This window comes from Oryzias latipes, chromosome 4 (genome assembly GCF_002234675.1).
Source record: "Oryzias latipes chromosome 4, ASM223467v1".
Lineage (NCBI taxonomy): Eukaryota > Metazoa > Chordata > Actinopteri > Beloniformes > Adrianichthyidae > Oryzias > Oryzias latipes.
This window is the reverse complement of record NC_019862.2, coordinates 29825328-29938218: the sequence shown is the minus strand read 5'-3', so window position 1 is coordinate 29938218 and position 112891 is coordinate 29825328. Positions and strand designations below refer to the sequence as shown.

At 41.2% G+C, this 112891-nt stretch overlaps 7 protein-coding genes and 1 long non-coding RNA gene across 12 annotated transcripts; 3 read left to right on the top strand and 5 right to left on the bottom strand.

Moving 5' to 3' along the window:
• Positions 1–919: 919 nt before the first annotated feature.
• Positions 920–2611, bottom strand: LOC105354015. The gene is made up of 3 exons (XR_908713.2): positions 2344–2611; positions 1589–1700; positions 920–1122 (listed from the first exon to the last, which is right to left on the bottom strand). It is a non-coding gene; the product is annotated as an uncharacterized LOC105354015 (long non-coding RNA).
• Positions 2612–3563: 952 nt separating this feature from the next.
• Positions 3564–23520, bottom strand: shc2 (SHC adaptor protein 2). 5 transcript variants are annotated; one of them, XM_020702716.2, is made up of 14 exons: positions 23215–23520; positions 20859–22545; positions 16227–16297; positions 11838–11898; positions 11573–11692; positions 11139–11192; positions 10764–10878; positions 10530–10656; positions 9225–9405; positions 7889–7982; positions 7156–7311; positions 6749–7068; positions 6530–6666; positions 3564–5552 (listed from the first exon to the last, which is right to left on the bottom strand). In XM_020702716.2, the coding sequence occupies exons 2-13, from the start codon at positions 21627–21629 to the stop codon at positions 6538–6540; spliced, it is 2199 nt and encodes a 732-aa protein (XP_020558375.1). In that variant the 5' UTR covers positions 21630–22545; positions 23215–23520; the 3' UTR covers positions 3564–5552; positions 6530–6537. The 5 variants fall into 5 exon arrangements, with proteins under 5 accessions (XP_020558375.1, XP_020558377.1, XP_020558376.1 ...); XM_020702718.2 differs by having other exon boundaries at positions 20859–21673; XM_020702717.2 differs by having other exon boundaries at positions 20859–21676; positions 23215–23519.
• Positions 23521–28649: 5129 nt separating this feature from the next.
• Positions 28650–32077, top strand: LOC110014991 (cyclin-dependent kinases regulatory subunit 1). Its single transcript, XM_023954557.1, has 3 exons — positions 28650–28880; positions 29173–29300; positions 31593–32077. Exons 1-3 carry the CDS (start codon positions 28822–28824, stop codon positions 31634–31636), a joined length of 231 nt encoding a protein of 76 aa, XP_023810325.1. The 5' UTR covers positions 28650–28821; the 3' UTR covers positions 31637–32077.
• LOC101156004 (outer dense fiber protein 3-like protein 2) lies at positions 31945–35220 on the bottom strand. Its single transcript, XM_011474512.3, has 5 exons — positions 34379–35220; positions 34205–34294; positions 33264–33374; positions 32729–32842; positions 31945–32619 (listed from the first exon to the last, which is right to left on the bottom strand). The coding sequence occupies exons 2-5, from the start codon at positions 34242–34244 to the stop codon at positions 32132–32134; spliced, it is 753 nt and encodes a 250-aa protein (XP_011472814.2). The 5' UTR covers positions 34245–34294; positions 34379–35220; the 3' UTR covers positions 31945–32131.
• A 2230-nt stretch (positions 35221–37450) lies between these two features.
• Positions 37451–86756, bottom strand: cpamd8 (C3 and PZP like, alpha-2-macroglobulin domain containing 8). The gene is made up of 44 exons (XM_023954556.1): positions 86199–86756; positions 81455–81606; positions 80641–80663; positions 79986–80151; positions 78836–78888; positions 77613–77630; positions 76295–76349; positions 76019–76132; positions 75311–75395; positions 75090–75198; positions 74566–74793; positions 73413–73583; positions 73208–73336; positions 72922–73120; positions 71971–72146; positions 70739–70888; positions 70493–70654; positions 70277–70419; positions 68738–68800; positions 67752–67983; positions 65462–65615; positions 63259–63389; positions 63086–63137; positions 62689–62987; positions 62182–62250; positions 61930–62086; positions 61585–61761; positions 61103–61184; positions 55787–55943; positions 55173–55247; positions 52174–52339; positions 51862–51948; positions 50258–50394; positions 49996–50151; positions 49265–49327; positions 47902–48158; positions 47726–47813; positions 44095–44169; positions 43723–43828; positions 43489–43599; positions 43193–43405; positions 41664–41735; positions 38481–38661; positions 37451–38387 (listed from the first exon to the last, which is right to left on the bottom strand). Coding segments are annotated over exons 1-44 (5619 nt in total). The 5' UTR covers positions 86324–86756; the 3' UTR covers positions 37451–38386.
• A 354-nt stretch (positions 86757–87110) lies between these two features.
• sac3d1 (SAC3 domain containing 1) lies at positions 87111–93682 on the bottom strand. Its single transcript, XM_004068346.4, has 4 exons — positions 93576–93682; positions 92368–92782; positions 91610–91892; positions 87111–88975 (listed from the first exon to the last, which is right to left on the bottom strand). The coding sequence occupies exons 1-4, from the start codon at positions 93602–93604 to the stop codon at positions 88497–88499; spliced, it is 1206 nt and encodes a 401-aa protein (XP_004068394.1). The 5' UTR covers positions 93605–93682; the 3' UTR covers positions 87111–88496.
• On the top strand, positions 93673–97650 carry haus8 (HAUS augmin like complex subunit 8). Its single transcript, XM_004068345.4, has 11 exons — positions 93673–93691; positions 93889–93985; positions 94206–94270; positions 94909–94970; positions 95393–95519; positions 95685–95792; positions 95881–95984; positions 96081–96239; positions 96795–96936; positions 97081–97222; positions 97361–97650. The coding sequence occupies exons 2-11, from the start codon at positions 93921–93923 to the stop codon at positions 97485–97487; spliced, it is 1101 nt and encodes a 366-aa protein (XP_004068393.1). The 5' UTR covers positions 93673–93691; positions 93889–93920; the 3' UTR covers positions 97488–97650.
• Positions 97651–109419: 11769 nt separating this feature from the next.
• LOC100301611 (forkhead box E3) lies at positions 109420–110619 on the top strand. The gene has a single exon (NM_001160457.1). It carries the CDS (start codon positions 109420–109422, stop codon positions 110617–110619), a length of 1200 nt encoding a protein of 399 aa, NP_001153929.1.
• Positions 110620–112891: the final 2272 nt, after the last annotated feature.

The following is a 112891-nucleotide window of genomic DNA, read 5'->3' as shown; positions in this document are numbered from 1 at the left end:
AAGCCAACGCAGTCATACGGAACATTTAAGCTACGTGACCAGAACTTCTTTTTCAAGAGTGTGTCATCACTGTGGTAATTTACTTTTTAATCCCTAGAATCAGAATCAAGTATTCACCCAGATCATGGTATAATTATATTATATTAAATTTAGAGCTGTCAGTTATAAAAAAAAGAAATTTGCCAGTGCTAGCTTGGTATTGTCGATTCATCTTTTCTTAAACGATTTTAATAATTGCAAAGCTCAACTGGAACTTCTGGAGGCTTCTTCTGCCACAGAAGAAGAAGACAGATCCAAACATAAGGTCTAGGCTGTTTTATGAACGCGCATCCAGCCGGTCGTGTTCACACCGGACCAGCACCAGACACGCAGGTAGCGACAGGGAGAGGATTTTTCTAATTTGGTTTATTTACTGTTTTATTGGCGCTCATCTGCCATCTACAATAGGAAGAGGCTCGGAGTGCAAAGTCAGAGTGGTGCAAATCCCGCAAATCTTGCTCTAGACCTTTTATTTTCACAGCTTTGTCCCTATAAATGTTCATCTTGGAGTCATTAATCTGACCAGACACAAACCGCTATTATTAATGTCTCCTCCGTGATCATGTTAACAGCGGTTGGTACTTCTGTGTTTTGAAGCAGACGCCACCCACACGTCACTACTAAATCCAAGTCCCCTATTGGTCAGAGTGCTGAGTTGCTGCGATTCAGCGTAAAAAAGTTCCACCGGTTGAACCGTCAGCGTCATCATTTTACTGCTCATGTATAAAATCATTCCATTTAAATTAAGGAAGAAGTCAGTTTGTATGTTTCAACATTGTATTAGATGTGAATTTAAAGGATTCTCAAAAATATGCAGAAACCAACAATGCAAACATAAAATAACGAACAGAAAAGCAGCTTAACACTCACAACACAAAGGTAGAATACAGAATCCTGTTCCTGAGGATTTATTGAATATTTCACATGTTTTGAAGAACATTTCAATGTCCAAAAAAAGGCAATCGATGTGGGGAAAAACACAACATGGAGCACAGTAGCCACTCCTCCATTCTCCACATATATAAGCTAGACATTTAAAATAAACTCCTGCAGATTCAGAGCAGCAATCGTGTCTCCACAGACCTGGAACAATAAAACAAATGTGTTGTCAGTTTACTGCAGGGGAAGATCTTTGTAAATATACATTTACTTTACAGACTAAATGTTTTGTTTGTAAACTAATTTTATGAATTTAAACATTTAGTTTGCAAGTTAAATATTCAGATCTGACCTAAATATTTATGAGGCTGATGCCAATTTGTCATGTTTGAGCAAGAAATGTCTAAATTCACTACTTTTCTTTTTAGAACAGACATGTCCAGAAAATATTTGAATTTTATTTTCAGAAAAAGTGTATTCATCCCTTTTTTAAGCTATATTTTTCAGGTGAGGCCGTGCCTCCCCTGACTGATCAGACAGAAATGCATTTACAAAAGAAACTGAGTTGAACTAAAGTGATGTTTAAACGTTTAGTACTTTAAGAGCAAAATATGATGAATCGATTCATCAGGTTTTAAAAATGATTGTCTTAAATCAAAATTTCACTCACGTTTGTCCTCGTTCCAGGAGAAACTCCGCCTTTTTCCTGGGTTCTCGTTGCTGATTCTGTGGGCGGGGCGGATCCGAAAATCCACATCCGAGCAGATCTGAGCGAATCTGATCTGATCCAGCAAAATTTGAAATACCGGGATAAAAATATATTTGATCCATGGAGTGAGATCAGAGGATTTGGTAATCTGAATCGCTTTAATTCTGATCCAAAGTTTTGAAATGTCAGGGCTAAAACAAAGTTACATAAAAATTGCTTATAATTATAATAATATTATTTTTTTTTACATCAAAGTTACTTATGTCTACAGAGAAAACTATTTTGCACAGTTTGGGAGAATCTGTTTTTTTAAATAAACCTTCTTGAGAGAATTTCTATTGCCAGTTATAAATCATTTTAAAAGAAAATTAATCTGCGTGAAAAATGCACAAGTTTTGCTTTACAGTTGTCACTTTTACACGTTTGTTGAGAGGCATAAGAAAATGTCAGTTCAAAATTAGCTTTTTTAAATCAAATCTTTTTCGTTTTTGAATACGATTTTATTTTACAACAACAAAAAATGTAGTAAAAAAAAAAAATCTTTGTTTTCTCCAACTCTTGACTAACTTGAAAAGTCTGGTATCCTGAGGAAACGGAGTCGACTCATTCATTTCTTTGTTTCACATTGATGAATTTAATTACTTTGATAAAAAAAAAACGTGAATTATTCTTTTGCGTGTGTCAAAACAAACATGCATCCAAGATGAGACGCTTACATGTTTACCAGTGGTGTGTCTGTCCAGCGTCCGGGTTGAGCTGGAGTCCTGCTCTGCTGCATGGATCAAACAGAAGCACAGCTGTGAGCCATTCTTCATAATTGAGTGAACTGAGTGTGGGGGGGTGTTCATTTTGTTGTTAGGCTCAGTTGGCTTGGGCGGTGACACCTAACTCCCTTCCATCTTTATTGGTTGAATACTGTAAAGCATACCACTCGTTTTTCTGTTTTTCTTTCTTTATTCTAGTATCTTCCACCATTTTTTACCGCTTAACTCCTACAATTTTTCAGCTATTTCAACCATTCAAATGTTCAACTCTTTCAGCTTTTTCCAGCTATGACTTTTGGTCCTTCGAATCCTTGAACTTTTCAAGATATTCCAGGATTTTTGCCTCCATTAAAATCCATGGGGAATCCTTGGTGCAGAAGCTCGCTGGTTTGATACCCGGCGCTGGCATTTTTCACAAACAATATCTTTTTTTTGTTATTGTGCTGTTGTAATTTCATTTCTTTCTTTCTTTTTCTTTTTGCTAATTATTACCCTTTAAGTTTCATTTTCATTCAGTAATGTAGCATTCGACCCTGAATTTTCTTCTGGAAATGCAGCCCTTTCTAGTTGTTTTCTGTGGTTATAATACCAGAAAAAATGACAAAATAAGAAAGAAAAAATACTAAGACAGGTAGAAAATGAACAAAACAAAAGTTAAATCGTCCACCTTATGTTTCTGGAGAATAGTTCACAACCAAACGAAGACATTTGGTAATTTTAGTGATTTAAAAGCATAATATTCAAAAAACGGATTAAACAGGTCAAGGAAATATATATTTTAATTATTAACATTTTGCAAACTAATTGGTTATTGAAAGGCTTCCTGCAGGATAAATATGCTGATTGGTTAATCATTTTTTAGATTATTTCTGTCAAACGTCATGATGTTTGTGCTGTCATAAGAACAGCACATTTAAAGATAGAGACTTAGTCTACAAAAGTACAAAATAGTCTTAAAGCTTTAAAACTTAAATTTTTTCAATGCATCCATAAATACTTGTTGTCCCCAAAAATCCCTTTTACACAGTTTGGCATTTTGTTTTTGTTTTTTTACCAGCAGGAACAAAAATTATTGGCTTTTCCATCATTTTCGATGGCTTGGAGTGACGGCTGAAAAGCGAGCTGCTGACCTGACCGCCCTTTAAATGTGACGGCTGATAAATCAGTTGTTATATTTTTGCAATTTAAAACAATCCTTTATTGTGTTTGTCCAGCATGTTTGACTGATTTGCCTCTAATAAAAACGTAACAAATAAATACACACTTAGCAGTGCTGATCAGTGCAACACTTGTTCATTTATGCCTGTAGGTCTTAAAACTCGTTTTTTTACTTTAAACATAGTTGAGTAGTTGGCTCCTCAACCATTTTCACTTGTTATTCTACAGTTTTCAGCATTTTCCTGACCACCAGATGGCTGAGCTTTCAAAGTTCCTCATATTTGGAATGACGAGATGGTTCCACTGTAGATCCTCTGAAATAACCGGGTTTATCAATTGTTGAAACTGCTGACATGAACATTATCTACAGACAAAGGACAATCTTTATGATTTGATATTCCCTGAGACGGGCCAATCAGAAGATCTCAAATCAAGTTTCTTCTGTGGGATCAGAAAAGAAAGGATGACTTTTATGAAAAGAAACCTCTGATGTATGACAAGAACCATCAAGACAGCTCCAAACGTCTGTCAGTACGATTGACTGCATAAGAGAACTGGACTGATTGGCCCCTCCCCCCTGGGATTTCCAAAGAGGAAGTACCTTCTGGCTCCAAGAAGCCAGAATCCCATTGACCTCTATGGAGAAATAAACAGCTGTTACTCAGTCATTCTATTGGTTCTTGTTCATCTTTTCATTGTTTTTTCTATAATTCAGGTTATTAACATTGCTGGCCACCACTTCAAAACGTTTAACAGATTTCATGTAGCCTGCTTTTTAGTGGTAGGGGTGTGGCCTTCCAACAAGTTCACTCCTGATTGGTGAGAGTGGTTGCCAAAGAAACATTGGCTCATACCGACTCTGACCAATCCCCCATGACAAGGAAGTCTGGCTCCAATATGGCGGCATCAATATCGTGAAAAAATGGCAACTGAGTTGACTTCATTTGGTTGGAAACAATTTTCTATGGATGACATCACACTCGCTCTGTCCAGTTCTCACGTACAGTCGATGGTTAGTTCTAGCGTGACGCAGAACTAAAGAATCCTGAAGTATTTTGCATTCATTGGCAAAGCAAGACCCATTTTTGTTTTCCATTAGGAGCATAAATGCACATTATATACACACTGACACACAAGCCTGTCAGCACAGTTATTAAGGCACTAAAGTAGGAGTCTGAGAACGCATGAATACAGACAGTTTGAATGCAGAGGTTCAGTTTGAAACACAATGCACCCTTCCCAGTTACACTTTTTCAGATTGTGACCGATTTCTTACAATCAGAAACATAAACGAGTCACAAATGAAATGGCTGAGTCAGCTTCCCACGATCCCGTTCTGTTCTCGTCCTGATTTAGCTCATCTTCACCTGCAGTACCATCAGTCAGGGGTGTTGGAGCAGAAAAATGCGAGGAACGTGTGTGGAGGGGAGATCAGCTGGAGCCTTTTCATCGCTGCGTTGCTGCGTCTTATTCTCCTATTTAACTAATGCTTTGAAAAAGGGCAAATTTGCCGCTGTTTCCCCAATGCAGCGCTGAGATGTGTTTCCTTTGGACCAAAAAAAGACGCTGCGGATCGATGAAGACGTCAGTCCAAAGAGCCAGTCTTCTTCTTCTGAGATGCTTCATGCAGTCTTAACGTCCAAATCAGAAAACCACTTTCAGTTCTGTTGTTGTCCGTCTCAGGTAAAAGGATGATCCTTGGACACAGGGGAGTTGGTTCCCTTCTTAGCATTGCATGGCAAACATCTCCGCGGGACAAAACTCCTTCCAATGCGAACACTTTATTCTACTGCTGAATTCAATTCCTCCTCGTCAGTTCACCTCGATGAGTTTGCTGCTCTGCCAGGACACACTCCTAACTCTGGCTGCTATGGAACTGATGTCAAACATTTGAGTTGGCATGGCAACCAGGACGCAACAGAAGCTCCAGATGATTTCGGACGCCTGTCTCTTGTGGGGAGTTTGGATCGATGGGGAAAAGCAGAAGAAGAGCTTCCGAAAACCTGAAGAAAGGATTTCCATATTCAGATTTTAGAGTTTGCTGAAATATACTGGAGACAGAAAGATAATGTAAGTAAGTACTTTATATTAGGAATGTATAGCAGTACAATAAAGATGGCACTTAAATCAACTATAATCCAATTAAAGCCTATTATGTTATTAAACAATTTCCAGAGAAGTCAAAAAATTGTATTTTCCTAAAAGTTTTCCTAAAATTATTCATCATATTAGAAAAAAATGCATCACATTCTGAAACACATATGCTGATTTCATTTTAAAATTGATCCTTTAACTGAAAAGAATATAAATAGAATTTTTTTTCTGGCAAATCCATTGACTGTATGAGAACTGGACCAAGAGGCTCCACCCCCTGGCATTTTAGACAGGAAGTGGCTCCAAGAATTCCAAATCCCATAGACTTCTACAGAGACATAAACAGCTGTTACTCGGTCATTCTATTAGTCAGAATAACCCCTCTTGCTCTGATACCTTTTTTTAAATGCTCTCAATAATCCTCTTTTTTCCAGAGTTTTTGTCCAAGTTATTCAAATTATAAACTGACCAATCCGATGCCTCGATAAGGTCTCATGTCAAATGTTTGAAACATTTGATTGACAGATTTCTTCCAATCCCTCCTTTAGGTGGTCAGGGTGTGGACTTCCAATAGCCTCAGTCCTGATTGGCCATACTGGTTTCCATAGAAACATTGACTCAGATTGACTTGGACCAATCACTGCTTACTGTCGATGCCGGGCTCCAACATGGCAGTAAAATGGCAACTGAATTGATTTCATTTTGTTGGGGCCGGAAGTAAACCATTTTCCATGGATGACGTCACACTCGCTCAGTCCAGTTCTCAGATACAGTCAATGGGCGAGTCCCAAACAAATCATATTTTGATATCATCATTTAAAGCCCTTAATAAACCACTGTAATAGCAATAGAATGTGCCGACTACTGAACATTGACTGCAGCTTACCGAGAGACTCACTGCTTCCTCCTGACCACTTGTTTCAGATGAAGCTCACTCTCTGCCGCCACGATCGGCAGCCCGTTCTTCAGGTGGTATGATATAAGATGACTTATGCTCTCAAACAGCATGTCTTTGGTCCGAACCTTCATGAAGACAGATCTTTGATTTATTTGTTCGAATGACGGCCGGGTGGCTGACTTGTTATTTAAGGAAGCAGCGCCTCACCACTCCCTCGGGGTCCACCAGCAGCAGATGTTTGGGCAGGCCGCAGTGCATCCCCGTTAGGACGTACTGCCCCGGGTTGGTGGTGCTCTCGCGAACCAGGAAGTCTCCGTCTCGCACCAGCAGTTTCTCAGCATCCCGCCGGCTCATGCGGCTGTGGTACCAGGGCTCCCTGCGGAGCTGCTCCTCATTGGGGGCTACGGGGGCTCTGCGTCGAGGAGGGCTGGGCCACTGGTCCTCCAGAATGGGAACAACCCCCCCTCCAGCTTGTGAACCAGCTCCACCACAAGCCTTGTGAAGTTTCAAGGCATCCTCAAAGGGCCCTGCGGGGACCGAAAGGGTTCCCCAAAGCAAAGGAGATCAAGTCTTTTATTTTGTCTTTTACTTTTTACACTAAAGTCAGTACTCACTCATGTCAAAGAGGTCCTTCTTAGGACTGTCGTTTGGCCCCCTTTGGCCATCTGCACCCTGAGCATCCAGATGTTCCAGACTTTGGGTGTTGACATACTGATGCTCCTCGTAGTCCTTGATGCCTGTTGGTTGACCGTCAGCACACAGGTACCCGTCTGACAGCAAACGCATGAGAGGAGATCAGACTTGTAACTTGGTGGCCGCTTGTTAAACAGATTTATGCGTTTGTGTTTGTGCGTGTTGTTTGCTAAAACAGTTCCTGTTGTGTATTTGCCGTTCCCTGATGGGTGAAACCCTGACTGAGAGTCAAGTTTAATCATTTATTAAGAGCAGGTGGGTTTAACAGCAGCGTGTCGACGTTTACCCAAAAAACAACATCAAGTTTCAGTTCAGTCTTTGACAAAAAGTTTCTCTCAATGTTGACGCTTTGTTTCGGTCCTGCGGCCGTCCTGGGCTGCAAGGATCGGAATATTTTCGCAATTCTTCATGTTTCACAGCGTCCTTAAGCAAAAGTTTCACTCAAAATGAATTCTGGGCATTGTGAACGACCCCCAAAAATGATGACATCACAACGAGAGAAACCATCAAATAAATGAATGGGGGCCAAAATCTCTTCTAAAATGGTTCAAAATCAAGTCATGAAACCCAAACGCGTGTGTCGCGGATACGGTCAGGGACCTTTGACCTCAAGAATAGACTGTAGTAGATGTAGGATGCCACCAGGTGTCTCACCTGAGCTGCAGGTCATGTCAGTGTCCCAGTGAAGCTCATAACACAGCTGAGAAGCCGCATAAGACGCTTGCTCCCTTTTAACTGTTGAGCCTGCCTGGAAATAGATATAAACACCAGATGAATTCACCCCAAACAGGAGACGGGCTCGCTTCAGCCCGTGTCCTTGTGTAAAAGGAAATACTATCCCGACATTTTGAGAACAAGCAGCACAAGGACAAGCTGATGGTTTCTTTTACCAGTAATCATATCCTGGGTAGTTTTGTTTCAGGAACATCAGAAAGAGTTTTTTTTTTTTTTATTCAGACACAACAGCAGCAGCAGTTCAGTCTGAGTCTTTGATAACGACCAGATCTTCCTTTTATTAGTTATCACATGCAAACTGAAATAAAAATGAGTATCATAAAGAGAATTTATAGATTTGGATGAAAAAAAGAAAAAGTCATTTTAAAACGTCCTTCACTGAAACGGTGGGGCAGGGATGCCCAGTTTAGTTTAGTCTGTTTAGTTAGTTCAGTTTAAAATTTTCCTATTGAACTGAATGTATACCTGATCCTTTTGATTGTATGTTTCCTTTACAATAACTGGTATGAAACCCATTGAGACAACTGTTGTTGTGATTTTGGGTTATAAAAAAAATTGAACTGAAGACAAATTGGTAAAAGTGAGAGAAAAAAAAGTAAAAAATAAACGTTTTGAGGTAAAAATCACAATAGAAATGATTGAAATTTATAGTTTACAAATCATTTTTGCTGTATCAGCGTTATTGTTTGCTGTACTTAACAGTAGCCCAGAAGCAATTTCATAAAAAATTTTAATCGAGAAGTTTTTGATATGTATTACATGTATAATGATGACTTTAACACACATAATAAATTGTTTTTTGTTTGCACATTTCAAAACAAACCTGTACATTTGCAGAGAACAACTAAAACTGCAAGAAAGCCTGAAATAAAACTTCTCAGCCACACAAACAGCATTTCTATTAAGAATTTTATAGCACATGTATTTTAAATATTTTTGTAAGGAGTAAACTGCTGCTTCATATACAAAACCAAACGTTGCTATTCATTAAATCACCAGCAATAAGTTAAAATCTGTCGTTCTGGGTTATTAAAGCCTGTGATTTTATGTATTTATTAAAATCAATACACGCTGTGTTTGTAAACAATGTAAGGCATTTATTTTTTTAACTGATGGACACAAAACTAAATCAAAATGAGAAAGTTTTGAAAAAAAAGCGACCCCTAAAAGATTCTTAGTCTGTGTGCAAATGCATCTGAAGATCCGATTTCATAATCCTGACCATAACATGATTTCTGGAGACAGAGACCCTCACCTGGGGGGCTTGTTTGCTGGGCGGTTGGGTGTGGACGTGACCCAGAAGAGCTCCAGCAGGTCGTAGTCTGGAGTCCACGACTCCCCCAATCGGAGGCTCCTTCCCTGGGATGCTGTTGTAGTAGTCGTGCTCTGAGGGGTCCTCATCGTCCCCCCACACCGGCTCCTCTGGCCTGACGGACCTACGGGGAGACGAGCAGGATGAAGGTCTGCTACAAGACAAAAGAAAGCTAAAAATATTCCTGAATTCTGCTTCTTCATCAAACAATATTATGTCTTTTTTTAAGATGATGCTTTAAAACATCCACAATAAGAGTCATGGCTCATAATTGTTACCGCATTAAATCCTTGGAACACCGTATATACAGTCTAGTGAAGTTTTGTCTCTACAAGTTTGATCTTTGTTATAAAACCAAAACAATTTTATCTCAGTTTTTGTGATTTTTAAGGCTCGAACGTGACAAAATTTACTTCTCAGACTTGAGTTTTTCAGAAAGGTTCAAGATCATTGTGCAATTATTGTATGATATGATGAAAAATATGTTTAAAAAATAAAAAAGCTGGGGTTGATGCATTTAAGGAATTTCCACCATTAACAGTTTTTAAGACAAATTATTAGAGTAAATTGTAAAGTAAAATGCTAAAAAAAAGCCCCAAATTATTAAGGGTTTTGAGGCTTTTTTAATGTGTTGAGGTAAAGTTGAATATTTCAAGAACAAATGATCTCAAAGTTGAGAACATTTCTTTGTTTTAAAACTTTTAAACTAAGACAGATCAATACAACAAACAGTTATCACCTGTGGATCTGCATAGAACTATTTATAGTAGTTTTTTCCTGTTTGTTATATTCAGAACCCCCTCATATCTACTGTATATGCATTTTTAACTTATATTTATTATGTGTTAACATCCTGTACTTTATTGCTTGTTTGCACTCTGGTTAGATACAAACTTTATTTTGTTACCTTGTACCTGTCTGTGTGTAATGATAGTAAAGTTGAAACTAATCTGATCAGCTTCAGGTTGATTATAAAGTTGTAGTCCCATCTGTTGTTTTAACACCAGGGTGTGTGAATTTATTTTCCCCACATTGAACCCCTCCATTCAGGAGCAGTGAGTTGCACTTGGGTGGTGGTTTAACGCCCAGCAAGGTCCAATCATGCTGAGGGAGGCAATGCTTCACTATCTTAAAGTCTTTGGCATGACCCAACTGTGGCTTTGAACTCCCAACCTCCCAGACACCAGTGGCTGAGAAACTGATTCCTTTAACCGGCCCCCACGTTGCTCAGGTGAGTGAAGCAGGTACCTCTCCAAAGAGCCCATGCTTTTAGGGGGGCTGTGCAGATACTGCTTGAACTGCAGCTCGAAGGCCTGGCCGATGGTGCTGATGACGCTTGGGGCCAAGCCGTCCGAGCACTCCAGGATGTGGCAAGCTGAGGACAGCCAGAGACGACAACGACAAATGAAAACCGGCTCAAACGGACAACGAGAACAGAAAAGTCTGGACGTGTAAACACAGAACGAGGAGGGGGCTTCAAACCTCTTTTGTTAACTGGATCTTTGGCCACATATGCAACATAATCAGGTGTGTCCTGCAACAAAGAGTCAAATATTCCACGTCTTAAAATAAGCCATTCCTGGATCAGGACATCAAACTAAGAACAAATGAATCAAATAGCACTTCAATGGTAAAGAATATTGATGTTTTATTTTTTAATTAAGACTGATTAAAATAATTATGAAAGGAATTCCTAACATCAAACATAACTTAAAGCTCATTTTTACTCAAATATGTTTCCATTATTTGTTTTTTTTACTTTATTTCTCCTTTGTTTGCGTTAGTTTAGTTGAATTAAATTAAGAATAACTTAGAAGTTTAAACAGCAACAGGGAAAAAAATGTGGAGGAAACCTACCGAGTCTCCCCCAGAGGCAAAGGAAATTGACTGCATGGGGTGGTGTGCAATCACCTGAAAGGTATGAGCAGAAGAAGTGACAGAATACATTTAAAAAAATCATGGTTTTGCAGTAAATAGGAACTAAATCATTAACTAAACTAATAATTCTCTAAATAAAATAAAACAATGAAGTCCCTTTTTAGGGGTACCATCAGGGGCGGAGCTACAGGGGGGCAGTTTTTGAGTCAATAGTAGTACCATTATTGACAAAGATTAAGAAATCAATAGAAGCCTCTGTTAGCATTTTTAATATAGCACCTCAGCCGTGTTAAAATTAATAACAATTATAAAATAGTCTTTAGGCCTGCCCCTGTTCTCAATGGCCACCATTCCTAAGTCTTCAGGCCCCCTTGCCCCCCGCCCCCCCATTTTAAAATGAGGGATCATCTGACCTGTCGAGTGGTCGGGATGAGCAGGCCAAGCCCGTCCACAGAGATGTTGACTGCGATGCTCATGCCTGCGAATCGCAGGTTACTCTTCCCCATGACTGTCTGCAGAGCTTTGTTAAAAGCCTGATGGGAAAAAAAACGATACGATATCAAAAATGTGCACCAAACAGAGAGTTAGTTTCTCTAATAAACTACACAGATGCTTTGCTGTTATCTTGGTGCAATCTGTGCAGTAAATGCACGTCATGACCATCCGTGAAATACCAACCTTCTTCCTCCAGACCCCCCGGCCCCCCGGCACAGCTTCACACAGCCTGTTGATGGCTTCTCTGATGGAGGAAATGGACACTGGATAATCCAGAGGCAGTGACATCACATGTATATATTCTTTACAAAATAGAACTGTGAACATCTGATTATGCAAATTCAAATCGATTTGTTTTCAACCCAGTTTTTTTCAACCCATTTGAATAGTTTATTGGAGCAATCTGATGTTAATCATAAACAGAACATTTGTGTTTGTTCACTTTAGGCCACAGGTCAAAGACGCAGCACAGTTCAAAGGTCAGTCGGCTGCTTTTGTCTCACCGTTTGACCTGGGTCCTGCCCCTTTCCCATCCCTATTGCTGAGAGGTCTCTGTTTACACTCTCCTGCTAGCTTACAGCCCCTCTCAATCTGAGCCTAACATTATCGATGCAACAAAAATGGCAAGTAAAATCCAGTTAGATCCAGATTCCCGCCCAGATGAGGCAAACAAAGATGCACATGGACCTGTCCACATGTGGATGCATTAGAATGGAGCAGAGCAGGGAGCTTGAGGCCCCGCCCCCTGCACATTCACAAGTAACTTTTTCAAACTGCCTGTTTTCTGTCGGCTCCTGATTCACAACCAGAGCCAGAACAAAGAAATAAAGCCTAATTATCTTTTAATATGTCCTCCATCATATCAACCTGAACAATTGTTTGTTTTTGTTTTTGGTGTGAACTTCATTAGTTATTTCTGTATTTTGAAAACATTTGTAATGTTTTTTTACAGTTTACATGTTTTGCAGACCGCATGTTTTTTACACTTTTGCAGCTGTATTTATTTAATATTTATTTCTTTATTTAATAAGAATATCATTTTTGATAATAATTTTTCATAATAATTTTAGTAATATTTTTAATTATCTAATATAAATGTCATTTGTGATGTCCTTTATTGATGTTATATTATATAGATTATTTCTGAATGTCGTGTTGCTGCCACAGAAATGAAATTTCCCCTTTGTGGGATTAATAAAGTCATCTATCTATCTATCTATCTATCTATCTATCTATCTATCTATCTATCTATCTATCTATCTATCTATCTATCTATCTATCTATCTATCTATCTATCTATCTATCTATCTATCTATCTATCTATCTATCTATCTATCTATCTATCTATCTATCTATCTATCTATCTATCTATCTATCTATCTATCTATCTATCTATCTATCTATCTATCTATCTATCTATCTATCTATCTATCATCTGAAAAACGCTACAAGGACATGTTGAAACACCAGAAGACACCATTTTCATCAGAGTGGGTCTTTACAGGTCCTCCCAGTTACATAGAACAAGGAAAAAAAATTAAACTTCAATAACATGGGGGAGTTTTCTGCCACACATTTGCAAATGTTTCAAACTTTCAAATAAACCTGTTAAAACTCCTGGGAATGGACGTCTAATGGGCACTTAAAGCCTGAGTCCTCCTGTGTGTGTGTTGGGGGGGGGCATGATGGTGATTACAGAGCCTGCAGCTTGCAGTCTCTCTACCAGGGGGCCACAGGGACGGCCGCCCCTATCAGGTGGCTCGTAAATATTTAAGGAGCAGCGTACTGGGCCCCATCCCGAGTAAAGGTCTTCTCTGGGATTTTTGAAAAAAACACAAGTGACTCAGGCGGATGACGGGGCAGCGAAACAAAGGAGAGAGACGAGACGTTGTTGCTTTTTTCCCTGCAGCTGCTCTGCTGGAACATGCCGGACCTCATGATCACCACTGCTGCTGGACAGCATTTCTCAGGATGGAGAAAAACAAATCCAGAAGCTAAAATACATTTTTTAAACTCTCCAAGCCATTTCAAAGTGTGTTGATGTCTTCTAAAATTACATTAAATTGTGTAAAGTGGCTAATTTGAAATTCATAAAAATCATTTAGAAAACCTATAAATTAAAATGCATAACGTGTTTTCTTTTTTAATTGAATGAATGAATTTTTATTTACTATAAGTCTTTATGGCACCGTCAGGGTTTAAAAGGCTTTAAAAGGCTTTAAAAGAAAAGAGAGATATAAAGACAATTGAGCAAATTAAGGACAACATTTTTAAATAAAAACAGCAAAAAATTACAACAGGTGATAAAATTAAGAGCAGAAAAGGATTTAATAAAACGAGTAACAGAAAATAGGATGCCACCAGCCAAGTCTTTAGTTTACAACTGTTCAGGTTGGATTAGCTCAATTCATGAGGAATATTATCTCATAACTGAGGGGCGGCATTGGAAAAAGGACAGTCGCCCCGGTCTGTTAAATAAAAAAAACTCCGGGGTGACTTGAAAAGAAGGAGAACTTGCTTTAATTACCTATTGAACCATGGTAACTAATGAATTTCCCTGTTATGGGATCAAAAAAAGGTTGTATTCACTGGTAGTTAAAGATCCACTTCAATGAAGATGCTGTTTTTGGTCTTTTAACTTGTTCTTCTGCCGTTTTACTGACGATTAATGACACGTATAAATAAAATTCTGCTCAAAATTACATATCCGAGTATTTCTTTATTCAAATCATTATGATCTAGGAGCAGATGGAAAAATGGCTTTTTTAAAAGATTGTTTTTGTTGACGTAGAAAATACGCACTAGCTTCCGGCTCTGCTCCATTCTGATGCATCTGCTGATATCCAAACAGAAACCTTTGTTTTCCTCGTCTGAGCTGGAATCTGAATCCAAACTGTACGGCTGGATAGCTCCAATTCTTGTTGCTCCGGTAACATTATGTTGGAGTTGTGAGGGGCTGTAAGCTAGTGGGAGAGTGTGTAAACAGAGGGGTGATGGGAAGTGGGGGCGTGCATGTCTCCCTGGACCTGCTCACAACTTAAACTTTCTCTGCAGAAACTAGAAACTGGCAAAACTTTTTTGATTTTAGATACATGTAGTAGCTATGTTTGTCCACAGGGAAAACAGTGGCCGTTTTACAAAAATTATGGGATGGCTACGTTTCATTTTCCTATTCATTTTCTATGTGCCTTCTCAGTAACACGTGACTTTTTAATTTTTACCTGCCGGGACAAAAAAAATATGGCGGATATTCGCTATTTTTTTGGTGAAAAATCACACAAAATAAGAAATTCTGTGGACTAATCTTTATTTTGATAACATTTCTTTACTTTTATGATAAGCATTCATTTTGGACATGCAGTTCGTAGTTTGTTTGTTTAGTTCAACTTTTCCTCTAAAAGGCTCTGACACCGTAAATTCCACTGGGAACATTTTTGAAAATAGATCAAAAGACGATCGGAGTTGAACTTTAAGACAACGACTCTAAATATTGTGACCCATGTGGCCAGAAAGAAGCTGCTGGGGGTTTGACAAAAGCCAGAAAGACAACAAAGACACACAAAAGAAGCCCATTCATCCTTCCCAAAGTGATGCCATGTAATCACACGCCTCACAACAAACCCCAGAGCAGTCTGCTCCTTCTCCTTACGCCCCCCCCCCCCGCTTTGGTTTTTGTTTCAAACCCCCCCGCCCCCACCATCACCACCTTCCCACTCCCCAAGAAGTTCCAGCCAAAGACATTATCCAGCAGAGTGCATGCACAGAGCCCACTTCAGCCGTCCACAGTCATTAGCAAACATTATCAATAATACATCTCCTTCTCTATCACTCCATCTCTGCTGCTGCCCCCCCACACTTAAACCTTGGATGCACGGCAGGCTCAGATTACACCGGATCAATAGGAGGAGGGAGATAGGAGATGCTTTTGTAACTGCAGCGTCACACGTGGGTCATGAAAACACACGGACACAGACACACAGAGAGAGCTGCAGGTTTCCTTTAGCGTTTAAAAACATGTGAGCAATGCAGCTGATCTGGAGGCCACGCCCCGCTGAGGTGCAGCTCCACCGTTGAAGTAAATCTGTGCAGAAACCACCAGCTTCTGTCCAGGGCTTCAGGGTTTTAGGAAAAAACTCAAAACTCATCTTTTTAGTAAAGCTTTTACATAGCTTTTACTTGTCCACATGTTTTCATTTAAATTGATCAATCTTATTAACAATTAATTTAATTTATTTTGATTGTACTGCTGGGATGTGTCTGGGTTATTTACTGCGTATTTATTTTTATTATTATCATTAGTAGTATTATTTTTACAATATTTCCTATTTTAACTACTATTTTATTTCTTACTAATATCTATTTTATTAGGGGAAGCACTTTGAGATGCTCTGTAGCAGGAAAAGTGCTGTACAAATAAAGTTGCAATGTATTTTATTTTCTAAACATTTTAAATCATTTTCACGTCACCCGATCACTTTCTGCTCCAACAACAGTTTAATGCTTTTACCAATTTGTTTAAATGATTCAATGTTCTGATGACTGACAGCTCCGTTCTGCTGGACAACCGCGTACCTCGTCACTTGAGTCCTTGTGTTGAAATCCAGCGAGCGCATCGACTTCAGCACCTCAATGCAGCCCATGTACTGCAGAGGAGGAAGACAAAAACACGCCGTCAGGTGATTCTTGTCAGACAAAAGCAACTCAAGGGCTGCAGCATTTCCCATCAAGCAGTGCAGGTTTTTCAGAGAAGAAAATTACATTTGACACAAACTACTGACAGCAAAAAAAATCAAAAAGACACTTGTTTCAAGGAAGAAATGTCAGATTTTCTGTCTTGCAAGAACAATATCTAATTGGGAAATAATCTTGGTTCAAGAAAACATGTCTTTTTTTCTTGAAATAAGAGTTCTTATCTAAAGAGAAGCTGCCAGCGGGGTCTGATGTTTCGATATTTGCAGAGCTCTGAACTTCCAAAAAAACAAAGCGATTCTGTGCTGAATTCAAGCTCATTTTCCGAACATGCAGAGATGTTTAATATTTCATTAGTTGGAATGCTTATGGCCATCAGTAGTTCCTCTACTGACTATAAGAAGAGGCTTCTCCTTTGAGCAGTTCCCTCTGGGTTTTCCTGACAGGTCAGAGTGCTAATGGCACCTTGACTAGATTAGCCGCGCTGAGAGCTCCACATCGGGCCCAGATTGCAGCTTTCTTGTCCTCTGGGGATGCTGCGGTGTGAGTGCTTTTTCTGACATATGAAGAGGCTCTGTTTATTTGCACGTAAGAGTCAAGTTTTTTTCTATTTTTAGTAAACGTCTGTCATGCATTTACCTCTTTTCATATAGTTCCAGCTGCAAGTCAAACATTAGTAAACTAAAAATAGTAAAAGACACATTTCCACCTAAACAACAAGTTACTCCAGTAGAAAAAAAAAAACTAGATTGTATCACTGAAGTCGCTTGAAAACATTTTTCAAAGAGACCAAAATCTGCTTAGTCCAGACAAAACATCGTTTGTGGCGGACAGAAAGGCTGAGTTCATGTTTAATGCAGTTACAAGAAACTGTGATTGTACAAACAAACGCAGCACAGATCACGGCACAGAGAGGACAGCCTCTAAGGCTCGCAGCTTAATGAGCTTTCTAATCAGATTTAGAATTGAGGGAAGCCTTCCATCAGGAAAATGATTGCTCTTTTTCTGTCCTTTTCTTCCTTTTCTCTGCCAATGCTTTGATTGTCACTCTCATCTGCTAATGCAGCACATCCCCTCCTGCATCGTCGTCTGTTGTCCCCACAGTAGAGCTCCGGTCCGTTATCCCGTATGACTGTGGACACGTCTGTTGCTTTATGGGCGACATTCCTGGCAAATTCAATAAGGCAAACATCCCCCTTCTTGAACTCTCTTGTGAATTGTTGCCTTTTTGTGGTTCATCCTTAAACTAAGCTGCCATTTCTCATCTAGGATGCTGCCATTTTGCCCTAGAACCATCATGCAACACGAATAAATGTTTCGATGAAACCTACCGTACTTAAGACCCACTCCAATGAAAATTGACATGTTCTTGTGGCAACATTCTCATGATATAAGACATGTATTTAAAAAAAATCTCAAAATTGCATTTCTGAGTACCATATTTCCTGCACTATAAGGCCCACCATCGATGAATGGTCCACTTTTGAACTCATGACATATATGAGGCTCTCCGAACTCTGTGTCGCATTAAACATGACAAGATGAGTCCGTCAGAGTTTACTAACTGTGTTCGCAGTAACTCTAAAAGGTATTGTAACACGCTACACGTTAGCCACTTTCTCGTGTTAATAATACTTGCCTTCCAACCTTGTTAGTAAAACGTAAACAAACAGACTGATGCCACTAATACAAACGTTACTGGGACTACGCTAGCTCCCAACCATTGACTGTATATGGAGAACTGGACTGAGCATGTGTGACGTCCTACTTCCGGCTCCAGTGACATTAAACTAATTCAGTCGCCTTTTTTGTGATGCGGACGTCGCCATGTTGGAGCCAGATGACAGTGATTGGTCCAATTGGTCTAAGTCATCGTTTCCAGTGCAACTACTGTCGCCAATCAGGAGTGAGCATGGTCGAAGTCCACACCCCTTCCACCAAAAGTAAGGTCAGGAGAATCTGTCAATCAAACGTTCGAGGTGGGGGCCAGCGGGCACACCATGCTTTTATTAAGACATCTGATCGGTCGCTTTGTAACTTGAATAACTTAAAGAAAAAATATCTTTTTAAAAGGATTATCAAGAACGTGTTAAAAAATGGTAGGAGCCAGCGGGTACTTCCTGTCTTTAGAACACCAGTAGGGAGAGATCGCTCTGTCCAGTTTTCTTATACAGTCAATGCTTCCAACCTTGTTAGTAACACGTAAAAAAACCAAAGTCTCACACCACTACATGTTAGCCATTATTGGCGCTGTCACAACCTTGTGTATATCTCAATCACTTCCACATCAGTAAGCACAGCCAGGATTCATTTATATATAAGGCGCTTCAGAATATAAGTCGCACCATCAGTTTTTGAAAAACATTCGCCTCATAGTGTTAAAAATACAGAATTCTTTTATGCAGGTTGTTGTCAATCAGGAGCAGACAAAAACATGCAGTCTGAAAAATGAGTGACGTTAAAAATATGCTGGGCGGGCCGTAAACAGAGAGCTCTCGGGAAGGGGGGCGGCGTTGCTCTGTGCCAATGGTCCTGCCCACAATTAGGAGGTGGATTTCAAACAAACTCTTGCTGCTCTGCAGAAACTGTGTCCAAGAAAACTACACCATTTTTTAAATTTTGGCTAAAAACGGCATCGTTATAATTAAAAGACCACTGGAAGTGCTTTAAAAATAAGTCAGAAGATGATCGAAATGAATGATTGAATGAATGAATGAAGGAAGATTTATTTACAACTCCTTTAGAAGTACCAAAGTGCTCCACAATAAAAAGAAGACAGAAGAAAGTTTGAAATTAGGTAAATTAAGAAGAGAAAATTAAAAACAGGAACAAATTGCAAAAAGCAGTCAGCAATAAAACACATAAAAAATAAATAACAATACAATAAAACAAATAAAAGAAAACAAAAATGCCACCAAACATTAAAAGCCATTCTAAAAGGGCACGCTTTTAATTGACATTTAAAGCCGTTTAGGTTGGATTTCATATGCAGTTCTGCAGGAATGCCATTCCCTAACTGAGGGCCGACATTGGAAAAACCACGGTCACCCCGGTGTTTCGGTCGTGACCTGGGCACATCAAGTAAATATTGATTAGCAGACCTCAAGACTCTAGAACGGCTGCAGACACATAAAAGCTTAAGTAAACTGGGGGAAGACCATCAAAAGCTTAGTGTGGGACTTTAGGAGAAATGTGGATTTAGAAGACAAAACAGCTTCCAAAATTTCTAATATAAAATCCATGAACGTCTAATATAAATTATTAAAAACCAAACTGTATTTTCTAACAAGACTTTTCAGGTAAAGTGCCTAAATGGTCTAACCAGGAACAAAAATGACAGCTTTTGGGTTTGTTTCCACCAGTTTGCTGCAGGTTTTGTTCCTCTGCTGAGCGGCAGAGACAGCATCCGACATGGCTGCGTACAAAGACGACAAAAAGCATGTTTGTTTTTTTTTGTCTTAAGACAGGCCATAGCATGAGAACCGGCTTCAGTGATGAGGAAACGGAGGCGGGGAGTCAGCCGCTGCGCCGTTTAAAAATGGCACGGTGCAGCAGGAATGTGCTGTCCCACTGACACTAATACATGCAGTCATCGCTGCTCCCTGCATACATTGACCACTCGATTGCACACACAGTGCAGCTTTAAAGCCACAAACCATGTAAATCCCAAACGCTGGTTCCCACAGTCATCTAAAATGACCCCCCCACACCCCTTCTATAGATGACAATATCCTCTCTTTAACCGAGATATCAAGCAAGACAATCTGCATCTGTGGTGACAAGAGCTCATATGTGCTCTTCTGCACGTCCCATGATGCAGATGACTGTGATTAAATGTAATTGAATATAGGAATGAATGGCGCCTGTTTTATACCTTTAAAGGGGGGGGGGGCTTGGACCAGAAACGGGGCTAATTAAGAGCCATTGTCATTACTTTGAGAGGCAGAAGAAGAGAGAGGAGGGCCAGAGGGGTATCGGTCGTGTGGGGAGGGGTTGTTGACATAAACCAGCCTAGTGAGTCTCTAACCCCCCCCCAGAACATAAAGCATTCACAAACACTAACCCAGATTTTATACTACTACCAAGTGGACTTTTGTTAACTCGTGCACAGAGATCCATGAAATGTCAATAATCCATGGAAAATAACCTTATATATGTCGAAAGACTACAAATGATGATTCTGGGGGGAATCGTAATAACGTGCTCCATTGTGGCTCTAAGTGTGCATACATTGGTGTTTTTTTTCTCTCCGCACCCAGACGCCTGAGTGGAGCCCTGACACAGCCCATCTCTGTGGATTAAATTATGCATTCCTCTGTCCTCGCCACATGAGCTGCATAACAAACTGCACGCTTCTTTTGTTTCCTGATTCCAGAAAGAGATACCTTCAGATTGGGATGCTGACATTCTGTTATTCTTGTGGAGAAGATCACGTGGTCAACACTTTAAAAAGTTTTTTTTTTTTTTTTGTTGCAAAGATTTGTGGAACGTACGCAGCTGTACCTTCTGACTTACCCTCACTATGTACGAGGCCCCCTGTCCTGCAATCTTCTTGTCGGGGTGCAGCCAGCCCTGAGAGGGTTTGTTGATGAAGTTGCCTTTGTGGCTGAAGTCCTCTCCCCCAAGCCACATGCCTTCCCCTCTTGTCCTGCGGTTCATTCCTGACCTGGAGCTGCTGGCGGCACCGGGGCTCACCATGAGCTCCGGGGTTCCAAATTCATGACCCGCCGCGCCGGCGGCAGAATTTGCAGCTGCAACTGCTCGCTGCCCCCGGATGGCCTGAAGGGAACAGGGGGTGACACACACAGGGTCACAGGAGTTAAGCACAGCTGCAAGGCTGGCCACCGGTCCACTGGCGGGAGTCGAACCAATGGGCCTGAGTGATGGTGTGGACGTGGAGGAGGCCTGGGATGGAGCTCCTGCTGCCTTGCCCGAGTCCTTGCTAGAGTTGGAGCTGGAACTTGAGTTAGATGGGCTTCTGCTGAGCAGAGAGTTGGAGAACTTCCACTGGGGCATCCTGGGGATGAGCATGCAGAACGTCGTAGTGGCATCTTGCTCCCCATCGAGGCAAGGGGAGTCGGCCAAAGCTGCAGCCCCAGCAGAGGAGGAGGAGGACCGGGCATTGGGGTCCAAAGGAGGCAAAGGAGGAAGAGGAAGGCTTGGGGTGGCGGACGGGACCACTGGCGTGGCCACAACTTTGCTGCTCATGGTTAAGCTTTGCATCAGGTCGTCAGAGGAGGTCACAGACTCATTGCGAAAGCGGCCATACTTTGGCTTAAGGAGCATGCCCGGAGACGCCGCCTGAAGCAGAAGCTGAAGGTGGAGTACGACTGCTAAAGGATGGAGGGGAAAAGGGGAAGGAGGGGGGAAAGGGGAAGGGGGAGTATTGGAAGAGGATGAGAAAACTAAGCAAAAAAAACGAAAAAAAATCCAGACAGAGTCCTATTTCCTTCTAAAAGTCAGCTTAAGGCTTTGTGGTCCTCTCCAGCTCCGGCTCTGTCCCGCTCTCATGCTGCTCTCCTCTTCCTCTGAGCTGGACCGCTTCCTTTCACTGCTCTCCCTCTCTGAGGATGATGTCATTGGTCTATTAAGTCCTGCCCTGCCCAGCTGCTCTCCCACCATTTTCACTGCAACACATCTGCCTGAACTGCAGATCACCTGTGTTTGTCTGCACACACGACAGGACCCTCGCTTTTTCAGCTCTTAAAAAATGTGGAAAATTATTTTTAAAACGACAAATCATGGACTTGAAAATACATTAAATAAATTCTGCCATCTGTCTGCTCATATCAAGATATTTCTCGAAAGAATCTTAAAAATGAATACACGAGAGGAATACACTGAAAACCCCGTCTGCCTTTTTTTAGATACAAATACGAACTCAGGAACTGATGAAACTGAAACCGAGGAAACGCCAGGATTCAATTACTTTAAGTGAATTTTGCATGAGTCATTTCATGTGAGTGTAATTCCATTTGGTCTGGCTGCACCTACAAAAACCGACAAAGTAAACAATACAGCTACGCTTGTGAGCAACTGTTTGACTGACAACAACTACCCCAATCCCATCTGCCTGAGTTACCTCCCCTCCCGCCTCCCAAGAGAGCAATCCGCTCTCTCTGCACGATGCTTTTCACTTCTAACTTTGAACGCTTCTCCTTTCTCCTGTCAGATCATTTTCCCCGCAGCGATATCCTTCCTTCTAAGGAGAGAAAAAAATGGAGACACGTTAAACACGAGAGACACGAAATAGAATGAGGCTACCGGAATTCGACGCAATCAGTTCACTTTTTTCCCCCCTTTGAATCTGCAGAATTTCACGTTATACGTGACATTTTCTGACAGAAAATCAAAGCACCTTAACTTTTAAAGTCAAAAGAATTCTAAAGTTTATTTGAAAGTGTTTTTAATAGATTTTGGCTAAAATGTGACCACATGTCACTATGATTCTACACCCACTACAAAGAGTGGCCATTATGATATGAGGAGGAGAGGTCAAAGGTTAACTTCAGGAATAAAATGCAGTGGTCAGAGGGTTTATTAAGAAGTAAAAAAATCAATTTCCAAAATTTGTGGTTTGAATCATCATCAAATGCAAACAGGATTACTCTATATCTATATAATATTTAGCTACTTCTTTAAAAAAGTGACAAATAGTATTAGTATAACAGTCTTTACAGGAAGGTAATTTCATTGGGAAGAGCCCACTACTTTGAAGCTCATGAACATCTTGGAAACACTTGTCAAATAATAATAATAAACATATTTTTTAACCAAATCGAGTTAGTATAATAAATTGGGAACATTTTTCAACACATGTACTATGCAGTCCGTTTGATCCATTGATGCGTTTGTAAAATAAATATCTTACCTAGAGCATGATGGGTAATTTTGGAGGAGGAACGTGGAAACCTATGGTGGAAACACTCCAGTCCGCTGAACCTCTGATCACTCAGTGATCAATGAAGATGTGATGCAGTTCAGTTACAGCAGAAAGACGCCGGTGACCCAAAACGCCATGAACGAAAGTTTCTGCAGGAATACTGGAAACTACCGTCCTCTACAGCGAATGCCTCCACACTTGTTTGCCGATGGAAAATAAAAGGTTACTGATAAACCAGATGTGATCGATGCCTGTTGATGCACCGCAGCTGGACTTTTACCGGATGTTCTGACCTTGGTTTCCTCAACACATGATTACTACCTTTCCGGTTACTCATTGTGTTTTGTTTAGTAACATTTCACCTGGTTTTCTAAAAATTATATTTATTTATTTTTCATTTTTGAATATTCCATTTTGTTTCCTGGAAATTAATTTTGTTTTCTGAAACGTTTTTTTTTTTTTTCATTTTTGTTTTTTTACGTTTTGGTTCCTGAAATTTTGTTTTGTTTTCCAAAAGGCAATGCTACTCTTGAACATTTTTTTTGTTATTTTTTTATTGTCGTGATCTTTAAATATCTTTTGTACCGATTGAATGATTTGCACTCAAACGCCATCGTACTGCCCCCATTTCCCATCATTTATTTGTTGACACTCTCTCCCGCTGGCTTACAGCCCCTGACACCCTAATCTAACATTAGCAGTGAAACAAAAATAAAGAGCAATATCAAGTTCTGATCCAGATTACAGCACAGACAAGGAAAACCGAGGACCTATTTATTTACAACTGGATGTATCGGAATAAAGAAAAGCTGGGAGCTTTTGGCCCCGCCCAGTGTAGTTTCTACGTCACATATAACCTATTTTCAAACTGCATTTTTTTCTTTCGCCTCCCGATTTGCAACAACTTCAATAAAAAAATACTCAGACATGCAATTTTACGCTGAATTTTCTTTGTATATGTCCCCCGTCATAAGAAAAACGCCACAAGAACATGTTAACACCACAAACACAATATTCATTGGAGTGGGTCTTGTTTTTTTATTGATTTTATTTTGTCCGTTGGAGTGGGTCTTAAGGCACGTTCACACCGGGACGAATTTCGCCGGCGAAACAAAGGGCACCAATGTGAGTGTGCACACCGACGCGAAAAAACGCCACGCGGCAAAAGAGTCAAAAAAAAACGCCTCGGGTTCGTTTTTTTTTTTTTTTTTTGACGCCTCGCGTCGAAATCTATTCGACCAATGAGAATGGCGCTTTTGCACACGTGTCTGGACTTTCTGAAGTTACATTAAAACACAACTTGGGGGCGCTCAAACACAAAACTGCCTTGCTGAGCACACATACCAGCGAAGAAGATAGACGCCAAGTAGCGTCTACACTGCCGCGAAGAAATAATGACGGACATTCTAAAATATCCCCGAACCAAGCACCAGTTGGAGCAACTGGTGCTTGAAATATTCATGTTTTCTTTGTATTATTCTGACAAGCGTGTAAATACTTGCTCTCTTCTTCTGAGTGAAAAGCGACTTTAAGAAGCGTAAAGTTGCGCAGCGCCACCTTGTGTACAGGAGTATTTCTGTTTTACATTAAGCGCCATCTAATGTCAGGGAATGAAATTGCATGTTCACTCCACTCATCGTCAGCGAAAATCGCCTGGGTGTGAACACAAAAAACGTGGCGAAAAACGCTGGCGAATAACGCCTGGCGAATATTCGTCCCGGTGTGTACGGGCCTTAAGGCCTGTTCACACCGGGACGAATTTCGCCGGCGATTTTCGCCGACGTTTAACGCCTCGTGACTAAACAAAGGGCACCAATGAGAGTGTGCACACCGACGCGAAAAAACGCCAGGCGTTAAAGCGTCGAAAAAAAAAAACGCCTCGGGTTCGTTTTTTTTTTTCGACGCGTCGCGTCGAAATCTACTCGACCAATGAGAACGGCGCTTTTGCTCACGTGTCTGGAGCTTCTGAAGTTACAGTAAAACACAACTTGGGGGCGCTCAAACACAAAACTGCCTTGCTGAGCACACATACCAGCGAAGAAGATAGACGCCAAGTAGCGTCTACACTGCCGCGAAGCAATAATGACGGACATTCTAAAATATCCCCGAACCAAGCACCAGTTGGAGCAACTGGTGCTTGAAATATTCATGTTTTCTTTGTTTGATTCTGACAAGCGCGTAAATACTTGCTCTCTTCTTCTGAGTGAAAAGCGACTTTAAGAAGCGTAAAGTTGCGCAGCGCCACCTTGTGTACAGGAGTATTTCTGTTTTACATTAAGCGCCATCTAATGTCAGGGAATGAAATTGCATGTTCACTCCACTCATCGTCAGCGAAAATCGCCTGGGTGTGAACACAAAAAACGTGACGAAAAACGCTGGCGAATAACGCCTGGCGAATATTCGTCCCGGTGTGTACGGGCCTTTAAACCAAAAAAAAATAAGAATTAAGGACTAAAAACTGAGTATTTATTTCTTTTAGTGACCCTGGTATGAGTGGGTTAATGAAAATGAAGTAAAACTACATTTTAAGGCTCAGTTCAAGTAGATGATAAAAAGTCGGAAGATGCATAAGTTAAATATTGGACTCTGTGCATTCAATCATGAAAAATAAACATGTGCAAAGCAAAAATCTTTATTATAACATGTTATAAAATGAGTGGTCAAGTAACACAGAGCACGATTCTGCCATCAAAATCAACACTCCATCTGCATGCACGTCCTGCTTTTATGAACTCCTAACAAACGATAAAGGCACTCCCCTTTGGGTCATGTGACTGCTCAACTGTTGATCAGGCATCGCTAAGCTGATGCTTAGCTTGGAAGAAGAGTCACATGCAGCAATATCTGACCACAGAACTGCAGGGTTTGGCTTTGGGAACAATGCCTCATAAATTCTGACCTTGAAGGTTAAAATGCAGAAGCTGCAGGAGGAGAACGACTTCATGGTCCCTGCTGTGACATCCTCAGGATCTGATAGAGAAGACGCTGCACCTCTTCGTCCATGTGACCCTGATTTCAAAACAAAAGCACAAACTATATTATAGCATTTCAAAGACATCAACGTTTCAGTAGTTTTATGCTCATCTCCTTCCAAACTTTACATGTTTATTAAGTTAAAGATTTTTCTTTCTGTTTCTTTTAAAGTAATGGCATCTTTTGATCTATTTTCAAAGCTTTGTGGTTTGTTGTTGTTGTGGGTCCTTTGTTGTACCAGTAAGGCTTTTTCCAACAGCATTTTTTCATCTGCTCCTAATTCACAGCGATTTGAATAAAAATTACTCAGAAATGCAAATCTGTTTTGTTTTCTTCATAAACAGTTGAAACCAGAGGTTTACATACACCACATAAAATCACACAAATGCCTTTCTTACTCAGTCAGACATGAAATAACAGTAAACTTTTCCAGTTTTAGGTCAATCAACAAAATTATTTATTTTTGAATAATATCAGAATAATGAAAGTATCTGTAGGTTTTATTTAGACAAGTTTTTATTACTTCTTAATACTAAGTTTTTATTTGACAAAGTCAGAAGTTTACATACATTTCATTAGTATTTGGTACTATTGCCTTTACACTGCTGCACTTGGGTCAAACGTCTTGGACAGGGGTCCCCAAATCCTGGCCTGGAGGGCCTGTGTCCTGCTGGTTTTCCAGAAAACCGGCCTTATTTGCTGTGGTTTTCCTGGATCAGGTGTGTTTAGTCAATAAGGAGCTTCAATGGCAGGTTGGTTGGAAAACATGTCGGACACCGGCCCTCCAGGCCTGGATTTGGGGACCCCTGGTCTTGGATGTCTTTCCACAAGCTTCCACAAGCGCTGGCGAATAACGCCTGGCGAATATTCGTCCCGGTGTGTACGGGCCTTTAAACGATACCCTTTCTCATGTAAGTGTGATCCCAATGAGTTCTATCGCTAGAGGAGACATTCACGTGGTTCCTCGTGGGAGGAGAGCACCGCCATCTTGGTGAGGTCAACTCACTGCTGCAGTGCATGCATGTGAACACATTTTTTGCAAAATGCCACCTCATTGTGCGGGTTTCAACTGCCAAAATCAGAGAAATGAGTCCATGAAGAAGGAAGGCATAACATTTCACAGGTAAGTACTATAATTTTTTACCTTTAATGCTGCAGGGTCTTCATTAATGGTACACATGTTGACATGCATGATACTGCAGGGCTATTATCAACATGCTGCATGATGTACGGATAATTTGCTGTCGACATAAATTTAAACTCTATTTTATTAAAACTATATACAGTATACTAGAACTAGGCTATTCTAGGAATATAGATTTATAAATTTCTGGCTCAGTGACTGAACTTTTCTTGCAGGTTTCCAATGGATTCAGACTTAAGGAAAAAGTGTGCCTTAGCAATAAAAAGAGCCAACCCAGATGGATCACTGTGGTACCAACTAGCAATACAGTCTGACTATGTTCAAAACATTTTGTGGAAACACATTTTGATAAGAGGACAGACTGTTCACTTGAAACCCGGCACCATAACATCTGTGTTACACAAATTGATCACTCACATGAATCAGAAGGGTCAATCTTTTTTTAAGGGTAAATCTGTTGTTAACTTTTCGACTTATAATTGACTTATTATTGATTTATTGTTATCATTTATTATTATAATTGACTTATTATTTATATCTTGTTATTATTTATTATTTATTATTATTATTATTATTGACTTAGTACTGACTTATTGTTGGGCTTTTCTAAATAATTTTAATTACATGTCAAAGAGGTCTAAAACTTCTTCATGTTTAAAAATTATTTTAAACAATTCTTTGTTATAATTTTTTTTATTTGTAAGAAGTCCTGCAACTATGCATTTCTCTTTAAAGTTTGAGCTTTTAAGGCTGCCTGTTTTTCTTATTTAACAACAACAAATGATGTATTTATAAATTATATACATAAATTGTAAATTATATACACATGTATTATATATTTATATATATGTATAAATGTATATAAATATATATAAATTATATCAAAGCTACTTAGATGTCACCAAAGGCAATAGAAAGCTTTGTCATGTGGCCGCCGCCGACCTCACCAAGATGGCGTCGCGCTCCGCCACCGTAGTCCAGGCCAGTGAGTTATATCAAGCGGGCGTGTCTCCTCTAGCGACATAACTGTGATCCAACTACAGGAGAAAAAAAAAAAGAGAGAGCAGAAGAAAACAGAGTTCTCACTTGATCACGTATTATCTTTCAGCAATCATGATTAACGGCAGACATAAACACAATGAATTAGGATTTACGGTAATGTTTGACTTGAATGTCCACAACTCAATAAAACTAAAAAAAATAAAAATAAAATTGAGAGCAATAAATTCTAACTTTCATTTTAAACACTGCGAGTATTGCATCATTCTTTGAATAGACGATCTTTGCACATCCATGTGCTTCCATCTCGACCAATCAGGTGGAGCTGGGTAACGGCTGCAGTTTGAATCTCCCCCGGAAAGCAGCGGTCGATGACAGGCGTGTGTTTCGGTCGTAAACAAGGATTCCCGGTTCGTTTTTTCCCCTCCAACAGGCCGCAGTTTTCTCCCCCACCCCGAGGATTTTAAACTGAAGCAAAAATGTCCAAAAATCAGATTTTCTACTCTGACAAATACAACGACGAAGAGTTCGAGTACAGGTAAACACACCGATCGATCATAGAGATAGAAGAGGGAAACTTGCGGTCTGTTTTCTTACTCAGCACATGAAGTGGCTCCTAGAATAGAAAAAACTCCACTTTGGTTTATTCTCCTAAGACAATTGTCAGAGTTAATAAAGTCAGTAGTTAGGCGTCAAATATGGCGTTTGGCCATTTGCTTCGGTAACTGGGTTCGAACGAGAACAACATCCGGGTAATTTCGGGATTTCAAGCTGGTCTGAGCCCACCGTCTGACCTTTGGGGGGGGGGGGCTTCTGTTCTTTTCACACAGGCATGTGGTTCTTCCAAAGCAGCTGTCGAAGCTGGTGCCCTCCTCCCACCTGATGTCGGAGGAGGAGTGGAGGGGAATAGGGGTCCAACAGAGCAAGGGCTGGATTCACTACATGATCCACAAACCAGGTCAGGAACCAGAACCCTGAGGGGTTTTTCTCTGTCCATTCACAACCCCGGCGGGTCGGGTGGTCTAATCTGTCCCACGCCAATCATCGTTTGATCCCCTATCAAATCGTTCCCAGTGTTTTTTTTCTGTGTTTAGCCAAAATCCAACAACCTGTGTCGTTTCCTGGGATATAGTTCCTCCAGAGCGGCGGGAGTTCCTTAGCAGTTCACCTCTTGAGTGTTGGTGAGGAGCCACCCCGCCCCCTTTTCCCCTCCCAGTTCATGAGAGCTCTCTGTTTACAGGCTCTCCCGAGAACTTACAGCCCCAAGCTAACATTAACGATGCAACAAAAATGTCTAGCAGTGTTTATCGGGGCCGTGTTGCCATGGTTCAGACGAGGACAACAAAGACGTTGGCGGATCGATTCGTCTGCAGGTGGATCCATCAGAATGGAGCGGAGCAGAGAGACTTCAGTCGGAGAAATCCATCTCTTTCAAAAAGCATTTTTTCATCTGCTCCTGATTCACAATTTGAATAATATGCAAATTTAATCTTAGTTTTCTTTATGCTTCTCCTCCATCATCATAAAAATCCCACATAGCATGTTAAAGACCCCCCCCCCCTCCAATGAAAGCATTGATTGTTTTTGGTGTTTTTTCTGATAATGTACCAGATATACCAAATAATTTAAGAATAAAACTATTTTTCTCCAAATCGTGATGATCGGGAGCAGATAAAAACCCGCAGTTTAAAAAAGCTCAGGGTTGTGACGTTGCAACTGCAATGGGGGCGGGGCCACAGTCTCCCTGCTCTGCTCCATTCTGATCAACCGCGGTCAGAAAAATAGATCCATGAACGTCTTTGTTTTCCTCGTCCGAACTGGACTATTGGAAAGATCCAATATAGCTCTCTTTTTTTTATGAATTTGTTTTTGCTACGCTAACGCTAGCTTGGGGTTGTAAGCTAGCAGAAGCGAGTGCAAATAAAGAAATGATGGGATGTCAGCATGGGGTTATTTTGCACCAACAGTCCCGCCCCCAACACAGAGGTGAATTTCTAATGAACTCCTGCCGCTCTGCAGAAAATAGTTTTGGGATTTTGGCTGAAAACTGCATAATCGTAATAAAAAAACCACTGGGAACGCTTTAGAAAAAAAAAAATATATATAGTAAAGGATGGGACATTTTTTTAACGACTTATAATTTTGAGTATATGTCGTTATATTCTCTGCAAATTTATACTTCTAAATCTGTTTTTCTTTTGTTTTATGATAGAAATGACAAACTAGGATTTTGCGACGGAGCATTACAGCCACCATAAAAGAAGGGAAATAAACAAATATAGGAGAATAAAACACAACATTAGGAGACATTCACACTGCTCATAAATCTTAATGATTCTGCTTCATTTAAGGTTTTTTGAGGGGGGGGTGACTTTTTTTTTTAATAACTGTATGACTATATCGTACAAATTATACTTTAAAAAAAAGTATGCCTATTTTTCCCCCAAATGTTACGACTATACTCTCATATTTTTACTTATTTTTCTTTTATTATAGTGGCCTCAAAGACCCGTTGTAGGATTTTCCAAAGGCGTTGTAGTAGCCCTGCACAATAAATCTGAAAATTAACGTTATCGCAATTTCAAGCTGTGCAATATACATATCGGAAAAGTCAGCGAAAATCGCAATACATGGTTAACCTTAAGAGTGCTAAAACAATCTTATGGCAGCTTTAAGTATTTAACAAATTGAATAATCCCTTTATGCATTTGACCAATCAGAAAGAGCTCTTCACGTTGTTGACCAATCAGATGGAGCTTTTACGTTAGACGTGTCCCTCCTAATTAGACGAGGGTCGATTGGAGAATAATTGAAGGTATATTGACTAATAATTAAATTCAACTTTTGCAGTGAAATGGAAATGTTTTTGGTTTGTTTTGCTATTTGTTTATGTATCGCAAGTTCTATCGTCATCGCACTATTGATCACTAATATCGCAGATCGCAAGTTTTCCTCATATCGTTCAGCCCTACAGTGTAAAGATGAAAGTATAGACCTTAGATTCCCTCTGAGCGCTGAGTTAACCTTGCAGAAGAAGAACGGCGTGTTTTTCTGGTCATCTTTGCGTTGGAGTGAGGAAACTGAAGGCAATCGAATAAATACAAGTTGAAAAAGGACAAATTCACCGCTGGTGTGGTTTATATACAAATGAAAGCACCGGTAGTCATGTTGTTGTTGTTTTTGTTCCTCTTGGATGAAACGGTGGTTTATGTGAGATTCTCAAACATGTCTCTGCCTCTTTCCCCCTCAGAACCCCACATCCTGCTTTTCAGAAGGCCTCTTCCAAAGGAGTAGAAGGAAGCATCTAGAAAAGGCTCTTCTGTGCTCCTGAAGGAGCCAGAGTCTCCTTCACATGTGCGCCGGCGTCTCCACAAATGTTTCTGATGTGTGGAAAAGCTGTGGCTGGTGGGCGCATCTGTTCTGTCCCATTCTCTTCGGTTTCATGGGAAACATGACTTGATTCCACGGTGAATGTGACCAATGTGAAGCTTAGTGCCTGTCAGTTAAACGTAAAAACACTTTTGAAATGTATTTCAGTGTTGATTTCCCATCAGTACAGAAAAGCTTTATTTTGAAAAGGCCCATTGGGGCTTTTTTTTTTCAGAATAAAGTTTGATGTCTGTCTTCTTTATATGTTTTGTTGTGTTGGCTGTTTCTGTTGTTGCTGGGCTGTATCCGGTGAGTCTTAGTTTGTTGTTACTCAAGCAGGAAAATAAATATTATTTATTAAACTTGTATTTTCTGCCCCATCACAGAGCTTGTCCTGACTTTTTCTTTTGTGTTTGGTGCTCAGTCAGAAACACTGACCACTAGCGGCGTGACGAAGTCTGAATGTCTGATTCCCATGGAGAAGGCGGGGGCCCGGGCCTTGTGAACTGTGACCTTTTCTGGATTATACGCCCCCGGTCCTGGTCTCTCTGTGCCGTCTCTGGGTAAACCAGGGCGTCCCAGAATAGAGAAAGCTGGCTGTCGGGACAGATAAACGCTGGGGGCCGTACAGTTGTAACCGCACGGCCCGGGTGTCTTGGCCAAATCCACGGACGCTCCTCCTGTGCTGTAGCTGCCCGACATGGTGTAATTTGCGCTGGCTGGTTTGTTTGGGATGTGAGGGCCCAGGAGAGGAGGCAGCGAGTACTTGTTGGGAGCAGGGACTTGGTCTACGCTGCGGTAGTGAGTGCGGGCGCCCATCGTGTAGGATGGCGGCGTACGCTGGAGGCCGCATGGTGGCGCCTTCTCTGGGCTGTAGGCACCGGGTCCAGGAGTGTGGCACAGCTCTTCTACTCAGCACAAGAGTAAGTGCGACAGTACAAATAAGTCCATTGTGTAATCTGCATTAAAATACATTTTTGAATGTAAAATGATGTATTAGAAATGAGAAGAGCATACTCTGCAGTTTCCTTCTACCCAACATGGAATACGAAGGTGTGCCGTCCTTTCCAAAGCGGGTGAATTTTGCGCTGACGTGATACTGAGGCCCTGGACTGGAGTCAACATGATACACTGCAAAGAAAATACACTGCCTTTGGTTTGGTCAGGCAATGTGAGGTGTTGCCTCCCCCTAGTGGTGTAAGGTAAACATTACATAAATCACAATAATCTGCTCATTCCATGGAACACTTTGCCCTTGTGCTATTTTATGGGGTCCATATGACCCCACCCTTGCATTGACATATCATCCCTACTATGATAAAGGTGGAGAGGATTTCATGTTATCCAGGGTCCAGATGACCCCACTCCCAACGTTAACGTGCCTCTGGGAGTGGGGTCATCTGGACCCCACAAGACAGCACAATGGTTAAAAAACAAAGAAGATAACTTTTTGATGTTAACAGTTCAGACTGGGATGGAAGCAGGTGGATAGTAAATGATTCTAGCTGCTGTAGATCGTCTCAGACGGGACGGGAGATCAGGAGAACCTCACTCTTTGTGCTCATACTGCCGTGGAAGGAGTAAGCAGGGCTGGCCGCTTTGGTGAAGTCATGCCCAATAAATCCAATGGTGGGGGGAAGTCCATATCTCCCAGGTCCTGGTCCTAAAGATATAGAAACAAGGAATACTTGTTGCAAGTAAAAAGACCTTTTTTAACCCTCGTTCTATCTTAGATGACCCCCCCCCCTTCCATTGATGTGTTCTCCCTACCATGACAAAGGTGGATAAAGGTGGAAAGATTTCATGTAATCCATGGACACCAGTGAAGATCACAAATCATTGAAGAAAAAAGGTTCAGAGCACTGTCTAGTGGGTCTAGATGACCCAACTCCCAATGTTAAAGTGCCTAGGATAGCACAAGGGTTACAAGAATTCCGTGAAACAATATGCAAAATTGTCATATTTAGTTCGTAATTATCCTGATTTTCAGAGTTTAAGTGGTGTTTTTTTTTTTTGCATTGTTTGGCATGGGGTGCAACTTCTTTACTTTTTTTTTTCCTACTTTGTTATGCATTTTTTGGCTCCTGCGACTTATATTCCGTAACGATCTAAACACTGGAATACACGGTAGATAGATATCTAAATACGTTCACTTCTTTCAGCTTTGGACCCGTGTTGGAAAGTTCAGCTTTCATCCTAGAGAACCTCCTCTGACCTTTGCTGGAGATGCCCACCGAGTCAAACAGCTGGGGAAATTACCAGAAATAAGACATCTGCATCACAGTAGCAGAACGCGCACAGTTCAAACAAGCTGGTGCATTTTTCCCCAGTCTTGGCAGGCAGGTCTTTTTCTTCTGCCCAAGTGAAAGAGTGCAAAACAAAACGATCAAAAGTAACAAACGACAAGAGGATTTTACTTCAGTCTGCTTTAAACTGTTGGTAGAAAATCAATTGTAGCAGATTTTTGTGAAAGTTTTTTTCTGATGTACGTACCTTTTTCTTTCCCTGCAATTGGTGGATATTTTTTCTCCATCTGATCTCACTCCTGACGGACAGACGAGTGATCCTTTAATCAAAGCAGCACTAAAAGTACATGTTAATAGTGTAGAGCAGGAGGGAGGAACTGTTTTAAAATGAATGAAATAAATGGAAGTCTCGCCTCCTCACCAAATGCAGATCTTCTCTCTGTCAGATATGAAGTCAGCTGCATGCTTGGAGTCATCAGATGAGTGACAGAGAGGCTGTTCGCTCTTTACTCCACGTCCATCATGGGGTGGGGTTTCTTCACTTGTCCGAGTGCTTGATCTGGATCCAGCTTCACAGAAAACCCAAAGTGCCCTCTGATCCACTATCAACCTCCAGTTTCCTCTGAAACAATCAGGAAACCCGACACCGATGATTCACATGAAACCCCCCAAGGGCAGACCCGACTCTCCTTCGTCGGTCCGTTGGACTCCAGGTTACCACCCCATCCTCCACAGAGGTGGAGGGCAGGTGCGCTCAGCTGCTACTTAGAAACAGTGTCATCACCCAGATTCCCTCTCATGTAATCTTAGCTGCCCCCCTGCAGAGCATTAAAACCAAGACCCCCCACTCTGTCCGTTCTCTTTTCAATGCAGTGTGATGCACAATGTCGGCCTTCAGCCATGCATGAAGTTGCCACAGAGACTAGTGTGTGTGGATTACTGCCGCCAGGTCTCCTGCAACGCTAACATAATGTCACCAAGGGGATTTGCTTTAGTTTTTTCAGTGTTCTCACTCAGTCTTTTTTTTTTTTTTTTTTGATAATTCCTGGCTGTGGCTGCAGTCATCCATGAAAACTGTCCAAACCACCTCACTGCCTTAAACATTTCTGTTGAGTGACTCAAACTGCGGCCATATTTAATGTCCCTTCAGGAATTATTAATGTATTGGGCTGGCGACCAGTACAGAGGATGGCTTCAGCTGACCCCTGTGACTCTAATATGGAGGAGAGATGAAGAAAATAAATGAAGAAAAAATGATTTACTGAAATGATCTTTTAACTTAACTTAGTTTGTTTCTCCTTTCTGGTATTTTTTTTTTTTTAAAGTGTTGTCTCTGTTGTTTAAAGACCCACTCAGATGTAAATGTTTTATTTTATTTTTTTACACATGTCCTTGTATCATTTTCCTGACATAAATTAAGACAATGAACATTAAAATTGCACTTCTGAGTATTTCTTTATTAAAATCATTGTGAGTCAGGAGCGGATGAAACAATGATTGTTTTTGTGATGTAGAAAAAACGCCGGGCGAGCCAAAAGCTTCCCGATCGGAGCTCTCAGCAACAGGGAGAGGAAGGGGAGACGGGGTTGCTCCACGCTTACAGGCCCGCCCACAATTCAGAGCTGATTTTTTTTTTTGAATAAACCCCTGCCGCTCTGCAGAGACTATGTCCTAGAAAACAACACAGGTTTTGTGATTTTAGCTATTAACGACATCATCAGCGCCTTGGAAATAGATCAAAAGACGATCAGAGTGGGTCTTTTATCAGACAGTTCAAGCATAACTATGATGGATTTTTATATAAAGTGTAAGAATTTTAGAAAACTTGGCAAAGAACCCACTTTCTTTCCTTTCGTGATATCAACTTAGAATGGCTTTAAGGAAAATGAGTGAAAAAGCTGCACAAACATAACCTAAATTAATCCAAAGCCTGACTTCTTTATGAAAGTTTTTCTTTAGCATAAATAATCATGAATTCTTGTACATCATCTGGGATTAAACTAGCAAATCATCAGATGTGTTTTGGTCAAATGGACCACCTTGCATGCAGCTGTAATTTTGCCCTCTTTGATCTCTAAACTCCACTGATTGGCTGTTGGAATGTGAAGGCTTCTCCGGAGGTTAACCAAAAAGGAGCGGGATAACAAGCGACACGTGCAGGAAGCACACATGAAACTAACAGGTTCCAACTGCACTGACTGTTGCCTCGGTAACCAGAATGTGTTTTCAACCGCTCGCCGCTTTGCTCATGTAGCCTCAGAGGTGCATTCAGTTAACCCTTGTGCTATCCTAGGCACTTTAACGTTGGGAGTTGGGTCATCTAGACCCACTAGACAGTGCTCTGAACCTTTTTTCTTCAATGATTTGTGATCTTCACTGGTGTCCATGGATTACATGAAATCTTTCCACCTTTATCCACCTTTGTCATGGTAGGGAGAACACGTCAATGTAAGGGAGGGGTCATCTAAGATAGCACAAGGTTTACAGAAGATGCCAATCATCACTTCCAACACACACACAAAAAAAAACTCCAAAGGCAAAGCAGGGGGCTGCAAAGTATTGTCTGAAACATTTTCCAAAGTCAGTAAAATGCTCCTTAAAGGAAATATAAATTAACTGCAGCATTTTTTAAAAATGTGGCTATTGGAAATTTCTTAAAGGAGGGTAATTTTTGGGTAGAAGAATGATTTACTTATGAAAAGAAAAACGTTCTGCACTGTTCACTATGCCCAAAATGTATTTTCATGGGGCACTAGGTGTGATCAAACCTTTTTGGAGTATGTGGTGGGGGCAACTTTTATTTGTTAAAAGATGCAAGTATCAAAGAGAAATAATGAAAACGATCTGATGGTTGTGGTCCAGGAGGCCTGCGGGACAGAAGCAGCCTTCAGTCTTTATGCACTTTTTTCTCATTTGTCTTTTGCAGAACAACGTTTGTGATGGATCTGGGTTTGTATGTGTTTTAATTTGGTACATTTACAGAATTTAAAACACTTCGACTCTGTATGACATGATCAAAACTGAACAAAAATAAAATAGCTTATGAACTGTACAATCAAACCACAAGGTAGATGCATGAAGAGAACAGACGACGTTCCTGTCCTGAAAGCTCCAAAGGCAGCTTTTGTAATCCAAAACGACCTTTCCAGTAAATGCAAAGTCCTCCGTTTCAGTGGACTTTGTTGCGTGTTGGTCTTCTATCCTCTCCAGAGTTGTTTTTCTTCTCTCTCCTGCGATGATAAACCGAAAAGAAAAACGTTCTGCACTGTTCACTATGCCCAAAATGTATTTTCATGGGGCACTAGGTGTGATCAAACCTTTTTGGAGTATGTGGTGGGGGCAACTTTTATTTGTTAAAAGATGCAAGTATCAAAGAGAAATAATGAAAACGATCTGATGGTTGTGGTCCAGGAGGCCTGCGGGACAGAAGCAGCCTTCAGTCTTTATGCACTTTTTTCTCATTTGTCTTTTGCAGAACAACGTTTGTGATGGATCTGGGTTTGTATGTGTTTTAATTTGGTACATTTACAGAATTTAAAACACTTCGACTCTGTATGACATGATCAAAACTGAACAAAAATAAAATAGCTTATGAACTGTACAATCAAACCACAAGGTAGATGCATGAAGAGAACAGACGACGTTCCTGTCCTGAAAGCTCCAAAGGCAGCTTTTGTAATCCAAAACGACCTTTCCAGTAAATGCAAAGTCCTCCGTTTCAGTGGACTTTGTTGCGTGTTGGTCTTCTATCCTCTCCAGAGTTGTTTTTCTTCTCTCTCCTGCGATGATAAACCGACAGAAAAATTCCAAAAATCTTGAAAATGAAAAGCACATCAGCGCATGTTCCTGTAAAGCATCTGGTGAGCATCTGTGTTTTGTTTTCCTGCATCAAACCGTCACAAGAATTTCCTCAAACTTTCAGGAATTGGGTTAAAGCTTGCCATCGAATCGACCGCAGGGGAAATTGGTGGACTGAACGGCAGAGGGACGACTCAAAAACACCACAACAAAATAAAAAAAATGACCTGTAGATACAAATAAATACCACAGATAGAAAATATAACAACATGTTTGCTTAACATCAGGTGTAATTACAAACATAAATACTCGATTATTTCTTCTAGAGAAGATAAAAGGCAGACAGTGAATAAAACAAAAATGCTACGGTGCTTATTGGTGACTAGGATTGTTGATGATGATAAGTACAAATCTAGAGGTTTCTATCTTTATGTTTTTGACAACATTTCACAATCAACCCTCTGCACACAAGAGCAAACATTAAAGCATCCGAACTACAGAAACACAATCATTCTCCAAGAGCAAACTCTTCCTCCAGGCGAGTCCTCAGTCGCACTTCTCTTTCATTCACAAGCTTATTCACATGTATGATACAATTTGGAGGAGAGGCGGAGCTTTAGCATGGGGCGTCTCTGAGGATGACAACAAAAACAAGGACACTCGTGAGGTCTGCACCCAGAGCAATCGCACATTTAGGAGAGGAGAAGTGCTGCTTGTGACCATACCATCGTTCAGGAGAGCTTTTTGTGTCCAACGTGGGAGGCTGGGCGTCTGCTGGTAGGAACATTTTAGGCTCCAGGTCAATGCGGTCCCCTCCTTCAGCATCAGCCAGGAAAGGCTCAGAATCGGAGTCGTACTCGTAGGAATAGTAGGAGGCCTCTGCCACGGAGCCCTGCTCCTCCTCACCTACGACCAAACAGTGATGCATTAAGTCCGTCACAAGCACATGGAAACCAACAGGCACTTTTTAGGATGGTAAATAGCAAACGGCGTGCTTTACAGTCACAGTCCCATTCAGCCATTCACACACACATTCACATATTCAAACACTGGCACCAACCACCAACGTGGGGTTGTCAAAGACATGGGCGGGCAGGGCGAGAACCGAACCCGCGAGCCTACCACGATCAGAGATCCACCGCTCCACTTCTGCACCACGGCCAGCGCCAGTGGCGCAGAGAGAAATGGTCACTGAAATGAGGACTGACCATCTTGGTCAGAAAATACACCCCCAACAAGCAGTTTTTTAAGCATTCATATCCAATTGGATGGCACTACAGTGTAACACACATGACTGGACATGACAATATTTCATAAAAGGGATTTTTATGCTGGGAAACATGCCTTAGGAGTCTCTGCACAGAATGCTTTCTGTTAAAACCAAAAGTTGCATATTTTGCTACAGAATCAGGAAATTGAACAAGTTAAGGAGGTTAAACTGTTGGGTATGACACTAAATCAAACCATGCCATGGACCACACATACAAGTAACATTGTCAATAAAATGAGTAACAACTTTTCAATAATTAGATGCAATGATACATACATGTCAACAGAAACCTAAAGTCTGCAGTCTTAAGGTTTGTGTTACTTTGAGCATTATCCTGTTTGGTCAAATGGTGCAGAACAGGGCTGTAGGGGTGGATCTGGGTTGTCCTTTAAGGACTGTCTGTTGTGATTAAAAGTCAAAGTATTTTGGTTCTGTCTGTACATCAAATCTGGACATTTTACAGACCCCTCAGCTTCATGGTTACTGCCCACTTGTAATAGACATGGTTGGAACACAAATAGAGCCTCTAATGTTACTTTTACCCTTCCTTTGCCAAGAACTATTGAACTCACAATAACACCCATATATAGAGGAATAAGCTGCCTCTAAAAATGATGGGAATAAGTAATAATAGTAGTTCTAAACGCTCATCTTAAGAAGCCAATAATTCATTATAAAATTACTTTACATACCAGATTTAAATTCTTTTAATTGAGGTATTTCATATATTGTACCATTTCGCCTCGTCTGTTTCTTAGAATCTTTGGAATTTTGAATAACTGTAAGGACTATGAATATGCTATGTTTTATGATTTTTGTTGTTGTTTATTTTAACAAAATTGTTGATTTAAATGATACTTTATTGATCCCACGATGAGAAAATTAGGTTAAAAATTGTGGTTAAGATGAAAAACCATGTATAAAGGTAGTGGAAGACAACGAGTGAAGCATTTCAATTCCAAACTTAATTCAGATTTGATAGTCTTTATATGAAGCAGTACCTACAGGGATGCACGGTGGTGCAGTGGTTCAAATCTCTTCTGTGTGGAGTTTGCATGTTCTCCCCGTGTCTCTGTGGATTTCCTCCCACAGTCCAGAAACTGACACCACAAAGTTGTCCTCATGGTGTTAATGTGTGGCCCTGGAACAGACCGGTGGCCTGTTCTCAGCATAACCCACCTTTGCTCAACAGTTGCTGGGTTAGCTCCAGCAACCCCATGACCCCAAAGGGATTCAGCAGGTCATGAAGATGGATGGAAGGAGTACCTACACTTGGCCAGTAGGGGGCCCACTATGCTTTAAAGGTAATTTTCATCCATGAATTTAATAGGAATGTGTCCTTTTTAAAACAAGGGGTGGACTAGACCTTTAAAAATGCTCATGTCACCCACATTTGGATTCTTTACTAGTTAATGTTTAATCACATGAATGTTCACTGTACTTAAAATGGGACAAGTTTTGAAATTTGAACCATAAATAAGAAGCAGACACGCTCAATTGATGCTCGCGCATCTGCATGTTGTTGACTAAAAAGGCAAGTTTGCGCAGAGCGGCTAATTCCAGAGCTTCAGCGTCCTTCACCGTCTAGATGGAAAGAGTCAGTTCCTTGGCACGGCCCACCTTCACCTCCTGCTCTCCGTGCACAGAGAGTGCACATCCTCAGCACCTTAATGGTTTTACAGTTCTTATTCATTCCAACCACCCCAGATCTGAATTTGCTCCCTTTTGTGTGTGCAGGTTTGCTTGTGCTCACAGGCCGAAGTTGTGAGCTTATTTAGATAGATGTGAGAAATAGCATTCCTTTGGTGATGGGAGGCATTTCACTTTTTTTTTTTTTTCAACCAAACCGACCTTTGACTGAAAGCTGTTTTATGAGCAGCAGCTACTGGGAGTTACAGACAAGAAAACAAGTCAGCACAGGTTGCTCCACACACCTGTGCACAGGTGAGCTCTAATATTATGTCCATGGCACCTCCCCCAATGCAACGCGTTAAGTGCACACGCACTCTGCAGCTTTTTAGGCAGAACGGCATGTTTTCAACAGACTACACACCCCTATCCGTACACAACCCAAACAAGCACTTCAATAAACACATCTGCCCCTTTATCTGGAAGATCGTAGACATGATGTGGCGGCTGGGGAATGCACTGCCACACACCCCACCTATTCACTTTCCTCACCTTTACTCCTTTCATCCCTTCTCCCTTTTGACCCCACTCCTTTTTTTCTCTCTCTGTCAAGCCATCACATTGTTCCAGTCCTGCCCACCCACCCACCCCCAAAAGACAATCTCAGCCTTTTATTCTCCAAATCTGTCATTTTCACTTCTCTGGCAAAGGCAAACCATTGGTTTTCTGCAGGAAAACCCCACAGTTTGCATGTGTTATGTACCTGTTTACAGATGAGAGATTCACAGAAAGGAAAAGTGTCTTAAACTGATCCAGATGGAAATGAAATTAAATGAATGCACCTTGTAAACATTCAGAAAACCAAAACAAGATGCCGCTGGCTTGAAAGGTTTCCATTGAATCGAGGAAGAAGTCTGAATTACTGCTAAAACCCAATTATTATTGATGAATGACATAGAAGTATAAGAGCAATCTGGGGTATTGGAAGAGCTGTGATAAATGTAGTTACCCATGTTCACTGGAACGGATGGTTGCTCGGTGTCCTGGTTTGCTGCCGAGTGGCTGTCTCCAGTCGTTTCCACTGGGAATGCAAAGACACACTTAAATAAATGTATATGCATCTTAATAAACAAACCCTTTGATCGTTTCAAGTGTTGTGTAATGGAAAAACTGCTTGCAGGTGTTCTCCACCTCATTGAGCAACTTTTCCTAGAAGAGCAATGGTCGAAGGCCTTGGGTTAAAAAAAAAGTCTACCCTATTTTTTTCTTTTTTTTTTAAGAGGAGATGGTTGCATGAATGCGCTCCACACAAGCGTTCACAAACGAATAAGATCAGGGAGCTTTTAAAAAAAACTAAAATCACTTTGATGATCTGCAGCTTGAACCACTTGGCACAAATCAGAGATCTTTTCCAACCAAAGTTTTGTTTATGGTTTTTTTCCCAATCTGCTCCCCAACATGAAGGCTGCTTTGTTGTTGGGCTTTGCGTCGGAAAGGAATGTGACAACGATTTCAAAGGATGGACAAAAGCACTCTGTCATTTGGAGGCAGCCCTGTAATACAGAGTGAGTAAGAGAGGCATGAGGGGCAGGCGGTGTCACCATGGACGATTTTAACAAAGGTCCTCATCCAGTAATCAGCTCCACACCTGAACAGCTGCTTCCAGAGCTCGTGGTCCACGCATGACGGCATGAACATGTGTTCATTTCAAAGCACACTAGATGACGGCATCTTTGCTTTTATTTTTATGTACCCAGAACACACTGAAACAATTTCTAACTCCTATCTTACAAGATAGGACCCATAGGAAATACAAAGGTCGTAGAGCCCTCCACGAACGAAAATGTTTGCATACATTTTTTTCCTAAGGGCATTCTTCGGGTGACAAGTTGTAGTGAACACTTATACAACATGCAAGGGTGAGGAAGGGTGAAGTAGGTAAGACCATTGTCTGTCTGAGAACTCAACTGGGTGACCCAGAATTGACATTGGTCCATCTGTGGTGGATCTTGGTTGCGCGGGGATTCCATCTCACAACAGGGGAGTGGTTTTTCCTGCCAACCCAGTGTTGACTAGTTTGACCCGCTCCCTTCAGTTACCAAAAACTTAAGCAATCAGGCCCTGAAATGTAAAATGCATGTTTTGTGTCATAAATCAAGGTGTGCTTCCAAAATTAAACTTTTGTCATCTGTGGCAAAACTGGATGCCAGTGTCATCTACGGTGTTACTGTGGGCAAGTCACCTTAAATATAAAATATGTTTTGTTTTAATATTATTTTGAAAGTAAAATGTTTCCTGTTCTATGGGTGACATCACACTCACTCGCTCCAGTTCTCCGATACAGTCAATGGTTTCTCCCAATCTTCCGTCAGGAGGGAGTTTTGCACTTTTTTGCTCCACACAGGGATTACAGTAAAGCTAAAAGCCTTCTATCACCTGTGACAGTTAGCCTAAAGGGCAAGCTGACACACAGTATTTACAAGGTCTGAGGCATACAATGTGGGTAAACAAGATGTTGATGTGTGATGAAGGTCTTACCGGGAGAGCACTGGGACAAAGAAACCTCTCTGATGCGTGTCCCGTTTCGACAGGCAAAAACCTCCATTTGACACGGGTTTTGGTAGAGCTGTCCATCTGACCCACACACCGGCTCGCCGTCGTAGCCACAGTCTCTGTGACACGTGCAGCGCTCAAACTGCTCTTCCTCCGGGCAGCCGAACACGTTGTTGCACTGGTGTGATTGCACGAAGCCTACAGGAAATGGGTTTTGTTGAGGAGAATGTTAAAAATGTAAAGTCAGTCACCTGCTAGAAAGCACGGCGCTTAAGGCCCACCTATCCACTGATTGGTTGAACTCTCCACTTCGTTGCAGGTGGGTCCATCACACAGTTCACGTGCAAGTGGGCTGCTCTCACTGACGTTGTAGAACCTGGTGGCCTCAAACGCTGGGTAACCAAAAATAGATACATTCATTTCACACCCATAAATTATTTTTTTTAATGATTTTTTCTGTACAGCTTTTTTTGTTGTAGTTTGACCAACAAGAGCTGCACTCTTCAGGTGCACACCTGGTTCATAGTAGTCATAGATCTTGACTGGAACAGGTGCCGTTTTGCCCACAATGAATTCCCGGACAGCTTGGAAGGCCACACATGTCATACATTGACTGGGAATCTGAGAAAGGGTCACATCCACAGAGACATGAGCTCAGATGCATACCTGCCCTCTGAACAGAAAAACCACCCTTGTATCAACACTGCTGTATGTTTTCACACCCTCTGAAAACAGACTGAAACAATGATACAAAGCCATAAAATAACATTTTACTTTCAATTTAAAAAGAAAAGTTCATTTTCCTCAGTCTGTGAAGGTCGACAAAGTGTTTTCTTGCTTTTATCCGTTTTCAATGTCAGACAAATGATTTTCCGTGTTGACCTCACCTCATCAAAATAGAGCAGCACTTTTCTCCCGTCCAGCTCGTACCTCTTCAGTCCCACCCTCTTGTCCATCAGTATCTGTTGAGGTTAATGCATTAGATGGGCTTAATGTCAGTTTGAGGAAAATCCCAGATGATAGTAGAATTTAACACTTGATTGTAGCTTTATGCTTAAACTTAGATTTAGCCTATGAGAATAAAACAAGTGGATTGCAGCAGCATTGACCATTAAGTGAAAGCGTAAAGATGACATCTCTTCATTGTCTTGCTTTTTAATCATTTAGCAAAAAGTACAACTGGAAATCCATTAAAATGTCACAACAAACACTTACTTACACAGAGCACGTATAAATAAACCACTTTTTAAATGTTAGTAACACTCTCTATTATGGTACGACTGTGACTTTTTTGTTTGTTTTGTTGGCATGACCAATGATCAAACTTATATGTGGCATTGAGGTGGCCTACACAAAATGTCATGGTCGTAGACCGCTCAGTGAACCTGTGGAGAGAAAATGTCCATGCACATGTGCTCTACAGGCATGCTACAGGCGACAGGTCTTAGTGAACACCAATACAACACGCAGGCGTGTCAACCCCACCAAATCCTGCACAAGGAACCTGTTGGTGCTATTGACATGATAAGTGCGTGCTCCTTGCTGAAGCCTGACTCTTAGAAATGAGGAAATAATACAATCGAGTGTAGTTTGTGTGGAGATCCCAATGGCATCCTATGGGCACTACTGTATGATGTCCACACCCTATGCATACGGCATTTGTGCGGCCAGTAAGAAGCCAGTACTCGCACCTAGTGGCTACTAGAGTGGCCTGGGGACACCGTATGACAGCTTCGCCCATACTTCATATGTGCGTGTAATGTCCATAAGCTTCACGAAAACTGTTTGATACACTTACCAAACACCCAACAACAGCATGTTCCATTTTCATGACTTCTTTTAAGGTGGCTGTACGAGTCTCAAGAAAACTCCATAACACATCTGCGCTCCCGTTAAGTTGAAGCCGTTTCTCCCTAAAAGTCTCTATGGGTCCAGGCAACCTGAAAACCTGCAGCACCTGTACGGGTTAACCCCCGTGAAGCCCGGGTGAATGCGACTCGTGCCCCCGACTGTCCCCCCGACTCCGTCTGGAAGAAGCTCATCTTCTGGACTTCAAATATGTAGTTGTAGAGTTAGATAAGTTAATTCTTCAAGAGTTCTGGTAAATCGCCTGTCCGTCCTGGTGGACACCCCTGAGGTTTCTTTGTTTTTTCCGGAATGCGTTTTTTTAGGAGTTTTTTCTTACCGCGAAGGGGCGTCTAAGGGCAGGGATGTCCAGTTTAGCTTAGTCTGTTTAGTTAGTTCAATTTAGTATTTTCCTATTAAATTCTATGTATTCATGATCCTTTTGATTTTACGTTAAACTTTTTCTTATACCGATACGAAGCCCATCGAGATGACTGTTGTTGTGAATTTGGGCTATACAAATAAAATTGAATTGAATTATTGTAGCTTTGCACGGTATGGGACACAAATAACACATAAATAATAGTTTGATCACGCTTTGGTGTTTGTTCCGAACAAAATCAGATATGCAGCTTTAAACAATTGGGTGGAAATCCTTTGGTAAATGTCACATGCCTTTAGACATGAACTCCTTTTTCTGCTTTTCTATTTTGCAAATGAGTATGTGATCAATGTGGGCAGAGACTGTTTTTTACTGTGAATTTCCATGTTTTCACCAAAAGTTCCTCAAACAGGATTTTTTTTTATTTTGTCAAAGGTAGCAGCCATTGGACAACAAGGGTTTATGAGGTGCTTAGCCAGAGCTGGCGCCACCAAGATACTCACATCCATGCATGTTTACATTTTTCCTCAATCTCTTTCTTTTTCTCACAAACACATTGTAAAACTGCTTTTAAAGGATTGTTTGTCCGTGTATACTCAGGCCATGAAATCTGAAAATGAAGTAATCGAGTTATTATTAGACTTTAGCTATTGTTGCCCTGCAGACCTTTACTGGACTGATCGTTCCATTTTGGGCAGCATCTATGAAAAAAAGCAACTGCTCTGGAATGCAGAAGTCAAACTTCTCACCGTAAATGGAGGAATGTCTGCCGCGCTCAAGCCGGCAGCAGTAAAACTCAAGGCAAGGCAGCAGGGGTGTAAACTGAGCTTTAACTAGGGTAACCTGAGGTGACATACTCATGTGTGCAATTCCAGTCTTTCTGCGGCAAGTTACAGAGGTGACTTTTGTTGATCCAGGCCTGCAGTTTGAGGCTTTATTACAATCTGCTAATGAGGTAAGAGGTTCTTACGGCCTAGGGAGATGACCTGTACTATATCCCGAAATTGGATCTAACTCTTGACTCTGATGTCAAAGATTCAATTTTAACACAAAAAAACGTTTTTTTTTCTATTCAGGACAACTTAGGAGTTGATTTTTTTCCATTCAAACCAACTTTTTTGAGCATTTTTGAGCTTTCATTTGCTCAGATTTGGACTTTTTTATCATACCATAGGTGGAGCAAAAAGAGTTATACATTTTACTTGGTCCCCCCAGTTGCCATTTATGGAAGTAAATTGCTGAGTTAGGAGAGGCAATTGCTAGTCATTGCCCATCCAAATCTTTGCCGTCTAATATTCAGTGTGTGATGACAGAGATAGTCTCTCCAATGTATTTTTGTCTCTGATTTGACCTGCGTCACAAAAGGAGGCAGAAGAATGACAGAAGAGGAAAGCAACCTCACCTAAATCAGTAATAGAATAATTCCCACATTCTACAAAAAGGGAGTTACAGATACACAAAACAGGCCTCCTGAATGGGACTTCATACCAATAAGAATTATGAGAAAACTGTTGGACATTGATCCTGAAAAAAACAATCTTCTTTTGTTCTGAGTTTGGGTAGCTTTTATTCAAAATACTTAAAATATAACCAGACCACTGCTGAAAACATTTCTCACAATCATAACAGCTACAAAACAGCATCAGAGCATGCTCACCTTTGACATCCAATCTGTCTAATGCGGAAGTACCAACCGTTTGAAAATCGATCATTAAGGAGTAATGAAAACTTGGGGTTTGGGCCCAAACTAAAATATATCACACACTGTCTTTCATTTATCGAAACAGACCTGTGTAAGAAAACGCCTAGAGCAGGATTTGCAGCGCTTGGACATTTTGCCTCTTCTAGCTGTGAGTACACGCGCTAGTATCGGGTCGTCAACTCTGTATGCTCAAAATGCGTTCAAGAATACCTGTTTAGCGCGCTCTTGAATGTGCAGCTCATGCCTGGTGTTTACGTAGCTCAACACCCAGTAAAAATATGTCTTTTGGAGACGCCAATATCCTGGTGTTAGGGTGAGATGCTGTTAGCATAGACCTCAATTACAATATATCCTTCTATAACAAATGGAAGAACTAGATCTTCTACATGTTCCTGTGAATACGTGAGCTAATGTGACGCCTTTGGAGTGTTAGAGTAAAGTAGAATGAATTTGATAAATTCATAATCAAAATGTTGATGCATGTGATTTACATTCATACCTGTTCACAACAGTGAGCAAAGAGCAACAAGTAACTGTTTGCTTGTAGAGCTTGGATAAAGTGTGCGTGTGTTTCAGTGTGACCACATACCCGCTCTAGACTTTCTACGTCTGCTCGGAAACCCGAAATCATTGGAACCTCTACGACGGCCATATTTGATGAGCCGGAATGGAGCCATCTAGACCAAGAAATTGAGGTCAGGAAAAACCTTTTAGTCACGATTTCCTGAAAAGCATCTCAGCTGTCGAGTGTGCGTCACTTTGTACCTGGCACAAACTTCTAAGGAGATGCGAAAGTCCATTTTGTCCTTGTGGGCCGAAGGATCGTCATCCTCAATGGGCGCCCGCCGTTTCCGGTGAAGCTCAGAGCGGTTGTCTGCTCGGCTCCGGGAGCGAGAGGCGGTGTGATGAGAGGAGGTGGACAGAGGCTTGACGGGTCGTTCCTGAAAAGGCTCTTTCAGATCCACTTTGAGGTGGAAAGCTGGTTTGGACACCGGATCAGGAACATTATAAGAGACATCAATCTAAACAAACACAGACAAGCAGAACTATTGTTTAGAAAATGAAATTGTAAGGACACCAGATTAAAAAAAAAAAGGGGGGGGGTTTCTAGCTGGTTAATTGTTCTCACAAATAGAGCGATGAACTGAAGCGCACCCAACAGATGTTGATCTAGTCAAATAATACCACATCTTTTTTTTGTTCCCCTTAGTAGGATTTCTTTGATTTTTCATTGGATTAAATAACAACTGAGATTGGGAACAATCACTGCACCAAATATCTTACCAAAGTTGGCATTTTATGCTTTCTAAGGCTTTCAAAAGGTTTGGGTCTGAACACATTCTGATTTTTGTGGATGTTAGGAACTCCTGAGGTCCAGATCATCTTAATCAGGTTTAAAACCAAACTCAGAAACTCAGCAAAGTGTTCCTAACTTTCATGCATTGCATATAAACACTCACAGATCTGCACTCCGATCTGATCCAGCCAAAAAAAACAAACCCTGTTCTCTAGGACATAGTTTCTGCAGAGCAACAGGAGTTTATCAGAAAAATTCACCTCTGAGTTGCAACGAGACTGTTGGTGCAGAGTAGGCCCGCCCCCACATCCCGTCATCGATCTGTTCACATGCTCTCCTTACACGCTAGTTTACGGCCCCTCACAACCCAACCTAACATTGCAGGTGCCAAAAACATTGAGCAATCTAGCCGTACAGTTCTGAGCCAGTAGCCAGTCCATACGAGGAAAATAAAGACGCAGATGAATAAAGAAATACTCAGAAATGCATTTTCAAGCTTAATTTTCTTCATATATGTCCTTCATCATCAGAAAACATGTTAAAAACACAATTTTCAACTGAATGGGTCTTTAACCTCTTGGATTCCGCGAGTTGAATCTTTCAATTGTACCTTGTGTTTGGATTTTTACACATTTAAAGCATATTTACATATTTTAAACTTTTTAGATCTTTTATCTTTTTACAATACCGTTGTAGGAAAGAAACTTTAGAGCTGTTGATCAGGTTTTTTTTCTTCTATAATACGCTTTTTTAGAGCAAAAATTGTTAACATTTGAGTCATTTAAAAGATAGTTAACATTGCATTTTTTTCAGCTTGAATGTGTAAAATACCTGCATGAGGCAGCAGCCTTCTCCTTTAGCACTGACAAAAAGGCCTGTGGGGATACTCGGGATCTGACAGAAACACACCATCACAAAGAAAAGCAGAAGAAGGGGCAGGGAGAGGTTAGCAGATCATTCATCAACTGAATGAATGTTGTAGCAGCCCTTCATTTCCCCCAAATGATCTGACACCAGATCAAAGGGAAACTAGCAGACAGTTGCCTGCATTCTCACCTGAACTTCACCGGCTCGCTGATGGAACCGTTTCCTCCCAGCAGCGACGCTGAACGGCTGCCACAGAGCTCTTACCCACACTTAAGTTTGTTTATTTGTGGGAAAACGGCCTGACGAAATGCAGTGGCTAAATCAACGATGCAACATGACTCTTTTGGGAAATGACCAGCCCAGGTGAGCTTGGTTTGGTTTGGCAGATAGGAAAGGCCACGGCTTTTCTAGAGCTAAACATCTCAACACAGAGATGACTGTTTGATGCTGTGACTTCGTCATGCCGCTGTTCATCAATCAAAGCATTAAAAAATGAACTCAATTTAAAGAAGCAAAAAGTTTGTATTTATTTTTTTTAAATGACATATCCCATCTAAAGTACTGGCAGTTTAATCTAATTGCAAATTTGAAGTGCTGCCAACATGGATTGATAATCCATCTTGACTAATGAGCGCAAAAAAGTATATAAATGCCCAATTATTCAAAAGCCAAGATTTTGTAAATGCAACGTTTACCTTGGCGCTCTGGAGCAGCTTCTTGTTGTCTTTGTTTAGTTCAAAGGTCTCCTGGAAGTCAAGGTTGGTGGAAGCCAGAGAGATGGTGAGGTTCACCCCTCCTACATAAGACAAGATGGCGTACTCTGACAAGGCCTGCAGAGCCACACACGTGTCCTGGAACAGGACCGGTAAGGAACAATTTAAAATCTAGATCATCCTTTGAAAACATACAAACTGTGTAATAGGAGAAAGGACAAAAAGCAGGAAAAAAAGCTGTTACTTGTGTGGAAGAGAAGCCACCTAAGGCATTCCTTTGTTGGGAGAGCCATTTGACCACAGGCAGTGCGGAGCCCACATCCCCCAGGAGAGTGTAGGTCAAAAGACCATAAGCCGTCATCTCCACCTCTGCTGACACCACTTAAATCGAACAGAAACAGACTTTTAAGGCCGTGTCACAGCCTCTACGTACATGTTGTGCATTTTCCACAAATTAAATTGTACGCGCGTGATGTACGTAATTCATAAGTGTTTCTTGTGATTGTCATTCATTGATGTGTGCCGATGTCCATCAAGGGTTTCAGCAGATGGGTCTTTATCTGAATTTGGTTTTAAGCTGTTCAAAAATTTTTAGTTGATTGAGAATTAAACATTTTACGCATATTTTATGTAGTTCATACGCAGTTATTACGGTACTTAAATCCTATGCAATTGTACGTGATTTTTGCAAGATACATACTCATATATGTGGCTTTCCAGGACGTTACACGTATGTCTAACAGACTTTTTACATATACCACTAGGGGTGTAGGAAAAAAAAAAAAAAAAAAAAACGATAAATATATAACGTGAGATTTTATTTTGGAATACTTTTTTTCGCTTACAAATTCTGTCAAGACGATATTTGTGTCATTATATGAACGTCTTTCAGCGTCTGACTCTTGATTTCTACTTAAACATCCGACTGCTAGTTGGCATCACAGCACACTGAGCCTCTTAGAGCAGCTCTACACCACACCAAAACAACAAGGGGGGGTGGCCGTGGTGCAGCAGTAGGGTGGTCGACCCCTTATCGGAATATTGCAGGTTCGATTCCCACCTTGCCCGCCCATGTGTTGAAGTGTCCTTGGGCAAGACACTGAACCTCAAATTGCCTCTGGTGGAAGGTTGGTGCCAATGTTTGGCAGTGGAGCTGCCACCATATACGCTATTTACCATTTACCATAACAAGATCTTGCAAGAATGTTAAAGGCTAAATAAATGTTCAGTCAACCTCACAGTTTTTGTTGTTATGAGACATGACTGCTTAGTTTTTGCTTGGGATGGGTACCGAACTGAAACTCTGGGCCACATTGCTGCTAATACCATGTAAAGATGCAGAATGTGGTGCTTTGTAGTGGGCCCCAAAGGCAAACGAGTGAAACTTGAGATGTATCGCAATACGTATTGTTTCACCAGACTCTTGCCAATACACACCCTTTTGTGCCACAGATGTATAACTTTTACATTGTGTATCCGGCACACATATCACATTAGATTTACGTAATTGACACAAGAATCACTAATGAATTGCATGGAAACATCACGCACGGTTCATGTTCTACGTTGATTTACGTGTTCTGTGCGTGGTTCATTAGTGATACATCTGTGAAATTTTCAGGCAACAACCACAACTTTTCTCACTTTTTCCACATATATTCACCTATGACCAATTTTCATCCATACACTAAGCACAAAATGTACGTAGTGACTGTGTGACATGGTCTTCAGGACTGTATTCAGGGTTTGGGTGACTTTGCTACTGTGTAAATCAGTTTGACAGTAAATGTAAAGAAAAAGTGTATCTATGTTGGCAACTTCCTTTTCTGTTTTACATTAAACATGTACCTGACTGAGAGAGACCGTCACTGAAGCCCATGAAGGTATCTTCATCTGTCACACTGCTGCCCGTCATACTCCAGTGGGTAAGTCCATCTGGAAAAACAGACTTTTTGAGACAACGGCAGGCTCTTTTATATGCTTTTAACTGAATCTATTAGATGTGTAACCTAGCCTCTACCTTAATCATACACAAGGGGTAGAATTATCAAAGGACATTCTTGTGTATCAAAAAATCTGCTAGATAGAACATGCTGAAAGATATGGAAAGAGTAGGTGGAGCAAATCTATCATCTTCACCATACAAGTGTGCAGCTGTACCTTGTGTGATGGCCATGTGGTTGAGGCGGCGCAAAGCCAGAGGAGCGTAAGGGCTGCGTAACAGAGCCAAGGTGTAAGCAGACAGAGCGGTGGTGTATGGGTCATCAACAGAATGCAAACTGCTCTCCAAGAAATCCTTGGCTTTGGAAACCGCCACCTTTTCTTCCTGTATTGGACAAGGCAGGGCAGTTTCATCATCACCTGAAGCTTACAGGGTCCATCCAATATCTATACCTGCTCAAGGAGGTTGCTGGATGGCTGATTTTGGGCAGAAGCAAGGGAGAACATGGACAGTTTAGCGTTTCATCACAAGGCAGCACACAAAGACAAACAACCACACACAACCTGTTTAAATAGTGACCCTTACTGCATATCTTTCCTCTGTTTGGACCCTTTTTTACCAATGAATGCATATACTGACATGTATATCCTATTAACAGATGTTCTGGTGTTTTTGAGTTTCCCTTCTACTCTCTTAACACCTCCTCTTGTGTCTTTTTACTGATGTTCTGTGGTTTTGTTTGCTTCGTATTCTCTCTCTGAATCAGTCACTAACGTATTTCTTCTGTTGAAAAGATCTTAGGTTGGTCCGTCTACATCCTGTCTCTCCTTGTTGCAGTTCTCTTGTCTTCTAACAGATTTTCCAGTACTTTTGTGTTTGTCTCTCTCCTGTCCTCAGACTCCGGCTGTCTGGTTGAGTCACCTTTCCTGAGTCTGGTTCCGCAGAAGATTTCTTCTGTTTCTTCCATTTAGAGCGATCTTTTCTCTCCACTTTCCCCTCAGCTTACTCAGAAAGGGGATAACAACAAAAGCCGTTAATATGTTGGTGACTTAAGCCTCCACCTCAAGGGACATCATGAAAATAGAACATACCATTGTTGTAGGTGTGGTAAGTGTATCGTGAAGTATTTGTAAGGCTGATGGAAGTTACAGACACTTGTAAGGTACGAGTGATGTGGTCCTTTGCTGAACTTGTTGGTACTGTACAGTACTGGTTCCTTACTAACCACACCAAATGCCTCATGCATGGAGTGTGCATGTGATACGTAATACGTGTGTCCACACAAACTATCCTCCGATTGTCTAGTTTGTGCAATCCGCAGGGTTGAAAAACAAAAAAACATCCTTTCCTCACGCCTGCATTTCACCTACTTCCTCCTTACTTACTCTTGCGTGTTATACAAGTGTTTGCTATGTTGTGTCGCCTGCAGCATGCCTGCAGAAGAAAACATGCATGAATATTTTCTCTGCAGGCTAACAGAGTGGTCTAAGACTTTACTCTTCCCTGCGGCCCCATACAGGTTTGCCCATTTTTGCTAGCAGAAATCCTGTATCCACCCATAAGAGCAGTTGTGAAACAGGCTTTAGATGGACTGTCTAAAAACCCTTTGGTCTTATTGGAACCATCTGGACTCAATTGCTTCAACACAACCCAATGAATTGAACCTCGTTTGATGTTTCTTGCCTTTTGAGTAGCGCATTGGGAGAACCTCAGGGATGAACTGGTGCTTGATAAATTACAACATCTGAATGGATTTGGAATCTCCAGTTAAGGATGTTGGATTTTTGGAGGTTTGGGTCAGGGTGGAAAAATAACATAAAAAGAAAGCAAACAGAAAGAACCAGAATGGGATTTGAACCAGAGGTTTGTAGTGATGTAATAGTGCTAACCATCCCACTGACCAGTCCCCTACCTCAAAAATGGGGTGATCATGTATTTTTTTATTCCTGCTCCCCAGTTATGGAATATTATTCCTCCAGAACTGTGCATGACATCATACCAAAACAGTTTTATATGTCAATTAAAGTCAAACCTCTTTAAAACGGCTATTTACATTCAGTAGTTGGTGGAATCTTCTTTTCTTTAAATTGATTTATCAAACTTTCTATTGTTTTTTTATGTATTTTACCGCTTTTTGTAATTCTACACTGTTGTTTTAAAATTTTTGTTCTTAATTTGATCAGGACAAACATGCTCTTCATATGTGCCCATTTTTAAGATCATTTTTGGACAAGCTGGATGACAGTCAATTTTTTATTTCTGGCTCCAGCCAAAAAAATACCTGTGCCCTTTTATTTTCACTTACCGGTAGGTTCATTGACCAAACGGAGATTTGGCTTTTATCTTATAAACAAGTGACCTTCTCTTTCATCTATAAGACGCGCCACTCACTGTAATTATTCATCTTTTAATTATATGAAATTGGAAGGGAGGTGGAGATTTGGCTTTGAAGTTAAAGGATACCTATTCTGGCTTTATCAGTTTAAAAAAATGTCAAATTTTAGAAAAAAACCTCCAGGACGCATGGAGAAAAAGGGGAAAGACAGATGAAGGGAGGTGAACTAAGGCTGGGAAATCCTAAATAATGAGCCAACTATTTGGACAAGTGGAGGTCGAAGGCAAAACAGAGGATTAGCAGCTTTTTTTAAGTTTATTTTAACAAGTTTAAACATATTTGAAAAGAGTTTTCTTCTAAAACTCAAAAACCCTTGAAGATATCTTGAGCTGAAGGAAGAGAGCATGAAATGTTAAAGCGAGAAGAAAATGGCAAAAACAAGTAACAGAGTGTCTTTCATGAAGCTAAACCGCTGCAGCATGTCAGCTTAAATCTTCGGAGGGAGTCCAGATACGATTCGGCATAACATTAAGAGCACTGGAGCATAACAAATTTGAGTGGGCTGGTTGCCAGAACATCCATCTTCATAGCTATGAGGAATGCAGTGATATGTCCACACATGATCCAGGCTGCAGCCATGGCACATATTTTTCATTGAAAGCGAGAAAGGTTGTTCACTATGAGCTGCTCTTCATATATACAGAACTAAGAAAAATGCATATATATGTCAGAGGTGAGTGACACATTTTTAATCTCAAACATTGGATGACGTTTTTGTAGGTTTGAGTATACATTAAATACTATTAAGTCTACCAAAAGCATCAATCTGAGGAGTGGCTGTGAGGCTAGAGGTGTTCTGCTTCCTGCTGTGGAAGTTCTTACCTCTGTGGTGATCCCAGTCTCCAGCAGAGCTGCTACCACATACGCCGTAAGTGAAATCTTCCCATGGATCCCTCCCTGGGTAGAAAATTACCAGTAACTTTTATTTCTTGGTAGAACCCCTATCAACCATTGTCTTCCTTCGCTTACTCAGAACAGACATCTTCAAAAGAGGGTAGATGATTTACAGAGGCGTGACTTTATTCTAGGTTTTAAATACTGACGCTTTCTAGTGAGACAATTTAATGGCTTGAGTCATTCCATAATTTGTCAAGCAGAACACCTCTACTATTTACAACAGCTTCCCCACTGTCTGGAACTGCCAATGGCAAGACATATCCTGACTGCACAACCATCTACACAAGTCTGATTACTATGCCTCTAGGTAGAACCACCAGCATTTATGGACCTCCTTTGAAGAAAGTCAACTGTCTGGATTATCTACGATGTTAAATCCAAGACCCGCTCTTACTATATGTGCCCTGGTCATAGAACAAATCAAATAAAAAACAAAAAAAACATTTTCATAGAGAGTAATTCACTTCCTTTAAATAAGGAGGTCTTTCTTACAAAATGCTTCTGATTCAACAAACTGACATCCCCCCCAAAGGGTTTACCTGAAGGTCTTTGTTGAGGATGCGTCCCATAGCAGGGAAGGACCCGTCATCCTGCTGATGTTTGATGAGCCAGGACTTTGCTGCATGAAGCTCTTCAGAGTCAATAAAGATGAAAGCTCGTGACTGAGAAAAGGACTTCAACACAAAAGCTGTGAGCCTGCAGGACCAGCAAACAACAAGGGAGAAAAATCAGAGCAAAGAAAATGGGATGACCAATCCTCCCTCTTTATGACAGTATTCAATTTATGTACGGTATGTAATCTTTCTGTTGGTGTTTGACCAAGTACAAAGAAAACCCTGAAAGCTTTGTGTCACACACTATGACATGAATTTGCTTTTTGAATTTTTATTAATCTTTTACAAGGAGTTTTTTTTAAATGTGTAAATCAAATCAAATCAAACCAAATCAATCTTTAAATTGTTTGTCTCATAAAATGACGTCTTTTCAGTTTGTCGTATTCCTTATTTATGAGAGCCCCCGTCGGTGGTTCATTTGTACCTGTTTTCTTTAAGACACCTTTACAGGTGCTCTTAGTCAAATCCTATCATCCAGAATACCAACATGGTGGGAAAATAAAATAAAAAAACCTTTCTGTAACCTTTACAACCCACACACGCCATTGAAACCACAAGCAATAATTCCAGTATGCAAACAAACCCAAGAACAGCTCAGACATGCTGGATTCCTCACCCTTTTTTTTTTAAAGTCCTTTTTTCACTGGACTAAAAATGATGTTTATATTCTGTGTTCCAGATATATTTAGATTAGGAGAGCAAACATTTTTCTTCTGCAGTCTTGATGTTACAAATCTTTTCTTACCTTTTTGACTAAGATTACACGCATAGCTGTGAGGATAAACTGGGCGTTTGCGGACAGAAAACAGGCAAAAAAAAAAAAAGGCCTTGCAAGAGGAGAAGAACAATTAGATGTCTGATAAAAAGTGCTGGATTGTATAGATAAACTATATATAAGAACAAAGGGGTGGTGGCAGATGTTTGCAGCTGGGTTTTTGTCCTAATAGGAGACAATAGCCCAGCTAATCTGAAAACGGACACAAAGACCAATCAAGATTCAGGTGTGAGTCAAAAATCCTTAAAGGGAATCGACGACTTCTGCAGACATGGAGCCCAGAGATGAAGGTTGTGTATCTGACGGCCTGGGAGTGCGACTAAACGTTTCTGAGCCATGGTTTTAGTGGTCAGTGGTGTAGAAGAACCTAGAGTGTAACGGAGCAAAGCTGAAGTCCACCCAGAAAAACCCTGCTGGGCACATAAACACACACTCATTCATAAACAATAGACCTCCTGGTAATAGCTACAGTTTGCTCAGTGGCACTGAGGCAGATCATTGCTCCACCTCTGACCACTACTCGCTCATGATCAGAATAAAGTGTTCATTAAAACAAAAAAGTTTGAAATAAGTGAAACTATAGAGTAAAAAGTGGCACTACAATGCATGAAAAAGAGAAACTGGGGCCTGAATAGGAGAAAAGTTGTGATCTCATAACGGGAAGCATTAAGTCTTTCCTAGCTGGAATGTGGATTATTCCTCCCTGGGGACAAAGCTAAAGCCTTTTCTTTTTTAAATGTTAGGTAATTATTGTGTCACTGGCTTTAAACGTTGAGCCCCAGGGTTTGGTGCTGAAAAAGTGGAAATCTGAATTAGTTTGGGAAATGAATGAAGGCCAAATAGGCTGACCTCCACCCATCGCCTGCTGGTTGCAGTCCCCCTTCCACCAGTTACTTAAGGCCGTGTCACACAGCCACTGCGTACATTTTGCTCATAATGCATGGATGAAAATTGGTCATACGTAAATTTAGGTGGGAAAAGTGAGAAAGTTGTGGTCTTTACGTGAAATGTTCACCAATGCATCACGAATGAACCACGTTAAAACCACGGAAGAAGTACGAATAAACCACGCAAAGAACACGTAAATCAATGTAGAACGTGAACCATATCTGATTATTGTGCTGCTTATATGCAATTCATTAGTGATTCAAGCCTTATTCATATAATTTAAACGTCGTTTGTGTGATATAAAAGTGATACATGTGTGAAAAATCTGTCAGGCGTACGTGAAAAGGTCGTGGAAAGCCACACATTTGCTTATGCACGTAGTAATTGTGTATAAACTACGTAAAATATGCTTCGTTATCAACCGACCAAAAATTTTGAACAGCTCAAAACCGAATTCACAGAAAGAATTCAGCCGAAACCCTCGATGGACATCTGCGCACACTGATGGATGACGCAAGAAACACTTATGAATCACGTAGATCACAAATCAAATGCCAGTTTCTCATGCCAATGCAAAACGGAGGAGAGGGAATTAGAAACTCCTTGTCAGAGACTCCCTAATTTCCAGAATTTGAACTTTCAGCCTTCTCTGGTAATGTTAACGGCCCTGGCATACAGGATAGTAAAAACCAAACAGCAAATTATTACTGCCTGCCTCTTCCGTTCATTAAGGGTAACGAGATCCAGCCACTTTGCTTTTCGAAAGCGTTTTACATACCGGGAAACACTAACAGAGCTGCTGTGATGCTAGGCCAAAGACCAACTCTGAAACTAAAACAAAGATGGGCTTTTTTTTTTTAAATAGTAAACTTTTTTAGTGAAAACAGTTTACACTTAGTGCCAACCAAAACGACAATCGACCTCTAGTCACTTCAGTGTCTTCATTGTTCAGGTGACAAGTTTCGGTTTTCCTTTGTGGCTTATAACCAATTACAACCAGGTTATAAAGTCACCAGGGGGCATTTTTTATGAAAAGTAATGTAAAAAAATAAATAGCCATTTGGTGAAGTGGCTCCAGATGACTTGTAATGTCGTCTCCAACAGTGGCATTTAGAGCTGGTTTGGGGTCAAAGCAGCATGGGTCCTCACAATGGCTCCAGCTCCAATATGAACTCACATTAGCAGAAAATAAATCCTGACAACTTTGCCTGCCTCTGGGATCCAATTATGAACTTGTTTTACGATTCTCTGCTGTTTACATAAACCCTGCTGTGTTACGGAGTCAGCTTTATTAAATATCATGATATCCGTTTCAGCAAAAAAATATTAATGAGAGGAATTTACATCGTGACTGGGGCTGTAAACACAGGCAAAGGAACTTAGAGAAAGGGTTAAAAAATTCAGAGATCTCAGTGTGCTTTTATACCCAGAAAAGTCACAATTAATCTTTAATGGCAACTTTTGATTGTATCTGAGCGAGAAAGTGTGACATCATCCATGGAACTGAAAGTAAACCATTTTCTAACAAAATCAAGTCAATTCAGGCGCCATTTTTTGCGATATGGAGTCGCCATGTTGTAGTCAGATATCCTCAGTAAGCGGTCAAAATTTCTATGGCAACCACTCACGCCTATCAGGAGTGAGCATGTTGGAAGGCCACACCCCTACCACTCAAGTAGGGGCTACACCAAATCTGTCAATCAAACGTTGGACATGAGGGCCAGCAGGCTCGCCCTACTTTTATCAAGGGGTTTTATTGGTTAGTTTATAACTTAAAATAACTTGCATTGCAAAAAAAAAAAGTAATTAAAGCCCACAAGTGGCATTGTGCTTTTTGCCCCTGCCCTTGCCACCCCCCTTTGTCCTGCACTCACTGGCTGGGCAATTGCTACAAAAACAAAAAAAAGCACTTCCTTCAAAATGGCAGTTTTTCAGTTGGTTAGATCTCCATAGCAACCATATTTTGTTTGTTCTGTTTAATTTATCGAAGAAGCGGCAAAAGTAAATTTTTGGATTTCCTTGGCTTGGCAACTGAGGGTTTTTGTTAACCACACCGACATTGGTAATTTGTTCATATTGGATGCCATATCGCTTTGTTAAGCTTGAGCCAGGGATTATGTATCAAATGTTCACAATATTTTGGTTTAAAAAAAAGTGCTGGTAACAGGGTAACACGTACAAGACTTACAAACTATAAAACTATAAAACCCTCAAAAAAAAAAAACCCTTCCCAATGATGCTCAAGGAGGTGGAGGCAATAGAATGAAATCTCTTGGAGGAGTTGGAATTTGTAAATGATACGAAAGGAGATGATTTTGGAAAATTCAAATGGTTGCCTCCTCCAGAGTTCAAAAGTCGAAGGGTGCGTCCTCATTCGAAGGCGCCATCCTTCAAAGGCCGCGACCTTCCCTGGCAACGTTCATCGAGCGGGTACGCCGGATGTTGTGTGAGTCTGGACAAGTCCAGCCTTTAGATAATTCCTGCGGTTACATCGTCGAATGTCTTGTTGCCTAGCAACCATGAGTCCCAAGCAGAGAGGAGTGGTGAACCAGGCAGGAGCTAAAAATTTTTCTGGCTCACTTCATCCAACTTTAATTCTCGGAAGTGTAATTATAAAAAGGTATAATTATCTTGAACTCTGGGTCCCACTTTATGATCCCCCACTGTTGTCAGAAAATCTCCAGGTTTGGCCGTAATGAATCTGGGGATATGGCCAGCATAGAAGGATACACCAGAGCAATCCTTAAAATCGGAAAAAACAAGGGCGCATTCGTTTGGTCGCATTTGGAGGAGTTGTTGAATTTGGACAGCACTTGTCGGGGCACTGTGCCGTAAGCGGCAGAACGCAGTCATCCGATTTGGATACAGCCAATGAAACTTTGGTAGTGGTTGTAGACTACTTGTGTGCAAAATTTTGTGCAGATCGCGCTCAATCAAGTTTTCTTTTCCCATATATTGCAAAAAAACTGCTAAATTTCCCACTTTGCCATGCTGTAGGTCATGTGTCCAGCCCATAATAATTTCAAAACTTCCTTTGGAAATCTCTGATTTGGTTTTGTCAGTGGATTTTATCTGAGCCCCACAAGAGATTTTGGCCCCATTCATTTTTTGACAGTTTCTCTCACTGTGATGTCATCATTTTATTACTAGGTGTGTGCAAATTTGGTTTAGCTTTTGAGTATGTGGCAGGTGCAAATTTTTTGTTCCAAGACACAGTAAGAAAGATATAATTGTCAAAACAATCTGGTCCTTGATGTCCAGCACTGCTGCAGGACGGAATTAACAAGAAGGTTAAATAGAATGTTTGAGTAATATCGGTTTATTTCCTAATTTACGTCTATTGGATTTTGGCGTGCCAGTGGGCACTTCTTGTTTGAAATGCCAGGGGGGGAGGGGTCTTACAGTCAAAGTTTGCAGCCTTCAATTGGGAAGGGATTCATCTGAGCACAGAAAAGTAAGACCCAAGCGTTTCTACTGTGTCCAGAAACCTTTGTCCCAGATAAAGCAGAAGAATGCTGCTCTAGCTGAACACGTTTTGGGCAGTAGGAGCTGCGTAAGCAGTTTCCACAATGACTCACCACATACTCCCAGAGGAATCCCTTTCGCCAAAGGCGCTGTAGGATCCATCCTGCCGCTTGTAGGTGAGTTGTCTCTGGTAGCCTACATAACAGCAAAGTGCAAAAACCTCCTTAGTAGCAAACTCTCCTCTAGCAACTTTTGTTGTTTCCAAAGTAATTTTATGTGCTCTTCTCAAGAAACTCTACAATGTTGCACAATGCAGAGGAAACTTAACATAATAGAAGTCTAATTTACATAAAAAAATAGACTTTCTGATGTTTTTTCCCCCAAATTTTTTAAATTATCATTGCAATTTCTTATGTTTAATTCAATCAGCTGTTTTGTGGAAACAAATACAAACAAAGCCCGTGTATTATTTCCTTACATGAAGAATCCCACACGAGTCACTGAGTTTTAGTAAGTAAGACTTTTCTTTTTGAAAGACAAAATGATAATTTAACTAAACAAAGTGTTGCTGTAAAGCCAAAAAAGGCTCACTTACCTTGAAGCAAATAGTCAGTTGCTTCATTTTCAACCTCCTGGCTGAGCTGCCTGGTCTTCTGCAAGTACTTCAGAACAAAGACATTTGGGGCAAAGTGGATCATGTTTTGCTCACCACACCCAAAGGGCAGCCTAAGCAGATTGTCCAGGTTATTTAAAGTAGGACCCATGACATCTCCTGTTACAGGTACACAGATAAACACAAGCAAACATTAGCAACTTTTGTTTTTATCCCATCTATGTTCCTGTGCAACTCAAATAAAACCTAACTTCTTGACCTAAGCAAGAAGATGTTTGAAGAGTACATAAACATCGTGCACATTTATCTGTCCCCATACTGGTTTACCAATCATGGATGCAGTGGCTCTTTCTGATCCAGGCACCAGGTTGTGTGGAACCCCCAGTGTAAAGGCCTCATTGTGATTGTCATCAGAATCCTCCTTCCTCCAGATCTTGAACTCCCCAACTGAACCCCACCCTGTTGAAAACCCAATATGTTGCACCTGGAAAACACAGAATGAGAGCATGAAAAAACAAAAAAACAAAAGCAGCAGCAAATATTTTTTTTTTTAAAACGTATGCAGATATCGTAACAAACCTGTCCTTGGAATTGGCCTGACCACTGGAGAATGATAGATTCATTGGAAGGATGTATACCATGCCCCACCTAAACAGGAAACCACAGACAGGCCATTGCTTTGACGTCTTTAGCTTGACTTTTTTTTCTCTATCAAACCATTGGCTCATTCGCTGATATGACCACAAAGCCCCACTAAGAATAAACCATTTTGAAAGACCAAGTAATCCTGATGCCAGAATGATTCATTCTCTTTTACAATAACTCAAACATTTAAAAGGCTTATAGAGCACACTTTCTTTCTTATACAGAGTTTTACAACCATTCACCCAGTGTCCTCCATGACATCAGCTTGTTAAGTTTAACCTAACAGGGCGTCACACCAATAAAAGTGGCGCCATTTTTACACACATAAGCTGATTAGTGATTTTTACTGGCTTTTCTTTGTGTGAGAACATAGATTCAATAGCCAAACAGTTACAAATGTTACTATCTGTACAGTGCTATAAAGTTTTACTGCCCTCTCACCTGAACTAGACCATCCTTCCAGCTTATCCAGAAACTGCGGAACTCATCCCAGGACAGGATACCCGGTGTGTGGGCGGAGGCCAATGGCTCACCCATCTTGCCCAGAGAAATCCAGGAGCGAGTGTTCTGTCTACCACCGAGTACAATCTCAAGCATCTCTGCACTGTCATGGGGACTGGCAGAGAGGGCAAAGTGGGCATTGTTGTGGGTCTTCACTGCCACCGGGAACTGGTACATCTTGGTTGGTTTTTTGACATACTGATATTCATATTTGTTAGGGGTGGAAATGTGAATTCTCTCTGAAAACAATACAAAGACAAAGTGTTTTGATTAGTTTAAGGCTTGCTAGTGCTTCGTGAAAGAGTATGTCAGACATGTACGCGGTGTTTGTACTGACCATTGGGGCAGAAGAAGACACTGTAAGTGTATTCTCTTGGCAGGCCTTCTGGCTGTAGCAAAGGGGAGATAGTGAGTCATGTGCCAGATAAAAATTGCTCAATATGTTTCAAAACGCATGAATATCAATGTTATTTTCTACTAAGTGATGGTGACAAATGTCCACCCTCTAACCTCCACCAAGACAGTCCTGCGAACATAGTCCAAACCGGTTGGAATCCTTCTTTCCTCCATATCATTTCCTACTTTGCCAATAAGGAATCCATCTGAACAGCAACTTGGAGAACTGTAGGCGATGGCTCGGGCTGTCAGGGTAGCACAGAAGAAAAACAGCCTTTATACTTTCAACTCCACCATTTCGCACAATCTTTTTATGCCAATTAAATGTTTAAACAATAACACCAGAGGGACAAAATACCAGAAATGATTGCAACTTGTATTTAAGTGCATTGGGAGTATTTTGGAGTCCCAGAAGTATAACATTCTTCTGGTTTTATTCTTTGTTTTTATTTTATTTTTAAGCTATTTGACCAGCTGAGGGGTGGAACAGCTGAGGTTGATCAGCTGATGGAGAGGCTTTCACCAGGCAGCAGATGCCAGCGTGGATAAAAGAGGGAAAAGTCCATGCCATGGGAATGGGTGAAGAGTTGCAGTTCTTGAAAAGTACATTATTAATCTTTATGTGGGTCTTTTCCAAATATGTTGTCGTGTCTCTTTTTTTTTCTAAATTTTCCCAATTTCGCTAATGGTTGGTCTAAACTTGTTGCGAGCCGTCCAACTTTATTCGTGAACTAGAGTTTTGATTGGTAACAAATGGGGCTTGTCTAGGATTTAAACCTGGTATTTCTGACACGCAAAGCAAGTAACAGTCAATCACAAAGAAATCACAAAAAGGCTAGCAGCAACATGCCAACAGTTAGTACCAACATTGGCCAATCAATCCCAAGAAAATGGGTCAAGAAAAAGCATTTGAATGGGAACAACAATGAACACTTCTACCTGATAAGTGTCCAGATATTTCCTGGCCTGGAAGGTCTTCTTAAAAAATTAAGAGTTTTATTGCAAAAGTCAGAAATAACAACATTGTGTAAACAGTTTTGTGGCTCTGCAAATTCCCAATCAACCAACTCTTCGGCACTGACTCTTTCATATCATATGTGACACTATCATAAATGCTCAAAACTAAGTTAAATTATGTGACTTTGATTGTAATTTTATTATTAGAACTGGAACAGCCTGGTCTAGAAACTGGTCAGTGATGGCATTTTTTTACACCATCTCCAGGTAAACCAGCAGTTCATCAGGTAAAATGATTAATAGGCTGGGGTTTAGGTTTGTGAAAAAGCATGCAAATGACTAATGCATCCCAAGAAGAAGAAGATAAAATCACTCCCCCACTTGTGAAAACGTGGATTCAGTGAAAATAAAAAACAAATCATATCTCCATATTTTGATGTTTTGCTTACAGAGACACTAATGTTATATGAGCTGCACCCATGAGATAAGCTAATAAGATATTTGTTTGTACTCACAGCTAACCATGGAGGTTATGGTTCATGTCCAGGGAGTTTCTCCATCCGAGTTACTCCCACAGCCTAAAAACACTAAGTCTTCCAAGGGAAGAGTCTTTTTGTTTGTGTCTGTGTGGTCCAGCTATGAACTGGCAAGCTGTTCAGGGTGTAACCCGAGTGTCAGCTGGGATTATTCACCTGTTGGGTTTACGGGATAAGACGGTTATGTATATAAATACACAAATGGGCCCTAACCTTTTGTGCTCACTGCACAAATCAGCAGAGGGACACCCCGTTCTCTTGCTGAGGACCACATTGAAAATGTGGCTCTGTGCCAATGGGCTTTCTTTGTGAGTGTGTAGTGAGAGGGAAACAAGGGGCCAGGGAATTTTGAGTGGGGCCATGGGGGGCCCCATTGACTGCCAGTGACCTGCAAGCTCATCAACATGCCACTGAGTGGCACAGCTCAGCTATGGTTACTCCCCCACTGCTGGCCTGCATTGCTTCCTTACGAGGGACCCTGGGGGGAATAATCGGTAACCTGGGTGGGTGAGTGGATCACACAAAGCTAAAATTTTTGGCCTTTAAGTTAAAAGCTTTGCCTTTTTTGAGAATCATCACTCTGACAGGACCTGTACTGAGATAACTGTTAAAAAGAGCCAAACCACTTGATGGTATTTTCATGATCAACTGAACCCAGTCCTGAAGTAAACATGGAATTAGATCCACAACACCTTAGATGGTGACGAGCAGCGTTGTTTTGCCCATCAATTGCCATCCCTCAGTACACAAGCAGATGCTTAAAGGAATTTAAAACATTCTCTTTAAGCGACAGACACTTTTAGTTTGAAAGCACTGGTAAATACCTGTGATGTCAACAGATCCCAGTTCAGCAAAAGACAAAACGATGGATGTGGGAGTCGCTTCTCCAGAACTAACACACTTCTTTCTAGCAATGTGGTGCTTTCCAGGATGACCAATAAACTTGACGCCCTTTGGAACGGACACTTTCACATGAACCTGGGAGAGGAAAAGGAAAGGATGAAACCAATCAGAGGGAATTGATCTCTGTTGACAGGCTGTAATGAGGTCATGTGTGCACAGCTCGCCTTCCTGCGTGTAGAGCGTTTCCTCAAAACTCTTAAAGTTGGGGTGAATTTTCCATGCTGCCTGACTCATGCCTTTCAGGCTCCCTGAAGGATTAACTACCCATCATCCAATGTTTGCAGGACTTTGTAATGCAAAAACTGTTTTTAAACTGAACTTTATTCGCACGCCATGAGTCATAAATACCAGAGCAGGAGATATAGAAATCACATGTTGCTGGGGTAGACATCAAAGGAAGGTCTATTCTGGTTTGCATATTCACCAAACGCGAGATCAGGGCAGCACACGCACAGACAATTTAAAATGCTCATCTGTAAACATCACGATGTCATCTGTGTGGACTGCAGGATGGACCCATTTAAGGCCAGAACAGATCTTGGAGGGTTCTTCAAAGTGAAACAGTCCTCAGTGATATCAGATCAGGACATCTCAAACCTGTGCTTCCTTTGGATTTTGTACTCCCTCAGCACCCTTCAGGCTGACCTGACACTTCATGAGAATATTTATCACACTTAGCAAACAAATAAATATCTCATATCATCACAAACGCTGCTTAGAAAAGTCTCTCTAACCTGTAGCTTTTCCATTAAAAGTCTTCCACCAAACTCTCACTTCCAAGGTATGAACATTTTTACAACACGCTTCCATTGTGGGTTTTTTATTTTCACCTTGGAATACTGCCACAGCTTTGCCTGGATGTGTTCATCATGCATCCCCTTCTTTACAGATGGTAGACTTTTGTTTTACATATAGAATTTGAAAATTTGAAGTGTCCCCTTACGCCTTTGGGGATTTTTCTATTTTCGTGCCACAGCCATAATTTCCACTTTCATGGTTGTTCTTTCTTCAGACATCATCCAACCAGAGGAGGGCACCAGTTTGCAGTTTCTGCATTTATTCTGACAGAATTGTACTTCAAATAAACCATAAAAAACATGACTTTGCTTGTCGGTTCGAGCTGAGGTTTTAAAGTTGGAAATAAAGGTAAAAAAAATACTGGTTAACAAATACAAGTTAACTCGAGACGAGTCTCAGTTTTAGGAGGATTGAACAGCTGAAGTGCAACTCAACACCGACTCAAACACTGACTTCAGTTGACATCGCTGTAGATGTACCTTTTAATAGGAGCTTTATTATCTAAATAATAAGATTGATTAATTTACAGGTTCAGAAGTTTATATCGCAAATTACGTGCAAGTTTGTTTGTTTTTTTTCTCTAAATTTGTATTTTTAATTTTTTTTGGTTTTTAATGACTGTGTCTTCTCTGGAAAAGAGTCTGCATGTTGCTTCTGCTCACATGCCGTGGATTCGACGCATCACGACGAACAGTTTGCGCCGCAGGTGCTTCAGGCAGCTGGTTTCACACGAGCAACGAAACGGCCTCTTGACCAAACCAACATCAAACCCACTGCAATTTGCTTTGCTGTGGAATCTTCTGCTAAACAGTCAAATTATTAAAGATAAAAAGTTTATTTTGGTAATGTAAATGTGTAAAAGCTATGTGTAGAATTGAGGGAAAATGCATAAAAAGTAAGATAGCACTTTATCAGTCTGTGCGAGAGTTAATTTTTTAAGACCATGAAGGGAAGTCCAGCTCATATGTAGCTTCCTAAAGCCCCATTTCGATTATCTAATTTCAAAACGTCCTAGTGGTCTTTTAATTATGGTTATGCAAAAATCGCCTCTGAGCTGTGCGTTCACCCCGCCACCCGTTCCCCTTCCTGCTGCTGAGCGCTCAGAGGACGTAGCTTATGGCCCCGCCCATTGTATTTTCTACGTCATAAGCTCTTTTTTAAACTGCATTTTTTTCCTTCTGCTTCTGATTCATTTAAATCAAGAAATACTCAGAAATGCAATTTTAAGCTTATTTTTCTTAATATTTGTCGTCTGTCACCAGAAAAATGCTCAGAGATTATGTTAACAACACCAAATAACATGGTTTTCATCGCAGTAGGTCTTTAAATTGGCGTGATGCTAGCTTCATGCTCAGCAGATGGCTTGTGAGTGAAAGCCGCAGATGCGTTGTCTCCTCGCTGCGGACCTCTTACCTCAGCGCAGGTGGGCATGTAGTTGTAGACGGTGAGGGGAACTTTGGTCTGCTCGCCTCTGATTAAGCTGTAGGGCAGCGTGAAGTCAACAAAGAAGGGTTTGAAGGTGCGAAGCTCCACCCTCTCTGCTACACCCAGACCCTTCTTTTCAGAAAGGCCGACAGCTTCCGTCACCCATGTGGTGATGGAGTCGGGCACGTCCAACTGCAGCTCAGCCTCTCCCGTCTCCGAGCTGTTAGACAAAAATAAAAATAAACGATGGCTTTCAGAAAAACTGGTTTTGATCGGATACATCCGTTTTTATGTCGCCAACACCTGCACTGGTTTAACACACAACAGGTGGGCGTGAGAGTCCGACCGAACAAGCCTGAAGTCATTGCTGGTGTGTGCGCTCGCATGCACGCTGCTCTTGGCAACGAATCACACACCATGAGAAACCTGGAAAACGGAATCACACCCTTCCATTTGATCATACCTGCCCATGATTCACTTTAACTGACCCTTTCAGAAAAATCCCAGCCCTCCACTGCACAGGAAGTTGAGCTGAAATCCCATCAAAAGGAATCAGACATATGGAAATGTATGGATAAAATACATCCATTGGCTCAAAAACAGGGAGCTCCAGAAAGTAAAAGAATATTTTACAAAGAAAATGTGAAAAGCTGGATGATGTCAAGTGATAGAAAATCAGATTTTATGTTTGCCATCTCACATTGACATTTTAGCCTCATACTTAAGACTTTTCTTCCATTTCTATCCCTCTTCAAGACTCACTTTTATTATTGTTTATCTATAGCGTACTCTTCAAAGTATTTTGGGCTTTTTTCATTACCCAAATAAAATACTTTCCTACTTTCTTCCATCAATTTATCATTGCTTGCAGTGAAAGTTTTAGGAATGTAACTAAATCACACTGAGGTATCTGGACAGAGCTTCATGCACAAACAGACCGGAGAGCGAAAAGGCTTTACAACAGATGTAAATACCTGACATTGAGGCAGTGCCACACCCACGTCTCCGGGAAGAACGTGCGCCTTTGTCTCTCTGCTCTACAACAGAAAAAATAAAAAACCTGTGATCATTAAAAAGTCATGTGAAATCCTTCACCTGCCTCCATGTGTTAAACGTTTAGGACTTTTATCACAACTTTTGGCAATAAATATATTTGAATCCAAGCACAGAAATGCACATAACTTGTAGTTTAGCACAAAATATATATTTGTTTATTTTAAAAGTGTGTTCTTCCTCCATTTGTCACTGAACAGAACAACATTCAAGCAAATACACAAAAACGGAACGTGTTTATAGTAATTTGAGTTAAAAATAAAGAAATGCAACTGTAGGGAAGTGAATCCTAGTGAGAAAAACAAACATCGAAGTATTCTGATTTGCATGTTGTTGTCTTTTTAAACTCATTCCAATTGAAATTTGTGTGTTTTTGATGTTTTTAACAATTTCTTGTGGCAGACTTTCTGATGACAAACAGTGGAGCAAAAAAGTATTCAGTCAGCAACCATTTGAGCAAGTTCCCCCACTTTTTTTTTTTTTATACACTGTATTTTATCCCACGAAGGGAATTTCTTTCTCTGCATTTGACCCATCCCCTTGGGGAGTGGTGAGCTGCAGCCGAAACCGCGCTCGGGAGGCAGTAGCGTTAAGGGTATTGCCTAAGGACCCTCACTGGGTGATGTTAACTGCTCGCCATTGATATGGTAATTGCCCCCAGTACCATTGCTCATTCCCCTCCGGGAATCGAACCCTGGTTTCCTGCGTGGTAGCTTCCCACCTTACCAACCGAGCTACCCAGCCGCTAAACTTAAAAACATGAGAGAGGCCTGTAATTTTCATCATAGGTATTCCTCAACTATGAGAGACAAAATGAGAAAAAAATGTCCAGAAAAATCACGTTGTCTGATTTTTAAATAATTTATTTGTAAATTATGGTGGAAAATAAGTATTTGGTCAATAACAAAGTTCAACTCAAGAGTTTGGAGTGTGACTGTTGGAGGTTGTGGACAGGTGTATTTTCTATAGATAACCAGTTCAAACAGGTACCATTAATACATGCAACGAGTGGAGGACAGAGGATCCTCTACCGAAGAAGTTACAGGTCTGTGAGAGACAGAAATCTTATTTGTTTGTAGGCGACCAAATACTTATGTTAAAGGTCTACTGGGAACACTTTAAAAATAGATCAAAAGATGATAGGAGTGGTACTTTGAAGTTATCTTGATTAGTTTCTTTTATTCCTCGTGTGTGGGGTCATGGGATGTATGTGTTAAAGGAGGGTGGGTTAAAGGACAGTGAAGGTTTTTTTTTTATTGTAAAGGGCTTTGTTTATTAACCAAGTAAATAAATGTTAAATGCTTGCTAAGTAAATAAATATTCGATTTGAATAGATGTAAGAAGCAAAAAACAACAAAAGAGTAGCAGAAGATTTAAGCAGCTCTGTTCACCAGCTGCAGCCTCTGCATTTCAGTGGGCCTCAAATCCCAAACCGGTAATGATTCTAAAAAATCTCTTGCCTGTTTGAGGGGCGGGGGTTGACGGCAGCCACGGAGGTGGAGGTGTGCGGCTGAAAGGCAGGTACAGCCTCATCTGTGTACATTCCTCCACTCTGCCGGTGGTTCAGGCTCACCATATCTGTCATCACCACCAGCCCCGTTTCCTGTGTTTGGTGTTAAATGAGAAATAAAACAACCACCAGGGCAGGTTCTGCCAACACGGGAGCGCACCCTCACAGTGAAAGCGAAGCGTGCATCCTTAGTGAAGTCCCAGTGCCACGGAAACACGGAGGAGCGCCTGCGCCTCCTGGATGACAGACCCGGCCACCAGAAGTGGGCGTCGTCTTTAGGGCCGCCAAACACGTCGGAGACGTCAAACTCTGCCAACTCTCTGAAGACCTGCACCACAAAATGAACCCAAAGGACGAACATTACAACCTGTTGGGTAAAGTTCATCCAGGATGAATGATGGAGGATGCCAACCTTGTCAGGAGTCAGTGGAAAGTCAGGCTTTAACAGGTAGAGACTCTTGTCAACAGTTAAGACACAAACGCAGGAGCCCCTGTCGCCCCGAACACGCAGAGTCACCGGGTCCCCCGGCACGGACTCGTTATTGGAAAGGGAAACGGACACCTGCAACCGCGGCAAAGAAAACCTAAAACACATGTGCCAAACTCAGGCCAGATTTGGCCCGCAGTGTAATTATGATTGGCCCCTTGAAATCACATCAAATGTGCATTGAAGCTGGCCCCTTGGTATATACTGTACCGCTAATACTACAAATCCCACAATGCTTTGCTAGTATGTTGGAGAGTAGTCAAAACCGGCAAGCAAATAGATTTCACCCTGGCATAACAAAAGATGGACAACAGGAGCTTTTATAGACAGGTGGGAGGCAGATTATCTGTTCAAGAACATAAAGGACAGACCTGTTTGTCTTGTGGGCGGAGCTAACGTGGCTGCAGCGAAAGAAAATAACCTAAGAAGACACTATGTGAAAAGGTCAAACATTACATATTAGTGTCAGTTAATTTTTCAGTTGTTTTTGAGTTTTGCCCGTGACTTTACTTCACTGCACTGTGAATGTGAGTTGGCACCCCTGCCCTAAACTCATTTGAAATGATACACTTGTGTCCAAGATTGTGGAGCGTTTGAGTGACAAATGAAAGGAAAAACCACAGCGAGAGAGCAGAAAAGCGAGGCCTTTCAAGGAGAGTGGGAGGCCAACAGTCACTTTCACACACCAGTGCTGTTTTTCAGCAGCTCACAGCCACAAATTAGCCCCATTAATTTGTTCCGCTGCCCTCCTTTCACCATTCTGTAACCTGTCATCCTCTCCTGTCATGACCCCACTTATCTCCCTCCAGCCTGCGTGGTCGCTGCCTCATCTTGCCCGCACAACCCCCCACCTCATCGCACACATATTCACTGCGTTGTAGGGGCATACCAGAGAGCTGTAAATAGTTCAGGGAGTTAACTCCACCTAAAGTCAGGCAGGAACTGGGGGGCACTCTCAGGCCGGCACAGATGTTTACAGGCTGTCATGGCCGGCGCAGGGATTCGCAGCCCTCCCGCCCTGCCTCCCTCCCTCCAGATTTACCTATTTTAATTCATAAATCTCGCTTCATTCGCCGATGTTTACTCAAAGTTTCAAAATAAAGCAAAGACTTGAACATCTGTTTCTGGGTGTTTTATTGAATAACAAAACAACAGACCTGGTTCTCAAACTCTGGCTGGACGGAAAGCTGTTGACTGTCTGTGACACCTTCGCCATTTTCCCTCACATAGTAGACCAGCAGACGGCTGGTGGGCGCCATGGAGTTACTGACAGGGAAACGCAGATAAGACACGCAGATGTCCATTTCGTCCTGTGAGGATGAACCTGCAGGATCTGGTAGAGGGAGAGCACAGGAGAAACACTGGAGTGACACATTTTCAATCAAGATTTTTTTTTTTGTCAAAATGTCATCTTTATAAGCAAATAAGCAGCTAAAGCTCCTCTCCGATCCTCTATTGATCCATCTTCAAAGCGTTCTCAGTGGCCTTTTATTATAATTGTGCCGTTTTTAGCCCCAAATCCAAAAACCTGGGTCGTTTTCTAGAACATAGTTTCTGCAGAGCGGCAGGAGTTCATTAGAAATTCGACTCTGAGTTGTGGGAGGGAATGTTGGCAATGAGCAGCCCCGCCCCCCTTCCCCTCCCCGTTGCAGAAAGGAGCAGAGAGCTTGTGGCCCCCCCAGTGCATTTTCTGTCACAAATACAATCTTTTCAAACTGGATTTTTTCGTTTGCTCCTGATTCACAATGATTTGAATAAAGAAATACTCAATACATTCAATTTAAAGCTTAATTTTCTTAGTATTGCTCTTCCATCACCCAAAAAAAACAAATTCTTCATCAGAGTGGGTCTGTAAAGATCATTGACTCTATGAGAAACAATTCAAAGTCAGTAAATGTTTTCCAATTCCAATTCCTCACGGCTGTTTTGATCAGAAGATGTTGAAGATGTTCTCTGAATCCCTTACCTAAAGAATTAAAAATATGGGGGAAAAAATAGTCTCTTTTAATCAAAACCTGCTTTTTTATTTTTTTACCTTTGTTTATTTATTTTTTCTTGCTATGAAGCAAAGCGTCAAAAATGGTTGAAGTGGTCACAGGAAACGCTACCTGATGAAGATGGCGGGCTTTGAGTGGCGTGAGTGTTCTTATCAAAGGTGACCGTGGCCCGTTTTTCTCTGCGTGTAGCCGTCGCGTTTGCTTGTTGTTTCCCAGACAGGACGATGTTACCCCGGGACGCCACTTCATAGTGCAAAGTGAAATTACAGGGACAAGTGGATTTCAGGGCCACTTCAGCCTCTTGGCCAACCTGCACAAACCGACAAACACTTTTTGTGAGCTTGATCAGAAAATCTTTATAGCTTGTGACGTGTTTCTTAATGATCAAATGTCAAACCTTTAGAAGTTTGCTGGGGCTTTGGATCTGGATGTGACACATACTTGGAGAATACCAACTAGTTATGGAAAGGTAATTTGGTAAATATTGGTCTCCCACCGTTCTGTCATCTATGGATGTCACCTTGGTCTGTTGAAATGCAGATTTGTCATTTACTTTTTGACTTTGCTGCATGTGGTTTATCATGAATAACCCCTCCACTAACCTCAAGCCAGACATACTGGGCAGCTGTGGGGATGGAGGGAATCTCAAAGCTGACTTGGCCATCTTTGGACACCAGTTCACTGGTGTAGATGTCGTCTCTTGGACTGAGCTCTGCTTTGATGCGCACCTTCACCCCATCAGCTGGGCTCCCATCCGGATAAGTGACATCAACCTGTGGGGTTATCAGAAAAACAAAAGGAAAGAAAGTAGACAAAGGAAAAAATAAGAAAAGGTCAAACTGATTGACAGATAGAGCTTCGTAAAATGTGATACTGTTATTCAATTTAGTCCATATAATCTCACAAAGCCAGATTTCTTAGTTTTAAAGGAGCAACAGATTCAACTAAAAGGTTTTGAGTGGTGTCGTATTCCACGAACCCAATTTGGAGAAATTCTGTCATTTTTTTAATGCAAAAATCACAAAATCTTAGATCAAACAGTGTTTCATATTTTAAAACAAAGATCAATTATCATATTAATCCAAAAACAGTCAAAACTATGTGAAAAATGGCTAAAAACGCACTAAACTATTCCAAAAATGTATTCCAGTGACAATTGTGTGTCATAGGTCTTGTTATGTTTGTTTCAAACCAGAAAGGTCAAAGCTAAAAACTCTTTAGAAACTTTCATATCAAATTTAGATCGAAAACCACACTAATGACGGTTTACCAGAGAGTTTAGAGACTATGAACAGTTAAAAAATTGTTTTTGTGACAGAGGCATTTTTTTTACTTTAAAAAAGGTCAGGAGAGCGACTGGTAGAGGAAGTGGGATTCATCTTCCACACAATTTATTTGGAAGTGGTTTAAAGTTTGTTTGCATATAATCCTAAATGGCTTCAGACCAAACATGCCTTCCTTAACTCTGAACTCCATCAAAATTAGGGCTATTTTTTAGCTTCAAAGATGCAAATTGTGAATCCTAAACTTAAAAGGTAAGTCTGTTCCCAAAAAGAGGAGGCTGACTGCCGAAGGTTTTCCTCTCCAGTAAAGTTTCAGAAATTCTTGGAATGTCTAGTTATCCGGCAGTGTGTTGTGTTAAGAAAAACAGAGCTAAAGCATCAGCAGATGAATGTCACAGATGTCTCTTTAAAAAAAAAAAAAGAAAAAAAATTACCCAGACATGTTTATTTTCCCAAACTGTTTTAGTCTGACCTTTCCTTTATAGGGAAGCCCGGGTTTGAACTGTTTCCGTGTCTCCTTGGAGTACTTGATGTCGATGAGCTGCTTGTGAACAGGTGTTGAATCATCAAACGTGGTTTGCCTGCTTCCGTCCACGCTGGTCACAGACGCCCAGATGCTAACCGTCCCCCTGAAGTGGTCAGCCACATCCACCGGCATCATCTCTTTGACACACAGGCTGAAATTCGCAGAGCCTCTGATCTGCAGACAGAAGAAGCAGAATCACGCTTCGTCTGTCAGCAAGTATGCCAGTCAAACAATGTGTTTGATATTTAACACAAGACAGACATCAAAGTAAAGTATAAAATATTACATTTATTATCAGCCATAAAGATGCATGTTAAAAATTGCAGTAAAATTTATTTTGAATATAATATTTTAACATATTTTTCCACAAAAAGACTACGTGGGAATCCAACAATAAACTTCTTTGGTTTCAGCCAAAAACTTTCCAATATGTTTGCATAGACATGCAAGCATTTAAAGAAGCAACTGACCTCCATAGCTTTGATGACAGGATGCCCCATCTCATGGCGGTAGTAGCCGACGCCATTCACCGTCATGTTCACGGTCAGCTTACCTGTCACTGGCTTCCCAAAGGTATACCTGCAAGGCATCAGGACGATGGAGTTTAACGGTGACGTCGTTCCAGGGGTTCATGAAGACGCATCACAGCTTTCTGAAAAAAAGATGCTGCAGGAGCGGAGGGTCGACCTACTTAGCTGTGACGCTGGCCAGCTCGCAGAGGTTTAGATCACGGATGTACCGGGGTGGGTCGACGACCAACTCGAACTTTGGCATCACTGTGGAGGAATCAACAGTTATATGCCTTCCTTGGAGAAAGCCACAAAGCCTTAGTCGTCATACCGTTGATCGGAAATTGGCTTAAACGCGTGTTGCCGAAGGCGGTGTGAACGGAAAACGCAACCGGGCGTGCAAGGAGTGTGCCCTTATCATATAGGAACAACCTTAACGGGTTCCTTCAGCAGCAGTCAGCAGTTTTTTACCCGGAGACAGCCAGTATGCGCCCCGTAAGGGCAGTTGTGACTGCAGCATAAACTCCACGTGTCATCCTGTCTTCAGTTTTTCAACTGTGTTAAGATGTTTCCTCAAAATAACCATGAATAAAAACAAAATATAGGTTTTCAAATATTAAAAAAAATTAGCTCAGAGAGGCTAGTTTGGCTTTTGATTTCATGGAAAAACAGTTGGATTCTTCCCTGATCAAGAACATTTAAAGAACCTGAATGGTTCTTTGGTAATGAATTACACCTTTACCTAGAATTATTTGATATATATTTAAATATAAAAGACTACATGCCTTTAAACAATATTACAACTTCAACTTCAAAAGTATAGAACATTCGATTTTCTTTTATTTGTAGTTGGTGGGACATTTAGCGCTTGCATTGCTTCTGGTTCTCACCGTATTTCTGCACTTGGAAGGACTTGTTGTAAGTGTGGCCATGCACCTCTACAAACACCAACCACTCCCCAAAAACAGGCTGGTCCGACAGAGGGAAACTCATGTTCACAAGTCCTGAAGGAGCAAAAACATCTAGTTCACATCCTCAGACTGGAAGTGGACAGTGATCTCAGTAATTTACTAAAAACAAAACAGAGGAATAGATTTGCAAAACTTAGGCTGTGGTTTAATATTAGATCGACTTGCAGACTGTTTTGAAAATATTACGAAGCTCACCGCAGCAGACAGGTTTAAGGTTCTTCCACTGGATCATCCTCGATCCTCTTGGATCCTAAAAGATCAGTTTTTGTTATAACAACTGACTCCAATGAACTCCTTCAGCTCCAGCAAGTCATAAAGCATGCTTTTGCTCAAATTAATCAGTTTAATCAGCTTGTCAATCTTTGAGTTTGATTTTGGTAAAACACCTCAAAACCACTTAAAGTCCCTCTGCCATCATCTTTTGATCTATTTTCAAAGCATTCCCAGTGGTCTTTTAATTTGTATTCTTATTTTTAGCCAGGAAATTGTTTCTTCAGAGTGGTAGATCAGTAGAAATTGGCCTCTGAGTTGTGGGCGGGGCCATTGGTGCAGAGCAACCTGCCCCGCCCCCCCATTGCTAAGAGCTCTCCATTTACATGCTCTTGCGCTAGCAGGCAGCTTGTGGACCGGCCAGCATATTTTCTATGTCACATTTAAGATCTTTCTCAAACAACATTTTTTCGTCTCTTCCTGATTCACAGTGATTTCAATAAAAGAATTCTCAAAAATACAATTTTACGCTTAATTATCATAATACACGTCCTTAATCATCAGAAAAATGCCACAAAAACATGTTAAAAACACCACAAAGAAAACATTTTCATTGGAGTCTTTAGGACGTCGACACTCACTGACTTTTCTATCTACTTTTCTACTTTACTGTCCAAGTGTCCAGACAGAAAAAGGAAAGATGGCTTTTCAATATAAAGCACCTATGGGCTGGAATTCTCCACAAAAGACAAGTTCAGCTCCCAAAGCTCATGGCCTCAGTTTGAAGGCATCATGAAGGACTTGGAAATCACTCAACGGTAGCTGTTTTTAGCATTTTAATGTTTTTTTTAAACTTGTATGAAATGTGTAAGGTGTGTATAATTTTTTTGCCTCTTGGCCCGGACTCCTTTGGAAAACAGATCAATAGATCTCAATGGGACTTTCCTGGTTAAATAATGGGAATTTTTTTTTAAATTACAATGCAAAGTTGCTGAATTTTACTTTTAAAATTTCTTTGGCATTAAAAAAGAAGGTCTTGTTCAGTCAAAACTCAGATTTGTTATAAAAACAGAGATGTGCATAAAGAGACAACAAATGCTGGTAGAACAGGGCCAGAGGAAGAGAAGAGGCTCCTTTCATGTTGTTTATCCAGGCACCGTTTCAAACAGCACCCTGCTATCAAGGTGAGCTTTCCTGACTGCTGCTCTGTAATCTCAAAGCAGGCTGGGAACTCAAATTGCCACCATCCCCATCCCAGACATGGCTCTGCCAACCCTGGGTGGTCCCGCCCATCTTCACTCACCAAAACATACGCCTCAATCTGCAAGAGAGGAAAAAAAGAAGCGTTTCATGAATAAATAGAAAATAAGTCAACAGCAGAGCTTCAAGCTTCAGATCTTTGCCTTTCCCACAATCCTCTGTCTGTGAAAGTAAATTTACCTGCGAGAGACTTTTATAGCAGCAAACATCAATAGACTGTTTGCCTGCACAGTAATTCTGGATATTTGGAGCCACTGCAAACATTCTGGGAGAAATGACTCCAAACTGGGCTTCTGTAAACTGTAAATTTCTTTGAACTCCAAGCGGACGAGGCTTCCCATCCTAACAGCCCCAGAATACACTCAAAAGCTGTTTTCATATCCACGTTAATAGACAAATAAAAAGAAAAAGGAGCGGAAGAACTGAAAAACTAAACATGTCAACTTTCTGCAACCTATAATAAGATTGGGCTTCCCTTTAGCAAGACCTGTTTAGTTTTGACAAGAGGTGTGTATCTTTTATATATTGTGTGTAAACAGTTTATTGAACATTTTGTGTCTTTTGAAGAGCATCAACATGTTTACACTCATGTTCATAAAACAAATAATGGTCATATGTAATACACAAATAAAGGAGTAGTAGATGTGTTTTTCTGTTCCTTCCTCTCCTCAGTGTGACGATTTAGGCGTCTGCTGGTAGCGGTTTCAAGTATATATCTAAGAGTTTCCATCACTTATAAAATAGTTCTTTTGAGCCTTTTATTGAGAATTTATTTTTTTCCAATTTACACAACGACATAGTGTCTGAGATGGTGATTTTTGGTTCGGGCCTCTTGTAGGGTAACAATATCCGTCATCATGCAATGAGTGATGTGAATGAAATTCTGATTTTTTAGCTTCACTGAGATTTGCCTTGGTGGCGGGAATACCAAAATATTCCTAAATGACTATCCCTCAATTGGTTCACCTTCAGCCAATTGGATTGACCCGACTTGGTGGAAGCAAGCCTGTGATTGGACGTCTGTGTGTTTACATCACAAGTACATAAAAAGGCAAAGACAGTTGAGAGACAGAAGAAAGAAAAACTGATCAAATTTGTCAGACTATTTACCCCCTTGATTGATCTTATAACCTTTTTACCTACCTATAATCTTGTTTGTATCTTTGGTTTTTAACAGACACTGCTGTTACTCTCAGTACTACATTGATTTTTCAATACGTATCTGAATCCTCTACATCCACAGTTTTGACTTAAATGCAGAAATACCTTTTCGTTCCCTGGCCTCAAGTCTGGTGTGACAGTGTAGACATTGATGAGCACTGAGGAAAAAAAGCAGAAACAAATCCTGTAAACACGTCCTGTCCCACAAATATGTCAGAGTGCCTGAAACTCTTCCTCCACCACATCAAACGTGAAGCTGTGCAACTACATTTTAAAAGCTGCAGTTCAAAACCAACTTCAGAAGTTTGACTCCTTTCATTGCAAACAGTGTAAACCCAAACTTGTGTCAACACCACTTGATTAGCTAGAATACAGACGAATCTGCACTTCAAAGTTAGGACCAGATTCATAGCTTGGAATCAGGTGAGTAAAGAAAATGCTTTAAATAAATTAACACTCAGACTGCTTTATGTAAAGAAGAAACAACCATCAGACCATCACATCTGGACATGAGTATTTTGTTACTACTGTTTTGGAAAAATACATAATGTATGTTCCAGGATAAAATTGAAAAATCCTCTCATTTTTTTAAGAAATTGACTTAAAACTGGTGTGTTGGGTAACACTGTCATTTAATTTTCTTCGAAAAAGTCATTTATAAAACAATCCGGCTAAAAGGATGGACGGAAAATTTAATGATAGAATTGCTGTTGCGAAGTGCAAAATAGAAAAAAACCTTCTATATCAGAAAAGCTTCTATTCGTGCTTAATTACGCCAAAACAAATTTCAAGCATTTCCTTTATCTTTCTGTTTCGAGTTAAATTCTAACTCGCCAAGATCGCCAAAGTAAAAACATCCTGTGTTCGATCTTTTCAAAATAAGACCAGATAATAAATCCTTGAAGACCCACTCAGATGAACATGTTTGGTGTGTTTTTAGCATATTCTTGTGGCCTTTTTCCCATAAGGAAAATTAAGCTTAAAACTGTATTTTTAAGTATTTCTTTATAGCTCGCTATTCTTGTTCCACTGAGAATGTTAGGTTAGGGAAGTGAGGAGCTGTTAGCTAGCGGGAGAGTGTGTAAACAGAGAGCTCTCAGCAAACTATGTCCTAGAAAATGGCAAGTTTTTTTTATTTTGGAAAAAAAAAAAGCATAATCATAACCACTGAAAATAGATCTGAAGATGATCGGAGTAGGACTTTATTGAAGTGTCTCTGCTCTATTGATCTTCTTGACCAACTGTGATCCGGCACCTTTGTGTTTGGGCTTGTAGATTGGCTTGTCGGTCTGGATGAAGACTGCCGTGCCCTTGCTCTCCACGGTGACGGTGGTGAAGTTGTGGAAAATGTAACCTCCCTCTGTCAGATGGCGGTTCCCCCACACTTTCAAATGAGCTTGGCCTCTCAACCCAGAGGGAACCTGGAGGCAGAAACGCTCATGAGAGCCGAGTCAAGATGGATCAGGGCTGGGTCAGAAACAAAGGCAGAAAATTGGACTTAAAGCTGGTGTCATGACACGGGATTCAAAAGGACTTCTTGATTTAGTGTGTTTAATCATCTGAGGAAGAAAGAGAACGCGGGAACAAAGCAATGACATAAAAGAGGAGAAGGAGGCGGTGCTCTCTCTGGAGGGAAATTCGGGTGTGATTTGGATATAAGGCAACAAGCAAGGATGTTGTGCAAACTGGATTGATCTATTGCAGTCTTCAGGGGCAGCAGCTCATACGTGCATGTCAGCAGCTGTTGCGTGTTACATAGAGGCCATTACGGTGCTCGCAATGAATGAACAGAGACAGATGTTGCATTATAAATTATGTTAGTGTTGATGCACATGCTGCCAGAGGAATGTGGCCATAACTGCAAGGAAACAGAAGAATCGTAGGTATGTGATAAACACTGTCAGACTTACCTTCAATTTAATGGTTCCTTTATCTAAAACAACAAGAGACAAAACACATCAGGCCTTTTTTTGGGGTTTGTTTTTGCAACCTTTGTCACTTGCGTTGTCGGGCAAGTTATTTTAAATTGTGTTTTTGTTTTTTGGCAGATCTGAGCAAAGTTAACGCCATCCTTTAGTGGCGCTGTCAAACTGTGCACACAGAGAGCCATGTGCTGAACTAGTAGATCCAGTGGTTGGGGAGGAGCACCCAAACCACAGCAGATAAGACCCGTATTCTGTGTGAGTAACCCATTGACTTTATACGGGAACTGGACTGACTGGCCCCTCCCCCCCGGCGTTCCTAACAGGAAGTGCCCGCAGGTAAAGAGTAGCCACAGACTTCTATAGAGAAATATTACTCAGTCATTCTATTTGTCAGAATAATCATTCTTGCTCCGACACCTTTAACATGTTATTGATATTTTTTTCTGTGGTTCAAGTTAGAGACTGACCAATCAGATGCCTCAATAAAAGTAGGTGGAGCCCGCTGGTCCCAATGTTCAAAGCAGCAGGTTTGCAGATTTAGTGTAGCCTGCTTTCAAGTGGGTGCGGCCTTCCAACAAGCTCACTCCTGATTGGAGAGAATGGTTACCATAGAAATCTCGACTCCAAACGGACCAATAACTGCTTACTGACGTTGCGGCTGTGTCCATATCCTAAAAAAATTGCAAATGAATTGAATATTTGGATGAAGCCAATAGTAAACCATTTTCCACGGGCGATTTCACACGTGCTTAGTCCAGTTCTCGGATGCAGTCAATGTAGTTTGAAGTTTTTTCCTTACCGAACACGAAGCTGTGGCTGTGGGCCACCGTCTGCCCCTTCACTGACAGCTGCGCCTGAACCCGTGTTTCCGCTTTGGGGTTAAAAAGGGTCACGCTCACGCTCTCCTCAACGCCTGCTCGAAAAACAGAGGGTGCGGCAACCAGGTAACCCCTGACAGAAGATCCAAACGGAGAGTGGCCGGTGCCGTGAAAGAGAGGACGACAGAAGACAAGAGGAAGAGGGAGGGAAACAATAGAGAGCATGGCAGGAGGTCAAAAATACACAATTTACAAACTAAATGATTTATATTCAGTCATTCAGTTTGGTCAAAGCAACTAACGAATAAGATCAATTTAAAAAATGGAGTTAGAGTCAGATTTTAATTTAAGCTCTGAGATAAAAACAGGTAATGTTTTTTTCACCAACCAAATATATATGTGAACACAAATCAGGGTACCCGTATTTTCCGGACTATAAGTCGCTGCAGAGTATAAGTCGCACCAGCCCAAAAATGCATTATAAAGTAGAAAAAACACAGATAAGTCGCACTGGACTATAAGTCGCATTTTGACGGAAATTTATTTGACAAAAACTGAGACCAAGATATAATAACTTGCACAAACTCATATGACACAATCATAGCAGACTGTTTATCTCATAATTTCACAGTAATTCTTTCTCATATTTATTTATTCCTTTCATGAAGCATCATTGGCCAACTAATACTCTGTTTTCATCCTGTATTTGTAGAAACAGTTGTCATTTTTATTGCATTTCTGAATCTATGAAATCATTGGAAAATAGAATATTATGTTGTTAGCCTTCAAGATCTTACTGTAAAAAAAGTTTGCTGATTCTTTGAGTCACTTAACATACCTCATACATCAAATTGACCCAGGAAAATCATCTCTGTTCCTCACAAATGAACATAACAGGAGGGTTAACAATGTATTTATTTCAATTTATTTCTAATATAAGTCGCTGCGGAGTATAAGTCGCACCCCTTGCCAAACTATGAAAAAAAGGGCGACTTATAGTCCGGAAAATACGGTAGTTTTACGAAGAAAAAAACTCAAACTTGCCTTTTAACAGTTTCACAGGAAACCATTGAAAAGCTCTTTTTTATGATCTGTCTGCACCATTAAAAACAGAAGAAATACCAAAATCCTTTGTAGTAACTCAGTTTTCACTGAGTAAGAAAAGCAAACAACATTATTTTATAATTACAAACCATATAGAAGCGATAAAAAAAGGTTTCAAATACCTAAAACAAAAAAACAGCTAAAAAAATAAAGCCTACCTTTGTGGCACATTCACAAATTTGAGTTTGAGTTGATTTCCTGTTATTTTAAAACAAACTAAACATGATCAACAGAAAGTGATAAAGTGCTTGAAAAAGAATTTTACAGTTTTTCATTTTGAATTGTGTAACATTCTTACTTATTTTTCCTCCATATTATTCCACAACCTTTTCCCCACAGACACAAATTCAAACCGTTTCGTCCTTTGATAAAATTGTGTCACAAAACAGGCAGACGGCTGGATCCAAATGCTGCAGGTGTTTTAGCTCAGCTAAAAGTCCACAAAGTTAAATCAGACTCAGGCAGGCAGGGATACAACACTCAGTCATTCAAACAGAGTGGCACAAACAATACTTCGCACTGAGTGATGCCCAGTTCAGTCCTTGTTCGATGTTATGTTTCTTTCCTAAAAAATACTCTCCTTCTGCTTCCTAAACAGTTTTTATGTGTTCCGTGGAGTTTAGCTTTTTAAATTATTTGCATTGTATTATGTCTGTAACTTTTCATAATTTTGATTTATAGAATAAAAATGCTGGTCAAGTGCACAAAATAATACATGCCAAGTATTATAATTCCAAAAACATTTAACCTTGCTTAGTATCTCTATACATTTTTTATTTGCGCTTTCCAACTTAATTTATGGTCAAGGCCAATAGCTAGGAATTTTATCTCATCTACTCTTCCTCTCTGCCTCCTTCATCCCTAATTTCACCTTTGTGTTGATCTTTCCATTACCAAACACAGTCAATTCTGTTTGATCTGTTTTGTTTATTAGTCATTCTTTTTTTGTCAAACCATGGTTTCAGTTTCGATAGTTCAGTTGTGACCACATCTAACAGGTTCTCTCCTGCGCAGAAAACATTGGTATCATCTGCAAAAACTATTTGAATATGACACCGGACGCTACGCTCACACCGGGCTTGGAAACACTTATTCAAGTGACCGCTGCAGATAAAAAAAATCTATGTAAACGCGCGTATATGCAAGTTTAAGGCTTCCACGTTCAAAACTCTCACATTCATGCGTCATTACGCAAGTTTTTAGGTCAGTTTTCGCTCTGCCTTGAATATGTGTTGAAAGTTAAACCAGTTGAACTTTGACCAATCAGAGCCTCAGTCATTTTGATAGTGACATGATGATGGCGTCCAATTAAATCACGGAAGTGCGAAATGAAAATTGATCATTGAAGAGAAATTAATAATTTTGGTTTGTGCTCGGCTGGAATTCTATGACACCAAGCCTTTCACATATCAGGATAGAGCTTTGAAAGAAAAAAAGTCTGGAGATAGATTCACGAGATTTGCACCACTTTGACATTTCGTGCCAAACCTCTTCCAATGGCAGGTGGTGGACATAAAACAATATCTGACCACGATAGGCTAAATGCTTATACCCAAGTTTAGTGAATTTTTGATTGAATGTCACAGGCCCAGTGTGTCCCGTGGCTTTACAAATACCAGGAACATTTATTTATCCATCCATCCATCCATTCATCCATCTTCCTCACCCGGTATATCCCTTTTGGGGACACAGGTTTGCTGGAGTCTGTCCCAGCTACTGTTGGGCAAAGGCGGGGTACACGCTAGACAAATTGTCAGTCCATCACAGGGAATATCATAAACACATGAAATTAATAATTTGGGGCCCGATTTTGATCCTTGAGGGACTCCACGTGTTGGTTTTTCCCATTCTTGAAATTATATCACCTACAAACTGTTTATAATTTCTTATGTAAATTTTTAAATTCTTAGAACATATTTCTAGAATAATCACTTAGTACTTAGTGGTATTATCATGTGCAATACATTGGTATAGTCTTTTTTAAAGAATAATATGGCCCAAATGTTAAAGTAATGCTTTGAAGTTTGTCCATGGATCTTTTTGTGACTGCAACGATGGTGGCAAGAAGGAAGAATCTCAAAGACCAGTACTGCTGCTGTTGAAAACAATGATAAATACTTCCCCGAGTATATAAGTAGTGGCTCGTTTCCACTGAGCGGTACAGTAAAGTATGGTATGGTACGGTCTGGTATTTTCAACGTTTCCATTATAAAATAGAGACTGAACTGTACCATTTTTGGGCCTCCATTGGTTGTAGGGGCAGAGAAACTTGGCTGAAGGTCATTACAACAAAAGAAAGCGCCAAGGAAGCGTCTGTATTCCACTTGGTCCCCTGAAATATTCTCTCAAACAACATTAAATGCTTTGTGTACAAAGTACCAAAAGCCAATAAGCTGTTGGATGACCTCCTTTGTTGCTGTTGTTAGCTTCACACCGCATGTGTTGTGACGATCCAGATTTTTGAATCGCCTGGACCAATCTAAACCGGACCGGAGCGGTCTGTGCCACTCAGTGGAAAAAAGGCCTAGCTGACCCAGTAGTCAGGAAAGCAATATTGATTTTGTTCGCTTCTTATGGTACTTTTGTCTGCAGAAATGTAATTAATTCAACTTCACTGTGAGTTAATTGATACTTTTCTAAAGAATTACAGCATAACGTTGTATTTTTCCTCTTTTCGGCATAAATCTAATCCATTCTATAACATTGTTTTAATAACAACAAAGAGTGTAGATTGTGACTTCTTTAGAAATACCAAAAAAATAACTAAATATTAACTTTAATCTGTGTTCAAATGTTTTATTAAATACTGATAAACAAATGGGATCAACACTATGGTGATGTGTGTTCCATGAACTGCTTTTGTTCTTGGCCACTTGCCTCTGATTCCAGGTTTCATAGGTGCAAAACAGCCCCAGAAATCATGTAAATGAAAGCAAAGCCGTGAGTGCGAACCCAATTGCATGCATGAGAGCAGGATCAGGTGGTTGGCATTACAGCACTGAAGCGCTGCAGCCAGGGGCAGCTAAAGTTCTTGTGAGAGTTATGAGAAAAATCCCTTGAAAAAAAGGTTTGAGGAGAGGGGAAACTGGCCGTGTTTGATCTGCAGCGGTTAGCCCACTCTTGGATGAGCTTGAATCAGGAGGTGGAGAATGTCTTCCTCTGAGTCACATGGCTCACTGTACTCAGATTCTCATTGTTTTTGGCCAGCCGAGTCGCTCAGAGCCTGAGAAGGATTTGTGTTCTTTGTAGATGAAGGCTTCATCAGCCAGTCACATGTTTTAATGTTTAAGCCTTTTGCTCTACCAAACATGAAAGACTTTTACCTTTTCGACAACCCAACATGTGACAGATCTACAGAAAAAAACATCCTTTTTTTTTACAGTTTTGCATCAAGTTTTTAAACAAATGCTCACATGATAGAAACTTAAACCTATCAAGCAGATTAAAGGAGGATGCATTAAAATGCAATAAAAAAAGTTTTTTATTAAGTACGTAAAAGGGGTCTGTTTGAAGATAAAAACATGTCTTGCATATTTGCATACTTGAATCTGATTCTTGAAAATCATTCTAAAGTGAAGAAAATACATCTGAAAAACCCCACATGATGGAAAAACTACTCACTGCTTTTCTTCTGCATCAAGCGGGAAAACGTTGCAGATGAACAGGATCCACAGCAAACGTAAAGCTGATGGACTCAGTCGCAGCATGTTGGCTTGACTCACTCCTGGATCTCCAGGCTCCTGCATGAATGAAACTGGCTCTGCTCAGTCTGGAGGGAAGGTCTGGATCTAGAACCCCCTCGGTCTATCACTCCATTCAGGCGGGGACTGGTAGGTGTGCACAGCTTCCCCCGGAACCAGAGTTGGAGTAATCATCCCTTAAGCAAATCCAGCTCTCTTTTTTTCTTCTTCTTCTCCTTTTACAGCCAGGAGTTCATGGCAAGTCCTCTCCCATGCGCCTTCACGCGCCCCGGTTCTGTTCTCTCATATTTCAGCGTTAGTGTCGGTGTCCTCCCACTCCAGCGCTGCGCTCCGGCAGCGGGTCCGTTCGGGACTCGATCCGTTCGACTGAGAAAAGGAGCCCAGAAACGATCGTGCGCAGGCGGATCTTCATTCACTCCAACGCGAGCTCTAGTGGCCGCGATTCTGTGCGCAAGAGCCAGCCTGGAACCGCAAGGGCGCACCGCCAAAACGTTTTCTTTCACCCATCACACTTATTTTAGTTTCATTTCAATTACCCGATGTGATTGGGGAAATCTAGAAGAAGAAAGAGAATATAAAACAAAGACAATATAATAATTATTGGATTAGTTTTGTTTATTTTTTCAACTTTTAAATTCAGATAAATGGTGTCCTCTAGCGGTGAATACACATAGATGCAATTTAAAAAAGATTTGTTAACCTATAAAAATAAATTTAAAAAAAAATAAGAAAAAAATATTTTTTACCTAAAGCTTAGTTTCTTAAATATTTTCCTCGGATTTGTTTAAAATATCAGATAAAAAGATAAAGATGTAACTTTACTAAAGGGGGCTGTGGTCTAATATTTTTATTTTATTCGTTTGACATAGCACATCACAAAGCATCTCAACAAATTCACCAGTTAGACAAGCTATTTTTTCATTTGTTGTCACTGGACAGATGGTAAATTTCTCCATAAAACAACACAAAAATGATTAATGGAAATTAAATGTATTAGAATATGGTGGTCTGGGTGTGGAACCTGATTGACTGAACTCACCTGATCCATGTAAACAGTACTTACTGAAGTGGGATTAGCTGCAAAACAAGCAGCTCACGAGGAAAAGGGTTGGAGGCCTCTGGTTCTAGCAGAAACTGCCGACACACTCCAGCCACATGAGGTCCAGCATTGTCTTGCATTAGGAGGAACGCAGGGCCAATCGTATCAGCATGTGGTCTCACAAGGGGTCTCAGGATCTTATCTGGGTACCTAAAGACAGTCAGGCTACGTCTGGTGAGGACATGGAGAGCTGTACGGCCCTCCAAAGAAATGCCCCAAACCACTGCCAAACCAGTCATGTTGGATGATGTTGCAGCAGCTGAACGTTCTCCACGGCGTCTCCAGACTCCGTCACGTCTGTCACATGTGCTCAGTCAGAACCTGCTTTCATCTGTGAAGAGCACAGGGCAAAAGTGGCCCATTTGCCAATCCTGGCGTTCTCTAGCAAATGCCAAATATCTTCCACGGTGTTGGGCTGTGAGCACAACTTCAACCTCTGGACGTTGGTCCCTCATTCCCCCCTCATGGAGTCTGTTTCTAACAGTTTGAGCAGACACCTGCACATTTGTGGCCTGCTGGAGGTGACTTTGCAGGGCTCTGGCAGTGCTCCTCCTGTTCCTCCTTGCACAGAAAAAGAGGTGGTGGTCCTGATGCAGGTTTTTTTCCCCTCCTATGGCCTCCTCTGCCTGAGCCCAGCGACCTGCATCACCAAAATCTGCACCTATCCGGACCCCCCCCTCCATGTTTAACTTACCTCCTTCCAGCAGATGCTAGCAGTGCATCAGGAAAAAAAACTGCAGACTGGAGAAAGACCTCAAGCCCCCCATTAACATAAGCACACCACACCCAAGTCACAGATTCTACACCCTGCTCAGATTCAGACTTTTCACTTTTAACTCCTAACTTGAATTTGGTTTTTCATTTTATTTCATTTTAATTTTATTTCATTTATTAAAGTGCATTTTTGCACAATTGCATCCCTGTTTGCATCATTTTTACAAAATGTTTGCACAACTGCTGCCCTTTGTCTCTTTCCAATTGTGATAACAATAAATGATTCTGAAAAAAAAAAAAACAACACAGTGACAAATCTTCAAACTCCCAAATGAATAATTGTTTTTTTTAATTCACTTTACAAAAATGTTATTGAGAGCCACGTTTGTGGCGAAAAGCCCCGTTTTAATCCGTGTTTGTCTCATGCAGACCTCGGAGAAGCAGCCTTGAGAGTGACGTCTGCTTTTCAGAAATCTTCCTGTGGTAAAGTTTACAGTCCAGCGATGTCTGTTTAGGTTCAACAAAAGCAGATTTGGAAAAGAGCACTTGGTTTTCCAGATCAACTCGCAAGCCACACAGCTGACAAAGCTGAGCTGCGAGCGCCGAGTCTAAGTGCAAAAGCCGAGCCAGTCTGTCAAGAGGAAAGCGGCAGTTGCGGCTGCTGAATCCGTGGCTGTAAATCAGGAGGAGATCCCTGCGACACGCCACCAGGTGACGGTGCAGCGCGCACGTCTGCAGAAAGCTCAGCCCGCCAGCCAATCGCAGCAGCCGTACAGGGTTTCTCTCCAGGAAGGCTTGGCCGATCGACATGGCGAGCGTGACAGAAGAGGACGTGCGAAGCTGCTGTGGGAGCTCCATCGCATGCTGCCTGGCACGCATTGAATCTGCAGAGCAAAAACGGAGGCGTTAGGCCCGAGTTCCAGCTGTGGGGCCGTCTGCGGGTGAAAAACGGGCAAACCTGTGCAGGACACGCACAAAATGTTACGGTGGTACGCCGCTCAGTGAACCCGCAGAGAGAAAATGTTCATGCATTGTTTTCTACGTTCATGCTGCTGCCGACAGGTCGTAGAGAACGCTTCTACAAGACGTGAGGGGTAAGTGGGAGGCAGGTGAGAAGCAGGCACATCTTACTGGCGTCCTCCGAACACGTGGTCACTCCATGTGTGCAGCGTTGGCGTGCTGTCAGTAAGGAGCCTGTACTCGCAACTTTCTAACGACTACAGCATGTGGACACCATACAACATCAACCGTGGTGCGTGCAACCAATGAGTTATATCACTAGAGGAGACATCACGTGGTTCCTCATGGGAGGAGAGCACCGCCATCTTGGTGAGGTCAAGTTACTACTGCAGTGAATGCATGTGAACACATTTTTTGCAAAATGCCAGTTCATTGTTTGGGTTTCAACTGCCAAAATCAGATACATGAGTCCATGAAGGAGGAAGGTGCATCATTTCACAGGTAAGTATTTTAATTTTTTTTCTTTTAAGGCTGCAGGGGCTTCATTAATAGAACACATGTTGACATTCATGATGCTGCAGGGCTGTTATCAACATGCTGCATGATGTACATTTATTTTGCTGTCATTATAAATGTACATTTTATTTTGCTAAACCTGTATACAGCATACTAGGCTATTATAGTAATATAGATTTATACATTTCTGGCTCAGTGACTGAACTTTTCTTCCAGGTATCCAATGGATTCAGACTTAGGGAAATAGTGGGCCTTGGCTATCAAAAGAGTTAACCCAGATGGATCACTGTGGTACCAACTAGCAACACAGTCTGGCTGTTCAAAACATTTGTGGAAACAGATTTTGATGAGAGGCCAGACTGTTTTTTTTTAGGGTAAATCTGTTGTTCACTTTTGGACTTCTTTTGAATATTATTATTATTATTATTATTATTATTATTATTATTAACTATAATAATAATATAATTATTTTATTATTATTTATTGACTTATTATTTATTTATTGTTATTTATTGTTTGTATTGACTTACTATTGATTTATTATTATTATTATTATTATTATTTTTATTATTATTGACTTATTGTTGGATATTTCTAAATAATTTAAATTACATGTCAAAGAGGTCTAAAACTTCTAAATGTTTAGAAATTGATTTTAAAAATTCTTTCTAATATTTTTTTTATTTGTAAGAAGTCCTGCAACAATGCATTTTCATTCAAGTTTGAGCTTTTAAGGCTGACTGTTTCTCTTCTTTAACAACAACAAATGACGTATATATATATATATATATATATATATATATTATATACATAAAATATAATATATTTATATATATGTATAAATATATTTAAATCTAAAAATATATACAGTTTATAAAAGCTACTTAGACACCACTAAAATCAATTGAAATCAATGTCATGTGGGCGTCGTCGACCTCACCAAGATGGCGTCGCGCTCCGCCACCGTCGGCCAGGCTTCTAAAGCGGGCGTGTCTCCTCTAGTGATATAACTCATTGCGTGCAACTTCCATTATTCTTCACAATACTTCCTGATATACTTAACACACACAGGACAATGGTACATTCCAATATCACGACATCCCTTGAGGTGGCCTTACGAAGCCTCAAGGGCACTGAAAGACACACCTGCGTTCCCCTTAAGAGGCAGCCGCTCCTCTCGATGACCCCCTATGGACCCGGACAACCCAAACACCCACACGGATCAACGGGACTACAGCTTTAGCATTCCTGTAAATATTCTGCAATCAGTCAATGTGCTGCAGTAGTGAGAGATCATCAGGTGTGCTGTGAGAGTGTGAGAGATGATTCAACTTCACCTAATTGGTCTAAACCAATTAGGTGAAAATATTTCATAAAATATTTTTGCTTTGTGATTATTTTAATATTTTTCAAGACATGTTATCAGTAATATTTTTTTTTATTGACTCGTTTGTTAAATAAACAAAGTTAGTTGTTGGTGTCCGTACTATTCTCGTTTTGGTGGCAATATTTTCACTTTTTCTGCAAATGAACATCAGTTATCTGCCTTCTAGTGATCAGCATCAGCCCTGAAAAAAAAAAAAAACGTGGACATCAGTCAGTCTCTACCTGAGACAGGTGTTTCTGTCGGAAGGGCAAAAGGTTTTCAACCGCTTTTGTGGAAAGAAACGGATGAAAATGAATTCTGTATCTGTGATGTAAATATAATTATCAAATCATCTTCCACCTGGATCTATCGGAGTGCAAAGACTTTTATTTTGCTGATCGTTTCAGAGAACGACAGTTAAGTCTGCTCAGCGCGTCGGCACACACCTCATCAGCTTCAAGTTCTAGACTTGGCTCCAATAAATATTAGAGTTTTATCAGGAAACTGCTCAACTAAATCCCAATAAAATATATCTTTCTTTGTTTTATGAGGCTAGTTCCTACATTTATAGCCTATTTGTCTAATGACTATTTTTAATCTGATTATTTTAGGCAGAGTTTGTTCTGCCGTAACGTAATGACAGTTAATGTCAGAAGCGTAGAAGGCATCGACTAACCTAAGTTGTAGAGTAACCCAAGAGCCTGGAACTCTTCCTGGTTGGGGTTTGGACCACCGTCAGCTGTGTAGCAATCCAACAGCCAGCTCAGGTATTCCTGCAGGTGTGTGTCGTTGATGCGTGGGTCATAAAGCCGTAGGGGTTCCCCGCAGAGACGGTAAGAAGCATAGATGAGGAAACGCACTATGGGCTCCAAAAGAGCCGCACACTCGGATCCAGACACTCTCTGGATGATCATATCCTGCTTCACGCTCCGCAGCCGGTCGAAGACAAAGCCGTACACCTGAAAGACAACATTACATTAGGAAAATCTTTGTACAGTAATTCAAGAATTTACATGGATTTTTTAAAAAGCTTTGCTACAACTTTCAGCCTCTGCTAATCTGTAAAATCAATTTATTTAAGATTTTATTAAAGCTATTTAAATAAAATAAACAGCACAGGTGTGGCATAAACTATTCGATCTTTAAGTCTACTTTAAGTTTTTACACCAAAGAATTGGTTAAAACAAGATAAATTCAACAATATATAAGGGGATTAAAGGATGGGTTAATGTTTAAAATTAAAATGACAAGAAATTCTTTAAAAAATAAAAAAAGATCTGAAACAACTGAGTGTAGTGCCCTTCACACCAACATACTGCTCCAGTTGGGATACTAAAACCCTGATCCACTGTATCTAAAGCAGCGGTGAGATCTAAAAGAATTAAAAACAGTGGACATTTCTCCTCCACATATGATTGGCACATTTCTACTGACCTCTGTCCACGGATGTCGACTGGGAGTAGCTGCGATTTCATTAATGAGGTAGTGAACTGTTTTTAGCAACACGGCAGGTGGTCGCAGGTCCGTGGGGTTTGTTGCATCTTTCCCAGCTGCTGGTCTTGCGTACTCCTTGACGGCACGCAAAGGGTCACCTTTGGGCCTTCGATCTTTCTCTGTGCCTGGCACCATTTCAAAGTGGTGAAGCCTGTTCTGAGCTACGCGGTCCTGCAGCTCCTGAACTGGACACATGGTCTGGCATGTTCCCTTGGGAACTGCTTCTGTTATTTTCCGCCCAAGCTTCTGCTTCTCCTCTTCCGCAGATACCACTGGGGCTGGCCTTTGCCTTTGGTCTTTTTTGTCCTCTCTCCATTGCCGTCCTGATGACCCAGCACTCCTCTGTGACTGACAGCTGTTGTCAAAAAAAAACACCCAAAAACGTTATTATTCAAATCTTTTCATATTATTCATAACGGAAAGATCAAGAAGTTGAACATGATGCCAATCCATCAAATGTGGCACAAATTTTACCCTATTCAATTTAACCCTTGTCCTATTTTAGATGACCCCACCCTTACATTGACATGTTCAACCTAGCATGACAAAGGTGGATAAAGGTGGAAAGATTTCATGTAATCCATGGACACCAGTGAAGATCACAAATCATTGAAGAAAAAAGGTTCAGCGCACTGTCTAGTGGGTCTAGATGACCCAACTCCCAATGTTAAAGTGCCTAGGATAGCACAAGGGTTAAGGGTCATGCACAATTACAGAAAGAAAATAGAAATTTCTTAAGTTATTCCCACTTAGCTTCATATTTATGTTATAAAATAGTGGGACGTTTTCGTCAATTCTTTTGGCACAGGTCAACTAAAGTCGTTGTTACAACAACGAAAGACGACAGTGTTCCTGCTATGTTTGTAAATCTAAAGCAACATTTGTGTCGTCTGGAAAATATTTAAAGTACATTTTTGTTCTTTTGCTCCTTTTCAATCATAAAAGATAGCGTTACCCGTCCACTGTCTGAGTGTGTGCTAGCCTAATTTACAGTTAGGCTAGCTAACAACAAAATTCGCCATTTCTATTTTTTAAATCCAAACCGTAGCACATATATGTCACAAACTACCAGTTAGCAAACACCTGTTTAATTATACATGCGTACCTTGCTTAATTTTCAGAGAAACGTTTGTTTATTTGAAACCTACCTTCGCCGGGTACCTCTCCCGCGGTTCATTGGTAGGCTCCGAAATTTAACTACGTCACTTTGTCACAGATTGTGAACATCCAATCAAATGGATCATTGGTGTTACGTCTTCCGGAGGTGTGCGCATCAACGCCTTCAACAGAGTTCACGATGTTAAATATTTAACATAAAAAAACCCGTGTCAAATGATATGTCGTAAACATATTTTTATACAATTTTTTAAAATCATTTTTTCATCATAGTCTTTCTTTGTATAGTGTTTGTTAAGATCAGCGGAACGTAAATATTTCTCCTTGTTCTTTCCGGTTTGTTAGGCTGACGTACTGGCGGCTTTCTTCAAAACATAATGGCGTCTAGAAGAACGACTATGGCGTCAAGCAGTTTTAAAAATGCTTCTTCTGAAGCTAAAGGGTATGGCAAGGCCTACGGAGTAACCTTTATACACATTTAGGATAATTCCAGTGTGTTAAAATGCTAATGCAACATTTAAAAAGGCATATGGTGTGTTGCTGATTTAGCTAGCAACGTCTCTTCTCGTCTTGTTTACCTTTTTATGGCTTGTCTTTCCATGTCGTTTATGTTATGATTACTTCCGTTAACATATTGCGTTTTTTGTTTGTTTGTTTCGTAGTTTAAAAAGTGGAAGTGCGGCTAACAAGACCAACAACAGCGGAGCTGGGAAGAAAACTGTTAAACGCAAGTACCCCCCCCCCCCCCCCCCCCCCCACACACACACACCCACCCACGCTCACACACACTAATGCATTTTCAGTTTGAACCTTTTAGTTTAGATCAGAAGAATCTGACAACTCTTTGAATTACTAAACAAACCTCAATATTCTCTTCTTATTTCCTTTTACAGCCTAAAGCTGCTCTATTTAAGGAATATACTATCTTGTCTTTTTAAGCCTAGTGAATAAAGGAGGGAAGAGTATATAAACTTGCAGTTTAGTTCATTGGTTATTATTTTGTTGCTGTGGTATGACCATTATTTAATTATTTACTTTAAAATCAAGTTTGGAACTCCCTTTGTGCCAAGATTGTAATCTCTGATTCTGTTATTTACCCTTCTACTGTGAATTTTTGTACAACCAAAATCAGTTTACGTCAAGATTTTACATGTGTGCTCTTCAGAAACGAATTTAACGTTTATGTCCACTTGAAGACATTGAGCTCCTGAATATCGTCTTAAAATTCTCGTCTATTTGTTTTCATTTTTCTGAATGGCTTGTTTGCAGAGTCTGCATAGAGCCATGACGGCGTGTGTGTTGTTAAATCCACCTGTAGCATTTTGTTTGTTAATTGTTCCTTGACAAAATCCTTTTCGTCGTTAGCGAGTGGCACCATTGTCAAGTCTCGGTATCTCCAAGCTGCTGAAAAGACTTCCCTGTCAAAGGTAATATTTCCAGATGTATTCTTTCATGTTTTGTTCTAACGTGCGTTGTAGGGATAAATCCATTTTATTTTGAAAGCTTCACGTACGATTATATGAAGTTTTACACATTTTTTTGATTATGATTTCAATAAATTACCACTCAAATCTCAGTTTTGTTTGTTTTGTTTCTTCTTCTTTTTTTTTTTTTTTTACTATATCCAATGGTTAAAGGCAACTTCATGTTATTATTTTTGGTTATTTTGTTGACTTGTGTTTGTCATGTCTCCATCACCTCATTGACCTTACATTGATTTTATTCTTATTGATTTTATTTTTTATTCTCTTTTTTTATTCTCTGCTAGAATACAGCTCATTATTATTGTATGTTGTCTCTATTAAGTAAATTACACAAGCCAACAAACCTATTGTATCTAATTTTATAGAGTAACTCTCTGACCAATGAGTCAGTTGCAGCACCTCAGCGTCCGTCCTCTCCAAATCCCACCTGTGTCAAGCCAAAGTCGGGGACCCCAACACGACGTTCAATGGCACCTCAAGGACTAGCCGTGTGTGAGTTCTGTATAGCAGAATCTGTAATTCATTAGAAATCATTTAGTGATTGTGAAAAATTAGCCCTGGTAATTTCAGTGCTCATTATCAAAATATGATTGGGTTTCTGAATGGAAATAATAGATCAAATGTCATTAAAAATACCCTTTTTTATCCTTTTTAAAGCGATGTCTAGTGAAACTGAGCCGTCACTTCTTGGGAAAAGTGTTCTGCAGTCCACTTTTTCAGATGGTCACTGTTTTCGTCCAGACTTTGATATTTCAGTCATCAAGGGTAAACTAAAAATAACCTTTAAAAAAATAAAGCACTTCTTTTGAAGCTGCACGCTTAACATTTGCATTTTCCACCTGAAACTTTAAAGAAAAAACCGTGATTAAAAACGCTGATAAGTCTGAGAAGAATCCAGAAGTTGAGAAGAGGATGGTGGAAATGGACACCTTTCTGCTGGCCTACCTCACAGCGAAGGTAAGAGCGTACGTACACTCATGTGCTTTTGTCACCAGAACGTTGACGGTAATATTGGAACTCTTTCGCATAAATCGTGTCTGCGTTTCATTGGAGATGGAAAACAACAATGCAAAGTTCAAGGCAGAAGCAGAGGCGAGGATTTTGCAAATGATGGAGGAAGAAGAGAGGCTGCATGATGAGATGAAGGAAAAGAGGCGTCAGTTCCTTCTTGCAGAGAAGAAGAGGGTGCTGAATGAACTGCTGGATTTGCAGGTCTGGACACTTTGTTTTTAATCAGCTGTTATGGATTCTGCAGCCTGACAAGGTTTTATGGGTTTTTGTTTCAAGTAATGGAATTATTTAAATGAACAACACATCATAAATGATAATTCTATTTACTACATATTGTTTTTGAATGTTGGAATATCGGTAGGAGTTTATTAGAGGAGTCCATTTAAGACCATTATTTAGAGTTGGACAGCAATAATGAGGCAATACTGGAATCAGCAGATTGTTGCATGAAGATATTGACATCTATCAGTAGGAAGATTTATGCTGAAATGTCTTATTGTGTAGTTCTATCCTGTATTTGTATAATCTCAGTTAGCTGTCCTTAAAATGTAATTTTTTTAAATATACTGTTATCCATATCAGCCGGCAGAACTATCGCCTTGTCAAAAAATCCAGACTTGTGCATTCCTACTGTTGACTCGATGCGTCATGTCTCGCTAAAACATTTTATTACTCCACTGGAAAAACAGCTTCTCATCGTTTTTAGAACTTTACTGTGAAACTTAAAGAGGCTGTCGATCCTTTCTGTCTCATTAGATTGACACACTGGGGCCTGTGGCAGAAGCTGCCAAGCAGTTTACAAACGACTACAAGTGTTTTGCATCAGCTGTTGACACCACCCGTCATTACCTGCCTGTCAAGAATTTCCATATTGATGGAGAAGGAAGACAGTTTTTAGGTAGCTCCCACATCTTTGTCATTTACTCCCAAGAAACGGTTAAATAGTGTTATGAACAAATGGAGCTTTTTACAGATTCGGCAAAAACGCTCCCATGATGCAGAAATACTTCATCTATTTTCAAACTCCTGCACTGCTTTTTAGAGAAAGCTGAAGCCTGCATGAAGGACACGGAGTCTCTGCTGCTGGAGTGCACACGGGGAGACCATGTGGAGAACAGCACGTCTTTGGAGTGCCTCAGGGACATGAAAACGGCATCGAGAGATATCAGTCAGCAGCTGTCGGGGTACGTGGAACACCTTCAAGATGTTGCCACTTTACAGGGGTTTCATTTCCATTAGTTGCTGATAATAAAGCTTTAATTTTCTTTATGTGAAAGCCTTTTGAGCTTTGCTAAGATGACGATGCTTTTCTATTTATCTAGAGCGTGTTCTGAGCTGCTGGAGATGTCGTCCTTGGTCTGCCGACATTCAGTCCACGTGAAACAGGCCCTGGAGGAGGAGCAGCTTGGGACTTGTAGAACTAGGGAGCTGTTCAGCCCCAAGCAGTGAAAAATGCCACTTAGCATGAGAGACAGAAAATGCACTTTGTATATCTGCTGAAGTCCCTGAGTGCCAGCCTTGTTTTTTAACATTTTTGAGTATTTGTTTCTGTTTACTCTGTTTTTTCTTTTGCTGTGTTAATAAAAGGTTGAATAAAAGTGTAGAAAATCCATACTTGTGCTCGGGTGTGTTAAAGAAGTACTATGTTAAAAAGTTTTTTCATGGCAAACAGCAGCTTATGAAGTTCAAACTCCTGTTTGACAAATAAAAACTGATCAGCAACCTTTAGCAGACCAGAAAATAATCCATTCAGTGAATAAGGAGATGTTTGATCACAAATGCCTTAGCGTAGAATTGTTGCAGGTGAAAAGTTGATATGATAAAGATCACTGATGCAGGAAAAGAAGCACATCTGCATTGTCAGTCTGTTCCTGATGCAGAAGAACTGCCTTTAAGGGTCTTCACTGGAATTTTACAATTAAAAGTGCATGTTTTACAAGGCATTCAATTCATTTTAAACAACTTAATCTTTTTAAGTTGCAGAAATTGGCTTGAAAAATGTACATCACACAAGCAAAACCGTTTACTCTAATTCCTTGTCATGAGAGGAGGCCCAAGACTACCCATTAAAAGAAAAGAAGAGAACAGAAAGTGACATGGTGTATGCATGTTAATTTATGACGTTATCCCAGACAGTACTAAAAAACATGTAATTGATCTCAACCACTAGGTGGAAGCAAAGGTCAAAACTATCCAATGCAATCTGTTGTACTTTAAAAACTATTTTTATCCTTAGTTGGATTCCAGGAAGCATGTGTTTAACTGAATGAATACATAGTTTTTGTGCTGTAGCCCGTAGAAACAATATTATGGGATAGAGGACATATTTAAAGAAAATTAAGCTCAAAATTGCATTTGCATCAAGTATTTCTTTGTTCAATTGTTATAAATCAGGATGCTGTTTAAAAAAGATCCTATTTGTGATGTAGCAAATACGATGGCAGTTTGCCCTCTCTGGGTGGGTGGAGTGTTCCTGCCCCAGGTGGAGGAGTTCAAGTATCTTGGGGGTGTTGTTCACAAGTGAGGCAAGACCGGAGCGTGAGGTAGACAGGCAGATCAGAGCAGCGTCCGTAGTCGCTGTATCGGTCCGTTGTGGTTAAGAGAGGGCTGAGCCAGTAGAACCGCTTCTCCTCCACGTCGAAAGGAGCCAGGTTCGGGCATCTGGACGCCTTCATAGGTATATATGACTCCAAATTACCCCTAGCCAGGTGTGTGTGTGTGGCGCTGCAACAGACTGGTGACCTGTTCAAGATAAACCCCACCTTCGCCCAACAGTAGCTGGGTTGGCTACAGGAACCATGGGACCCCAAAAGGGATTCAGTGGGTCCAGAAGATGGATGGATGGATGGATGGATTGATCTCTCCCTCCCTCCCCTGCAGTCAGTCTTCCATTTCAGTAGTGATTTGCAGCATACAGTTGATGCGGAAAAACCTCAGCCCTTCAATGCAAGCCTGCATGTGTACATCCCCATCACATGTGTGCCTTTCTGCTTAGCAGCTTTCGTACCTGGAGTCAAGTGGCAGTTTGTGTGCAGCAGTCTTACACACTATAGTGCATGCTGATCCCACCTGTTTAAGCCAGGTTCTGACAACAGGTGGGACAATAGGATGTTAGTGGGTGTGGTCCTTGATGGCAAACACCAAATCTCGCTCCCATTTGCCTCCAAAGACACAGAGAAGCAAAAGTTCTGGAGATAAATGATGTAAATGTTCTGATGTAATAATGTGACTGAAATAAAAGGTTTGACTGGTTTTTCTGTTTCTGCTGAACATCAGGCTTTGAAAGCTGCTCCATTCTGACCTTTCTCTAATGAATTTTTGTGTTAAAGGTTGGACACTGGGGCATGTCAGTGCATCCTACACGTGTGTGTGTGTGTCCAACCCCACATTATCAGTCTGTTTGAGGGCTAAGCCTTGTCGTGGCTCTCTCCACGCCCACACTAATAAAGCCGGCTGTTGTGAGTCCGTGGGCTTGCTGTCCATCTCTCATCGCCAGGCAATGCCTGAACCAACGTCAGCTTTCAGGAGCATTGCTGTTGTGGAGTCTCCATCCACCAGCAGAAAACTTTTTCTGTTCCCAACAAGTGTTTTTGAATGTTTAAAAGTGCTTTCTCTTGCTGTTTTCAGAACTGCAGTTGGAGGCTCGGTCCCAGCTGAGAGTCTGAATGGAGAAAGTGAGAAGAGCCTGTGGAAAGACAGCATTAAAAGAATTCAGTGAGTAACTGAATGAGACCCCTTGTCTCTGACTGCAGCCCTCCTCTCTCTGCTCCGAAACTCTGACGTCCGGCGAAGGTTTTATCTATGTCACTGTGACCTCACTGATACTCTGCTCAACTATTTGAAGACCCTGAAGCACAGATTTTTATGATCATGAATAATAAAAATTAAGAATAAATAAGAATCAGGCATTCTATCCTTCACTTGCAGTAAACGGTTACTCATCACCCAGTCTGTGTGCATCAGGAATGCTTCTGCTGCACACAGATTTTTAGTGTTAAGCCAACAGCAGTTTAAACTGCATTTAGTGGAAAGCCTTTGATGCAAACACCTGACATCGAACCTTCCTGAGTCTGAAACGTGTAATTTCATCCTCAAATAACGTTTCCAAAATACAAATTTGCATTGCTGTTTTCTGATTTAGCAGGCAAGCCTGTCTGTTTTTTCCCTCAGTGCTGTAGAACTGATGGGTGTGTGGTTTCCATTGTTTGTTTTTCACTCAGGTCCTTCTTTCAGGAAGCAGTTGAAGTGTGGATGAACTGTTGGGGCTGTTTAAAGTGTCATAAGGGCACCCTCTGATGTTTGTTGAGTCTCAGTTAGTCCTGACAGCAGCTAAATGTCTGTGCTGCTGCTGTTTTTGCCCTAATGATTGTTAATATTAACATTTAAGTGAAAAAGTTTATTAGGCCCTGGCAGGAGGGAAGAGCTGGGAGTAAAGGGAGCTTTTGTCGGCACAGATGTCATCTTAGCAACAGATGGATGGAGAAAAGGGAGAATGCCTGCTCAGATTTGAGCAGAGAAGGTCCAGGGATGAGCAAAGAAAAGTATTCCAGTAGTACTTCCACCGCCAAAGTTCTCCAAAAGATCAAGGCGAGCAACAGGAGGGGGCGGAGCTCATGGGCACTCGGTCAGGGACACAACAGCAGGTCAGACTGCAGAGACGATGACTAAAGGTCTGGAGGGTCCTACACAGGTGAGCGCAATGAGACTGATGATCTCAGAGGAGTGGAGATGATGAGCAGAGCAGGGACTGGGACAGATCTCCAAGCCTCCTCCTCTTGTCTTTCCTCCAAATGATCTCTTTCAGCTCATGAGAGGGACTAGCGGGGTGTTCCCAAGGGAGGGGAGAAGCATAACCTGTTTTTCAAGGTCCACATCTGCTATAAAGATCCTTCCTTGAAAGGTGTTGGAAACATCTACAGAAAAGCTTCCTGGCAACATCTAAACCTCTGCTAAACCTCAGGACTTAGCCACATACTCGTGTACGTGGGGTTGACCCGTACGGGTTTTTTCGTGGAGGGTCGTAGTGAAAAGGGGGCTGCATCTTAAGGGGAGCGTTGATGTGTCTTGCAGTTCCCTTGAGGCTCGTTGGCCACCTCAAGGGACATCACGAAAGTGGAACGTACCATTGTTGTGCATGTGGTAAATGTATTGGTAAGTATTTATAAGGCTAGTGGAAGTTTCACGCACTTATGATGTACGGATGATCTTACGGTGGTCTTAAGCCACGGTTTGTAAGGTGAGAGTACTGACCTGACGCATGATACATATATGCCCTTAGTACGCCCGTATGTCCACTTAAACGTCATTCTGATTGTCTTATTCCCTTATATCTAACACGCTGCCTTCACACTGGACTTGGAAACCTGCAGTCAAGTGACCGCTGCTAATCAAAAGTCTTTGTAAACGTGCGCGTATGCGCGTTTTGGGCTTTTACTCTCACGTTAAACCCATCGCTACGCAAGTTTTAACGACTGTTTTTGAGCTCTACATACAAAACGCGCGCCCATTGAACGCATGTTGAAAGATGAACCAGGTCCACTTTTTAGCAATCAGGGACTCTGATTTGGTAGTGACGTATGGATGGCGTCCCTTTTAATTCACGGAAGTGCCAACCGTTTGAAAATTGATCGTGAAGGAGAAATTTATAATTGTGGTTTGTGTCAGGACGGAAATCTTTGACACCAAGTTGTTAAAATATCGGAATAGTGTTGTAGCCTGAAGCAGGACTCGCAACATTTCACACCAAGCCTCTTCAAACTGTAGGTGTCGGACATGTGCTAGTAAATGTTAGGGAAAAAAAGCCCCTCCCTGCTTGCCCAGTGTGAGCATCATGGGCTATACTTATGTTTAAAAAGCTTAATGGGCAGTGCGTCAGGTGTCAGGGTCGCCCTCGCACACCTGATTGAGGACCTGATCATTCACACCTGTTTGGCATTTAGACAACCTATATTGGTCCAGCACGCCACCCAGCCATTGTCGGTTCGTCTGCTTCCACGAAGGACTCACTGATCAAAGCCAAGGCCCACGCTAAAGCCAACGCCAAAGAACCAAAGCCAATGCCAGAGCCAAACCTCTCTTCCTCACACAATAAATTTCACAACTCCAAACTAAATCCCTGTCTGCGTTTTGGGTCCAACTTACTCCAAACCTAACACAGTGAACAGACATATTTGTGCTACAGGAGAGCTGGAAGATTTTCTCCTCAACCAACAACTTTTGTGCCAAAATCTTGGAAAGAACAGAGGTGGATCTTTCACCTTGACAAAATTTGGATGAGCAGTTTCTGTGTCATTCATTCATCTTCTTCCGTTTGTTCCCTTTCGGGATCATGGGGCTGCCAGGGCCTATCCTGGCCACTTATGGACCTGTTCAGGGTGTCCCCTGTTCAGGTTGTCCCCTGAACAGGTCGCCAGTCTGTCGTAGGGTCAGAATCACACACCCATTCACACCTATGGACAATTTAGAGTTGCCAATTAACCTACGAAGCATGTTTTTGGACGGTGGGAGGAAGCCGGAGACCCCGGAGAGAACATGCAAACTCCACACAGAAAAGTCCCCTTGAACTTGAACCGGGGGCCTTCTTGGCGTGAGGCCAGAGCGCTAACCACTGCGCCACCGTGCAGCCCAGTTTCTGTGTTTGAATTCACATACCACGTTTTCCTTGAAGCTGAAAACAAACAAGAACAATTGGTGACCTAAAACATATCAGTATAAGATCAGGTTAATGTGTCATCATTAGCTGATTTTTGTTTTATTATGTCACCAAACATTGAATGAACATTTCCCCTGAAAAGTCACGGTGCAGATTGTTTCATTTAACCAGAAGCATGGACTGCTACACTGTAAAAATAGCCCCCCTGAAATAAGTCAAAAATTCCAAAAACTTTTTGTAAAAAGTTTTCTGTAAATAGGTGGAAAAATCTGTCAATGTGGTAAGAAAAATGGTCTTACCAGGATTTCTTATTTTAAGAAACGAATTCCAATCACTTACTTTAGACGTGGTTTCTTAAACTCAGATTAATTTGCTATTAAAAAACTTTCTGAACAAGAATATTTTCTTTCAAGACAGAAAATAAGACATTTTTTCTTGAAACATGGGGCACTTTACTTTGCTACGGCTCCAGTTATTGCATTGAATTTTACTTTTAGAAGGAAAAGAAGATTTGATTTTTGTGATCCTCATGTTTTTGACATTTGAACCTGTTGCTGAGGCACAATAATAAAAACAAACACCCATGATTTGAAGTTCTCTCTAATCTCTACTTTGTCGCTGATGAGTGAACACCGTTGGCTTCATCTCTCAGTCTGCAGCCACATTTTCCACCTTGTGCTCAAGATGCCTGCGTCCTAATGGTTTAATGATGGTGCTTATCTCAGCAGGCTTTAACCTGAGATCGGCGTTCGGTCTTGTGAATGTCAGGCAGCTTCCTTGCTGCCACCCTCAAAGATTTAGGGGATTTCCTGGACGTCTCAGGGGCAGAGGTGGGAGAGCCGCCACGTCACCCTTTGCTGCGATGTCTCATCATCAGCCTGAGATGCTAAACAAACTGAAAGGACACAAAACACACGTAATGGTTATCTGTTTCCAACTTTAAATTCTCTTCTCTTCTTGTCAGTCTGATGACAAACAAACATTCTTCAAGCTTTGTGTTTGTTCCAGAATTGGACATTTGAGTTTCAAAGATCATGAAAAGTAAACCTTCATTTTCTGATTTTCTGCTACATATTCATCAATAATAGATGATGTCAAGTCCAGAGCATCATGTTATTCCCTGCTACATACCTCTTCTACCACGATTAAATGGTCATGGTAACAGTGGTGCATGCGTGTTGTGGGTCACACCAACCATGGATAACAATTAGGGATGTAATGATTCATTTTAACAACCATTCGATTCATATCATAATTTGTGGTTTCTGATACGATTCTTAGTCAATATTAAACAAATTGATTCAATCCAATTGACTGACCTGAAATGGATCCAGGACATTTTTAGTCACAACTTCAACCAGTGTGACTCAGAGAGAAATCCCCGCTCCCCCAGTCAGCTATCGTTGTGTCTTTGGGCAAGACACCCTTCCTGCCCCCAGTGTGGCTCCACTGGTGTGTGAATGTGTATGAATGTCCCGGTGATGGTCAGAGGGGCCATAGGTGCAAACTGGCAGCCTCGCCTCTGTCAGTCTGCCCCAGAGCAGCTGTGGCTACATCAGTGGTTTACCATCACCAAGTATGAATGAGGAGTGAATGAATACACTTTGTTAGCACTTTGAGCACCAAGAAAAAGGGCAGATAAATCTAATCCACTATTATTATCCAAATGGTATTTTCCAATATCCATATTATAGATTCATCTCGTTTAGAAAGGATTTTTTTTAATGGTTTAGATTGATTTGATTTGATTCTGCCTCAGGTGGATCAATCCTGTTTGATCCTTTGAATAGAAATTGATTCATTGATTAATCAATTATTGTCCATAATAAATCCATTATAATAATCCATTATAATGGGGATAATAATCCAATAATCAATCCATTATAATAATATTTATTATTGGAAACAAATGTTTCAACAATTACAAGAGACACAAATGAAACAGTTAACACAAAAAAATGCTTTAAATTTAATTGAACTGTTTTATTCAACATTTATGGTGGACATTAGGGGTGGGATAAGGGAGTATTTGCATTCGGGGGGGTTTCTTAAGACCTATTTGGTATTTTTTTAAATCATTTTCCAGAATTATTTTCTCTCAGCTTTTGTAGATTTGATCTCAAGAAAATCAAATTTAGTCAGAAACAGCATTTGGACAAATGTCCTCCAATTCTGGAACGGCACTTTAACAAGTGTGATTAAAATTAAAAATTTTCTTTGAAATAATAGAGCAGCCCATGAGCTTGCGGGTCTCCTGTGTGTGAGAACCGGGTCCCCTGCTATAGCAGAGCAGTGTAGCGTGCAGTGCAGGAGTGAGCAGAGGTGGCCGCGCCCGGAGCAGCCTCGGTGTCCAGCTAATCCCTCCGTTTTCAGGAGCCCTGGCCCGTACTTGATGAGCTTGAGCAAGAAAAAGGTTGTGCGCACTCTCATGTGCCTTTCTCTCCTCGCATCCCGCTCTCTGTCTCTTTCATTCCCCCTATTTTCCCCTAACCCCCCCCCCAATCCCCTGGAGCCACTTTGCGAGTGACTGGATCCCAAGTGTTTGCTCAGCAACTTCGTCTGTTCTTCTCACCCTCCACTCAGGATTTCATCAGAGGAGAAAACGAACTGACTGGGCCGTCAGCTTCAGGCAAATCAGTGAATGGGATTGATGGTTGCTTTGTTTCTGTGCAGATTTTAAAGCTACTGTCACTGAGTCATCAGTATTTGCTATAAAGCTATTTCATTCACAGAAAGACGTATAGCTCAGGATCTTATGAGAGGAATGACTGCATGGTTTCAGGACCCCTCTGTTGAAGAGAACTTCCTGCTTCATTCCTCCTGACTCCCAGCAATGCAAATGTTTCCTCTGTAGAGGACATTTCTAAACCGGAATACGTCCCAACCACCGCAAACCGCTGCATACTACTGAATTCACTCAATTTGGCCTCTACATCCAGAGGATATTTGGGGCTTTTCAATGAAACCAAAGATGAAGGGGCAGGCCTCTGGGAACTGTGGATTTAAAAAAAAAAAGGCTGGTAACGGTGGCGCAGTGGTTAGTGCTCTTGCCTCACAGCACCTGCCCACAAACCTGCTTCATAGGTTATGACTCTAAATTGTGTGAAAGTGAGTGTGCATGGGTGTGTGGTTGTGGCCCTTGCGACAGACTGGCGACCTGTCCAGGGTGTCCCCTGCCTTCCCCCGCAAGTGGCCGGGATAGGCTCCTTTCTACCCGGTGACCCCGAAAGGGAAAAAATGGATTAGAAGATGAATGAATGACTGGTAATGTGAAGTATATTAAAGCAATTCTCATGCAATCAAACAAGTTTTTCTCTTCCTATAGGAGCACCGCCCCCTACTCTGGTTGGAGAAATACAAAAATTCCTTCTGTTAGTCCGTCAACATGGCTGCACATGAGGAGACCAGATGCAAAAAGTGGCCGGGAGACCAGGTGAGTGTAAGAATGAATGAATGAATGAACGAATGAATGAATGAATGAATGGGGGGTGTTACCGCACACATTGTTGCACGTGTCCGGCTGTGATCCTTGAAGTCACCATTGGGGGTTCAATAGTATGACACCTGGGGGGGTAGTAGCTGTCGCTGAGTCTTTGCTGGCAGGCTCCCTAAATTCTGGTGAGTTATACGATCAAACATTAAAAGACAAAAAGAAAACCTGCTTCAGGTGTTCTAAAAATGTCCATAAGTGTGAAACCAGAAACTGTCATGCGCTTCACGTTTTGAAGCATGTTGTTGTCAACTTCTGAAAATTTTCAATACTTGGTTATTTTTTAAAAGATTTTAGAACTTCTCCACATGTTTGATATACTTTTTTTCTTCCACCTGTTTTTTTAAATGAAATCCTTGATCATTTTCAGATAAAATCACCTTCATCTGCTCTACACGTGTTCTTAAAGTCCCACTCCGATCATCTTCTGATCTATCTTCTAAGTGTTGCCGGTGGTCTTTTAATGAGGTTTGTCAAAATCCAAATCCTGTGTCATTTTCTAGGAATTCGTGGGTGGGACTGATGGCAAGAGAAAGCCTGTCGCCACGGGTTTACACTCTCTGCCCTCTAGCTTACAGCCCCTCACATCCCAAACCTAACATTAGCTGTGCAACAAAAGTGGCAAGTAATATCTGAACTATCCTTCCGTTCAGTTCTGATCCAGATTCCAGCTCAGACGAGGAAAACAAAGACGTCCATGAATTTACTTCTCTGACAGAGACGATCAGAATGGACCAGAGCAGGGAGCTTGTGGCCCCGCCCAGCATATTTTCTATCTTTTTTCTTTTTTCTAATCTGTTTTTTTTTTTTTCCTTTTCTTTTAAAGTAAATTTTATGTTGATTATTTCTATGATGTATTGTGATTTTAATGCATTTTTCTGTTTTGTGAAGCACCTTGAATTACTTTGTGTACGAATTGTGCTATACAAATAAACTTGCCTTGCCTTGCCTTGCCTATGTTCACGATCTTGAATAAAGAAATACTGAGAAATGCAATTTTATATGATATTCTTAAGCCTTCTGTAGTAAGCAAGATCCCTGTTTTTGATCATATATTACATTTGGCAAAAGAACAATCTTTATTAAATAGTAATTATTTTCCTGCGCTCTTTTCGATGTCTGAGGCTCCGCCTTTCGCTTCATGTGGGTGCTGCCCATTTCATGACGTCAGCCTATAGTCGGCCTCTGCAGCATGTTTGCATTTCCCCCACGATAGCAAACGGCATCCAAACTTTTGCAAAGATGGATGTGCGTATTGTGCACAGAAAAGGAAAGAGTTTTTGCCGATCACTGCGGAGACAGTGGGTGTGTGTGTTAGCCTTGGGGCGGGGCTGGCGGCACAGACTCTTCCTGGAAGGGGCGGTTCCACTTTGTGATGTCACAATGTGAGAATTCACTCGTTTTCGTAATCCAATTGGGAGGGGCTGGTGCTCAGAGAGCAGCTTTTCAGAGGAATACACAGAAATGCATTAACTAATCAAAATACCATTTTGGGGTTTCTGTTATAGAGGAATTGAACTTTATTATACCCTTAAAAGTTTTTAAAAAAATGGTTTGCATGGTATAGACCCTTTAATCTTAACTTTCTTTATTTATGTCTTCTATCATCAAGAAAATGCCACAACACGTTAAAAACACCAAAAACAGCATTTTGATCTGGGTGGGTCTTTAACTCTTTGCCTTGGATGAGGAAAAAACTGTTTGCATCCAAAGCTTGAAAAGCAAAGCTTTTGGAATCAAGCAGAAATAATCCACCAAAAGCAGAAAGTCTGATAAACGGTTACCATAGCAACCTGTTGGATAAATCCAACATTGATGTTTTTGGGATGTTGATTTGTTTTGGTTTGATGGCATCAATTCTGATTTTTTTTTAACCGAAAGAATGAGTCTGCATGGTTTTCATCACACACACAAAATAGATGGTGTTAAAAAATGAATATTGTGTGGAGGTGTGGGGAGGCTGTGACAGGGTGGTGGCGACGATTTGGGAGGGGGGATTAGTAAGAGGCCATAGCCCCCAGGGCAGAGGACCTCGTTTCCTGGCCTGAGCCCCTGTTTGTCCTGCCTGACCTGGCAGCTCTGGGCAGATCCTGCTCGGATACATCCCCGCTCCCACGCCTGTCTGAAGCTGTTAGCCACTGGCTGTGAGTCGCTAGCTGGGCTTAGTGATGTCTGAGCTGTGGCCGGGAGGGGTGTACAGTCATCTGTGTGATGGGAGGGGGGTTAGACAGCAGCTGTGCATTGGCAGGGACAGGATGGTGGTGACACATCTAAAAGAACAGTCTGAGATGATAAGTAGCACATTTTGTGTCACCAATTTTTGTTGTTTTTTTAAAACTTTTTTTCTTTCTTAGTTTAGTCTATGAGGCGCAGCTAAATAAAATTGGAGAATGAAAATGTTGTAAATCCTATTTTTAAATAAAGATTTAAGACAAATCATTGTAGAAGATCTGGTCTGGCTTAAATCCAACCTTTGAAGTCCATCATACATGGAGGCTTCCCCCCTGATCTGTTTATCCATCCTGCATTCACACCATCCAACACAACAGAAGTTAACGTCCCCCTCTGTTTGCCTAAACAATCCAATGGAAGCACTATCACTTTCTGGTGCTTAAAGGGTGTTGTCTGCATACCAACTGCGCGCACTAGTGTTTTGACTTCAAAATCCATAAGATAACACATCTGCTCTGCCAAGGGGGCTGTTTGATCATCACTCTCAGTAAAGCAAAATGAAATGAAGCCATATTTACTTTTCTTCCCTCAAAGGCTTTCGCTGCTCAATTGCGTGTTTTCAGCAACTTGTTGTTATTTTTCAATTGCTGGATTGACTGTCCTTTCTCAGAGTGGCGCGGCGCGGCTCGGCTCGGCTCTATAGCTGTTTCAGTTACCAGAAAGGCCAGAGAACAGTGTCACAAATCAGAGACCAAGTAAAATGCGCACAGAAAAATAATACTTTTAATCAGTCATTGTTTCTGTTAGTTTTTCTTTTTGGGGTGGGTAGGTGGGTGTGGGTCCTCCTGCCTCACTCGTCACTGTGGGCCCACTGGCGTCACTCCTGCCCCGTCTTATAAAACTGTCAACGCCTTTCTCTCACCTGGACAGACGCGCGCCAGCCCAATAACCTGCAGGCCAGGGAGACCTCCGCACCTGCTTCGATCCCTTTTCCAGTCCAATGAGAGCCCACCTTTGAGTCTTTTATGAATCTGGCAAATTATTCCTACTTCTCTGGCATGTGCAACATGACCGCAGAGCCCTCGCCCGCAGAGCCAGAGGCAAGTCCTGGCGTCATGTCCCCCGGCGTCAGCTTGGACTCCCCGCTGCCTGCGGGGCTGCAGTCTCGGTCCAAAGACGGGATTTTGATCAAGTTGGAGCCCCGTGGGGGCAGTCCGAGCGCGGAGGACGGAGGCGCTGTCGGTCAGACGGAGGAGCACCTGCCGTCAGGCAGCCGCCGCAGGAAGAGGCCCGTCCAGAGGGGCAAGCCTCCCTACAGCTACATCGCTCTCATCGCCATGGCCATCGCCAACTCCCCCGAGAGGAAGCTGACGCTGGGGGGTATTTACAAGTTCATCATGGAGCGGTTTCCGTTTTACAGAGAGAATTCCAAGAAGTGGCAGAACTCCATCCGCCACAACTTGACTCTCAACGACTGCTTTGTGAAGATCCCCAGGGAGCCCGGGAGGCCCGGCAAGGGCAACTACTGGACCCTGGACCCCGCAGCCGAGGACATGTTCGACAACGGCAGCTTTCTGAGGAGAAGGAAACGGTTCAAGCGCACAGATGTGAGTACCTATCCCGGATACATGCAGAACTCTAGCGCCTTCACCCCGACGCCGATGGGCCGGCCTTCCTACCCGAACAGCCTTTACGCAGGGATCGGCTCGGGGTATGGGTCCCAGCTAACGTCTGCGTCCCCGCATCCGGCGATGCTGCATCACTACCAGAACCCCGCCGGGGTCAGCCAAGGACAGCCGCGGATGTTCAGCATCGACAACCTCATCAGTCAGCAGGCGGTGGTGCAGAGCGGCCCTTCGGCGGAGCTCAACTCCCAGGCGCTGGGAGACCTGAGTACCATGACCTCCAGCTGCTCTGTCACGGGCACCGACCCGTCCGCCTGTTTCCAGACTCAAACCGTCAACCCGTCAGCGAACATGCTCAACAGGAACAGCGGGAACCTCTCCTCCAGCTTGAGTGCAGGGTACCCCTACTCCTCCTCTTCGGCCTCTCCTCCCAACCTGCCCTCCATGAGCCAGGCCGGCTTCTCCCCGGGGGGCTCCCAGGTGTACTGCTCGAGCAACCGGTTGCCCCTGCCCGCCCTGCGCCCTGGATCCTGCGCCGAGCACGCGGAGCAGCTGCTGGGCCTCCCGAGCTCCATGAACTCCTACAACAGCGGCTACATGCGCCAGGCCAACTTTGCGTCAGGACTGGAGCGCTACATGTGAGGAACCTTTGCGCCAAAAGAACCAAAATGACCTGAAAATAGTTCGCTTACTTCCTGTAGGTCAGACATCAAACATTCCGGCTGAAGAGAAGCCACTGACACATTCCACCACAGCGTCACTTCATCTGCATCACGACTTGATGAAATCTCTTTTTATAGGTTTACATGTTTGTTGTTGGATGTTTTTCTGTGTAAATAATGCCATCATTAGTCTAACTGTTGGTGTAAAAATATTTTTTAATTAAAAATAATCGTTCTTTGACTGTTGTTTTGAAATAAAATCTTCCTTTTTATACTTTTTTATACGTTGATAAGCTTATTTGATGCAACAACAAAACTCTTGGAACTTTTTCTGTGCTCCTTCTCCTCATAGAGGACAACTTTTATTACATTTATTAACTCAAATTGTTCTTGAGAGATTGAAATGTAAAAATTTTTTCTTGAAAACGTCTCATTTTGTTCATTTCAGAATTGAAATATATATATATATATATATATATATATATATATATATATATATATATATATATAAATTCCCCTGTGAAACTTCCTCTATCCTCCCACATTTAAATTTATACTACTTTACATATAATACTTTACAAATGATTTATTTGTGCCACCTACTTTTATCTAACTAAATTAAAAAAAAAAAACAATTACATAAGCAGTTTATTTTAAAGGGTTATAAACAAACACTAAACAGTTTGTAAAAAAAAACGCAAAATTATTAATATTCAAAAATATTATTTACTGTTGCAGCAAAGTAAAACAGGAATAGAAATAAGAATCCAACTGACCTCCTGGCAACAAAACAGTTGCTCTTGCAAAAGAAGTGACACTTGAAATTTGGATCTTAGTGCTATTCAAAAAAAAAATCAGCTTTCACTGACATACGAGATGTCGTTCCAGTCCAACCCGAACAAGATCAGAAAAACCACAGAAATACACACATGTGAAGCTGAGATGCAGCCGTGGTCACCGCGCCAAGCGTTTGGGGGGGGGGGGGGGGGGGGGGGGGTCATTGGTGACAATGAAGTCGTATCCAAACATTGCATATAATATTCAAGAAAGAAAAATAAACAAAAAAGCACATATGTAGACAACAACACAGAGCATATTAAAAATCAATAACTCAAAGCAAAATAACAAAAACAAAAAAACGCATTGCATTAAAAACAGATTTGGACTAAACTCAGGTTCATTGACTCAAAAATGTGTTCGAGACTCAAATGTCGACACTAAGTGGGGTTTGCATTCTGCGCCGCTAGAGGGCAGCAAACCCCCAAAGCGCAGTCAATTCAGCGCGCGGATTTGTTGAGCTTTGAAATCGAAATGTTCCGATAGGCCTGCTCGTGCGCAGTTGTCCTGATTGGTGAACCTTTCCCCCCCATTATTAATCTACGGAGCCCGTGTCCTGACATTAAGATATAAAAATATATCTTGTTCCCACAGATTAATATCTTGTTCCCACGGATTATTATGTCGTTCGCACGAAATACTATTCCGTTCCCACAAGATACTATTCCGTTCCCTCAAAATAATATTCCGTTCCCTCGAAATGATTAACTCGTGCGAACGCAATAATTATGTCGTTCGAACGCAATAATTAATCCGTTCGAACGCAGTAATTATTCACGTCATAAGTCATTCACGTCATAAGTCATTCACGCGGATATGCTCTCTGTACGCCGGCAAAAGCCGCTTTCAGCGGTAACTTCCGTGTCTCTGTGACCCATATTCGTTCAAAAAAGGAACATGAAAAACAAAATTGATCACTTTATTACCGTCTCAATGAATATAAGAAAAATATCAAAAGATTTATGATAACTAGGCTGCTTTGTCAAACGATAGCTCCTGCTAGGCTAGCTCCGCCGCAGAGCTCTCTGTTTGATCATGTATGCCGGCATTTGGGCAACTGGCTGGTCTGTTGTCAGACAGCTGATATTGTAGTTTAGGGTCGAATAGGAATAATAATATTCAGGACTTTTCTTTTATTAACTTTAGCAGTCAGTATCTTTACATTTGAAGGCTATTAGGCTACATGCTAACTGACTAGCCGATCATTTCCTGTTATTAATTTACGTCATAGATTTACAGCAGATACCTTCACATTTCTGTCTGTGTGTGTCTCATTACATTGCATTGAAGACACGGAGGATGTTTAGAGAACAGATTTATTTATTTTAAAAAGCACAGAAGCATCCATCGTATTCACGTTCACATCATCTGGTACGCCCTCAGTCATCTTGCTGCAAAAGCTGCTTCCTGCCGCT

Excerpts from the sequence above, each read along its gene's own strand:
- shc2 (XM_020702716.2), bottom strand. The coding sequence starts at position 21,629 with ATGCTCCTTAAGCCAAAGTATGGCCGCTTTCGCAATGAGTCTGTGACC. Across the intron at positions 11,899-16,226 it reads ACAAGGACTCAAGTGACGAG|AGAAGCCATCAACAGGCTGT; the intron begins GTACGCGGTTGT and ends TTCCTCCATCAG. Across the intron at positions 7,312-7,888 it reads TGACATGACCTGCAGCTCAG|ACGGGTACCTGTGTGCTGAC; the intron begins GTGAGACACCTG and ends GTTTGCTGTCAG.
- LOC100301611 (NM_001160457.1), top strand. The coding sequence starts at position 109,420 with ATGACCGCAGAGCCCTCGCCCGCAGAGCCAGAGGCAAGTCCTGGCGTC.
- LOC110014991 (XM_023954557.1), top strand. The coding sequence starts at position 28,822 with ATGTCCAAAAATCAGATTTTCTACTCTGACAAATACAACGACGAAGAG. Across the intron at positions 28,881-29,172 it reads GACGAAGAGTTCGAGTACAG|GCATGTGGTTCTTCCAAAGC; the intron begins GTAAACACACCG and ends CTTTTCACACAG. Across the intron at positions 29,301-31,592 it reads CTACATGATCCACAAACCAG|AACCCCACATCCTGCTTTTC; the intron begins GTCAGGAACCAG and ends TTTCCCCCTCAG.
- cpamd8 (XM_023954556.1), bottom strand. The coding sequence starts at position 86,323 with ATGCAGGAGCCTGGAGATCCAGGAGTGAGTCAAGCCAACATGCTGCGA. Across the intron at positions 75,199-75,310 it reads CTGGCCAGCGTCACAGCTAA|GTATACCTTTGGGAAGCCAG; the intron begins GTAGGTCGACCC and ends GATGCCTTGCAG. Across the intron at positions 44,170-47,725 it reads ACGTAGAAAGTCTAGAGCGG|ATACTGATGGACAAGAGGGT; the intron begins GTATGTGGTCAC and ends TAACCTCAACAG.
- sac3d1 (XM_004068346.4), bottom strand. The coding sequence starts at position 93,604 with ATGAACCGCGGGAGAGGTACCCGGCGAAG. Across the intron at positions 92,783-93,575 it reads GGGAGAGGTACCCGGCGAAG|CTGTCAGTCACAGAGGAGTG; the intron begins GTAGGTTTCAAA and ends TTTTGACAACAG. Across the intron at positions 88,976-91,609 it reads TGGGTTACTCTACAACTTAG|ATTCAATGCGTGCCAGGCAG; the intron begins GTTAGTCGATGC and ends TTTGCTCTGCAG.
- haus8 (XM_004068345.4), top strand. The coding sequence starts at position 93,921 with ATGGCGTCTAGAAGAACGACTATGGCGTCAAGCAGTTTTAAAAATGCT. Across the intron at positions 96,937-97,080 it reads AGAAGGAAGACAGTTTTTAG|AGAAAGCTGAAGCCTGCATG; the intron begins GTAGCTCCCACA and ends ACTGCTTTTTAG. Across the intron at positions 97,223-97,360 it reads ATCAGTCAGCAGCTGTCGGG|AGCGTGTTCTGAGCTGCTGG; the intron begins GTACGTGGAACA and ends CTATTTATCTAG.
- LOC101156004 (XM_011474512.3), bottom strand. The coding sequence starts at position 34,244 with ATGGAGAAAAAATATCCACCAATTGCAGGGAAAGAAAAAG. Across the intron at positions 32,843-33,263 it reads CGGCAGTATGAGCACAAAGA|TGTATCATGTTGACTCCAGT; the intron begins GTGAGGTTCTCC and ends TTTTCTTTGCAG. Across the intron at positions 32,620-32,728 it reads GGGTAGAAGGAAACTGCAGA|AAGAGCTGTGCCACACTCCT; the intron begins GTATGCTCTTCT and ends TGTGCTGAGTAG.